Source organism: Dipteris shenzhenensis, chromosome 26 (assembly GCF_047967505.1).
Source record: "Dipteris shenzhenensis isolate YYH24624 ecotype China chromosome 26, Dip_SZ_1.0, whole genome shotgun sequence".
Classification (NCBI taxonomy): Eukaryota; Viridiplantae; Streptophyta; class Polypodiopsida; order Gleicheniales; family Dipteridaceae; genus Dipteris; species Dipteris shenzhenensis.
Window position 1 is genome coordinate 47295087 of NC_141621.1, and position 126635 is coordinate 47421721.

General features: G+C 43.8%; 1 protein-coding gene across 1 annotated transcript; it reads left to right on the top strand.

Annotated features, from left to right (window-relative positions):
* Positions 1-11416: 11416 nt before the first annotated feature.
* On the top strand, positions 11417-113052 carry LOC147885183 (putative prolyl 4-hydroxylase 9). The gene is made up of 9 exons (XM_087397487.1): positions 11417-12046; positions 12189-12402; positions 40209-40331; positions 40805-40962; positions 85654-85756; positions 101495-101590; positions 111908-111973; positions 112093-112212; positions 112337-113052. The coding sequence occupies exons 2-9, from the start codon at positions 12262-12264 to the stop codon at positions 112421-112423; spliced, it is 894 nt and encodes a 297-aa protein (XP_087253613.1). The 5' UTR covers positions 11417-12046; positions 12189-12261; the 3' UTR covers positions 112424-113052.
* The last annotated feature ends 13583 nt before the right edge of the window (positions 113053-126635 follow it).

The following is a 126635-nucleotide window of genomic DNA, read 5'->3' on the forward strand; positions in this document are numbered from 1 at the left end:
TGTACACAATTGGTATTCTCCTGTCATCACACAGTTCTCTTACAATAGCTAACCTTGACCAATGGATGATTTTGTGTTGGCATATGTTCTCCACCCAAGCACGTTCACCTTAGGAATACAACAGCAAGCATCTTCACCAAGCATAGCATCGGGTTCGGTTTTCATCGAGAACCTTTGAGTTAGTTGGGTGAGGGATCCGGAGCGTCAACATTTTTGTACTTATGTTATCGTCATTGTCATGGAGGGAGCAGAGTGTCCCAACCAACAAAAGAAAAAACAAATCTCTCACATTTCACCTCCACACCCAATTGAGGACTTCTCTAGTGATAGTCCTCACAGGTATTCTAGAGGCCAATCATTTGTTGAAGTGTGCACAGCTATCATGGAAGGAGTTCTAGGATGAGGAGCTTGCAGAGGAGATTCTTGATTCCTATGATAAGGAAGATCACAGTCTCATCATCAATGAGACTCATGTAAGGATCATCTTGGACCTATTGAAGATAGTTTTTAGGTTGAAGCAGTGCATTAACCCTGCAAAGTTGGTAGATGCCAAGAGATGTGATGCCTACTTTGAAGAGAATAGCTATTCTTTCTCATAAGGTTACCTAATTAGCAAGGCTAAAGATGAAATCTTGAAGACCACCTATAGGTTCCTATCCAAGTTCATTGGATTGAAGAAGAGCATCGAGTATGTTCCGACGTAGTATCCCTATGCCCATCAGCTTACAACTAACCTTGCAATGGGGTTGCCATATTCACATCCAACTGACTTGATCATCCCATCGCCCATTGCTTTAGCACTAACCACACGACCATGGGCATACTATCCTCACCCCAACCTATTGACATTTGTCAATTGTCTATCCCTACACCGATTACTATAGGTCTATCCCTACACCCGTCAGCTTATAGCAGCTAACCCTATGACCATCGCCATATTTACATCTGTCGAATTGATCATCCCGATGCCTGTTGCTTTAGTACTAACCCCATGACCGTGGGCATACTATCCTCACCCCAACCCACCAACACATGTCAACAGTCTATCCCTATGCCCATCACCTTACAGCTAACCCTATGACCATGGGGATAGCTCTGGGAATAGGCCCACTATCAAAAATTACATAATTCAATTTGAGGCAGAGTGTACCTCCTTGGAGATTTTATACATGCACTTGAGGTTTGTATGAATTTTTTCTAAGGAACTCGAGCTTGAGGACAGTGTTTTGAACTATGCTCAACCCACTTTTTGCCCTAGTTTGGGACCGACTCCAACCAGGAGCTCCATTCCTAGCTCTCATGCGATGTTAGGGCCTTAATGTGAGGACCCCTCTAGTTCCAACGAGTCAAAGATCTTGAACAAGGAAATGCAAGACCCCATGGTTTCGAGGGCTTTCGAAGCCCCCTACACCAGCTTAGCTCCATCTAATTCTCTTGCTCCTTCCTTAGCCTCCAAGTTAAGAGGTATGATATCTAATAGGTTTGGATGGTTGGGCCAAATGGATTCAATAGATATGGAGAACCCTTTTGCCAATATGTCCATAGAAAGGGGACGTTAGCACCAACCAGCCCCCTGAGCCATAGGACCCATATTAGGAAAAATAAGAGCTCAATTCGGGGCCCTAAGAGAAATTGCTATATTTCTCTTTTTCTTCGCTTCAAAAATGGAAACTTTTTCAATGGAAGCTTGGACCCACCAATAGTCTGTTTTATTCAAGTGTGAATCCTTTACTACTACTAGGGTGATTCTTTAACAAGGAGTGCTACTGCCATGTGTCTTTTAGAAGATGATTGAAAGGCATCTGCTACTCCAACTGAGATTTTGTCATGCTGTTACCATATGGTCCTATGAGTTGCCAGCGATGACCACTTCTTGGCATGGTCATGCTTATGTACTTCGGATCAAAGACTACAACAATCAACTCAGAGTAGTAGCAAGGGAGACCATGAATCTAGTAGAAATGGTTCAAGTGATCTTAAATGGACTAGGAAAGGGATACGCGAATCTAGTCCAGAGTATTGCCATCCAATGGCAAATTCCAACACCTATTCATCGAGATTTCTTTGAGAGAATTTCCATCGAATTCCTATTCCTTCCATCAGTGAGAGTTTTCTAGCTGAGAAAGAGAGATTTAGAAGTTTCGTTCATTTTCATTTAGTGAGTGAAAGAGATTCTATTCATAGGTTTACTTAGAGTGTTTTCTTGAGAGATTTATGAGGTCTCCATTGAGAGAAAGAGAGAGAACTAGAACAATGAAGGTCTGACAGCAAGAGCGTGATGTTTTTGAATCCAAAAACAAGCTCTAAAGTTGATAGTAGCAAGGCTACTCCTTCTGTGATGCTCACTACTCCTCTTGTAATGCTGTGTAGTCTTGACGGTGACTCACATGTCATGGGGATCTTGAAGGAATGCCAATGGAGCCTCCACTCAAAGCTACTTCTTGTGAGAGCAATGCAAGGCATGAGCCATCTACATGTGTCACTCAAGCAGCTCTCAGATTATTGCAATGCGTTTCCATGAGAGAAAGAGGGAAAGGGGAGAATAGAGAAGAGAGGGGAGAAGGGAGGGAGAAAGAGAAGGGAAGAGGAGAGTGAAGGGGGATGGAGTGGCAAACACAAAGGCACTACAAAGGAAAGAAGAGAACACCCAAAGACACTCTTGACAAGAAGAGGGAGCTTGTATTCCAAACTTGTGCATACAACAATGAAGACCAAAGTCAACCATTTGGTCTTTTATTCAAGTCACCTTTTGAAGGGACGGCCAACCCTTTTCCTTTTAGCACTCTCACTTTCTTTACATTTATAAGGCTCTTGGGCCCATAGGGTGCCAAGGCATCTTTGCTATCCTTTCCATCTCTCCTCCACTATTCTTTTCTTGTGTTTCGAAAATAGCACTTGTGTTAACCATATAAGAGTGCCAAATAACGCTTGTCTTAGCCTCACACCACCGAGTCCTAAGCCATTTGAGGCTCAAAACTTGTATATACAAGGCTAAAAACAAGGAGTGGTGAGTCTGATCTTGAGTTATTTGAGGCAATTTGTGGCTCAAACATGTAATCGCTTGGGTTATTTGTGGCTCAAACCCCCTGAAGCTTGTAACCGCTTGAGTTATTTGCGGCTCAAACCCCTTGAGGCCTGTAACTTCTTGAGTTATTTGTGGCTCAAACCCCATGAAGCTTGGACTGTACTCCTTCCATGGCTACAACTGTTGAAGTAAATCATGAAGCCTAACCAACTCTAATCACTGATTACCCTGCATTCTAACACTGTACCCTGTGGATGTTAACAGATGATCGTTGCAAGCTAAGGTAGCAACTAAAGGCTCTCCTTCTACACTTCTATAAGTACAACCTCTAGTGCCATCATTGAAATAGAGAGGACTGACTCTTATCAGTGGCTCTTATTAGTGTCAAAGCAATCCTCAACCATGCTCACTCAACCTTCTATAAACAACCGTGTACAGCACAAGCACCTAAGCTCCTCCATATGGGCAGTCAACTCACTCGCCTCGACTAGCCTCACCTAAGGCTCTCCAACCAACTCAATGTTAATGACCATCATCACATGAGCTACAGCAAGGATCACGACAATATCCAATGCTCTATAGAGTGACTCCATCTCTGTTGTGCCTCCGCCAACAACTCGACTTCTCCAGCCATCATCAACAAGCATCTACACCACTGCACATCCTTCTGACAACCCATGCTCAGCTCTCATCTAGCATAGCCTCCAACATGCTCTTGACTCTAATAGTAGCAATAGCCTCACACCACGAAACAAGATGGCTTCATCAATGCTCCTACGACACTTTCCATTAGCCTTGCAATAAGCAACGACAAGCGCATGCATCAATGAGACTCTCAAATGCCTCCAATGAGCCCACATGGCCCTAGAGCTGTAGGATGACATCGAGTCCATAGCTTCCATCTCCACCTAGTGCCATCTACCTTGTAAATGCTCAAAAGAACCATGCTAGGGGCTCTCCAACCAAACTCTCCACTACGGACGATAGCCTTCAGCACTAACCTAGTGCAAATGTGACCACCTATTGCTATAGCACCAGTAGTAGGATCTACAACTACACCAATAGTGACCACACCAGTAGAGTAAATCCTACCATTGCCCGAGCACTGGAAGAATGGGACAAGAAAGACAAATATGCATATCATTTGATCAAGCAAAATGTGCAAGAAGATGTCATGCTAGGATAGCTCAACACAGTTAAGACATCAAAAGAAGCATGGGATATGCAATGAAACTGATCATGCTTACGTACTCAAAATCAAGGATTACAACAATCAACTTGCAGCAACAGGAGAGACTACGAATCTAGTAGAAAGTGTTCAAGTCATCCTAAATGGACTAGGAGAGGGATACAAGAATCTAGTCTAGAGTATTGCCATCCAATCGCGAATTCTGACACTAGAATAGCTCCAGTCAATTTTACTTGGTGAGTGAAGAACTCAGGACACAATGATCAAGCATTCACAGCTTCAGATAGAAGCAAAGGTAGAGACAGAGGCAGAGGTAGATCATTCCAGCAAAGTGGTCATCACATCAACAACAAAGTCAGCATCAAAGTCAGAAGCAGCATCAACATCATCGTTAGCAACATCAGCATCAGCAAAGAGAAAATCATTCCAATTGAGGAAGATTCCAAGGAAGAGGGAATTCATCCACCAATGTGTCAAACATTCAATGTAACTACTCACATAAGTTTGGACACTAGAAAGAGATTGCTACAAAAAAGCAGTACGACCAAGGCGATCACTCCACCAACAGCAATTGAGGGAATTTTTGAGGAAGAGGAAATCATAGTGGTGGATATTCAAGTCACAGTAATTATGCCAATGAACCTAAGAATATGTTTCTTGCAAGTAAGGATATGCAAAAGAATGAAATAGTCTATCTTGATATTGATTGCAATTTGAAAGGGGAATTTAGTTACCAAATCAATCAAGCAAATTAGGATCCTTGGTACATCGACAATAGTGCATCATCTCATATGACAAAGCATCAAGAATGGTTTATAGATATGAAACCATTAGAAGAACAAAACAATGTTATCTACACTATACACCGAATCGAGTTCAAGGAAAAGGCATTGTCCCTATGAGCAATTTCACTGGTAGAAAAGGATTGGTTAAAGATGTACTCTGTTCCATAGCTCCACAGGAACCTCTTGTCAGTTGGTCAAATGATGGAACACAACTACCGAGTCATCTTTGATGGAGATGAATGCATGATCATAAACAAATCTAGATAATATCAATCACCTTTTGAAGGGAGGGCCAAACCTTTTCCTTTTAACACTCTCTTTCTTTACATTTATAAGTCTCTTGGGCTCATAGGGTGCCAAGGCATCTTTGCTATCCTTTCCATCTCTCCTCTACTACTCCACTCTTGTGTGTTGGAAATAGCAATTGTGTTAACCATATAAGAGTGCCAAATAGCGCTCGTGTTAGCCTCGCAGCCCCAAGTCCTAAGCCATTTGAGGCTCAAAACCTGTATAGGAGGCTCAAAACCAGAGTGGCGAGGCTGATCTTGAGTTATTTGTGGCAATTTATGGCTCGAACCTATACCGCTTGGGTTATTTGTGGCTCAAACCCCCTAAGCCTGTAACCACTTGAGTTGTTTGTACCTAAAACCCCCTAAGGCCTGTAACCACTTGAGTTATTTGTGGCTCAAACCCCATGAAACTTGTACTATACTCCTTCCATGGTTGCAACCGTTGAAGTAAATCATGAAGCCTAATCACCTCTAATCATCGATTACCCTTCATTCTATGATTGTACCCTATGGATGTTAACATGCCCCCTTCCTATTTGTTGAGCTGCCCTCGGATCACTCGCGCTGGAGGAGGTGGGTGGAAAGCACCCTCTGGAGGACTGCATAGTGGTCCAGTTGGCGGGGAGTGAGCCGAGTCAAGTACGAGCAAAACTTCTAAAAATGGGTGGCGTGCATGTCCTCATATGTGCGGATGTGATGGCCATGGAGATTGTGAACTCAAAGGTAGAGGTGGAGGTCCTGAAACTGAGTGGGGCCAACATCGGGGCTAAAGACAATCTGATTGTTGAGATTGTGGAGCCTGTCATCATCAAGCCAATTGTGGGTGGGGAGATTGCGGAGGAGTAAGAGGAGAAGGCAGTCGAAATGCCCCAGAGAAACACCCCTTGGCATGCACACCCCTACATGTGAACATAGTGGCCACATCATCACTTTGCACTATTTTTGCCCTTCCACCTAGATTAAGTCATATCTCTTGATCCAAGAAGAATTTAAGGGTGCTCTAAAAAGCAAAATCACTCGATTTTTCTTGCTCATCACATCACGTGCAGATTTCGACACAAGTATCACACATTTTTGAGCCTTGCCAACAAATCCACTTTGTTCACACACATCAACTTCTACATCAACGCATCTGACCCAGCACCTAAAATGAACAAAGAAAAGGAATTATTTGCTGCTCTTTCATCGATCGACGGTTGGTCTAGTTCTAGTTCAGAGTAGATTAGATCATCCATAGTAGAGAGGACTTCAAAGCAGCCAATCAAAGCCATGCCAAAAAATTCCTAAATAGTTCCTACAGTCCCTTCGCTCACATGTGGTTTCACATCATCACAATACGTGAAACTTGACGTTCATCAGTTCAGAGCAAACTTCAGAGTGTTCAGTGGTAGACTGATCAGTGGGCAGATAGCACATGATTTGATTTCACACACACATGCCATCTTTGTAAAGCCTCTTGGCTATTCCCAGCATCATTTTCCACAAGCCTTGTAATAGATTGGATTATATATTGTAGTCCTATCTTCACCAACAGTTCAAATTTCACTTGCCACAATCATTGTTTTACTATTGATTCAGATAGTGAATTTCATGATACTGGAGGCATCTGCTAAGCTAGACTACTCTAATTTTGGCACATGGAAATACCAAATGGAGACCATTCTTATACTTCAAGACAAATGGGACTGTGTTGGTGGGTCTACACCTAGACCATTAAACATTCTAGCTAGCAGTATCTCTACTCCACCTATTGTCACAGCACCAGCAGTAGTGGGATCTACAGCAAGATCTCTAGCTGCACCAATAATTTCCACACCTGTAGTAGTAGATCTTGCCATTGCCCGAGCACAGGAAGAATGGGACAAGAAAGACAAGTATGCATATCATCTGATCAAGCAGAATGTGCAAAATGTCATGCTAAGACAGCTAACACTATCAAGACATCAAAACAAGAATGGGATATATTCGCAGCTCTTTACGAGTCCAAGAACACTTCCAGGATTCTCACACTAAGAAACCAAATTAACCAAAGTTTTCGCAATAGCAGTGAAACTGGTCATGCTTACAGGATCAAGGATTACAATAATCAACTCACAGCAGCAGCAAGAGAGACCATGAATCTAGTAGAAATCGTTCAAGTCATCTTGAATGAACTAGGAGAGGGATATGAGAATCTAGTCCATAGTATTGCCATCCAATGGCAAATTTCGACATTGGAAGAACTTCAATCAGTTTTACTTGGTGAAGAACTCAGGATTCAGGCCATTAATGCACACAAAGGTCACTCTAGCCCTCCAATCGATTTGGCAGTTCATGACATAACACCAGGTCCTTCCCAATATTATCTATTCATCAATCGCTATTGTGGGGAGAACATAAAAGTGGATTTCTACTGCCTGGTGAACAACTGTTAGACTCAACTTCACAAATCCTAAGCTACCTAAGTGTTGGCCATTGATAGCATGTACTGAAACGATGGTGAGGTTTAGGGGTACCTATAGCTTCTCCCATACAGATGAGATGAGAGCATCATGGACTAGCAGTGGGAGTCTCCACCACGATGCTACCAAATGAGAGACACATGCTCCACATGCGACACAGAGAGGGCCACACACGATCGAGGTCCGTCCCATCTCATCCCTCCTTAGAGGTGACCGCCAGAGACGAGGAGTCACCCTTGATGTAGCCCTTCAGATATAGAGATCGAGGAGACCACACCCTCCACCACATCGAGAGATAGCTCGACAGACACAAATACGAGAGCACATCTCATCAAAGAGCCACTAGGTTACCTGAATATATGGAACCTTGGCATGTAGTAGGAGCGTTAGCTCTAAGCACCTGACACTCTCCTGATATTTTGCTTCTTCTACTACTTTGTTCACTAGCTTAGCACTTTAGCTTTCAGTAAGGGCCTTATTGAGCCCTTTGCTTCAACCCTTAGTGGCTTGTATGAGTTACCTTTTAGCTTTGCATTTGTCTCATAGGCCTGCGAGGCCTCTCGCAGACATTAATACATCTCTCTCTCTCTCTCTCTCTCTCTCTCTCTCTCTCTCTCTCTCTCTCTCTCTCTCTCTCTCTCTCTCTCTCTCTCTCTCTCTCTCTCTCTCTCTCTGCTTTCAATTCGCTCCTTTTTCGTGCTCCATCTCAGGCAGGCCATGTGAACAAGAAGAATTTGCACGTGCTCCAAAAAGGAAAAGTGATCGCCTTTTCAAGCTCTACACCGTTGTTAAGTCAAAATCATTGTGTGTGATCTACTGAAATATCACGCCCCTAGAAAGGTGTTGTATACATGGCAGGAGGTTCTCACTAGCATGTAAAAAATCCAACACTTCGTCGGAGGGTCATGGAAGTGTGCCTGGAAGCATCGACTCTCTACCCAGGCTAGAGCACCCCGTCCTTGTGGTTGTACCTACATGGATCATCGTGAAACCTCATCCGATGAACACTACCCCCAAATATGTGTAAGACTACACTATCTGAGTTCACATTCTCGTCATGGTATGTGAAGCTATGGCAACAGGACACTGCTCATGAGGTATTGAAGATCATAACCTTGGTTTTCCCAAGACTAACTGTCAAGTCTCTCTCTCTCACTGTAATGAAGATCAGGTGAGTATCTGGTAGCTGAACTCGCACCCACATATGTTGTGCGTGTTCCTCTCTGGATCACCGATATAAGTGGTCTCATATGTGCTTTGAAAAGGACAGCAACCCTCCTAACCCCCTTACTCCACTATCTCCTCTCATCTCCTTCTTTTGATTCCCACATATATCCTGTCACTATCGGCAACTCTCTTTCCAGTGATTCCCACATATATCCTGTCACTGTCGGCAACCCTCTTTCCGGGCTTTCATGGGTCTCAATGTGAAAAATCATGTCTTTGTTGGTGTATATTTCCAAGAGGAGAGAGAGAGAGAGAGAGAGAGAGAGAGAGAGAGGTTTGCCTTGAAATAGAAAGAGAGAGAAAGAGGGAGGAATAGGTGGAGATCACGTGCCCTCAATCAATCATAAAAATCAAAAATCAGGCACATGGACCAATAAACAATTCAAGAATAAAATAAAAAACAAATTCTGAAATTTGCCAATGAAGCCTTCACTAAGGCCTATACAGAGGCAAGCCAAAAAATGAGCATAAAAATACCTAAATACTTGATTTTCCTCTTTGGAGGAGAAATTACAATATTGTCACATGGACCACAACCATATGAATAAAGGTGTAGTTATCCTTCAATCTTGCATCCATCTTGGATTTCCTTGCTCTCTCACATCGATAACATGCAATAAACGAGAGGAATGTTGTAAGAATTCAGACTGAAAATAAGAAATTTTGAATGGAGGAGTAATTGAAAATATTTATATTATAATATAAAAATAATTATTATAACCACACATATTGTGGACAGGGAGGCAGCATGCTTCCTTCCCTAAAGAGTTATAATCTGAGAGAACGGCCTGCCTTGGGTGCCGAGATAACACCAAGAGCCACTTCTTGGTAGCAATCGTGCGGTACTTCAATGACATCAAAACGTCAAAATATGGCAAAGTGATCTCTTCATAAGTCTCGCAAATGGATAAGAAACTGGCATATTACCTGAATGTCAATAGTCCTAATCGTAGTCGAATGTCGAGAGACAATATCCCGAAAACTTACCAATGTGACCCTAAGAGGATCTGTGTGTGTTCTTGAGCGGGATGATTCCAACATTCTTAGATGGTTCAGTAGATTTGGACATCACAAAAAGACAACTATCATTAAAGGAAGTCCGAAGTAGAGCACATAACATTCTCACTGTCCACTTTGCCAACGTTACGTGCCTCTCCAACCTCGGGGAAATGGGAGTTTGATCATCGTAGTAAGTCGAGCTTTTAGGCTTGTGAGAGTAGAGCATAAGGTCATCGCAAGGCTCTTCAAAGCTTCACATGCCAAGGCAAAGCCACGTTGGGCTTCATCTCTTCAAGGCCTTTGTTGCGCTTATGTGCTAGCACCTGCTTAAACATAAATCCATCTTGGTTGCTTGCAGATGATTAACACGAAATCCTAGAGGCTAGCTAGCTTCCAATAACCTCACCGTAGTGTCTCCACTGTAGCTAACGTGATGCGCAGAGTGATAGACATATAGATTGATTGATCAACATCATTCCCATAGAGCTCTAATCATTCAGTTGTCTCGCAACCTCAAATCTATAAACAAAAAATACCAAATGTACATTGACTGGGAGGGAATCTTACCTCGAAATCTTGGTTGAAGACACTGCGAGAAACCAGACCTCTCTGTTGTTGCTTGAAGACACAAACAATGCTAACAATCATGTGATTGTTACAAATTTATGACAAAAGCACTTCTATGCTTTTCTCCCATCCTTTTGATAAAAAGCTTAACTATGCTTTTGCACCTTGCTTTTCACAACATTAGATTTGCTTGAAATCAATGTTTGGAGTTAACCTAATGAATTTGTTACACTTTGTGTTTTGTGATCACTCAAGAGCCAACATTTTTCCTTCCTTCCAAAGGAATTCCATCTTACAAAGCCATATTTTACAAGAATTTGTAGCTTACTAGAACATAAGCCTTGGAATAACTTTGCTTCTCACGATCGTTTCTAAGCTAAACTTTCTGAATCATTTATCTTACAAAAATCCATGTTACTCAAAGCTCACAAGAATGAACTGCCTGGAATACGGTTTCCAACCTTGTTTTTCTTAAATTAAAAAAGCCAAAATAACTTTGTCATCTTCCTCACAAAAATTGACACAAAACTTGACAGGTTTGAAGTTCGCAGTGTTGATCGTGTTGAACTGCCCTCACTCGATTCTTCAATATGTATTGGAACCGGTGCTCAAAAATCGTTCTCTACCCTTTTTCCACAATCTGGGACATTTTGGTTCTCCTCCCATTTGCGCTGTCATGAATCTGAACTACGTCCATGACAGCGTCAGATTGCGGGAAAATGGGAAGTAATTCGAAGGCTCACAACGTGCTACTCACTCATGTCATCCTAACGCGTAAGAAGTCATCTCGATTCCTCACCTGTATGGCAGCCAATGAGCGCCGAGCAAATAGGACTGGAGCCTTCAATGTGCTCTTCAGTCGGGTGATTATGGATTGTCCTGGCTTGCTAAAGACTGTAGTTGCATTGGGGATTGTTGGCTAGAGACACTGTTGCAAAAGAGAGTCGATACATATGCAACTGCTGAACTAGCCAAGTAGTTTCAAAGGTTTCGCTGGAGTTTCGCAAGAACGACGACGTTCTGAGGTTGGAGGACTTTTGGGCTGTTATCCGCACCCGAAAAAGGACGAGAATTGTGCAAGGGAAGACGCCATAGGAGAGGCCGAAATTCGGAGCATCAAGAACGCTCAAATTGAAGGGGCGTCAAAGTCACACAAGGAGCGAGAGAGAGTGTGTGTGTGTGTATGAGGCAGGATACGAGCTATGGCAGCTAGGCGAGAGACATCGTGAGACATTGTCAAGGAAAGCCAGGTCAGGCACGGACAAAGCATCACAAAAGTGACAAAAGAGGATCGCAATTCGGTTGTATCTCTTGTACAATATTGATTGATTGGACAAACAAAAAACAACAACGTTCCTGGCATCCTGTGACTGAATAGCCGATGCATCGTCCACATCGCGCCTGGGAAAACTCGTCGACCTCCCTTCCAATTTCTCCTTCCCCGAACCACCTCCCTCTCCCTACACCAATTCGTTTGGGAATCTCTTTCCGGAGCCTGCGTCCCGTCCTTTCAGATCGGGCAGGTAGTGATGTAGATTTGCCATTTGTTGATTACTTCTCGATTTCCCTTCTTGTTGTTCTCGCGACTTGTCGCAAAAGTTTTGTAACGACGCTTCTGTTTAAGTCCTGTATTCTCTTTTCTAAGGTTACACCAATCGATTGCAGGATTTATAAGTACCGCCTTTGCGTATCAAGGTGTACTCTCCTATGTGGTAATCGCTGGAGACAACATATAACAATGAGACAGCATATAACAATGAAGGGCAAGAGCAAGGGAAGAGCTTTCACAAATTGTTACAAGTTGCCCATGCCATTGGTGCTACTTCTCTGCCTCGTGTTTTTTTTGGCGGGTTTCTACGGGTCTACGTTCTTATCCCAGGTCTAAACCTCGCTTTCCGTTAGGAATGCTATAGGCTCAGCTACGACTCGATTTCTGACCGTTAATCTGCGCCAAACGATTGCACCATAGATTGCGCAATTGAAACTGGTGGCAGAGTAAGGTTCTTGTTGTGTTTGATGTTGCAAAGGCGTGGATGATACTCAGAAAAACACAGGAAATCGAAAAGATCTCTTTCCTCTACCCTTACTTCTGCCGGGGTCACCTGCCACCAACACATCTTTGCTGAGATTGAAGTAGGCTAAAGGTCACCAGTAATTTATTTATATCGCAAGTGTTTGAATGGTTCCGTGCTGAGTGGTGTTGAGTGAATTAGACAAACTTTTAGGCGAACAGGCTTACGATAGTTTTAAGAACCATGTGGAAAATGGCGTTATTGATGCGTGTACAAGGGGACCTCAAGAGGACCTTGGATATATTAGCCTCTTAGGGGCTTTTTGGGAGGTTGTGTGGGAGGTTGTGGAGCATTTACGCGTGGCTATGGGGCGGGCTTGGGGACCCCATACCCGGTGCAATTCCCGGGCCACGTGGTGCTTGCTGCAAGGCCCAACAGCGGTATCAGAGCCTGTTCGGTGCTGTTGCTTGCAGTTGTGGCACGTGGTAGGCGGCAGCTACTGTGGGACCTGTGCATGCTACAAAGCTGTCACGATTTGTAGCGGGCATTAAGTGTGACCTCCCCGTGGAGGTGTTGTGATCTACGACGCGATTTTCAGTGCAACATGAATTTGGCGGGCAGCCGTTGGCACCGGCGGCTGTCTGTCGGCTATGTGGTGTTTAAGGCACTTTGGGCAGCTTTGGTTTGCTGACCTCGTGCGATTTATCCACAGGGCCTTGTTTGGTACTGGTCTTTGATTTGGTCAGTACCTTTGATGTTATGGGAGCAAAATCTTCTGTCCATGATCGAAATGCTCCATGGTCCTGTGCTCTCCGGTTATGAAGCCGACTGAGTGTAGCCCGCACATTCTGTGCAGTAAACAAGTGGCAAGTGGTGGGCCTGGGCATAGTGGACATATCAGGTGGTGCTTGCATCAGAACATCATAAAGAGAGCATGCATAAGTGTGCCAAACACCTGGGTCTGTGATGGGGATAGGTGGCTTTTCCTCCGACAGAAGCCCCCAACCAATGGTGGGATCCCTCCCTCGAAATGAGCTGATCACCTCGTGCATTCTGTGGGTGAGGAAGGCGGGCCGCTTACGACGTGGCGTGTTAGTCACCGTGAGATCCGTTGTGCCTCGGTGACATGTGAGGTGAGCTCTCATCTCTCTACATTCGTCATCTTACCAAGGATTCTGTGGCATCTTCCCAAGTGAGGCACGTGCAAATCGAGTCGTGGGGAAAGACCTGATGGCTGCGTCCATGACCACTATGGCAATGGTGTTTGAGGTGTGGGCGAGGTCTACATCATCTCCAAGTAGTGGGGCTGGAAGCCCCTGCGCCAAGTTGCTCACATAGATGGGGTCCAAGGCATGATCAAAGTGAACCTGTACACGAGTGGGCGTGGGGGGGACCCTCCCTGTGACTGGCATAGTGGTAGAGATGCAAAAGGCTAAGTACGAGTGATCAGCACCAAGTGGGGGAGGGGGCACAATAAAGTCGTATATCCGTGAGGTAAAGGCCAAGGGATCCAATAGGTAGTCCACTGTGCTTGTCCCTCCGCCATGCGGGAAACAAGTGAGACCACCAGATGATGGCCATCTCTGTAGACCATTGTAAATGATTAAATCATGGACAGCAGCCCCTAGCTCAAGTAGATGTCGTCCATACTCTTTCACCTATGGTGCATCTGTAGAGTGTCTCACTATCCCGAGCTTAGTTGCATCTAGTTCTAGTACTATGAGGGAATCCGATGCAAAGTCCAGCAGGCCCACATTGAAGTCACCAAGGAGGATGTCCCCTTGCCTGGAGAATTCAATGATATCATCCTAAATCGACTCATACTGGCTGTGCCCCTCTGTGGTGACCTGACGTGCATAGGATGAAGTATCTGAGGGGAAATAACACACCGCTATGAGAATCGGTCGTGCATCTGGCAGTTGGACTCATATCCACGTGTGTCACGCATGCTTCTCTCTGCGTGCCACTGATATGAGAGGTCTCATGTGTGATCTAAAGAGGATAGGTCATCGTCCAGGTAGATCCAGGTTCCTTTCAAGGTCACCCTCGTGCTTATGAGGGTCTTCCTATCCATAGCTGTTCGGAGCTTCATCACAAGTGGCCTTGTGGGTGCATCGGTCTTGCCAACTCTCCAACCTGTCTCACATGCAAGTTGGTAAGCAAGGCTTTTGCATCTGCCATAAAAGTGCCTCCTACTGTGAGAGCTCAGACTAAAACATTTAGGGCTTTACCGTTCCTCCTTTTATCCTCCTCTAGAGCATCTGAAATAAACTCGTTCTTGGGGACAGCCGTACCTTTCTTGACCACATCTCTCCATTCCAAGATTGCAGCCTCTCCTTTCTTGATCTTCTGTGTGAATTCAGCATGTTTACCCTTCATAGTGTCTTGCAAAATTGCCGAGTCTTTTTTGAGTTTTTCATTCTCAGATTTCAGTTCATCTATAATCTTGCATCCTTCTTCTGAAGTTCCCCTTGCCCCCTTGAGCTACTTCATTTGTTCCCTAATGATGTTCAGCTCCTCGTGTAGGGATGGTTGAAGCTCCCCTTCATCTCTCTGTGTATTTGCCATCAGTTTTACATTCTGATCTTGGAGACTAATCACTTGAGCTTCCAGGCTCTCAATCTTGGATGTAAGAAGACTGTTTTTCACGTCCATATCTCACATTATATCCATCTGCATTTTACCAATTTGTTTTGCCCATTTTGTATGCATTTCTTCTTGCCATCCCTTCATGTTGTCATTTATTTGAGCACGTAGGTTTGAAAACTCATCCTTCTTGTATCTTCCAATTTCTTTTGTAAGCATTCAATTTCAGCATCTTGTAGCTTACATACCTCTTTGATAGTGGAAAGACATGCTTTGGCATACCCATCCTCTACTTTCTACCCTTTGGTCCAAATTATGCTGTATTTCCTGTCTTTTTCCCCTCTCGTTTTCTGATGGGGAGAGCTTTCCATGGCCCCTTTCTTTGAAATGCAAGGTGGAAATTGATGGCAGAAACTCTCTGCAACTGTTCTTTTTTAATTGGGGGACAGTAACTGGATGAGTAATCAACTGGTTACACTAACCAAACTAATCTTGTTTTGGTCTGGTTAGTTTGTGACGGGGTGGTAACTGTATGGTCAAACTGACCAGATTAATTCTGCCCTGGTCTAGTTGGAAGAACAGTCTAGTTAAGCTTTCTCAATTGGGACCTCTAACCGGATCAACCTGCTGTGATGAGGTTAGCTTGACCTCAGGTTTGCCACCTCAGCATCTAGCTGGCATACCACATTAACTGTCTAGTTGGCAGATCACGTCAGATGTCACGCCACGTCAGCAGCCTGCAGCAAGTGCCACATCAACTGACACGTGTCAGATTGACACGTCAGCACTGCCACGTGTATATGCCACGTGGACTTTAGGCTGTCACGTCACTTAGGTGTCACGTGTAAACACCACGACACCACTGTGTATCCAAGGGGCTGCGAGAGGCTGGCGGAGAGGCTACGTGAGGCTGGCAGAGAGGCTACGAGGGGCTGGCAGCGAGGTTACGGAGGGGTTACGTGAGGTCGATAGGGCAGCAGCTCCCAAGAGGGAGAGGCGTCGATGGCTGACGTAGTCACAGCTCCCCACGTAACCACGAACGATGGCCTTGAGCGATGGCGAACGACGGAGAGGGGTCGGCGAGCGAGGAAGCGGGGAGAGAAACGGACGGGAGGCTACGACGGACGGGAGGCTACGACAAAAACGGAGAGGCTAAAAGGCTACGACAGATGGGAGGCTACGGTATGAGAAACCATCTTGGGCAGCCTTCCATGGACTGCTACGGGGGAGAGAGAGCATCCTGCAGAGCCGCCTCCATCCTCGATGCTCTGGACGGAGAGGGGCGGAGAGGGCTACGGGGGAGAGAGAGAGAGAGAGAGAGGAGAATTTCAGGTATCTAATAACAAAGACAAGTATACATGGAAAAAAGATTTACATCAAGAAATAAACGATTTGAGACAAAATTAGGCAAAATGACTGGAATATATAACAAAGCTCACGTTCTCCATTTTCTTGATGAGAACCCTTTTTGAAAGGTTAAGAAATAAATCTAAATTGCAAGATAAAAGCACACGTAGTTGTACAAAGATGGGAAACTAGAAATTTGTACCAAGGTTATAGAAGATTAGGCTTCGAGTGTACCTTAGGAAGCATTATTATGTCCTTTGATCTAGTTGATAAAAGGCCTCCTAGGATTGAAGAGGGGGTCTTCAATGACCCAGTAAAATTTGGCGCTTTTGCACATGCTTGCTTTAAGTGCCAACAGATTAGGCAAACAATGCCCTCAGACAAGAGACAAACCAAAGACAGCTATAGCTGATAGCAGTGAGGTCCCCCTTAGTGATATTGCACCTTTCAGAACTATGTAAGGAACAAGAAGTTGTAGCTTGAATGAAGAGAATGTGGACTAGTTTTTTATTAGCCTTATCCTTTAGTGCTAGCCTTTGTCAAGGCTGATTCTACCCTTCACCTCCGGAGTATTGCCAGAAACTCAATAAGAAGACCTTTGTATAAATGGATGCTCAAGTCTGTGTGGGAGAATGTGTACTATGGTCTACCCCCATTGTGGGCATTGATGACCTCAGTGGGGATGTCATAGTAGCTAGTCCTTGCTATGCATGGTTGAGTTTTGGTTTTCAACCTTGTGAATTTCATGAGATTGAAACTAGATTATATGTTGTGCTTTTAGAGATCGAGTTTGGGCATGTTCCAGGATCTATATCTCTCTCTCATATGTGTGTGTATGTGTGTGTGTCAAAGAGAGAGAGAGAGATTATGGCAAGATTTGTATGAAGAAATTGAGGGACACAATTGCTCAAGCCAAAAACATCTGCCAAACATTGCCTGACCTTAGTCAATTTCGGGCTTTATCTCTGGAAGAAAACATGTCTTTATGCCACGCTAAACATTGTTTGCAGTCTAATGATCATAGAAAGATTACTAAATGGGAGACAAGAGCAAGACATAGGGGATTCCTAGATAAAGGTTGTATCTCAAAACAATTTTTCAAAAGCCTACATTACAAGAGGCAGTCTGTAAGTATTTGCCGAGTACTTATGCGGGGGGGTTGTTGGACTTCATCTCGATCACAACTTGCTATTGCTTGTGTCACTCACTTTGCTCGATAGCTTGGCCATGCACATCTCTCTTCATAGGAAGTTTGTCTGCGCAGCGACAACTTTTGCAGCATGTCTCTCCTATTGTTTCTCCTACCAAGCCTTGGAGCTGGAGGAACCTTTTACTAAAATGGAGTAATCTGATGTAATGAAATCTTGTGGCAAATGGTAGCCTCTAGTATGGGATGGTCTTACTGTTGAATTTTTCCTTGCATATTGGGATATTCTCAAGTCCACTGCATATGGTCAATTGTGCTTGGCAATAACAATAAATGCCGACTTCGTGAAAGAAAGGGCTTGTCAAGCTTCTTCCAAAGAAGCAAATATGTGAATCTTTGGTAGGTTGGCATCCTATCACTCTAATGCCAGTAATTTATAAGATCATAACCAAATTGGTGGTTGCTCGCATAAAAGGATACAGATATGATGATCTCCATCTTGCACATTATGGGTTTGTTCCTTGTAGGCATATCACTGATAATATTGCAAATGCCTACATTGAGATAGAATATGCAAAGTACACGGAGCAGAATGTGCTATTGTTGCAAGTTGATATTGCCAAGGCTTTTGACACAGTTCAAGGGATTTCATCTTGCAGACCATGCAAGCTTTGGGTTTTGGCACAAAAATGCAGCATGTTATCTACTGGCTGTACAATGACACTAAAGCTGCATGTATATTGTCTAGGGATTGGACTTTCCATTGTTCAGGTCACCAAGGATGTCCAGTTAGTGCGTTGCTATATGCGATAGCCATACATCCAATGCTTCAATACATGGATCATTTGATGGCTACAAGCATATTGCATGGACTAGAAATCCATGGAAGTTGCACTATGGTTTCTCAAGCATATGCTAATGATTCTTTTTTTACTCCAAGGAATACTAAGAGAGATTCTTCCCTTATGCATGCTCTTTTATTATATGGCTTGGCTGCTAGTCTACATGTGAATTTTCAGCAATCTAAGTTGTTAGCTTTGCATTCTAAAGATTGGCATAGTCTTTTATGGCTGGGGGAAATTGTTCTGCCTACTCAGTTAGTTTGCCATCTTGGTTATCCTTTGGGCTGGAAGGTTACTCGTCGCCAACGGACGAATTGGGTACTTACAAAATAAAAGAAAAAGCTTCATTAGTGGAAATTGGCAACTTGGCCATTGCATGTTCACCTACAAATAGTCCAAGTCTATCTTGGTGGTATACATTCAATTTTATCTCCTTGATTATGTTTAGAATGGGAGATCTGCTTGTGATCATGTTTGGTAAGGGAGATCTTACATACTTTATGTTAGCCATTATGGAAATTTTTTGGCATTCCAAACATGGTTGGAAAAGTTTGAGATTGCTTTCAATGCAACATCTCTGTTTGCCAAAGATGCATGGGGGCTTGAATATTATCAACATTCATATGCATATCCTTACTCATGAGGGCAAAATTGATGCTGCGATTTATGCAAGGAGATAAACCTTATGTTGCCATGATGCGCTCTTTGCTCTCATGAATCACCACCTCTGCTTTTGGTTATTAGCAGCCCACTTAGTGGGATTTTCTACTTGGATGTATTGATGGCAAAATTAAAGGGTGTCCTTTGGCCTCTAGGATGTTATCTGATTGGAAGCATATCCTTTCCCACTTGGAATGGCATGGCCACGACTCTATGCAGGGCAATTCTGTGAGAGTTAAAATTTTGCATTGATCAAAAGTCTTTCATCCTCCCTTGTCTTTACAAGAACCCAAACATTCCCACTTCATTAGTTTCAAAGGGATCTACTTGGTGGATGATGTTATTCATGATGACAGTACCATGATGTCTTTCCCTCTGACTGCCAGACAATATGGGTTAGGGATGCATTATCATCCTTTGTCACATGATTCATCCTTTTCTACCACCGATGCCTCCAATTGAGCTTCGTGATAGGCTTGAAGATTGGACTCTTCATCCTTCAGATTCATCAGCCCGTCCTCTGAGGCTATCTCACATTATGGTACCTTCCTGGTATAAAGTTTACTGCCCTCACCTGATAAGGCAAATCACCTCTAGCATATGAATCATTGAGCAAAGTGGTGGAAGAAGAGATTGAGGTAGCTTTGGAGCTTCAAAGTTCCTCTTCACAGGTTTTTTTATGGCGAGTGATGTTGGGAGATTTTTCATCAGGACAGCTTTGAGCACATAGACATATTGCTCTAGCTGTTTGTCACAGATGTTTGGCTCCACTGGAATCTGTGCCTCATCTCCTTTGGCAACCCATGACTTCTTGGGTCTTCTTCAGCAGCGTTTGAGAACTAGATTTCCTACTGTTGCTTTTGGGAAGCATATCTGGCTTTTTGGGATTCACCCACGTAGACAGGGGTTTGAGTTGTTTTTCATTTGGGTTCGTTACTGGGCACTTTGGACTCTATGGAAGCATAGAAATCATAGAGTATTTGGTGTTTTTCACCTTTTTCATTTCTTTCGATGCTCTCTACAACAATCCTTCTTTGATTGTCTGCAGACTCGTTACATAGATTACAATGTATACTGTCATATAGTGATATCTTTTGCCAATATACTTTTCAGCTCCCCATACAGGGAAAGCTATTGTCTAATATAAGGCATCAAAATTTTCCCTAAAAAAAAGTGTGTGTGTGTGTGTGTCCCAAGAGGAGCTCTAGCTCTTGTAAGCAATTGAAAGGTAGAAGTGAGGGTATATACATAGTGCATGGCAACCAGCGATGTTGAGAGTGCTTTTAGAAATTGAAGCTGTTTGTTGTAGCACACCCTTGCAGTGGAAGGCAAACAAAGGGATCTGCAAAAACTCTCCAATCTATGCACACAGATTAACCCATGGATTTGGCATACAACGTACATAGAAAAAGGTCTCTCATCAACCCTCCACAAGAGTGGGAAGAAATATGAGATATGATCATCTAGCAAGGTGCTGGGATCTATACAACCAAGAAGGATGAGAAAATTGAGGTAATCTGAAGGCTAAGGTAGCTGCACTCTCAAGCTCCTGTGCACCTTTTTAAGGCTTTAGTGGGATACAAGGGAGTGGCCACAATGGCCCTATATATAGGTTAAGCGGGGAGTTTGTCACGCCCTAACAAATAGGCCAACTAGATGAACAAAATGAAACGACTCCTGTAGATGTAGACATTAGGTTATATCTATGTTGACCAGTTGATAGGCTCTAGAACAGGCTGACCAGTTGGCCAATTATAGTGACTAGCTTGCCCCTTGCCAAAAATGCCCATGGGGTTAAAGCTTATGAATAGGCACCCTCCTCAAAAGTGCTACAGTTCAGCAACCCTACCTGCCTACACACAACCCACACAACATGTTTTCATTTATCCTATCCCCTTGCTACCTTGGTCCTCTTGCCCCTATGTCCTCATATGGGGGCTCATGTATGGGGCAGTAACCTCCTACACCCACCCACAGTGACATCACCTTGGGTTCATGCCCATGCATCAACTTGTGCACAATCAGCTCACTAATGCGATGGTATGGAACCTTGATATGCTCCGTCCCAACATGGAATCTTGTGTTCTTGGTGATTGTGATTGCAACTCTGGTTGTCACGTGTGGTCTCCATTGTGTCCTCTTCAACGGCGTTCATGTCCTCTAAGATCCATGTGAGCCACACAGACCCATAGGTGTGGTGTAGGTAGCTCAATGCTTTGTGTCTATCTAAGAGAGGGCCCCTATGGGTGCTTCTTACTGAGCCATGAGATAGGACATCCCTATTCAAAGAAAGACAAAAGGATTATCATTATTTTTATGTGGATAATTTGTATGTCCGTAACTATAAAGAGACAATCTAGCAACTCAAGGGTCTACTCATGATGACAGAGTTCTAAAAAATGGTTGTAGGACTTCTTCACTACTTACCATTGAGGTATAGCAAAAATTAGACAAGATATTCGTTCCTTATGTTAAATGCTGTTGTGAGATTCTAAAGAGAGAGGCTATTTCAAGAACTCCAATGGAGGCTGAGGCCAAGTTGAGCAATGAAGAGACCACTCAATTGGTGAATACTATGAAGTATCAGCCTGCTAGATAGCTTGCTCTTCTTGACCAACAATCAACCTGACATTTGTTATGTAATTGAAGTGCTATGCAAGTTCTCATTCAAGCGGCTTCCATGAGGATCTCAATTGTACCTTTGGATATAGTATTACTTTTACAAAGAGGAGTTGCCCTATAGAGGTATTTTGATTTAGATTGGGCACGTCATTGGGCTCCCAACGATCCATGATAGGATAGGGTTTAAGAAATGGACTGTGAGAAACCTAATCTTTGAAAAGTAGTCATCGATCCATACATACCATGACTTGGGGGGTCTATTTTAGCTTGTTTTGAAGGGTGCATACTTTCCTATCTGATTGTGGACCATTACCAATGGCTTATTTGATGAGTTGACCATTGACAGTGAGTAGGCAAGTTATCAATGGCATGATGGTAGTCATTTTTGCTATTGGGGCAAGGGTCTCATAGCATTCTAGTCCCTCCGCATGAGCATTAGTTAGGGTGCAGTTAGCTTTGTAACCCCACTTGGTCCCAATTATTTGCCATTTTGAGGGTCTATCAACCGAATTCAGTTCTTCTGAATGGCCTCCATTTTTGCCTCCATTTGCCCTTTGCTTTCTCAAATGTGCTCAACTCCTAGATTAAGCCATTAAAGTAATGTTCACAATTTGTGGCTTGTCAATTTACAATTCTCTTCTCCACCGTCGTATTGCTTTTAGGGATATGGTAACCCCCAAGTCTTCCAAGGTTTCCAAGTATCAATTTAGGATCTACCTTCTTTTTTCCTGTATCTTCTTTTATGGTGTTGCTTTCTATGACTAAACTCGGTACTGAATCATCTTAGTGAGGCGCGTTAGGTTAGCAGCAGGCTAGATGTGGGTCGTGCGAGCACATGTCTCATTTGGGAAACCATCGTGACGACAAGTTGCCTTGCATAATACATCCCATGAGGGTAAGCCGAGGATGCCAACGAGAGATTTCAGACATGTTCTGTGGAGACCACAACTCCCAATGGGATCCTAGTTGAGCCCATGTAGAGCTTCGACTACTCATGACTCACAAGACATGATACCATGACAGGAGTTCCTCCGAATGTTATCAGATGTTATCCTACTTTTCATTTCATCTCATCATTAGTAGTCTCCAAGATGTGTGCTAATCTCATGTTGTATTTAGTCTTCTTTCCTTAGTCTCATAGGTTTTTTTGGCCTTTTACAATCGTTAATAAAACTTTTCTGGTGTTCAAAAGATGCTAAATAATATCTGTGTGCACACGTGCATGTGTGTGCCATTACCCATTTTGTTGGGATGCGTGTGTCAGTGCCACTCAATTGCCTCTTAATCCCCTTTTTTTTGCAATAAGCATCTGAAGTAGATTCTTTGCCTTTGTTGGTCCTGAATGCACCCAAACATCCTATTGGAACATTAATAAAAATAGAACACATTTTGACTTGGATAATGACTTGCTAGACATGTTTGGGATCATTGGAGTGAACCAACTCTATCGCAGCCTTGGTCATGAATATGGAATCTTTTGGGAATGGGTCCCAATATCTTGACTTGGATAATGGCTTGGTAGACATTTGTTTGCAGTCATCAGAGTGAACCAACTCTAGCGGAGCCTTGGCCTTGAATGTGGCCTCCTTTGGGAATGGATCCTAGTATTGCTTTCCTTTCATGCTAGCCTCATAGAAGTTGTTGTTTATGGTATATGGAAGTTGATCCACCATGCCTTCTTATTGCATCTAAATCTCTTATAACCTTAAAGTATTATCTTGGACTACCAAGGTCTTTGAGTTTCATCTTGGGACATAGATCTCAAGCCCTTGTAGGCACATTTGCCATGGTATTAGAACCGCTCCTTATGTAGGCTCTTGTTTTGGCAGCATGTGGTAGGCATTTCAAATCTTGGGAGGAGCAAGTTTCGTCTTTACTCTCAAAACCAGAACACAAACTGTTCGATGTAGATGCTCTAATGCCTTGCCCAAGACGACATGTGGTGGGGTACTTTGTTTAGATGGATAGTATGTGATGATAGTGGCATTGGTGGGAGGCAGCTTGCATTAGACTGCGGGCAATAGATTGTGGCTCTCATGGAACCTAGTAGCCCATGACAGCTTGTCGTGATTGGTTGGTGGCAGCAGGAGTGTGTGTTGAATCCTCATACTAGTGGTGACGAAGAGTTCTTGTGTGGGAGGCCTAGTTTGACATGTGCGCTTGTTGTCATGGTTGGTGGTCTGAGATTGGACAGCCACATTTGTATGGCCCATGGGGGGGTGTCAAGACATAAACCTCAATCGCTTGTAGGCACATGAAATGGGCCCTAAATGGGAACAATATAAAGCTGGGCAAGCCCCTTATGTGCTGTTGATACTTGGATCATAGGGACTTTGTGGCGGCAATCCAAAAGGCTACCATTTTTGAAGTTGACTGCATACGATTTTAGCTTGGGGGGCCTAAAAACCATTCCCATAGTCTCTCTAGCCTAGACAAAAAAGGAGGTACTACGCCACCTCTTGAAAGGCACAAAGATTTTTATGAATGAAGCTCTCTAATGTCCACCTAGAATAGAAGAAGGAAGGCATGGCAAAAGTAGTGAAGGCTAGGAAGCATAATACGTGGCTTATTTATAGGAATGGAAAGGCAATCATATCAAAGAAACATGTTGCATATGGGTGCGGGGGTGTGATCTCTATGAAGAATCAAATAGCATCAAATTTTGGAATTGCAACAGTACCATGTGGTTAGTTCTAATGCTCTTGAGAAAAAGAAATAGGATGGGATTTTAGTTTCGACATGGACACTGATTAGAGTTGTGAGGGTTATTCATGGGAGTGTGTATGGAAATGAGGTCAATCACCTTGGACATCTACATATGCCCACACGACCTCATACAAAGGGTAACCTTTCATGCTTTAGTAATAGAGCAAATCAGGTTCTCTTAATAGGGAATTCTATAGCCAACAGATAGATGCATCCATATTGATTCCATTTTACCATATCTTGATCAATTAAAATTAGTAGCGTACACAAGGCCAGTCCCAGACATTGATCAATTGAGAGTAGTATCGTACAATGCTTTTAGGATTAGAGAACAGTCATGGCATTTGATTGTGCTCCCAAATATTTATGCATCTAGTAGACTATCATGTCCATTCCATTGTACACCCAAACATTGATAAGAGGCATACACAATGTTACTCCTAGATATTGATCAATTTAGATTAGTATCATACAATGCTTTTAGGATAGAGAACAGTCATGACATTGCATCAGACATTGATCAGGTGAGATTTGTAGCATACACAATGGTGATACCATTGTACTCCCAAACATTGATCAGTTGAAATTAGTAGCATACACAATGCTACTCCCAGACATTGATTAGTTGAGATTAGTATAGTCTAGTAGCATACGATGCTTTTACAATAGAGAGCAGTCATGACATATAGAGCAGGACCATGCATACGCTTATTATTTACAATGATTGTAGAGTTGGTCCGTTTTGGGTGATTCGCTTGCTTCTTTCAAAAGGGTGGCTCCAGCATTGTTGACTAGTTATTGAGATCCCCAACATGATGCATGTCGTTGACATGATCACACATGCACCACCATCGATAGCCAATCACACCCACCTCGATAGGCTTTCATGTCCCTCTACCTCCCAAGCAACTCTCCACACATGATCTACACCTAGTTACATGCAAGCTTGACTCCCTCTATGTAGATCGTCTCTTGGACCTCACCTGCACTTACCACAAGTTCCCATTTAACTTATTGTTGATGCTTTCCACACTGTAGCTGAACCATCCCTTACACCACCGGATCGAACAATTTACCTCAAGTCATATTTTTCCAAGGGTAGTTTGTATGATGCTTAATTGGAAAGGATTTAGGCCTTTTACTCCACATCACACATTTAAAGGGGGACTCCAATGATTCATTTGTTGTAAGAAAAGATATTCCTAGTATAAGGTGAGATCCGATTTCTCTTAGGTCAGCAATTTTGTATGAAAGTACCGTGAGAGGTCACACTCTCCAAAATTTGAGACAGATGTATGAGGTCTATTTATAATATTCCAAAATTTCCATTTTCGTGACATTTTAATATATCCTTAGACCTATCTCAATATTCCTCAAAGTGGTAAGGTCAAGGATCAGGGAGGATGCCAACAAAGTTTTGGCCCATGGTTGTGTGCTCCTAGCACCATAGTTGGCGATAGTATTAAATGAGGCTTTGTCTGAGGATGCCTTATTCCTTGGTCCTCATAGCACTATCTTATTTGTCTATTGTTGAAACCCCTAAACAAAGAGACAAGGTTCCAGCGAGGGGTCCGACTAAATGAAAGGACTTGACCGAATGAATGAAGGTTTGGGAGGTGGCGCCAGTAGGGAAATTAGCTCTCCCCTCTTGGTGATACAATCATCACCACATTCAATAATAGGCACCTTTTTCATAGCATTCCATCATGACGTGTTTCTTGCCCTACCCAGACCGAAGCCCATATAGAACAGTGACATTGTAGGAAATCTTAAGACCAAAGACAAAAGCTCGCCAATAAAATTTCCCTCAAACTTTTCATGAATTGATAATTGTTATAACACACCTGTATCTTGCTTCTCATGCAAAGTAATATGCAACTTTCATGTGAGTATTCATTTACAAATCATTGCTTAGGTGCAATGTATGATCCAAGATATGACTATTCTACATTTTTGTGTAGTGAATACAAGCACCTTTCATCTTTTCTAGCCTAAAATGTCATTTCTAATCATGAATCATGTTTTATGTGCAATATATTAATTCATAGGATATGCATTATTAAGTTTTCATGAAATCAATGCAGAATTCATACATCTTATCAACCATTCATAAATCAAGTATCACGTGCAATGTCTTGATTCATAAAATGATCATATGAATATTTATATCTTTTCACTGCAATCATTAGTGGTTTTAGATTCCCAAAATGATAGCTAGCAAATTTCGCAATAATGGAGGAAGAAAAATATTGTACAATTAAGGCTTTTCATTTTGTGCACTATAAAAAAAATATGCATGGTAAAAGCAATCCTTTCAACTAATGCATGAAGCATTACAACATGTCCTCATGACACGTACTTGTGCATACTACATTTCACACAAAGGTTTAGGGTGGAACACCTAATTTGTGATGCAATGAGTAAGTATCAAAATCATCCGCTCCCCCCAAAACACAACCTCTTCATGGCTATCTTAGGCTAAAACATGCTATACCTCTCTCTCTCTCTCTCTCTCTCTCTCTCTCTCTCTCTCTCTCTCTCTACGTAAAAAACTCTTCTCCTTCCATGTATAAGCCATCCTTCCCCACCAAGTTTTGTAAAACCCGCGTGGGTCTTGGTGGTTGAGGCTCTGGCTCATGTCGTTGGGTGTGTGTGTTCGATCCCCCGGGATCATGTCGGATGAGTCAGACTGGCTCCTTGGGATTGTTCCTACGATGTAAAAAACTCTTCTCCTTCTTCTTCTTCTCTCTCTCTCTCTCTCTCTCTCTCTCTCTCTCTAGCTCAGGCTTAGGCTGCCTCACTCCCACCAACCACCTCACTCCTAGCCATCTCGTTCAAGCTCAAACTTCATCATGCCATCTCACTCATTCCTTCCTCAGGCCACCTCCCTTCCTCAATCCTTCGTCGCCACAGGCAAATAGCCCTTTGAGTCAATAGTTCGCATAGAGTTCTCAAAATTTTAGTCGAGTTGAGTCCACTTCGCTTCAGTTTGTTTTAGTTAGTCAGTTCATCCTTCAGTTCAATTCATAGACTCCAAGTTGGGCTGAACCCTTGGCCCAACCTGGAGGTTAGGACTAGTACTAGGATAGGCAGATTTATGTAAGCCAACATGGAGCCTACCAAGCTAATGTCGTTCGCTACTTCAACGCAGGCTAGCAAGTTTTCTTACTCTACTATTGCAGCTTTTTGCCCCGACTCCTAGCCCGCAAGGACGTATTTACTATCTAGAGCTTGAAGTTTGAGAGCTCAAGATTTGGCTTGTAGTTTTAGAAAGGAGAGTTCATGATATGGAGGGTAACAAGAAGCAAGAAGTCATCCATGAGATACTACACAAATGTAATGTATCTCCACAGACACTGTAATTGGTTTCTAAGGTGCAAGAAATGGTTACCGCTCAAGTGTAATCAATGACGTGAGCAATGAAGAAAGGAACAACCACATGAATTTCTTGCCCTCCTAGTTTTCATACCTGAAAGAGCAATATCATAATATTTCCTTAGCAAGATAAAGCATTCAAAACGGCTTACCCTCTAGCCCAAAGTCCAAGAAGAGAAGTAGGCTCCATGTTGTAATCCTCACCACTTTGTGATATTCAAGACAAATACATAACATAGAGTGCATCCCATTCAAGAAGATGAGGTAGCAGTGACCCCATAACTTAAGCCTCTAGACAAACACATAACGGAATCTTAAATATAGCCATCACAACATTTTTCCTACCTCACCCACTTCAAAGATTGGCTAAATTAGTCACATCACAATGCATTTCTCAAGCTAAAGAGATCTCTTAAAATATATTTCCAGTATGTGGCCATATGCGAGCGATATATTTTGGATATACTGCCAATATATGGCCGTATTTTGGTAGTATATTCTTGATATACCATTGGTACGTGACCATATATTATTGGTATATTTTATAGGTATTAGGCCATCACCATTCATATAATGATTTAGGGCTCGTAATTTGCATGATCAAGAATGTATTACATAAAAGAAATGCACAATTACGTACTTGATGGCGATGTATCTCTAGTATTTTCAAGGCTATGTGCTTTTTGATAGTCCCCGAGAGGGATTTTCTCCCCGATCCCATGTGCAAAGTTTTTTGTGGACAGCGGCAACGTTGGAAATCAATATCGAGGAAGAGTATTTGATGTACTAGACGTGTTGAATGTTGAGACAATAAATGGACAAATCCATTAAGTGGTTTGGTCAATAGCTAGATGATCACTTTGCCACTTGGGACGAATTGAATAATTTAAGCCTTCTTTAAGAGGTTTTAGCATGGGTTCAACAGCAAGAAACATGTCACGTTGAACTAAACAGAATCAAGCAAAAGGTGGGCAAATTGGTGTACACTCATGCAATGAGATTGAGGGAGTTGGCCAACTAGTTAAAGAAGCCTTTGTTGCGATCTTGGTTGATGAGCAGTCTCAACAATAGTGTGGAGTTATGCAATACGGAGATCACAAAAAGCAATTGCGGTCGAGAAGAGGATTAGCAAAAGCAGAAGAAGGAAACAAATTTCTCTTGAGGGAAGTAGACAACAAAGAGAAAGAGGAAGATGGGTTGGTTATAAAAAAGAACACCAAGTTCAAAACAGAGGAATTGAAAAAGCTTCTAAAGGAGTGGGGATAGGGGTGCATAGAAAAAGAGTGAAGTATGGTATCATAAGTGCAAGGTGGACAACCATACAAAAAATGAGTGTCGATTGGATAAGTATGGAAACATGTGCAATTGCTTGGGCCACACAGACCTAGCACAAGGGGACCGCAGAGGTCCATCAAGTGGAAAGGGACTCGGGAGCCTAAGTTGAAACACTTGAAGCCATCTCCTTGCAAAACTCATATGGTAGATCAAAGGTTGGTGATGCTGAAGGGTATGCTTAAGGATGTGTGCATCAAAATCAGTGAGCATACTTCTTGTGATGTTCGTCGTGGTCAAGATGGAGAATGAGCAAGGATACCCAATGCTATTGGGATGACCATGGCCAGAAGAGGCCAAGATACTACACAATTATGGAGATGACATTGCACACATGACATGCAAGATGTGCAAATAATGATGGCCAAGAGCACAATCGAGAAGAAATGCAAGCCCAAGTGCTTGGAAGTGGAAGAGGTGTACGCCTTGCACATTGAAGAAAGCTACTCGCACTTTGTGATCACAGCAACGATTAACACAATGTCAATACCCATGGAGATGGCATTCCCAAAGACCTTCAATGAGGATGAAGAGGGCCAAAGAGCAATCTAGGAAGAACAAGTCGGGATCAATGGCATCAACAATAGTGGCCGGATTACAGAATGGCAAGCCAGTAAGGAAATAAATGTGGGTTCGTGGGAAGGAGATACGTTATCCAAATCAATTAAGAACTCCCCATTAAATTCCTCTATGGAGCCCAAGAACTTTTTGGCCTACCATATGTGGGAGGCTTAAGTGAAGTCGATGGGCATTGCAGAAAGCTCTTTTTTTTTGGGGATTCGTGCTACATGGAGCCACGCCAACGCTTCGAATTAGCGACACTTTTTTATTGGTCTAAGTTTCTCATTGCTAATTTCTTCCCTTGAAATCCTCTCTCTGTCTCTTTCTCCCTCTGTCTCTTTGTCTGTCTCTCTCTCTCAGCTTTCTGCCCCCCTTTTCCATGCTGCACATTCAATTCGTTTTCTTTTTCGATCTCGGGAAGGCCTTATGAATGATTTTTATCATTCATCTTGTTTTAGAAGATAAAGATGCATTCCCATGAGAATAGGGACTTGGAGGAAGGATGTGCCCGCATGAGGTATTTTGATTCGATGTTGAATTCCCCTCATTCCCATTCTGCAGCAAAGGTATTGCTACTATAGGCACCCAATGTGCTATCCACGTGCGTGTAGAGTTGAAAGCAGAACGACAACGAATAGCTTAGGGGCTTAGCACATGGGAAGAAATAGGATGGGAATGGGAAAAGGTGGTCCCAAGTGGTCCCATGCATATTTCTATCCTATTCCCATCCCACCATGTGCTAACAAAAAAAGAACTAGGTATGGGTTTAGGAGGAAGAGAACACATGGCATCATTTCATGTGTTTAAGAGGTGGGGACCTTGTGGGGACAAGGACACATGTCATCCTTCCATGTTTTTGAATCCCTAGAAAAAGGGAACCCATTCTGGTTGCTAGGGTCTAGAGGCCATGGTTTCAGGATGGGAAAAAAAGTGGCTACTCCCATTCTAAATCCATCCTAGACCTCTTGGTGTAGGATGGGAGTAATGATGACAAAAATATTCCCATCCTAAACCCATGCTAGCCCCATCCATGTGCTAAGGCCCTTAGAGACCTGTGACAAATGTGCTATGCCATGTTCAGGAGAATTCAGCCCCTCTTGGAGTGTAGAGTTCATAAGAAGAACGGCCATGGAGGAAAACAAATAGCACTCGCGCGTCACTGCAAGGCGAACGTGGTTGATGGCAAGAAAAAATGAAGAACAAGTTACGAAAGGCGGACGAAGATAGAAGGCGCTAAAAGACGTAGTTAAAAAGCCGAGGAAACATAGAGCCGAAGCCGCAACAACAAACATCTATCGGTTTGAAAAAGAAGATGGCCCGAGTTGAAGTATCACTCATGTCTCGATCCAAACTCGCTGAGTTCTAGGCGAGGTTCAACAAAGCATCTTTGCCAGATAACAACGAGGCAAAAGTTGAAGAGCTCCTGCAACTGCTTACAAAGCCGACAGAGCACGTCGGACCGAAGCCTCAACGAGAAGATGACCCCGAAGGAGGAGCCAAAAGGCCTTGCCACATCCACTGCCGCAAAACGAACCTTGCCACATCCAGGGAGAAGACATCCACAAGGTGGGGGACACAAGCGAAGGGCGGCGACCGAAGAAGAGCTTGCCAGAGCAGCAATGAATCAGAGAATTGCGGAAGCAAGAGAAGAGTTGTGTCACTGCCAAGGTGGTAGCCTGAGGAGTTTGAGGCCCACCGCCCCAAGAACTAGACAGCAAACCAAGCTCACAGACCACCAATCCGGACATTGCGAAGTGGACAGGGAATTGGTTTCGCCAATCTCCCTCATTATTCCTCTAAAGATAGGGTAGGCATGGCGAAGAGCAAATTGGGTATGCATAACAAAGGCACAGAAAATTAGGGAGGTAGCGGCGGAGAACCACCAAAACAAGTTGCTGGACAAAATAGAGAGTCTCCCTAGCCAGCAAGAGGTGGTTTTCTGTCTGAAGATAGCCAAGGGCCAGCACTGCAAGATGACCGCATCTCAAAAGTAGTGCCACAATGGACATCGAATACGAGGTAAAGGAGATCATCAGGAAGGACAAGGCTTAGGTTTCACATAAGGCTAGTTTCACACACAGCCGCGGACAAGCAAAAAAGAGAGGCTGGACGGACGGTGAAAAATCTGGTGTGGCAAGGAGAAGACATCCGGCACCTCAAAGCCACCCGCAAGTATGTCTACGGGACCCAAACGAATCAAAAGTGATAAAAGCGAATGAATTGGACTCCACAAGATTTGAACCCATGACCCATCCACTTTTAAGTATAAGTGTCACTACACCATTGGTATCATTACTTGTGCATTAAATTAATGTATTCTTTGTCATCTGCCCGTAGGTGAATTGAATTGCGGACGGGCGCCGGTTCCTTGCGCGGACACTCCTTGCCTAGCCTCTAGCCGTCCGCGGCTGTGTGAAATGAGCCTAAGAACGACCAAAAGGAGAGGAACGAAGGATTGGGTCGAGCAACGTATAGAGCGAAGCGGGAGGAGATCCTTCATTGATCCGAACCCGAGATACTGAGGGATCGCCAATGTCAAGAGATTTGCTGCCTAGTAGGGCGAGACGTCAGCTTGATGGCACCTACCCGTCCCAACAAGGACGGGTAGGTGCATCTTAGCTTGCATATAAGGATGTTTACACAGTTGCCAGCTCGTGGGCATGCCCAAGGCTAAGGGACAGGCAAGATTGCCCACCCACAGCCCGCCCACGATCCATATGCATTTACTGCTTCTTGGGCACCCACAGTGTGTAAACACCCTAAGGCTCAGTGCACATGTGAACAAGATGCGCAGCTGGTGGGAATGCGTCAATGAGTCTTGTGTTCACACGCTTCATTTTTCGATGCATTTAATGGAGGTCTTAGATGTTTGAAGTAGATCTCTACGGACATGCAGGCTGATACAGGGAGATGTCTACGTGAGAGCTGGAAAGCTCTGATTGGCAAATCTATACCAAGAGCTAAGCATTGAAGACACTGTAACCCAAGGCCAACACCAGATGGCAGCTTTCTATTGGCTGTAGTGGAAATGGCACTCTGGTGTTGCAAATGGCACCCTCCCAAATGGAATTGCAAAAATGAGAATCAATGGCGCTTGAGCTGAGTCTCGAAAAATGTGCGAGCCTCCAAAATTGGCCACCATATGCGCATCTTGGGCGTGTGCACTTACTCAAATTGCGTGTGCACCCAAAACAAAGTGAATTAGCTGCATGCCATCATGATTCGGGCATAACATCCATGAAGTAGAAACTTGTGAGGGCTGAATGTTATGGACATAAAGCTTGTGGGTAGGCTGACCTCCACAAGAACCACGTCATATCAAATCATATTTTCATACTATAGGCCATAATTGGGGAGTCAAGGGCAATGACAGTTGTAGTTGTGGTTAATCATGTCATGGCGAAGGTATATGGCATTGTGTTTGGGTTATAAATCAGGGAGTTGGCCGACATTCGGCAACATAGAGCTCATGGGTAGGCCGGGCTTTGCATGAAACATCACACATCATATCACATGTTTAGTTTATGGGCCATCATTGAGGGTTCAAGTGCAGGTCTTCGAAGGTCTATTTCTATTTTGTAGACTCGTGAAAGGACTCGGACATAGTCCCACCGATCATGCTATATGGTTGAGTCCAAGAGTTGGATCTTTGATGGGAGATGATTGGCAGTTTCAGGATGGATTTGAGGATGGAAAGGTGGTTTGCAGTATAGGCTTTCGAGTCATGGGAGCAAAATATGTACCACTGCATTAGACCTTTATGAGGTCAGGTATCCCACTTCAGGTCATAGGACCATGCCGTTCAGACTGGGATGCCTTGATCTTTGATGTTCACCTTGGGGGCAGGTTGTCTAGGTCTCTAGATGAGGATATCCTTGTGGATGTTGCTTTTCAACGTGTTAGGGTTATAGTTCATGTCGAGTAGCATTTTTTGGCTTCAGGATGATATCTAGACCCTTACTCAAATCACATTACCTTGGGTTCATGGAGGCCTTGGCTCTATGGAGGTGTCCCCATAGAGTATTTGCAAATTGTGCACTTTTGTTCCTTCCCCCTTCTTCATGACCTGGGGCTAGGTGGCTCGGCTCTGGATGCGTCAATTTTACGAGCAAAAACCTATGAGCAGGTTTATACGAGTGTGTTTTTCAAGAGATTTTAAAAATAGATTTCTTTAGGAAACATGGTTTTTACACTTTTATTTTCATTAGAACTAGATCCCTTTATCATAAAAATATACAAACTAGTCACCCATTCATTTTTACATAACATAAATCTTCTTATTCATAGACATCCCTTTGTACCCTTGTTATTACCTTAAAAAAGTATTGAAAAATAATTCATTTAAGAAACGTCCCTCATAATCACTCTCAACATAATAATATTATACCTAAATAATTACTTATTAAACACATTTATATCATATGGCAATATCTTTCAAGTGTTTTTATAGTATTAATAACAATATATTTATGGACATGTTTCTCTAGAAGTTTAAATTACTGTAAATAAGTATTAACTTGGGCTTATATATCACTCTCATAAAATACATGTAATATTTAATACTATATATGCAAGGTTTTCCAAAATATAACCCCATAGATGTGCTCAAATGGGGTTTTCCGATCAATTTGAGTGGCTGAATGACTATATTTGGACATTGGATGTGAAAGTTATGTCACTTTTAAAAGTGTTGTCCAAGGTAGTTTCGCCAGCGAAACTACCTTGAAAGACCCTGTTCAAAGGGGTTTCGCTGGCGAAACTACCTTGATGGCTTGCTTCAATGAGTTTTCTTTGGAGAAACTGTTTCATGAAGATAGGGTGAGAGAGGTTTTTCAATGTCACCCCCTATTAAGTAAAAAGTTGTAAGAAGGATCATAAGGGAATTTTCATAGAGAAGTCTACTCTACATGTGGGTTTCTTCAAAAGCCATCCCATTATGTTCTCACCATTCCCAAAGATTCACATAAATATTCGTGTATAAAAATAGGCATTCCTATAATACTTTTCATATTTCTAAGTGAAACTATGTTTTCTTCTGATCCATTTTTGTCATATTTTTGCATAGTTGGAAGCTTTTTTTTTCCTTCGCTCGGATGCTCGGAAGATTTCGCTCGGAAAATGCTCGTCCCCCTTGGCTCTCAATATCAGGACCTCAAATATTTTATGAGAGGCATGACTCTTCTTGGGCTCTTTCGGTTTGACAACATCTACTTCGATCATGCTCTCCGGATGAAATTCCTAGCTCTCCTTACAAACCTGAATATGCCTCAATGGATGCTTCCTCAAAGATCCTAGAGAGCATTTCAGCGTGGCATATTTGTAGATCCAGGTGCATAGAGATTTTGGATGGCTTCCAAATCCACCCATCACACATATTGAGTAATATTTGGACAAATACTATACACACCTCAACGCGGCCACTTGGGCCCAGCTTACAGGGGTCTTCTCGAGCGGCTTCTGCCGACACGACCGGAAGTGGAATGGATCCCTGTTCTCTGCAATGTTGAGGTGGCACTTTCAGCCTCAACCTTGGATTTAGCAAGTGCTAATATATAAATCTGTTGGAAAAGGTATCTTCTTGCTGATTAGGGGTTGTGAACACAGCCATATGCGGTGACATCCACCCATTCAGGTGACACATCCTCACGTGTGAGATTGGGCACTATTACTTGGAGGATAGCAGAACTGTTCTTTTGCACCAAAAGCTGGCTTGCAGCATAAGCTTTTGGATCCTGCACTGCGAGTACTGATATGTAAATCTATTGTATGGGGCAATGTTCTCTGCTGAATAGGGGCTGTGAACACAACCATATGTGCTTGAGTTGATTCCCAAACAAGCACATAGAGTAGTGGCATCCATCCATATGAGGTCACACCCCCCTGAGGTGTGAGATAGGGGGCTAATACTTGGAAGGGAAGATTGGATACCAATGGGAGGAACAGGTTTGTTTGATTTGATATCAGGCAGGAGGACTGAGAAACCTGCTCCTTTTTAGTGTGCAGTGTTCCTCATGCGCGTTTGATCAGTTCAACTCGTCTACTTGCTCTCATAGCAAGGTGGACGGCAATGCTCAGATACATCTCCTATAGCATGAGAGCTCAAAAGCAAAGTCGGGGGCAATCCCATGACCCTGCACAAATGAGTAGCAACCACTAGTGGTACTCCTACCTTACTTTGATATTCTTCTAATGCCCTTTTTTGGGTTCCATAAGCTATACTTTAACTCTAGGGATGCAAATTCATTATCCTCAGTGGCATCCCCATCCCCCCCCGTCCCCCCTCTCTCTCTCTCTGTCTCTGTCTCTCTCTCTCTCTCTTTGCTTCTTGTTTTTGTTTTTGTTTTTCTATCCTAATAGGCACACTGCTTTTTGTTTACCCAATGCATCCTAGAATATTTTGAATCTAGATGGTAGCTTATGCTTGGATATAATGTAAGAGTAACTTAGTTTATTAATTATCGTTCTTCCCTACTTCTGAGTTTTGCTTCATGTCTTCTTTTAAATATCCTCACTCTCTTTGTCTATTTGGGTCTCTTTCTTCTTCTTCTTTTTCTGTGTGTGTGTGCATGTAGTGCGTGCTCCTTTTTTCTTAGCCCCCAATGATGAAGGTATATGCAGGCATGTATACTTGTGGTCTCTCTATGGTTTGCACAGGTGTTAATGTAAGCAAGCTGTTTCATAGCGATATCCATGACCACAAAGTTGATAAATAATATTAAGCCACTCAGTTGCATGTAGACTTTGAAGGGGCAAATTGATGTGTGTGTGTGTGTGTGTGCCTATGGGCTTGGAGTCCTATGCAAGGAGTGTGTGAGTGTAGGTGTGCTAGAAGGTTCTAGTGACTCATCAGTTAGGTGTGTCGGGTTGGTGTGATGAGTGAGTGATCATAGGTGAGTGATCATAAGAGGTGACTCATCAGTTAGGTGTGATGAGTGAGTGATCATAGGAGGTGACTAATTGAGATAATCATGGAGATGATTGTGGATTTGGGATCTACCAACATGGAGGCAGTTGCCTATATATGTAACCACTCTTTGAATAAAGCTTTACATTTGTGTCTCATTGCTTTCTCTATGGATTCACACGTGGTATCAGAGCTTGATGAAGATCCTAGTGCCTTTGAAGAGATTCTTTGAAGATTTCCTCTAGATTCTCTCTTCTTCCCCAAATGGAGTTTTCTTCTTCTTTCCTTCCATGAATTTCCTTAAGCTCATTCTCCTCCTACAAGCCACCATTGCTCCAGCCCTTTCAGGTGTAGATTCCCCTAGTTAGGGCGCCCTTCCATCTGAGAGGAATTGAAGGATTATGGCCTCTACAACCCGTGCTTACACTCATCCTATCCCGTGCCATTTCTGATGATACAGCTTGCTGGAGCCACCATTTCAAAAACGGTATGAGCTGCACTTAGGCGACCCTATGGGCTACTTGCTGGTGAATTTAGAGAGCAAATGGTCCAAGAAATGAGGAGAAGCTATAGAAAAACTAGTTGGGTTTTTCAAGAAGACATGGTTTTTAGAGGTGGAGAAGATGCTACTGCCCCTGGAGGTGTGAAGCTTCTTTTGGTCTAAGACTTGCACTGAGTCTTCTACTCCTAGGACCATTAATTGCGCAGCAAATTCCCTCAGGTTGATGCCTTGTGGTGTGAGGTAGCAATCCTCCAAGGTTACTCTGTTTTTGCAAGCATTTCTTGACTATACACTAAATGCTAAGTTGATGCTTGAGGAGTTAAAATTCAAATCAGAGATTCAGAGATTTCTTTTTCAGATCAGAGAATGCTCTTTGAAGTTCAATTGATTTCTTGACAAAATGCCAAATTCTCAATCTTCTTCTTCAAGTGCCAAGAAGACTACAAAGGTAAAGAAGACCCCAGTTAAGAGGTTGTGGGAGAAACCAACTGGTTATGCATATGTCAAACAATTAGGATTTTCTGAATTCTTATCTTGCAATTTGCATCTATATGGTGAAGGTGATTTCTTTGTTCAGAAGGATTGATCTTTTGTAAAAGGACTAGGCACTACCATTAAATTGGTAAGACCTCCCAAAATGGCTTCCAAACTGAAAATAGATAAGTTTGAAAGAGAGGGGTTCCACACTTGGCAAACAAAACTGAAGTTTATTCTCATGAAAAAGGGAATATGGAAGGTAGCAAATGGAAAAGAAACTAAACCTACGACTAGAGAAGGAGAAGCTTCATGGCTTCCAAAAGATGAAAAAGCACTTGCTATAATTGCTCTTGGTTTGAGTGATTCCTTTATTCATCACATTGATGGATGTGAGACTGCTCATGCTGCATGGACTCATCTTAAGCATGTGTTTGGAGAGCAGGGAAGATGCTCTAAGATGGTTCCCAAGGGATGGACTTCCGTTGATTGGCCAATTATAGATGGAGCCCTAAGTGCCTGTGAGTCCTTTAGACATAATACATACGAACCCTTAAAAGAGGCTCAATTGAGCTCAAGATTAAATTATTTCTAAGTGCCATTTCTAATATTGATCATAGACTATGGTTAATTGACCACATCAAAAATTCAATTGTGGCCCTCTCTTTAAGTCTCCCTTTCATTATCTTGGCATGCGTGTATGTGACTTTTGGTGGTCTTTGTTACATTTCAACCTTGAAGAGTATTGTAAATAAGTAATCATTTGCCTTTCGCTTTTAGGCATAGGTTTCTTAGATACTTATGTTCTTCTTTACATGTCCCCAAGCTGTCTTCACAAGGAGGATGAATCACACGGTTTTCATAGGCTTGTTTTTGTGATTGTCCAAGTCAATTTCCATAAGATTATTGATCATCCACATTATGTCTTGAAAGATAACAATTTGTAGGTGGAAGTAGATGACGTTGGCAATTGTAGTTGAGAACTTGTTTTGCTCTCTTTATTTAGCAAGTTTATTTATTTGCATGAATTCTAACTTGGAGATGCATCTCCATCTGAAATTGCAACTTTGCTCACCATCATGATGACTGCATGCATCCCATCCTTTATTGCAATGATTGCACAATCCCCCTCAAACCCCGTTGCTGTCTTTCAGCTTGTGATCACCTCCACAATCATCTTGGAGTACGTACCAATGCCTTCCCTCTGCCTGTTTCAAGGATATTCACCCTCCATTCTCTTAGCATCTGAGAACACTGAGACAAACGACGTGCATAAAGCAGTCTGCTTGAACTACCAATAAAATCCAAAGAGAGTACTAACCCTGGGCTAATCTCCCCACCATTGTCAGAGTCCATTAACTTGTGGGTCATGGCTAGCCATGTAGTTTCTAGTGGGACTTGTTCTGATGCTACATGCCATCATAGCAGACAGGCTTTTGTCCGAAGTGGTCACCATTGATGGAAGCCCATCCACCTGATGATTCCTCTCTAACTCTGAAATGATGTTGCAGTTGATGTCTCTTGAATCATCATGCTCCAACCCCAAGCGTCTTGCCTCATCCTTATCTCCATTGATGACAGCAAATTCTGAGTTCCATTAAGTGAGTGTTCCATCTTCACAAAAGAATCAAGATCTGTAGGTGCATGGACCTCTGCCCGTGTCGGACTTGAACATGGTCGCACCACTGTCTGCATACCTTGCCTCAGTGCTCTCATGCTCAACACCATGAGCAAACCCTAGGAAGGCTTCTTGACCGCGGTATGTGCCATGTATGACTAAGTCTCTTCCTTCTCCTCCTCCATGTTCTGATTTGCCTTTTTCTTGCAATCCCATATACAGTGTCCAGGTTTATCACCATGGAAGCATATATTATTCTTCTTGCTCCCACTATCTGAGAAGAATCGATGCCATTCTTTTTCTTGAGCTTGCTCTTGTTGGGCTTCACCTTTGCTTTGACTTTACCGTTGCACAAAGCAAACAGGACCTTGTCATCATCTCCCATTGAACATGTTCGTAGGAGCCTACCGCACCAATATAGCCCCCATCTCATTGGTGGTAGGAGCTTTGAAACTCTCTATGGTTGTCATGCTGCTTACAAATGCCTTGAACTAATATCACATTACCATGCTTGAGTGTCCACACCTTGTGACCAACTGCAGCAAGCCGGCCTGACTGGGCTTAATGATAGGGACAGTGCATTGGTGTCCTTTTCCTCCCACTCTTCTGTAGCTGCTTAGACCAAATTCCCAGCCCAATTGGCCCTTGGCTGCCCCGTAATACTTTGCAAGCATCCAATGGCCCACCTCACACAGTTGGCACTTCCCATTAGACAAAGAGCTATCTCTATACAACATGTGAGGGCAAGTGTGTTATTTTATTTCGTGTAAAACCTTTTGTGATTCCAGGCCCTTCCTAGTGCTTTCAGTTATTCCAAAATAATTTTTGCATTATACTTTGCTTCATAGTTGCTGTTGTGGTTCCTTAAATTGTTGGGATATCGCATGTCCCCCTGCCCCTCTTCTTCCAGCCCTTCCAAAAGAAAACACCAATATTCCCTTCTGATTTCCCCCTCCGACTGTTTCTTATCCTGATTGAAATATATGCTCTGGTGCAGAATACATTGATAAAAGAACAGGCTGTAGGAGGTCGAAAGTCCTTGGAGTTTTTTGAAGAAGATCTACACTTGACCCAGTACGGAGAAAGTGGTGACAAGTTTGTTACCCAGGTTCCTTTCCAGGTATTGACCTTCTTGCAAGTCATGGGGCTTGTTGCTCTGAATCTGTGAGAAATTGCAGGCGTGGCCCATGAAGACAGGCTGATGTTTTTGTTCTGTGACATGATGAATCTTGTAATTGCTAAACGTCTATTTATCTGAAGGCGTTGCTATTTTTCTGGTTATAGAAATGAATGCCTTTGCTTAATATAGTGCGATAGAACCCGTGAATATTAAACAATGAGCTGCTTGTTTCTATTTTGCCTCATAGAGAAGCTTCATTCATCCACGAGGGTGTGTTTGGTAAATAAAGTGGACTTAATATTCCTGATGATTCTTTACTCAACACATACGAGTCTGCACTTTAAGATCTTGTTGCATATAGCTTTGCAATGGATTTCATCATCTTATTAGGGTGTTTCTAAATAATAAACATCACAGTATTGTGAGTACTTTTCAAGGGCTGGTAAACTGACTCATATGTGTTTTTATGCCAGGTACTAAGCTGGAGTCCACGAGCACTGCTATTTCCAAAATTTGCAAATAAAGAGCAATGTGAATCTATTATCGACTTGGCAAGGCCACACTTGAGACCTTCCACTTTGGCGTTGCGTCAAGGAGAGACATCAGAAAGTACTAAGGAAACAAGGACAAGGTATTTATCTCTTCTTGATCTGTTGCTTGTGGATGGTCTAGCAAAATTTGGCTGATGATTCCTTATCTCTTGTCTGTCAACTTTTAAATTTTGTTTTTTCTTTAAGTTACAGTTGTTCTGTTCCTTCAGCAGTCTTTAAAATTCACAGGCTACTGCATTTTTAGCGGTTCTCAATTAGATCTTAGCTCAATTTTCAGATGCTGCGCTTCAATGTTTGTTTGTTCCTTGCAATTGCCTTTTGGATGTTGATGTCCAGATTTCCGCTTCATTCTAATACATTGTTTGTGAGGCTGTGAGCTTCTAAAATTGGGTTATGCTGCATTGTTTGTCCTTCAACCATGCATGTATTTACTTCAACATCTTATTTAAGATTACATGAAAGTGTCATACGATTGGTTATGGAATAATCACCTTAAGGGTCGTCTACTTTAATGATGAGTTATGGGGACAGTTCTCATCTCTCTCTCTCTCTCTCACACACACACACACACACACACACACACACACACACATTTTTTTTTTTGGGTGAAATCTTTGATTAGCAACCTCAAAATAAGGTGCTACAATTACATCAACTGAAAATTTCAGTATATGCCAAAAAGACCTCATGATCTATGCAGCGAGTCTGCAAGCAATCAAAGAAAGATTGTTGCAGAGAATGCCTAAAAAAGCCAAACATAGAGAAAGAGGATCACCAAAGACTTTACAATTCCTATATGTCCATAAAGTCCATAGTGCCCAGTAGCGAACCCAAACGAAGAAAAGATGAAACTGCGGTCAGGATGGATGAAACCCAAATAGCCAGAAGAACTTCCCAAACGAAACAGATGGGAATCTCCCTCGCAGGCGCTGTCGAAGCAGATAAAAAAACTCACGAGAGCATGGACAATGCCAAAGTGAGGCACAGTCTCCGAAGAAGCAGAACATTTGTGGCAAAGTGCAGGAGCAATGTGTCAATGAGCTAATAGCTGTCCAGATGGAAACACTCCCAAAAGAACTCGCCAAAAGAAAACCTGTTGCCAAAGCAGTACTTTATAGGCCCAAAGTTGCTGTAATGTTTTCCTCCACCACTTGGCTGGGCGATGCATTCGCCAAACAGAATCACCTCTCTCTGAAACCCAAGGTTGAGGCAAAAGGATTTTATACAATGTAGGTACAGTAATCTGAGATAGCCTCAAAGGACGAGAAGAGGATCCCGGAGAAGTCAAAGTCCAATCTTCCAGCCGGTCGTGGAGTTCCAAAGGAGGAATCGGAACAAAAGACGAAAGCATAGAAGTAATTTGTCGCCACAAAGGACGTTAATGAGATCCCAATCCATATGTAGTGGTTGCTAGAGAAAAGTGGAGCACAGTACCAGCATCATCTATAACATCAGCAACTGAGGTAATGTCTTTAAACGAGACAAAGTAGGAACGTCGAGGTTCCTGTAAAGCTAAGGGAGGCTGAAAGACTTTCAACCAGTGAATGCTTTTAATTCTCAAAGAATTCTCAAGTAAAGATTGCCGTCCATTCCATTCCAGATGAGAAAGAACATGCTTCCAGTCAAGAAGCAAGCGGGAGACAAAAGGGCAGCTAGGCAAAGTGCCATCAGTGCAGCCAAAAATCCCAACGATCGAGTTGCCAATGACTAAACGCAAAAATACTGATATGAGTGACCAGAGTCCTAATCATAAGAGCCCAAGGCTGATCACCCTGCAGAAATTGCTGCAACATTTTCCCCCTGTGGGCAAGAATTTGCACATGAATATCCGTGATGTTCAATCCACCATGCATCTTGGGAGAACAAATGTGATGCATTGAAAGTAGCCTGAGACTTTTTCTGCCATGTTTGGATCGCCAGAAGATTTCCATAAAGATAGACATGAAAGATGTAAGATCTGCCTTAGTGAACATAATCAATGGCAAGTAAAATTGAATATATGCCACAAGGATGGACTGCACTATTCGAAGACGAACATGCAAAGGCCAGGTTGCCAATTTCCAATACTCAAGCTTTTTCCGAAGCTTAGCCAAAACCCAATCAGTTTGTTGTCAGCGAGTGAGTTTCCACCCCAAAGGGTAACCAAGATGACGAACAAACTGAGTAGGTGGAATGATATCCCCGGGCCATAATAGACTATGCCAGTCTTTGGAATGCAAAGGGATCAGGTTAGACTTTTGAAAATTAACATGAAGACCAGCTGCCAAACCATAAATAGAGAGGGCCTGCATCAAGGCACCAAGATCATGGGGCGTATTCTTCGGGGTTAAGAAAGAATCATCAGCATAAGCTTGAGCAACCATGCTGTGATTAGCATCCAATTCCAAGCCATGAAGTGATCCTGTAGCCACAAGATGATCAATATATTGCAGCATAGGATGAGTAGCGATGGCATACAGTAAAGCACTGAGAGGGCATCCCTGGCGGACCGAACAACGAAGATTCCACTCATGAGAGATATCCCCAGAAAGAATGCAAACCGCATTGCTATCTCTGTAAAGCCAGTAAATAACCTGCTGCATTTTTGGTCCAAACCCCAAAGCTCGCATAGTTTGCGAGATGAAATCCCATTGAACTGTGTCAAAGGCTTTTGCATTATCTACCCGCAAGAGAAGAACATCATGTTGCGTGTATTTGGCATATTCAATCCCAATATAAGCATTGGCAAGGTTATCTGTGATATGGCGACGTGGAACAAAGCCATATTGGGAGGGATGCAACCCATCATGCAAATAACCTTTAATCCAATCAACCACCATTTTGGCAATGATCTTGTAAATGACTGGCATGAGCGTGATTGGCCTCCAATCACCAAGTGAATCACATAGCTGCTTTTTTGGAATCAGCTTGAGAAGACCCTTTTCCATGACAAAGGCATCTGCTGATTTTGCCATGCTGTATTTACCACATTTGCAGCAAGGTGAATTCAAGAAGATCCCAGAATGCAAGAAAAAATTCAATAGTGAGACCATCCCATCCTGGCGATTTTCATCTGCCACAGGATCTCAGTGCATTAGACAATTCCCTTTCAGTGAAGGGATGTTCAAGTTCCAAAGCGTGAGCATCAGACAGAATTGGATGAATATGTCGCGGAAGAAGCTGACGTGCAGACACGACCCAAGGAGAAAGAGTATCCACATGCCCAAAATGAGTGGAGAAGTGCTGCACACATAAATCAGCAAGCTCTAAACGAGATGTTGACCAAGAGCCATCAAGCATCCGGATCCGACAGATATTGGCAGCCTGTCTTTTGTAGTGTAAACTCTTAAAAAATTGCTTGGAAGAGCAGCCTTTATCCAAAAATCCCCGTTGTCTGGATCGAGTTTCCCATTTAGCAAGCTTTCTGCGATCATTGGATTGAAGAGAGAATTGAGCCTGACATAAGAGCATGCTTTCCTCTGAAGACGAAGGGCGAAGATGAGCAAGCTCAGTCAAACTCTGACAAGTAAATTTGGCATGTGCTACAGTCTCCCTTGTGTCTTGCATATAGGATTTGCCATAATCTCGAATAACTGCTTGCATCCGAGCAACAAAAGCCTGCCAGGCATAATGCAAACCAATGTGTATCTGACGAGAGAGAGGCTGAATAGCATCAGAGACCAAGGCTTTAAAGTCAGCATGCTCCAGATAACTATTATTAATGAGCAAAAGCATTTGGCAAGGCAATTTGTCGGTGGGAAATTCATGTAAGGAAAGCCTTAACCAAAGAGAAGCATGATCCGAATGTGTGAAAGCATGATCAACCCAAATTTGACAAGTAAAGGCATCACAATGCTGTGGATCAATCTGATACCATCTGTCAAGCGTGCCCGATAAGAAGATTGAGCATTATGCTGAAAGGTATAGCCCGGAAGCATGGGCTGTAATTCCTTCCAGAGATCAACCAGGCGCAACTGAAGCAAAAAATTAGACCATGCTTGTGTTTGAGAAGCCAACATATGAGTGTGGCCTGAGGTTTGTCACCCGATTGACAGGCATTATTTAAGTCACCACAAATAAAGGCATGTTGTTGCCATGGATAATTATGCATGGCAGCCCAGATCAAAGCTCTATCACGAGAAGATTGGGGGGCATAAACCGATGCAAATTCAAAAATTTCCCCTTGAACAAGGCATTGAACAATAATCCATCTACCATGGCGATCATTGAGAGCCACAATAGGTTGAAGGTCGTGCTTTACCAAAAAAGCCACACCAGAAAAGGACCGCTCTCCAGCATAGAAGATATCGTAACCAACAAAATGGCCTATCTGACCAGCATACATATGCTGATTATGCTCTTGCAAAGCAACTATATCAGGCTGCAATTGCCTGATATACATCCAGACTAGTTTCCATTTGCGACCATCACACATTCCCTATACATTGAGAGTAACACACTTCAGACATATTTACAGTTATGGGACAGGTATGTACAGCAACTAACAGGCTGTCTACGTCTGCATTTCCACCTCAATGTCCGGGCCTCTGCCTTGGGATGAAGCATCAGCCTGAGGAGAGGAAAAAAGTGCAGGAACTTCTTCTGCAGGAAACAAGGTCCGATTTGCAGTCATAGTAGCCTAGGTCAAGCCAACACCAGAGTTTTCAGCAGGTGTTTTCCCATGAGAGGATGCACTACACCAAGTTCGAGAAGGCAGAGGTTGCTTGAGGGAGATCACTTTGCGAGGAGTTTGCCATCCATGAGTGAAAAAATTTTCCCGCTTCCCCTGAGGTGGAGAGGACAAAGGCACAGGAAAAGAAGCACTAGCATTTGAGACAGCCGGGGCTTTGTCTTTGTCTTGAACAGAGAAAAACTGTTTGACCCCTTTGTTTTTAACCACAGAAGAGGCATTTGCATTCTTATTCAAACGCTGAACCATTTCAGCTTGCACTGGCATCCGTGGAGCTTGGGAAGGGCATTGTGAAGCCATGTGCCCAAATTGCTTGCATTCAAAGGAAGCACCTGCAAACAGCCCCCACTTGATAATTTCTCCCCTTCAACTTTCGTCCCGTTGGCACTCCCTACAAGCTTATAAATTATAATGCAAATGAAGGACTACATCAACAAGTATGAAGTGAAGAAGTCCCTGATCTAGCAATGGTCACCTCGATCCACTACTTCCGTCTCTTGATCATTTTGTTACGTGATGTTCCAGAGCAGCACCCAACACCTGAAGAAATAAATCTTAGTATCTGCTACGAGATGAGATCATTTTCAACATGGATGAAGGGCCCAGTTTCAAGCAGGTCATACGCATGTACCTCCGAGTCTGCAGTCTTGATGCACATCATATATGAACGAAAGGACATGCATGCCACACATCTTTGGAAGCCTTGATTTCCTTTTTGCAAAAACTCCCAATGGATATTTGCCATGGAAACATTATTCACAGTAACCGAATATGAAGCTGGAGTGGGATGATCCGTATCCCACAAAATGCAGAAGCGATTCGAATTTCCATTGGGTCGCGGTGGACATATCACCTTACCGAGGGAAGCTGCAATTTTAGGTAGAAGAGAAGACAAGCATTGAGGAAAATCCACAACTTCTAACCAAACAGGGCAACGATGCCGAATCAATGCTTGATAATCCCAGGTGGGAGACCAGCGTAGGACATGGACCATCTGCTGGCCATAGAGGAGAGGAGAGTGCTCCAGCAAAACCTGACGGTGCTCCTCATCAGCCATGATGATCTCAAAAAAGCCTCTCGTTGCATAATGAACTTTTTTGACATAAGAACCACCCAGGGTTGGAGTCAACCAATTCCCAACATCTGCTGCAGCAGGCATCCATCTTGGGAAGAAAATTATAATGGCATGCTTTGCATACTCCTTAACTGGATCAAATATATCATCCACTTCCACCATAATGCTAGTGGTGGGAAGTGGATCTTTCCAACCTTTGCGGGTGTCTTCAAACCCTTCATGCATAACGTAGTTGAGCCTCAGCAGAGTCATGAAGGGAATCATTTGAATCCATCACCTGTTTTTGTTTCTTGTTGGAAACCGACTTGTCTTTGTGAAAGGTTTTCTCATAGGAATAATCCGCCATTCAAGTTAAGGAAAAGGCTTGGAAGCAGCAACGCTTTACAAGGAGGAAAGCACAGCAGGTACAAAACTGTACGGATTTTTCCTTGCTATACGGACAAAATTTTACGGATTTTTGACAGTACAGAAAAAAAATCCGACAGCAAAACTGTACGGTTTTTTTCGACTGTACGGGCAAAATTGTATAGATTGTACGGACAACATTGTACGAAATTTCCCTGGCTGTACAGACAAAATCGTACGGATTTTTTACAGTACAAATTTTTTTTTTTCCCTCCCGAATTTTCTGACAGAGCGTATGGACACAAAACGACCGTCAAACAGAACCTTGAGGGCGTCAAACTGAGGCACAGACAAGCAGCTGCAGCGTGGGAGCACGAGGGCTAGCACAGGATCTCTCTCTCTCACCCTGAGACTATAACACACTACACCATTCACACTCTCTCACACACACACTTTTTTTTTTTTTTTGGGTGAAATCATTGATTGATTATATTATATGAGTTAGCAACCTCAAAAAAAGGTGCTACAATTACATCAACTGAAAATTTCAGTATATGCCAAAAAGACCTCATGATCTATGCAGCGGGTCTGCAAGCAATCAAAGAAAGATTGCTGAAGAGAACGCCTAAAAAAGCCAAACAGAGAGAAAGTAGGATCACCAAAGACTTTACAATTCCTATATGTCCATAAAGTCCATAGTGCCCAGTAGCGAACCCAAACGAAGAAAAGAATAAAACTCCGGTCTGGATGGATGAAACTCAAATAGCCAGAAGAACTTCCCAAACAGAATAGATGGGAATCTCGCTCGCAGGTGCTGTCGAAGCAGATCAAAAAACTCACGAGAGCACGGACAATGCCAAAACAAGTGAGGCACAGTCTCCGAAGAAGCAGAACATCTATGGCAAAGTGCAGGAGCAATGTGTCGATGAGCTAATAGCTGTACAGATGGAAACACTCCCAAAAGAACTCGCCAAAAGAAAACCTATTGCCGAAGCGGTACTTTATAGGCCCAAAGTTGCTGTAATCTTTTCCTCCTCGATTTGGCTGGGCAATGCATTCGCCAAATAGAATCACCTGTCTCTGAAACCCAAGGTTGAGGCAAAAGGATTTTATACAATGCAGGTACAGTAATCTGAGATAGCCTCAAAGGACCAGAAGAGGACCCTGGAGAAGTCAAAGTCCAATCTTCCGGTTGGTCCTGGAGTTCCAAACGAGGAATCGAAACAAAGGACGAAAGCATAGAAGTAATTTGTCGCCACAAAGGACGATAATGAGAGCCCAATCCATATGTAGTGGCTGCTAGAGAAAAGGGGAGCACAGTACCAGCATCATCTATAACATCAGCAACCGAGGTGATGCCTTTAAACGAGACAAAGTAGGAACGTCGAGGTTCCTGTAAAGCCAAGCGAGGCTGAAAGACTTTCGACTAGTGAATGCTTTCAGCTCTCAAAGAATTCCCAAGCAAAGATTGCTGTCCATTCCATTCCAGATGAGAAAGAACATGCTTCCAGTCAAGAAGCAAGCGGGAGACAAAAGGGCATCCAGGCAAAGTGCCATCAGTGCAGCCAAAAAAGAAATCCCACTGATCGAGTTGCCAATGACCAAACGCAGAAATCCTGATATGAGTGACCAGAGTCCTAATCATAAGTGCCCAAGGCTGATCACCTTGCAGAAATTGTAGCAACATTTTTCCCTTGTGGGCAAGAATGTGCACATGAATATCCGTGATGTTCAATCCACCATGCATCTTGGGAGAACAAATGTGATGCATCGAGAGCAGCCTGAGACTTCTTCTGCCATGTTTAGATCGCCAGAAGAGTTCCATAAAGACAGACATGAAAGATGTAAGATCTGCCTTAGTGAACATGATCAATGGCATGTAAAATTGAATATATGCCACAAGGATGGACTGCACTATTCGAAGACGAACGTGCAAAGGCCATGTTGCCAGTTTCCAATAGTCAAGCTTTTTCTGAAGCTTATCCAAAACCCAATCAGTTTGTTGTCGGTGAGTGAGTTCCCACCCCAAAGGGTAACCAAGATGACGAACAAACTGAGTGGGTGGAATGATATCCCCGGGCCATAATAGACTATGCCAGTCTTTGGAATGCAAAGGGAGCAGCTTAGACTTCTGAAAATTAACAGGAAGACCAGCTGCCAAACCATAGATAGAGAGGGCCTGCATCAAGGCACCAAGATCATGGGGTGTATTCTTCGGGGTAAAGAAAGAATCATCAGCATAAGCTTGAGCAACCATGCTGCGATTAGCATCCAATTCCAAGCCATGAAGTGATCCTGTAGCCACAAGATGATCAATAGATTGCAGCATAGGATGAGTAGCAATGGCATACAGTAAAGCACAGAGAGGGCATCCTTGGCGGACCGAACAACGAAGAGTCCACTCATCAGAGATATCCCCAAAGATAATGCAAGTCGCATTGCTATCTCTGTAAAGCCAATAAATAACCTGCTGCATTTTTGGTCCAAACCCCAAAGCTCGCATAGTTTGAGAGATGAAATCCCATTGAACTGTGTCAAAGGCTTATCTACCTGCAAGAGTAGAACATCCAGCTGCGTGTATTTGGCATATTCAATCCCGATATAAGCATTGGCAATGTTATCTATGATATGGCGACGTGGAACAAAGCCATATTGGGAGGCATGCAACCCATCATGCAAATAACGTTTAATCCGATCAACCACCATTTTGGCAATGATCTTGTAAATGACTGGCATGAGTGTGATTGGCCTCCAATCACCCAGTGAATCACATAGCTGCTTTTTTGGAATCAGCTTGAGAAGACCCTTTTTCCATGACAAAGGCATTTGCTGATTTTGCCATGCTGTATTTACCATTTGCAGCAAGGTGAATTTAAGAAGATCCCAGAATGCAAGAAAAAGTTCAACAGTGAGACCATTCCATCCTGGAGATTTCCATCTGCCACAGGATCTCAGTGCATCAGACAATTCCGTTTCAGTGATGGGATGTTCAAGTTCCAAAGCCTGAGCATCAATCAGAATTGGATGAACATGCTGCAAAAGAAGCTGACGGGCAAACACGACCCGAGGAGAAAGAGTATCCAGATGCCCAAAATGAGTGGAGAAGTGCTTCACACATAAATCAACAAGATCTGAACGAGATGTTGACCAAGAACCATCAAGCTCGGATCCGACAGATATTGGCAGCCTGTCTTTTGTAGTGTAAACTCTTAAAAGATTGCTTGGAAGAGCAGCCTTTATCCAAAAATGCCCGTTGTCTGGATCGATTTTCCCATTTAGGAAGCTTTCTGCGATCATTAGATGGAACAGAGAATTGAGCCTGACATAGGAGCATGCTTTCCTCTGAAGACAAAGGGCGAAGATGAGCAAGCTCAGTCAAACTCTGACATGTAAATTTGGCATGTGCTACAGTCTCCCTTGTGGCTTGCATATAGGATTTGCCTTAATCTCGAATAACTGCTTGCATCTGAGCAACAAAAGCCTGCCAGACATAATCCAAACCAATGCATATCTGACGAGAGAGAGGCTGAATAGCATCAGAGACCAAGGCTTTAAAGTCAGCATGCTCCAGATAACTAATATTAATCAGCAAAAGCCTTCGGCAAGGCAATCTGTCAGTGGGAAATTCATGTAAGGAAAGCCTCAACGAAAGAGGAGCATGATCCGAATGTGTGAAAGCATGATCAACCCAAATTCAACAAGTAAAGGCATCACAATGCTGTGGATCAATCTGATACCATCTGTCCAAGCGTGCCCGATAAGAAGATTGAGCATTATGCTAAAAGGTATAACCCGGAAGCATGGGCTGTAATTCCTTCCAGAGATCAACCAGGCGCAATTGAAGCAAAAAATCAGACCATGCATGTGTTTCAGAAGCCAACATATGAGTGTGGCCTGAGGTGTTGTCACCCGATTGAGGGGCATTATTAAAGTCACCACAAATGAAGGCATGTTGTCGCCATGGATAAGTATGCATGGCAGCCCATATCAAAGCTCTATCACGAGAAGACTGGGGGGCATAAACCGATGCAAATTCAAAAATTTCCCCTTGAACAAGGCATTGAACGATAATCCATCTACCATGGCGATCATTGAGAGCCACAACAGGTTGAAGGTTGTGCTTTACCAAAAAAGCCACACCAGAAAAGGAGTGCTCTCCAGCATAGAAAATATCATAACCAGCAAAATGGCCTATTTGACCATCATACATATGCTGATTATGCTCTTGCAAAGCAATTATATCAGGTTGCAATTGCCTGATATACATCCAGACCAGTTTCCATTTGCGACCATCACACATTCCCTGTACATTGAGAGTAACACACTTTAGATGATCAAGCATATTTACAGTTATGGGACATGTATGTACAACAACTAACGGGCTGTCTACGTCTGCATTTCCACCTCAATGTCCGGGCCTCTTCCCTGGGATGAAGCATCAGCCTGAGGAGAGGACAAAAGTGCAGCAACTTCTTCTGCAGGAAACAAGGTCCGATTTGCAGTCACAGCAGCCCAAGTCAAGGCAACACCAGAGTTTTCAGTAGGTGTTTCCCCATGAGAGGATGCACCACTCCAAGTCCAAGAAGGCAAAGGTTGCCTGGGGGAGATCACTTTGCGAGGAGTTAGTCAAAAAATTTTCCCCCTTCCCTTGAGGTGGAGAGGACAAAGGCACAGGGAAAGAACCATTACCATGTGAGACAGCTGGGGCTTTGCCTTTGTCTTGAACAAAGAAAAACTGTTTGATCCCTTTGTTTTTTACCACAGAAGAGGCATTTGCATTCTTATTCAAAAGCTGAACCATTTTGAACTTGCAGTGGCATCCGTGGAGCTTGGGAAGGGCATTGTGAAGCCATGTGCCCAAATTGCTTGCATTCAAAGCAAGCACCTGCCAACAGCCCCCACTTGAGCTTGTAAAAGGTACTCCCACAGTGACCGAATATGAAGTTGGAGTGGGATGATATGTATCCCACAAAATGCAAAAGCGATTCGAATTTCCATTGGGTCGTGGTGGACATACCACCTTACCGAGGGAAGCTGCAATTTTAGATAGAAGAGAAGACAAGCATTAAGGAAAATCCACACCTTCTACCCAAACAGGGCAACGATGCCGAATCAATGGCCGAATCAATGGCTGGTAATCTTGGGTGGGAGACCAGGGCAAAACATGGACCATTTGCTAGCCATAGAAAAGAGGAGAGTGCTCCAGCAAAACCTGACGGTGCTCCTCATCAGCCATGATGATCTCAAAAAAGCCCCTCGTTGCATAATGAACTTTTTTGACATAAGAACCACCCAGGGTTCGAGTCAACCAATTCCCAACATCTGCAGCAGCAGGCATCCGTCCTAGGAAGAAAATTATAATGGCATGCTTTGCAAACTCCTTAACTGGATCAAATATATCATCCACTTCCACCATAATGCCAGTGGTGGGAAGTGGATCTTTTCAACCTTTACGGGTGTCTTCAAACCCTTCATGCATAACCTCATAAACAAGCTTGAGCCTCAGCAGAGTCATGAAGGGAATCATGTGAATCCATCACCTATTTTTATTTCTTGTTGGAAACTGACTTGTTTTTGTGAAAGGTTTTCTCATAGGAATAATCCGCCATTCGAGTTAAGGAAAAAACTTGGAAGCAGCAACGCTTTACAAGGAGGAAAGCACAGCAGGTACGAAACTGTACGGTGTTTTCATGGCTGTATGGACTAAATCTTATGGATTTTTGACAGTACGGGATTTTTTTTTTCCCTGACAGGCAAACTGTACAGACTTCCCTGACTGTACGGAATTTTCTGACTGTACGGACAAAATTGTACGGATTTTTTGACTCTACGGATTTTCGACAGTAAAATATTTTTTTTCCCTGACAAGCAAAGTGTACGGACTTCCCAATTGTACGGACTGTACGGATTTTTCTGACTGTACAGACGAAATCGTGCGGATTTTTGACAGTACGAATTTTTTTTTTTCGGATTTTCTGACAGAGCATATGGACAGAAAACGGACGTCAAAAGGAACCTAGAGGGTGTCAAACTGAGGGAGAAACAAGCAGCTCTAGCATGGAAGCACGAGGGCTACCACAGAATCTCACTCTCTCACCACCACCTCTCACCACACACACACACACACACACACTCTCACCCCCCCCCCCCCCCCCTTGCAGACACACACACAACTCTCTCAAACACTTTTTTTTTGGGTGAAATCTTTGATTGATTATATTATATGAGTAGCACCCTCAAAAAAGGTGCTATAATTACATCAACTGAAAATTTCAGTATATGCCAAAAAGACCTCATGATCTATGTAGCGGGTCTGCAAGCAATCAAAGAAAGATTGTTGCAGAGAACACCTAAAAAAGCCAAATAGAGAGAAAGTAGGATCACCAAAGACTTTACAATTCCTATACGTCCATAAAGTCCATAGTGCCCAGTAGCGAAACCAAACGAAGAAAGATGAAACTCCGGTCTGGATGGATGAAACCCAAATAGCCAGAAGAACTTCCCAACCGGAACAGATGGGAATCTCGCTCGTAGGCGCTGTCGAAGAAAATAAAAAGACTCACGAGAGCATGGACAATGCCAAAACAAGTGAGGCACAGTCTCCGAAGAAGCAGAACATCTATGGCAAAGTGCAGGAGCAATGTGTCGATGAGCTAATTGCTGTCCAGATGGAAACACTCCCAAAAGAACTCGCCAAAAGAAAACATGTTGCCGAAGCGATACTTTATAGGCCCAAAGTTGTTGTAATCTTTTTCTCCATCACTTGGCTGGGCGATGCATTCACCAAACAGAATCACCTTCTCTGAAACCCAAGGTTGAGCCAAAAGGATTTTATACAATGCAGGTACAGTAATTTGAGATAGCCTTAAAGGACGAGAAGAGGACCCTGGAGAAGTCAAAGTCCAATCTTCCAGTCGGTCCTGGAGTTCCAAAGGAGGAATTGGAACAAAGGGCGAAAGCATAGAAGTAATTTGTCACCACAAAGGATGATAATGAGAGCCCAATCCATATGTAGTGGCCGCTAGAGAAAAGGGGAGCACAGTACCAGCATCATCTATAACATCAGCAACCGACGTGATGCCTTTAAACGAGACAAAGTAGGAACGTTGAGGTTCCTGTAAAGCCAAGGGAGGCTGAAAGACTTTCGACCAATGAATGCTTTCAGCTCTCAAAGAGTTCCTAAGCAAAGATTGCTATCCATTCCATTCTAGATGAGAAAGAACATGTCTAGTCAAGAAGCAAGCGGGAGACAAAAGGGCATCCAGGCAAAGTGCCATCAATGTAGTCAAAAAAGAAATCCCAGTGATCGAGTTGCCAATGACCAAATGCAGAAATACTTATATGAGTGACCAGAGTTCTAATCATAAGAGCCCAAGGCTGATCACCTTGCAGAAATTGCAGCAACATTTTTCCCCTGTGGGCAAGAATATGCACATGAATATCCGTGATGTTCAATCCACCATGCATCTTTGGAGAACAAATGTGATGCATCGAAAGCAGCCTGAGACTTTTTCTGCCATGTTTGGATTGCCAGAAGAGTTCCATAAAGACAGACATGAAAGATGTAAGATCTGCCTTAGTGAACATGATCAATGCCAAGTAAAATTGAATATATGCCACAAGGATGGACTGCACTATTCGAAGACGAACGTGCAAAGGTCAGGTTGCCAGTTTCCAATACTCAAGCTTGTTCTGAAGCTTAGCCAAAACCCAATCAGTTTGTTGTCGGAGAGTGAGTTCCCACCCCAAAGGGTAACCAAGATGACGAACAAACTGAGTGGGTGGAATGATATCCCCGGGCCATAATAGACTATGCCAGTCTTTGGAATGCAAAGGGAGCAGCTTAGACTTCTGAAAATTAACATGAAGACCAGTTGCCAAACCATAGATAGAGAGGGCCTGCATCAAGGCACCAAGATTATGGGGCGTATTCTTTGGGGTAAAGACAGAATCATCAGCATAAGCTTGAGCAACCATGCTGCGATTAGCATCCAATTCCACACCATGAAGTGATCCTATAGCCACAAGATGATCAATATATTGCAGCATAGGATGAGTAGCAATGGCATACAATAAAGCACTGAGAGGGCATCCCTGGCGGACTGAACAACGAAGAGTCCACTCATGAGAGATATCCCCAGAAATATTGCAAGCCGAATTGCTATCTCTGTAAATCAAGTAAATAACCTGCTGCATTTTTTGTCCAAACCCCAAAGCTCGCATAGTTTGCAAGATGAAATCCCATTGAACCGTGTCAAAGGCTTTTGCAATATCTACCTGCAAGAGTAGAACATCCTATTGGGTGTATTTGGCATATTCAATCCCAATATAAGCATTGGCAATGTTATCTGTGATATGGCGACGTGGAACAAATCCATATTGGGAGGGATGCAACCCATCATGCAAATAACCTTTAATCCGATCAACCACCATTTTGGCAATGATCTTGTAAATGACTGGCATGAGCGTGATTTGCCTCCAATCACCAAGTGAATCACATAGCTACTTTTTTGGAATCGGCTTGAGAAGACCCTTTTTCCATGGCACAAGCATCTGCTGATTAATTCCCTTTCAGTGAAGGGATGTTCAACTTCCAAAGCGTGAGCATCAGACAGAATTGGATGAATATGTTGCGAAAGAAGCTGACATGCAGACACGACCCGAGGAGAAAGAGTATCCACATGCCCAAAATGAGTGGAGAAGTGCTGCGCACATAAATCAGCAAGCTCTAAACGAGATGTTGACCAAGAGTCATCAGGCATCCGGATCCGACAGATATTGGCAACCTGTCTTTTGTAGTGTAAACTCTTAAAAAGTTGCTTGGAAGAGTAGCCTTTATCCAAAAATGCCCGTTGTCTGGATCGAGTTTCCCATTTAGCAAGCTTTCTGCGATCATTGGATTCACGAGAGAATTGAGCCTGACATAAGAGCATGCTTTCATCTGAAGACAAAGGGCGAAGATGAGCAAGCTCAGTCAAACTCTGACAAGTAAATTTGGCATGTGCTACAGTCTCCCTTGTGGCTTGCATATAGGATTTGCCTTAATCTCGAATAACTGCTTGCATCCGAGCAACAAAAGCCTGCCAGGAATAATCCAAACCAATGCATATCTGACGAGAGAGAGGCTGAATAGCATCAGAGACAAAGGCTTTAAAGTCAGCATGCTCCAGATAACTATTATTAATCAGCAAAAGCCTTCGGCAAGGCAATCTGTCAGTGGGAAATTCATGTAAGGAAAGCCTCAACAAAAGAGGAGCATGATCCGAATGTGTGAAAGCATGATCAACCCCAATTTGACAAGTAAAGGCATCACAATGCTGTGGATCAATCTGATACCATCTGTTCAAGCGTGCCCGATAAGAACATTGAGCATTATACTAAAAGGTATAACCCGGAAGCATGGGCTGTAATTCCGTCTAGAGATCAACCAGGTGCAACTGAAGCAAAAATTCAGACCATGCCTGTGTTTCAGAAGCCAACATATGAGTGTGCCCTGAGGTGTTGTCACCCGATTGAGGGGCATTATGAAAGTCACCACAAATGAAGGCATGTTGTCGCCATGGATAAGTATGCATGGCAGCCCAGATCAAAGCTCTATCACGAGAAGATTGGGGGACATAAACCAATGCAAATTCACAAATTTCCCCTTGAACAAGGCATTGAACAATAATCCATCTACCATGGCGATCATTGAGAGCCACAACAGGTTGAAGGTCGTGCTTTACCAAAAAAGCCACACCAAAAAAGGAGTGCTCTCCAGTATAGAACATATCCTTGCCAGCAAAATGGCCTATTTGACGAGCATACATATGCTGGTTATGCTCTTGCAAAGCAATTATATCAGGCCACAATTGCCTGATATCCATCCAGACCAGTTTCCATTTGCGACCATCACACAGTCCTTGTACATTGAGAGTAACACACTTCAGATGATCAAGCATATTTACAGTTATGGGACAGGTATGTACAGCAACTAACGGGCTGTCTACGTCTGCATTTCCACCTCAATGTCCGGGCCTCTTCCCTGGGATGAAGCATCAGTCTGAGGAGAGGACAAAAGTGCAGCAACTTCTTCTTCAGGAAACAAGGTCCGATTTGCAGTCACAGCAGTTGAGGTCAAGCCAACACCAGAGTTTTCAGCAGGTGTTTTCCCATGAGAGGATGCACCACTCCAAGTCCAAGAAGGCAAAGGTCGCCTGGGGGAGATCACTTTGTGAGGAGTTTGCCATCCATCAGTCAAATTTTTTTCATCTTCCCCTGAGGTGGAGAGGACAAAGGCATAGGAAAAGAAGCATTACCATTTGAGACAGCCGGGGCTTTGCCTTTGTCTTGAACAGAGAAAAATTGTTTGACGCCTCTGTTTTTTACCACAGAAGAGGCATTTGCATTCTTATTCAAGGGCTGAACCATTTCAGCTTGCACTGGCATCCACCTTACCGAGGGAAGCTGCAATTTTAGGTAGAAGAGAAGACAAGCATTGAGGAAAATCCACAACTTCTACCCAAACAGGGCAACGATGCCAAATGAAATCTTGATAATCCCGGGTGGGAGACCAGGGCAGAACATGGACGATCTACTGGCCATAGAAAAAAGGAGAGTGCTCCAGCAAAACCTGACGGTGCTCCTCATCAGCCATGATGATCTCAAAAAAGCCCCTCGCTGCATAATGAACTTTTTTGACATAAGAACCACCCAGGGTTCGAGTCAACCAATTCCCAACATCTGCTGCAGCAGGCATCCGTCCTGGGAAGATATTTATAATGGCATGCTTTGCATACTCCTTAACTGGATCAAATATATCATCGACTTCCACCATAATGCCAGTGGTGGGAAGTGGATCTTTCCAACCTTTACGGGTGTGTTTAAACCCTTCATGCATAACCTCATAAACAAGCTGAGCCTCAGCAGAGTCATGAAGGGAACCATCTGAATCCATCACCGATTTTTGTTTCTTGTTGGAAACCGACTTGTCTTTGTGAAAGGTTTTCTCATAGGAATAATCCGCCATTCGAGTTAAGGAAAAGGCTTGGAAGCAGCCGCTTTATAAGGAGGAAAGCACAGTAGGTACAAAATTGTACGGAATTTTCCTAGTTGTACGGAGAAAATCGTACGGATTTTTGACAGTACGATTTTTTTATTTTCTATTTTTTAAAAAATTTAATAATATTATTATTTTTTTCTGACAGGCAAACTGTACGGACTTCCCGATTGTACGTACAAAACTGTACGGACTGTGCGGACAGAGCGTACGGACACAAAACGGACGTCAAACGGAACCTCGAGGGTGTCAAACTGCGGGAGAAACAAGCAGCTGTAGCATGGGATCACGAGGGCTAGCACGCGATCTCTCTCTTTCTCTCTCACCACACCATTCTCTCATTGTCTTACGCACACACACACACCTTTTTTTAAAAGTGAAATCTTTAAATTTCTGTGTGGGAAACCTCAAAAGAGGTAAAAAACCACCAATAAGTTCAAGTAAAAAATTTACAAGTAAAACCTCAGAGCAAAAGTCATGAGGTAGCCAAGTAAAAAGTTACATATCAAGCTGGAGGAGGATCAAACACAGCATCCTCCAGCTTCAAATTGTTGCTCTGTAAAAACTGATGCAGTGACGAAACCACACCATCAATAAAAACAAGCTGTTTTTTGCCCTTGTGATTCTTCTTTATATAGGCTGGTACCCGAAATTTTTGAACCAGAGGGTCAAAAACCTGTTGTAACATGGGATGAAAAGATTCCAGTAAAAAAGGTACTTTTGCATCCCGGACAGAAGAAAACTCTGGCACAGGCATCAAAGGCAGAGAAGCTAAATCAACGTCTGTATCTTCCGATGAAAAAGCTGCATCTGATAAAGCAGGGTTTAGCATTTGAGCTTCATTCTGAGGATCAACTTGAGTAAGAGCAGGGGCAGCATCCTGAGAGAGAGCATGCATATCATCCTGTAAAATCCCTTCTGCAAGGGGTACATCCATATCCTGAGTAGAAGGAAACTGATGGTGCTTAACAAGGGTGCAATCCTGAGCTTCTTCAACAAGAGGAAGATTTACTTGTGATTTATCAACCTTCCTCCAGTAGTGCTTCGGAGCAGTAGAAGGCTTTTCCTAGGTGGGCTGCCACTCAAGCTCAGTCTACAGCTCCTTCAGGGTCACCTTCTCCTCCTATGGATAGGCCCAAGGCTAGCCTGCTTGCTGCTCCTGTCTGCTGTCAGAGGGCTGCTCCAGATGATGAGTTATGAGGGCACAAAGGCCCTCCTTATATAGGACACAAGGCCATCCAGAACCTACCGACCGGCCAGCCCTAATTGGGCCGACTGGCTGGTCTGTAGCAGCCCTAACCAACCGACCAGATGGTTGGCTGGTTGGTTGCCTATCCAGCCCTATTTAGGGCCCTTTGCCAGCCCTTTGTTCCATGCAGGGCCCAGCCCCTTTGAACTGCTTTCCCCGTCATCTGCCAGCCCTGTTTGCAGGCCATAGAGCTGCCCAATACCTGCTGCAACAGTGCGACTCCATGCTGCTACTGATCCGCCTCTGCTCAGCTCTTGTCCGGACCCTGGCGCACCCTGCACACCTTCCGTACACTGCCCTGCAGCAGCCCGTACTGATCCGTACAGTGGCTGTCCCCTTTCTCTAGGCATACCTTGCCCTAGGTCTCCCTCCCCCATGCTCTCCTCATTTGGGGGCTTACAGATGGGGAGGTGACCTTTCCAACATCTTTAAGGGTTGAAATGAGAATGATAAATTTGCTATGTTTCAACTACATATTGAATGCCAAGTTTATTTCCCTCCTTAATTTACTTGTGTGTCTATGATCAAAGTCTGCTTAGCCTACTCTTTCTGTTCCCTAGCAACGCTTCCTGTAACTCAGATTTGTAGTGCTTTTATGAGGCATACTTCGCTGTTCTATCTGCTCTACATCTCCAGATCTGAGTTTATATCTTCTGCATTTGTGTGTTGTGAGAGCTGCCTCACACTGTGGTGGTGGACGCGGTCTCCTTGATTTCTGAACCCATTGAGCTATTCCCAGGTCCCCCCCCCCCCCCCATGCTCTCCTCATATGGGGGCTTACAGATGGGGAGGTGACCTTTCCAACATATCACAACCCTTGGCAATTTCTCATTCCCTATTACCCACAATCTCTCCCCTTTGATAGGCCTTGGTATTCGCATCTTGGACCCATATAGTTCCACACCTGCTTAGCAATAGAGACAACTCTTCTTGATACCTAACTTGTCAAGGCTGAGTTACCTACTTATTACATTGCATTGGTCACTGCTAAATTATAGCAATAATTCTAACACCCCCTTGCAGTGCCAATGTCATGTACAAGGAAATGATCCAAAAGGAGATAAGTTCAGGGCACTGCGAAATGCCTCAAACTTTTCACGTGGAAGTGCTTTGGTGAAAATGTCTGCAACATTGTCATGTGTTGACACATAGATCATGCTGATCTCTCCTGCATGCAACTTCTCTCTGACGTAGTGATAGTGAACCTCAATGTGCTTCGTGCGAGCATGAAACACAGGATTCTTTGCCACTGCAATAGCACTCTGACTATCAGTGAGAATTGGAGAAGGACCCTCCAATGAAAGATGAAGATCAGCAAATAAACGACGTAGCCAAACACATTCAACTGTCGCTGTGAAAGCTGCCCTGTACTCAGCTTCACATGAAGAGGTAGCCACTGTAGATTGTTTCTTGCTCAACCAAGAAATACAAGCTTTGCCCAAAAAGAAACAATTGCCACTTGTGGACTGCCTAGTGTCATAATCTCCAGCCCAATCTGAGTCACTGTAGGCATGCATCTGCGAGTCACCCCCCCTAGGAAACATCAAGCCAAAAGACTTGGTACCTTGCAAATAACGGAAGATGCGTTTTACAGCCTGCCAATGCATAGTCTTTGGGCTGTGCATATATCTGCTCACGTGAGAAACTGCAAACTGAATATTAGGTTGTGTATTGCAGAGATAAATGAGGCATCCAACAGCCTGACTGTAGAGTGTGACATCAAATGATTCACCTGCTTCATGCATTGTAAGCTTCAGCCCCGGCTCCATGGGAGTAGCTATGGGCTTACAATCCTGCATATGTTGAATCTGTCCAAGAGTTTTTGCACATACCAGGGTTGAGACATACCGATGCCACTTTGCTCTTGAGTGAACTAGATCCCCAAATAAAAGTGTAGCAGCCCCAAATCTGACATGTCAAAAGTGGTCTGCAATTCAGCTTTAAAATCTGCAATATTATCTTTATTTGACCCTGTGAGCAGTAAGTCATCTACATAAAGAATGATGACTAAAATATCCCCCCCATCCTTCTTGATGTAGAGGGTGCTTTCAGTTGGACTGCTGTGCAGCCCCTTGCTGGTCAGAAAGGCATGAATCTTTGCATACCATGCACGTGGGGCCTGTTTCAGTCCATACAAAGCTTTATTGAGCTTGCATACCCTAAGTGCATTTGCTGAAATTTCAAAGCCGGGAGGTTGTTTGACATAAACCTCTTCCAACAAGTCTCCATTAAGGAAGGCTGTTTTTATGTCTAACAGATGAACATTCCATTGAAAATTTGCAGCCATTGCGATAACTGACCGGATGGTTGTCATTCTGGATGTAGGAGCAAAAGTCTCCTCATAGTCTATGCCCTTTTTCTGAGCATATCCTTTGGCGACCAGCCTTGCCTTCTACCTGTCAATGGTGCCATCTGGCTTTCTTTTAACTTTGAAAACCCACCGTGTACCTATGGCATGTTTACCTGGTGGCAAATCGACAACTTCCCATGTCTGATTTTTTTGAATGGACTGCAACTCATCGTGCATGGCATTCATCCAATGCACATTATCCTGTGCCTCTTCAAATGTCTCAGGTTCCTCCTCATCAAGAAGAGTACCTGCATAAGCTGATTCAATTGAAAGAGCACCTCCCCCATGCCTTACTGCACTACGAGTTCTGCCAGGTAATGGAGCATCAATTTTACTCTCCCTGAAAGTCTGTAACAGCCAATTTGGGACTGTTTTTGCTGCATGTATATCTGCAATTTCTTGCTGAACAACCTCTTCCACGGCTTGTGGAGGTGGTATGACATCCTGTGGCTGAATCTGAGCATGTGAAGGTATCTGAAAATTCTGATTTTCATCAGATATATCAGCAAGGGAACCCAAGGCAATGGGTAGTAACCCCTCAAAGACATCACCGGAAGAAGAAGGCATATCAAATTCAGCTTGAGTGTGAGCTGAATTTTCTGAAAATATTACATCTCTATTGACAATAATCTTGATGTGACAGGATTGTAGAGACGGTAGCCCTTGCTCTCTGCATTGTACCCAACAAAAATGCATTTGATTGCTTTATCAGACAACTTATGCCGAAACTCAACAGGCACATGAGCATATGCAAGGCATCCAAAGACACGGAAATGATTCACAGAAGGCTTTCTCCCTTGCCAAACTTCATAGGGAGTCTTGTTCTTCAAAGCTTTCGCGGGTGCCCAATTCAAAACATAATTGGCACACATGAGACCTTCAAGCCAAAATTTGTGAGGCAATTTTTTGCTTTTTAGCATACATCTATCCATCTCCATTAGAGTACGATTTTTCCTCTCAGCTTTGCCATTTTGCTGAGGAGTTAGCCTCACTGTAAGCTGATGTACAATGCCCTTGTCTTTCAAAAAAGCATCAAAATCTGCAGACAAGTACTCCCCTCCTCTATCTGTGCGTAATGTCTGTATCTTGAGTCCGGATTTATTCTCAATCATGGCTGCAAAGTGTTTGAAAACCATAAACACTTCTGATTTTGCGTTTCAGCCCATAAACCCAAGTGTAGTTGGAGTAGTCATCTATAAAAGTGACAAAGTAAAGATGACCACCCAATGATGGAGTCCTCATGGGACCACAGACATCACTATGGATAAGCCGTAATTTTCGAACAGCTTTAACTGATCCATCCTTCTTAAAAGGAGATCTGTGCATTTTACCAAGAATGCATCCTTCACAGGCATGTGGAGGAGGTGTTTCAAGAGGAGGCAATGCATCAACCATGGCATGTTTTTGAAGCGTCATCAAGCTTCCATAATGCATGTGTCCATATCTGGCATGCCATAACTCCGCATTCTGCATAGCAGCAACAGGAGTGGAAACTACAAGAGCATGTGCTGGTCTTTTCTCATACATGTCAAGTTGAAAGAGGCCACAAAACAAAGTGCTAAACAATCTCAAGGCATAGTCATGCTCTCTATCATGGACTGCACACTTGTCATCTTCAAAAATGACCTGAAATCCAGCTCTGTTAAGAGTGGACACTGAAAGTAGATTTTTTGTGATACCAGGCACATACAAGACATCAGAAATTCTGAATGTTGAGCCATCAATGGCTGTAAGTTCAACTTCTCTTGTACCACGAACTGAATAGGAGGAGTTGTTGGCACATGTGACCTTTTTACCAACGGGTGGTGGATGCAGAGATGTGAAAAGATACTTCTTGGAAGTGATATGCTTTGAGGCACCGTTGTCAAAATACCATGTATTTATTGTCTCATTGACACTGAAAGCTGATGCATCCTTGGAAGAATCATAACTGCATGTCAGAAAAGCATAAGTGTCATCATTACAAGTGGCTGTACTATCCCGAGCAGTCAATTATGTAATTGTGCTCTAGTGTTCTCATCTGGTCCCTCGTGTGCTTTCCTCTATGCTTTGCTTGAGTCTATGCCTCTGGGCCTCGAGAAGGAGAGTGCCCACACACCACTGATTAGGATATGCCAGGAACTCTCTAAGTCGGCCAAAACCTGTACTGAAAACACAATTATGTCGTCCCCAGATCTCATAGTATATAGGACATCTGAATGCAAAGTGGTCCTCTCTCTTGGTCTCCTGTATATCACATAAAGTGCATATGTGCCTCTCACGTGGGATGTCCTCTGTCCATCCTATCTTAATGCATAGCCTGTGTGAAGATACCCAAATTGACCAATCGAGATCTTTAGTGCAAGCGTGAGATGAATCTGGGTGTAGCCCAATTCTTTGATAAACCCCTCCTCTGAGATTCGTAAGCAGTGATTTCTGTAGAAGCTAGGTTTAACCAAAAGCTCAATAGGTGCTAACTAAGTCCTATATGTGTGGAGCTGCAAGAGACTATTCTGATGACTTGGTTCATCTCTTGATAGGCTAGCGAAATGGATGGAGCCTTAAGGATACACTTAAACGGTGACTATCTGTCCATTTGTAGTTCCAAGCCTGCAAACCATCTGCTTGTCCGAGGAAACCAGCTATGGAGATAAGTGACCACTTGCAAGACTGCATCAAGCTATAGAGGGGGTGCCCCGAACTCTGCCAGTATGATATGATGGGGGACCAATGGCTTGCGGCTGCGGATCATCTGAGTGAGACGTAGAGCCTGAAGTCTCTCTATGCGGGATCATTCTGTCTCCGATAATTTTGTCCTTCAAAAAGGAATACCGTACATTCCCGTTGGACGATGTGAGTCAACAAAGGGGAGAGACTTGGTTCTGGGATCTTTGAAAATGTGATTGGAAGCAATGATGCTCTAGTCTAGCTAATGCAGGATATCCCTTACTCAAACAAGCTCGAATAGCTGGTTGTGAAAAGAGAACCCCCAGGTATGTATAGAATGCAAGAATCTTTACTTAAGCCCCATCAAAGGTAAAATGCTCTCTGTGCGTGGTCGCTTGAGATGTGTTGAAGATCATGACTTGGGGTTTACACAAGCTGAGGAGGAGAGTAGGGCCACATCATTTGCATATAGTAGGATCAAGGAGCCAATTAAAGGGGAGCTTGCACCTCTCAGAGTTGTGATGAAGGACTCCAGCTCGTCGATGTACATGCCAAACAAGGTTGGTGATAACGGACAACCTTGTTTGATCCCAATAGTGCTCATGATCTCCTCTATCCATCTTGTCGAAGTTCTTACTTTGCCTAACAACCAATCATATAATGTTCGAACAGCCCAAATGATGTATTGATTGTACCCTAGATCAAGGAGTCATTTGCAAAATCAAGCTTGTGGTACCGTGTCAAAGACTTTGTGGGAATCCACAAAGCAACAATAAACTCTGTGCTTCCGTTCTTGGGCCTTGTCAATGACTGTTCTCAATGTATAGATGTGGTCTAGTCTAGCATGATCTACTTGAAAGCCTACCTTCCCCATCACTTTGAATCCCCCATACTCCGCCTCTCAAGTAACACGAGTATCAAGTGCTATTGCATAAATCATGGAAATAACATGTCCGATCATGATGGTCATGTAGTTTTCTAGACTCATGGGATCCCCTACCTTGTGGATTGGATTTGGTGTTACGGGTCTAGGCATGGGGAAAACCAGTGCAAACAGCTTCATTGAGCAACTTTGCCAAGATCGAAGCTAGTGTACTAATACCATGTGCGATGTACTCCGTAAAATGCCCTCATGATCTTTGGCTCGGCTATTATTTAGTTTGAGGGTTGCAAGTTTGATATCATCAATAGTGAAGATTGAGCAAGAAATAGGGCGCTATAGACATGGGAGCTCTGGTGAAGGTGGATGAGGGATGTCATAAAGCGTGTGTGCGTAGGCGTGCCAAACGATCTGTTCATTGGTAGGAAATGTGGATCTCCGCTCCATAAACGTCCATAAAAAACCCTTGGAATTATTACCAAATCTAATGTTCAACAATTCTTCCTCGTTCTCACGGATAAAGTCTTTCTTCTTATGCCTGACCAGGCTATGGTACTCCTGTGTGGTCTTTATCGTAGTTGAAAGGTGATGCTTGGTCTTGAGTGTGAGTAGACAGCACAGGCCTTACACTCGTCATTGTACTAGCTATTGCAAGGATTGATCCAAGGAGTGGTGAATGGGTGGATCTAGTGGTATGAGGGAATGATTGGATGGCAGCATCATGTAGGGAACACGTGATAAGCACTGCTCTGTCCTCTAGAGAAGGGATGTCATCAAGGTTCTCAAACAAAGTGTAGAGGGAGCAGACTGCATAGACAAGGGCTAGTGTATGGTCAAAATGAATCTTGTGGAAAGTAGTGTAAGTGGGATGTGATGTGCTCGGTTTTGGGGAGTGGGATGGATAAGCTAAAGAAAAGGTATGTATGATTAGCTCCAGGAGGTGGCTAGGAATAGAGAAATCTATGATGTGGGAGGTGAAGGCAAGGGACCCCATGATATAGTCAAATATGTTGGTCCTTTATTTGGGAAACAAGTGAGCCCACCAGAAGATGGCCATCTCTCTAGACCATTATATATGGTCAGATCATGCATCCTGCTAATATCAATAAAGGCGTGCCTATATGAGGTGACTGAGGGTTGTCAATCCACAAATACTCATGAGATACTTGCCTCATGTAGATCAATTTTAGGCAACATAATCGAGTTATGTTGACAATCAATAATGGGTACCTTAGGCATAGCTATTGGAGAAGTCACCTCCCCATTTGTAAGCCCCCAAATGAAGAGTGCATGGGGGAGGTGGACTTAGGGTTAGGCAATGTAATTGAGTTATGTTGACAATCAATAATGGGTATCTTAGGCATAGCTATTGGAGAAGTCACCTCCCCATTTGTAAGCCCCCAAATGAGGAGTGTGTGGGGGAGGTGGAGGGGACTACCACATGGGTAGTATCAAGTCTGCCATGTGGGCAGCAATCACAGGTCAGCCACACGACACGAGGGGTTGACCACACGGGTTCATCCAAGAGTACTATCTGAGGCGACCATGCGACGACACATGTCAACCACAAGTCAACACATGTCAACCAGGAGTACCATGCCCAAGGCAATCTCATCGAGAGCTGCACACATGGAGAGTGAGCTTAGCACATGGAGCAATCAGGAGTATTTGCAGTTACACAGTGGTTCAGTGGTTGAGTGGCACGGTGATCCAGCTCACCTGCACATGGAGTATTTACACCACCCTGATTAGAAGAGGCTGGCCAGTCAGGGAGTCAGGAAGTTGCCGGAGCTAGCAAGAGAGCCAGCGGCGCAACGGCTATCCTCAACAGCTAAGGAGATAGAAGGATGACCAATGGGGAGAAAGGGGAGAGATTCTTAGCAAACAAGGGACCCTCCAAGGCAGGGGATGAGGATGAAGGAGAAGGTGGAGAGGAAAGGGGGATTTGACATTCAGCATTGAGCATTTGGCGTTCGGCATTGGAGCGGGAGAAAGGAGAGTGTGAGGAGAGATAGAGGCTGGAGTTACGAGCTCGCCAAGGAGAGAGTATGGAGAGACTTGTGTGTACCCCTCTATCTACTATGGGGATAGACCTATGTGTTCTTGTGACCCTTCCCCTCATATAGTTTATGGCGATCACGGTGGGACACTGCTGGTGTTGAGTAGCAAGAGGGAAGCGGAGTTCTAGGGTCCCAGAGGAGAGAGTTCTTATGCCGAGTAGTTCTGATACCCTTAAAGGAGCGAGTGAGAGAACTAGGAGGTACTTAAGGAGAGTGGAGAGGAGACTTTCGGCCGACCAAACTAGATACAAAAAGCATTACGTGAGACGGAAGTTCCAATAGTCCTCAGGGAGAGCACAAAGTGAACCTATTGGAGCCGTAGCTAGAGCAAGTAACTTCATTGAGACTCTCATCGATTCCCAACTCCGGAGAAGAAGAAGTACAAAGCGGGGAACGGGTGAAAGAAGAAAGAACTAAGGATGAGGGCTCCTTAGACGCGCATCAAGGTCAAGACAGCCCCTTAGCTCCCATTGCAACGATGTCTTCATTAGCAGCTGCCATCTGGATATGCAATCTATGGGAGTACATGAAAACAATGTCATTGTGAATCACTTCACAACCCCCCTTGACATTGTGAGAATGTCTCTGATCCCTAAGCCATGTCGATGTCGTAAGAAAAGATCTGTTGACAGGGCTTTTGTGAAGATATCCGCCATATTGCCCTCAGATGGACAATATATGAGATCAGTGAAGCCATCAGAAATATAATCCCATAAATAATAATAATGAATTTCAATGTGTTTCATGCAAGCATGAAAGACAGGATTGTTGGCTATGGCAATGCAACTCTGGCTGTCATAGAAGATAGAGTTTGCTTCGCCATCCTGTGCATGATGCAAGTCATGCAAAAGCTTCCTTAACCACATTAACTCCGTAGTGGCTGAATTTGCAACTTTGTAGTCTACTTCACTGGAGGAAACAGAGACCCGCTCTTGCTTCTTACTGAGCCATGTGATACATGCTAAACCCAATGAGAAGCAACAGCCAGTAGTGGACCGCCTGTCGTCAATGTCCCCTGACCAATTTGAGTCGGTGAAACCACTCAGCTCTAGATCACAATCTGAAGCATAATGCAAGCCAAGAGAGAGACTGCCATGGACATATCTGAGAACCCTCTTTGCTGCACTCCAATGTGTGATCGTGGGACAATGCTCTAAAGCCCTGTGGCGTAGGCAATATCAGGCCGTGTGGAGCATAGATATATGAAACTGCCAACCAGCTGCCTGTACAAAGTGCCATCAAACTTTTCAGCAGCATCATGCTTACTCAGCTTGAGTCCCTTTTCCAATGGAGTAGCCATAGGCTTACAGTTCTCCATCTTAAATTTCTGCAACAACCCCTTTGAATACTTTGTCTGTGACATAGAAATCCCATCATGGGTCTGCCAAAACTCAATGCCAAGACAATAATGCAATAGGCCCAAATCTGTCATGTCAAAGTTGTGACATAAAGCGGACTGCACTTCTGTAATTTGCTGCAAATCACTGCCAGTGAGTATGATGTCATCCACATATAGTACCAACATGACCAATTCTGATTTTTGTTGCAGAACATACAGATTTGGCTCTGTATGAGTGTTGACCAAGCCTTGGGACAACAAAAACTGATGTATCTTTTGATATCACGCACAAGGTGCTTGCTTCAGTCCATATAGAGCCTTCTTGAGCTTGCATACCTTGTGCTTTTGTCCCTTCACCTCAAAACCTTGGGGTTGATGTACATAGACCTCCTCTTTAAGATCTCCATTGAGGAAAGCGGTCTTGACATCCATCTAGTACACTGGCCAACCATAAAACGCAGCAAGAGAGATGACAAAACGAATGGTGGTCATCTTGGCCACTGGAGCAAAAGTCTCTTCATAATCTATCCCCTCCTCTTGTGCATACCCCTTGGCAACCAAACGGGCTTTGTATTTCTCAACTGTGCCATCTAAATGGTATTTCACCTTATAAATCCATTTCGTGCCAACCACATTTTTCTCAATGGGCGCATCAACCAAGTCCCATGTGGCATTCTTCTCAATGGATTTAATCTCAGCTTCCATAGCTTTTTGCCATGCCGGATTATGCTAAGCATCCTTGAAGGTCTAAGGCTCATTTTCAGCTTCCATCACTGAGGTCATCAAAGAAAAATTGACCTTTTTCTGATTTTTCTAAGTGCTGGCCCTGGTTTTTCCCAAAGTAGGCTGATTCTTAGCATCTTGAATGGTCAACCTTGCCCAATGTGGAATAGATTTCTCTGCTGTACCACTCAAGGCTGCATCAACATCTTTAGTGGCCTCACGACGTTGATAATGCCTCCAAACATGAGGCGGTCTATTCTCATTAATTGGCTGCAAATCTGAAACATTTGAGGGAAAGCCATCCTCAACATGTGGCAAGCCATATCTCTGCTGATTATTACCTTCCTGGTAGTGGGATCATAAAGCCTAAATCCCCTGCTTTCAGTGCTATACCCCACGAAAATGCATTTGACACTCTTGTCATCAAGCTTTGTCCGATGTGCATCTGGAACCGAAGCATATGCCACTGAGCCAAAAACTCAGAAATGTCTAACCTTTGGCTTAAAGCCATACAAAGCCTCAAATGGAGTCACATTAACCAAAGCTTTGGTAGGGCATCTGTTCTGAATATAAGTGGCTGTCACAACTGCTTCTCCCCAAAAAGCCTTTGAGACTCTCTTGAATTTCAGCATGCATCTCGTCATCTCCATGAGAGTACGATTCTTCATCTAAGGGAGTGGATTTTGTTGTGGTGTGTAAGGGCATGTCAAGTGATGTTTAATCCCATGCTGCTTCAAAAATCCTAGAATGCATGTGACATGTACTCTCCCCTCTATCTGAGTTGAGTGTTCCAATTCTAGAATTGGTTTGGTTCTCAGCCATAGCTTTGAAATCCTGAAACCAATAGAACACCTCAGATTTTTCCTTCATGAGAAAAAGCCATCTGAACCTGCAGAAGGCATCTATAAAGGTCACAAAGTACCTTGCTGCTCTATGCGTGGGAATAGTCATGGGGCCACATACATCACTGTGCACTATCTGCAACACCCTAGTTGCCTTGACCCAATTCTTGCCTTGTTTACTGAATGGCAAGCGATACAATTTGCCAAGTGCACACCCCTCACACACTTCATTTATTGGTTGCTGCAATTTTGGCATTCCCTGAGTCATATTATTGTTGTACAAGTAGGACAATGCTCTATGATGGACATGTCCAAACCTGGCGTGCCATAAATCAGCCTGGGAAGTGTTTGCTACAACCAATACCTTCTGATCATAAGGCTGAGCATCAAGCTTGTATAAGCCTCTGTCATATGTGCCTGTTGCGACAACCTCATACCCTTTCTTTGGATCCTTGATCCTACATTGGTTATCCTGAAATTTGACCAACATATGTTGATCATGGGCAATGTTTGAAACTGAAATCAGATTTTGCCTCAAATCTGAAACATACCAAACATCTCGAATATACTTAACTTTCCCATTATCAAGCTGAATAGGAATGTGCCCAACTCCGATGATGTCTTGAGAAGCATCATTGGCACACGTAACCTGTCTACCATGAACCATGAAAAGGTGTGATGCTCCCAAACCATTCCTGGCGAGGAGTCATGTGCTTAGTAGCACCACTGTCGATATACCATGTATCACTTGCAACAAGGGAAGCATCCCTTGATTGATTTTCAGCATTCAAATCCCCCTTGGCATCCATCTTCTCACTAAATGCAACAAACAAAAAATCTCTATCACCTTGGGCAAGATGAGCTCCACCATGTGCATCTGAAGCACGAGTTTCAATGGGGGCAACAAAATTACTGCTAGAGCTGTCCCTTTGCCTTTTCTTTTCATTAGCAATCATTTTCTGACACTCTGCAATGTAATGCCTTGGCTTCTTGCAATAGTTGCATTTGCCCTTTTTCTAATTTTTGCTTGAACTGCTTGCATACCCCTCCTTGGGCTGAGTTGTATGGCTGTGTTTTGGATCAAAGTTTTTCTGAAATTTGCCCTTTCCACACATGGCAAGCGCTTGCTCACCTTGATGAAAGGCTTTGGCAAAATTTGAGCATCTCTCTTTGTTTGAGGGGAGGGGTTCCTATCCTTCCGGAGGTGTTACCGAAGGCCAAAGGCCACTCGCATGAGGAGCGTGAGTGTTGCAATGCTCCAATGCAATGGATCGCGCAGAGTGCACCGTGCAGTGGTGTGCGAGTGTCGTATGCTATACTGCAGTGAACGACGACGTACGAGTGTACTATGCTAAATGACAATCACCTGCGAACTCCACAACATAAGCAGAATAAGAAAATCTCGTCCTATACTGGTGAACAATCCCCATATCGGGAAGAGACAAGAGAAATGGAACGTGACCAAGTTGGCCAAAGTACATATCACTGGACTAGTGTCTCCAGGTCACAAGTCGCAAGTCACAAGAATACACAGGTCTATCCCCATAGTAGACAGAGGGTACACACAAGTCTCTCCATACTCTCTCCTTGGCGAGCTCGTAGCTCTAGCCTCTATCTCTCCTCACACTCTCCTTTCTTCTGCTCCAGTGCCGAATGTTGAATGCCTTTCCCTCTCCTCTCCTCTCTCCACCTTCTCCTTCATCCTCATCCCTCGCCTTGGAGGGTCCCTTCTTCGCTGAGAATCCCCCCCTTTCTTCCCATTGGTCATCCTCTTATCTCCTTAGCTGTTGAGGATAGCCGTTGCGCCGCTGGCTCTCTTGATGGCTATGGCGACTTCCTGACTCCCTGACTCGCCAGCCTCTTCTAGTTAGGATGGTGTAAATTCTCCATGTGCAGGTGAGCTGGATCACCGCACCACTGTACCACTGTATCACTGAACCACTGTGTAAATGTAAATAGTCCTAACTGCTCCATGTGCTAAGCTCACTCTCCATGTGCGCAGCTCTTGATGAGATCACTTTGGACATGATACTCCTGGTTGACTTGTGGTTGACATGTGTCGATATATGATTGCCTCGGATAGTACTCCTGGATGAACCCGTGTGATCGCGTGGCTGACTTGTGTTGACACATGGTCAACAGATGTCGTCATGTGGTCAACGCCTGTCGACAGGTGGTCGCCGTGTGGTAAGGTAGCAGTTTCCCCCGCCACTATTATTCACCGTCCCCGTGAATAGAAATGGAGGATGAATCCGTCAAAGAAAAAAAAAATGAACTTACAAACCATTGATATGGTGATGGAGTAGGAAAAGGAAATGGTACAGACCATGTGGTTGGCCGTGGGAGTAATCCAAGATTTGTATTAAGTTGAAACATGAAAAATAAACTACTGCGTGATAAGGGACAGCATGGAAAATTGCAAAAAAAACTGAGTACATCTTGAGGTAAAACACTGATATTTACAGTGAGGGCCAAGCAGCTTGGCAAAAATCTAACAGTGCAAAAAAAAACCCAAACACCCATGTATCAAACCCTTGTATGAGATTACTGAGGGTGGTAATCAGCAGCATGTTCCTCTGCCTTCTCCTCTTCTGCCTTCGTATTTGGCTCTGTGGCCTTTTGCTCATCCCTTTGCTCTGGCTCAATCATATGTATCTGTGGATGGGGTGCTTCCTCCTCACACTCAAGCGTGTCCATCACATTTCTCAGATTTTCATACTTGGCTTTATATCGATGGTATCGCCGGTAGTAATGATCTTTTTGCCCTTGCAAGGTGGACTGGGAAGTCTAGAGGGTGGCCAACTGTGTCCGAAGATCTGTCAATTCTTCCTCCATGGATGAACGCTTCTTTTCCAATTCAGCCACTCTGGATTCTGATTTTTCCTTGGCAATCTTGGAGGAAGACAACGACTCCTTTAACTGTGTAATCTCCTGGTGAATAGTGTTGTCATTTCTGCTTCCCATTCTTGCTTATGATTGTGCAGGCGATCCTCAAGGGCAGCCTGCTGAATGTTCCAAGCGATGTCACGCTCATGTATTGCTGAGTCCTTCTCTTTCCGCCACCTTTCCTCCTATTGTCGAAATGTCACTTCTGTGGCACGCTGCTGGGCTGCCTGTGCTCTCTCGAATTCTAACTTCAAATATTGCTATTGAGAGAGGAGCTTATGAGCATAACCTGTGGAGTTGAAGACCACTGTCCCAAGCTGCGTGAAGGTGTCATTCATGATACGCTAAGCAAGATGCAGGGACCTTTTCATCTATGCATATCTATCGCTGTAATTCATCCTGTCTGCCAAATTAATCACGTCCCCCAATTCCTCAAACATGTCAGGGAGAGCTCCCTCTTCCTCGGTTGACAGGTTTCCTGTAGGTGCCAATTTGTAAGTGCACAAAACATGTCGAGGCCCTGGAGATCTTTCTGTTCTGTGCGAGGCATTCCTGCAAGGGAATGGTGAAGATTTGATTGAGATCCTCCTCTTCCCCACATACTGGTGAGCGTTTCTTGTGAAGGACAGATAGTAGTTGGCTGTAATCTTCATTCTGTTTTTCCACCAGGGAAATATTTGAAAGAGGTGGGCCTGATGAAGCAGCTATGTAAACTGTGAACATATCATTCTCATGAAGGGGTGGGCAATCCACAGATTGGGGCAAAATCCCTCCCTCAAATACCTCCTTTGATGCTGAAGTGGCCGATGGAGGATCTCCTCGGGAGGGGCTCCCACTCCGGTCTTTGCTCCTGTCTCTGCCTTGTGGTGGTCGTGGTGGGGAGGCCGAAATGTGAAGTACTCCCTAGGATGACATCCCTTGAGAAAGCCCGTGGGAGTCAGGGCCCAAGCTAAGGTTCAGGTCCAACACTTGGTCCAACACATGGTCAGAGGTTCGCCTGAACTGTGGTGATGACTGCACCGGTGAAAGTGGTAGGGAGGGAAGATGAAACAACTGCAGTCCTTCGTAACAATACACCTTTCGAGGAAGTCACTTGTACAACAGTCGTATCTGGTACAACAGTGGTCGTATCTGGTACAACAGTCGTCGTCACTGGTACAACAGGGGGTGTACCTGGTGCAATCCCTCCCACTGAAAGTCTGGAGATCCCTGAAGAAGCCTGGACAAGTGTGACTGATGGAGATGCAAGTCCGGGCACGGGCACTGGCAAAGTGACTGATGGAGATACAAGACATGTCACTGATGGGAAACCTGTAGCACAGGTAACAGAATATACTGAAGAAGCTCCGGCATAGACTTCATCAGGTGGCGCTCGCCGAGGTGTCCTCCTGGTCGAAAGAGGAGAGGAGGCAGTTCCGGGGGAAGGGACACTGGAAGTGACAGTGAAAGAGATGGAAGAGGGGGTGATAGGAGGGGGGAGAGATGATGAAGGGAGGCGACCTCTGACAATGGAAGGAGGGTTGGCCTTCCCCAATGGAAGTCAACGAATAGAGTATCGCGGGGTAATTTAGGTTTGTACTTGTGGCGAGGGGCACGAGTAGGCATGAACGATGGCGTCGTATGGAGAGGAAAAGAGTGCGGAGGGGGTGTCGATGTCGAGGTCTGGAGAGGCAAGGAGGGAGGAGGAGGTGTTGATGTCGAGGTTAATAAGAGAGGAGCCCGGAATCTGCTACGAGAGAATTCCTTAGCAGAGCCACCAATGCAGGCCCATGCTTCGTATGGAGAGGAAAAGAGTGAGGAAGGGGTAGGAAAATAGTGAGGAAGGGGTCTTGCTGTCCAGGTCTGGCAAAGAGGGAGGAGTAGGTGTTGAGGTCGAGGTTAACAAGATAGGAGCTTGGAATTTCGTACGAGAGAATCCTTAGCAGAGCCACCAGTGCAGGCCCATGCGTCGTATGGAGAGGAAAAGAGTGAGGAGGGGGTGTCAGTGGAGAGGTAGAGGAAGAGGACGGATGTAGAGTGATAGGGAGGGAGGGGTGACGAGGGAGGGGGGAGGGGAGCGGGAACAAGGAGGGGAGAGGGGGTGACGCAGAGGGTGTAGGGAGGAGAAGGGGGGAAGAGTTGCGCAGGAGAGGGGGACGTATGCAGGTAGAGGGAGAGGGGAGAGAGGGGGTTACGCTGGAGAGGGGGGAGGCAGGTAGAGGGAGAGGGGGGAGGGGCTACGCAGGAGAGAGGGGGAGGGGCAGGGTGGTGGGTAGAGGGAGAGAGGGGGGGGGGGGGGGTTTGCGCAAGAGAGGGGGGGAGGCAGGTAGAGGGAGAGGGGGGAGGGGCTGCGTTGGAGAGGGGGGAGGGGCAGGGTGGCAGGTAGAGGGAGAGAGGTGGGGGGGCTGTGCGCAGGAGAGGGGGGGGAGGGCAGGTAGAGGGAGAGGGGGGAGGGGCTGCACAGGAGAAGGGGGGAAGGGGCAGGGTGGCGGGTAGAGGGAGAGAGGGCGGGGGGGCTGTTGCGCAGGAGAGGGGGGAGGGCAGGTAGAGGGAGAGGGGGGAGGGGCTGCGCAGGAGAGGGGGGGGGAGGGGTAGGGTGGCAAGTAGAGGGAGAGAGGGGGGGGGCTGTTGCCCAGGAGAGGGAGCTGCGTGGAGAGGGAGAGAGCTGGTTGCCAAGGAGAGGAGAGCTGGGAGGAGGATAGTTGGCCGCCAAACTAGCGCGCTTTTGAGTGTGGTGTGTAAGGGGTGGAGAGAACCGATGGAGGGGGGAGAGAACCAAAAAGCAAATCCACCAAACTTAACCTTATCCACTAAAAATAGCATATCCACTAAATTTAGCATATTCGTCAAATTTAGCATATTTGCCAAATTTAGCATATTCGCCAAATTTAGCTAAGTGCCAAAAATAGGTTGGACGTGCATGCCAGGATGATGGAAGATGGAAGAAAAAGAGATGAGTGTGACAAAGGGTGGAGAGAGAAAGTATTGGTAAGAGAGAGGTGGGGGAGTGACATAGGGTGGAGAGAGGAGGTGTTTGTAAGAGGGAGGTAGAGGTGGAAAGGGTGGAGAGGGAATGAGTTTGTAAGAGAGAGGTGGGGGTTGGACAGAGGGTGGAAAGAGAACGGATTTGTAAGAGAGGTAGGGGGTTGGACATAGGATGGAAAGAGAAGGTGTTTGTAAGAGAGAGGTAGGGAGTTGGACAGAGGGTGGAAAGAGAAGGGTTTTGTAAGAGGGAGATGGGAGATGGACAGAAGGTGGAAAGAGAAAGGGTTTGCAAGAGAGAGGTAGGGGGTTGGACAGAGGGTGGAAAGAGAAGGCTTTTGTAAGAGGGAGGTGGGAGGTGGACTGAAGGTGGAAAGAGAAGGGGTTTGTAAGAGAGAGGTAGGGGGTTGGACAGATGGTGGAAAGAGAAGGGTTTTATAAGAGAGAGGTAGAAGTTGGACAGAGGGTGGAAAGAGAAGGCTTTTGTAACAGGGAGGTGGGAGGTGGACAGAAGGTGGAAAGAGAAGGGGTTTGTAAGAGAGAGGTAGGGGGTTGGACAGAGGGTGGAAAGAGAAGGGTTTTGTAAGAGAGAGGTAGAAGTTGGACAGAGGGTGGAAAGAGAAGGTGTTTGTAAGAGAGAGGTAGGCAGTTGGACAGAGGGTGGAAAGAGAAGGTTTTTGTAAGAGGGAGGTGGGGAGTTGGACATAGGGTGGAAAGAGAAGGTTTTTGTAAGAGGGAGGTGGGAGGTGGACATAGGGTGGAAAGAGAAGGGGTTTGTAAGAGAGAGGTAGGGGGTTGGATAGAGGGTGGAAAGAGAAGGGTTTTGTAAGAGAGAGGGTTTTTTTTTTAATTTTTTTAAATAAAGGTCTCCTTGGGGGGGGGATAGGAGGGAGGGAAAGGGAGCGCGGGGGAGAGGAAGGAGGGGGAGGGGGAGAGGAAAGGAGGGCGGGTTAGGAGGGAGGGAAAGGAAGGGCGGGGGAGAGGAAGGAGGGGGAGGGGGAGAGGAAAGGAGGGCGGGTCAGGAGGGAGGGAAAGGGAGAGGAAAGGATGGGGAGGGGGAAAGCGGCGGGGGGGGGGGGGGGAGGGGGAGAGCGAGGGAGGGGGGAGAGGGAGGGCGAGGGGGCGGGGGGGCTGGCGGGGGAGAGGGAGGGTGGAGGAGAAGGGGGCAGCGGGGAGGGGGGCAGCAGGGGGGGGGGAGAGGGAGGATGGGGGAGGGGGCGGGAGAGGAGAAGGGGGGCGGGGGGGCTGACGGGTGGGGGAGAGGTAGGGCGGGGAGGGAGAGGTAGGGGCAGCAGGGAGGGAGAGATAGGGGGCAGCGGGGGGGGGAGAGGGAGGGCGGGGAGGAGGAAGGGGAGAGGGAGGGTGAGGGAGGAGGGAGAGGGGGCTGGCGAGAGGGGAGGGAGAGGAGGAGCAGCAAAGGGGGGAGAGGGGGGGCAGCGAGGGAGAGGGAGAGGGAGAGGGGGCTGGCTGAGAGAGGGAGAGGGGGGGGCAGTAGCTCACGGGGAGGAGCAGCAGCTCATTGAGATGTGGTGAACTGAGTTTTTGAAACGACTAAAAATCACCAACTTTGAAATCCCTCTTCCTGAGCTTCTGGTCATGCCATGCTTTCTGTCGTTTCTGCCACACTTCTTGAGCGAAGACTGCTTCACGTTGATGCTCCGCTAGTGCCTTCAAATCCCACAAGCATTCCATTGTGCAGGCTTCAAAGTTGTCATTTTTGTCCGGAAGCACCCTGTGGGTGTGAAGATGAAATTCATAAGGCACGACAGTCTCCAGCCCATAGACCAGCTCGAAGGGTGAATACTCAGTACTCGCCTTGTAAGCCGTTCGGTAGGCAAATAAAGCAGCTGAAAGTATGTCATCCCAATCTGTATCACTCATCAACTCAACATAATAGCCAAACCGAGAGATGATCTGGTCATATAGAAATGTGGCTACCACCGGGGCTGTAGAGTTCTTGACTGCCTTGTCTTCGACCCATTTGGTTCCATAGTCGGTGGCAAGCAGAGCATACTTGTTCGCTCGGTGTGTGGCAAGAGAGATGTGCCCAATGAAATCCAATTCCCAACGATAGAAGGGGGGCACCGGAGTGAATGGTTTGAGAGGAAGGTATTCGCACCTTGTAGGCTTGGGGCCTGCTCGTTGACATGAATCACATCAAGTCACATGAGCATGGCAGTTGCACGGAAGAGCTTGCGCCACCAGAACCCCGCACGCATGATCTTCCTAGAATTAGCATCTGAGGCCATATGCCCTCCACCTATGCCAACGTGTGCCTCTTCAAGAATGGATTGTGTTTCGTGGGGAAGCACACACCGTCTCAAGATCTGGTCCTTCCCGAGCTTGTACAATTGACCTACAATCAACTTAAAAGGAGCAGCTTGAAGGATCCTCTTGTGTTTCTCTGTTGGAGTCAGAACTGGAGAAAAGCCCGCATCGGGTAATTCATCTATTATACCACTGGCTAGTTCCCCGGAATGTAACTTGGACAAGTGTTCTGTAGGTTGATGCAATCTGCCAGCCCTCACCACAATGTCGAATTCAAATTCTTGAAATCCATCTCTTTAACCGGCCACCAAGAGTAGGCTTATTCAATAATACTTAAGAGATTGATGATCAGTGATGTCTCAAACTTGATGCCCAAGAGGTAGTGACGATACTTGGTCATGGCATAAACCACGCCGAGACCCTCCCTTTCTTTGATATTGTAATTGCGTTCTGCTCCATTGAGTTGTCGGTTGGCGAAGTAGATGGGCAAATCAATCTTGGTATCCTGGTTAGGTTGAGCCAGTATAGCACCTACTGCCCACCCACCAGCATCCACATGAAAAATGACGTCCTATCTGGCTGCTTGAGGATGGGGGCCTTCACTAGGCGATGCTTCACATCATCAAAGGCTAGTTGTTGCAGGGTGGCCCAAACAGAAGATCGGTCTTGATGTAGGAGTTCTGTCAATGCAACAGCAATGTCGGCATAGAAACGTATGAACCTTCGGTAATATCCTACATGCCCTCGGAAAGACTTCACCTCTTTGGGTGTACGAGGGATAGGCAATGAGATGATCACCTCTATCTTGGCTGGGTCAGTAGTCATGCCCTCAGTAGAAACAATATGACCAAGGAGAACACCTCGGAGTTCGAGAAAGAAACATTTGTCAGGGTTCAAGCACAAGCGCAGTTCTCTGCACTTATCAAGACCCATCTCAACTTATGTAGATGATCATTTTGTAAGGCCGGATCAAGATGGGAGGCGGTTTTACCATTAAAAACAGAGAAGTCATTGAGAAATACCTCAAGAAACTTGTTAATGTTCTCCTGAAAGAGTTTGGTTACAAGTCGTTGAAACGTTCCGGGTGCATTAAATAATCCAAAGGGCATCATTTGGTAGGCGTATGTTACCCATTGAATATAAAACATGTCTTGCCACTGTCTCCAACACTCTATCTATGAAGGGGAGGGGGAACCTATCATGTCGTGTTGCAGCACTCAAACTCCAATAGTCAACACATATTCTGAGTTTGCCAGTCTCTCTTTTGGGTACAATGACAATTCCGCTGACCCAATCTGAGTAATCCACTAGGTAGATTAATCCTGCTTGCTTTTTTCGGTATATCTGCGATGCTCCATGAAATGAGCGGGCACCCCCTTCAGATGCTTAGAGGACCAGGCAAATACATCCACAAATTCTTTAAAAATCAACACGGGCAATGCTTTGGGATGTTGAGGTACTTGGCTCACCCATTCTCAGTCCTGTATTTGCTGGAGTATCTTCCAGGGGAAAATCGTATACAATAGGTCCATCCGTGTATGCTATAGTACAATCAACATCATTTTGACCAATGTCCTCCATGTCGGCCACTGGACGACGATCAGTGTTCCCTGCAGTACCATCATTGTCCTCAGTACGATCAGTGGTGTCCACTGTAGTACCCCTGGTGACCATTCTTTTATACATGTGTGGACTATCGCAAAGACCAAAGGGCACCCTTTTGTAAACTAGTTCAGCTAGACCCTGTGCATATGGTTCTTGGTGGACTTCTGATACTGCAAGTAAGTGTTCTTCGGGATCTTCTTGTTGGCATAGTTCCACCATGTTGACGGCTAAGGAGCCCAGGGCTCCCATCCAATCCAAAATGACAGCTTCCTCATCTTCTTGATCAGCCCGATCCAACAAGTAGGTCAAAATTTCAAATCCTTCCAGGGTTGTCTCCTCATTGTTATCTTGGTCACACCAGTCCCCACAAGCCCAATGCTCCTCTTCGGCTCCAACTTGTTCTTCAAAATCCTCCTCTCCTAGTTCTATTGGTATGTGCCTTGCCTATCCTATGACCATATCTATTTCGAGGGATGTGGATCCCAGGGGCAACCGAACTTCATGAATTGACCAATTCTGAATGGCCTTTGCGGACTGCAACCATGGCCTACCAAGAAGTAGAGGGAAAGTTTGTTTATTTTCAGTCATATCAAGGACAAAAAAAATGGAGAGAAAAGTTACTTCGCCAATCTTCATGTGAACACCTTTGAGTGCACCCATTGGTTTTACTCTGCGTCGATCAACCATGCGTACTTGAAAGTGAACATCACTTGTCAACTTCAACCCCTTTTTTTTTTTTTTTCAAGAACCCCCCCAATTTTTTGAGTGTACCTTTTGGCATAATGTTCACGGCTGCCCCACTATCAAGGAAGACGTCCTTCAGCTCTACTCCATGAATCTCCACGGTGAGGTTTGGACTCTATTCACAAGTGAGGGCAGCGTAGGCAGAGAAGTGGTTTGGTGTAGACCCATGCTGAGCCTGTAATGTCTCTGGTGTTGGCTCACTCGGAGTAGATCCCTTATGTCGACCTCCTGGGAGGTAGTTGAAGATCTTCAAACAAGGAGTAGTGTTGGACACTAGTATTAGCCTTGTGCGACCTCATCCTCCTAGCCTCTGGCCAAAGGTCGAAGCTTACACGAGGATGCGGATGTCCATCTGAACTGTGAGTCATTGTCTCCTATCGTGTCTCTTCCATCACCCCTTTCCCTTTTGCCTGGGCAGGACTAGGTTTTTTCCCCATCTCCCCTTCTCTCTTGAGTGCAGTTGGGGAAAAAGTGGAAGGACCTACTTGTGCCTCATTCTCCCTGTGCTGTCTGAGGGTTGTCACTTCTGTTGCAAACCTCACAGTTCTGAACTTGCGGGATGGAAACTGAGGTGTGCTACCTTCATCTTCAGAACTGGATTGAAGATCTCTCGTGACACTCTTTACCACCTCCTAATACCTCAAAGGCATAGAGTGATCACCGGAGGATGAGGCACTTTCGGAGTTAGTGGTTGACCTTAATGGCTGTGCGCCCTTCGAGTTTGTTTCTGAATCACTATCAAGAGTAAGCAAGGGTGGTCTATTCCTGGGCGTACTGTGTACCTTGGAGGGGGAGAATGACCTTGGTGGGGGAAAACTTGTCGAACTGATTGGTGCTGAGATCTCCGGTGCTGACTCTGAGTCGTCCTTACATTTGTCACCTTTTGTTTGTGACCGTGTCACAGCACCCAACACTGCGCTGATCAAATGGGGGTTGTTGCCCTCCCCCACTACTACTACATCGACCATATTCACTTGGGATGCGGGTTTCACTCTTCCATTGGGACAATCTCTAGTGTAGTGGTCGTTTGTGTTGCACTGTGTATAAGAGGGTCCCCCGAACGGCTATGTACAATCATCTTGGTAGTGGCCATACTCGCCACATCTGTAACACATGATGGGTCGTCTAAAGTTGGTACCTCGGCCTACACCTCCACGTCCACCTCGGAAACCACGTTGATAAGGGGGTCCATAGCCACCTCCTGACATAGGTGGTTGGTACGGTGCATAGTAAGGCTGAGGATAGAAATAAGGGGCACCAATTGAATTGGGTGCAAGAGCTTGGAGCAAAGGGGGAGTCGGAAGCAATGGAGGCGGCATGACAGGAGGAGAAGGTGGCTCGGATGCTCGTGCAAGAGAGGGAGCAAGAGGTACTGGTGTTGGGCTAGAAGTTATGGGTACCATTCTGTTAACTGCAGCAACTAGAGGTTCCCCCGAAGTATACTCTAGGAGAAGCTTCCTTAATTCTTTGAGGTACCTACACTCAGAGGCATCATGTCCATGGATCTCACAAAATGTACAAAATGCCGTAAAAGTAGGTACCTTACGCTTAGAGGGACACTCCCAGTGACCATGGTTAGAACCCTTGCATTCTGTGCACCCAAGACCCAAGACCACTTCGAATCTGGGCCTCAAAGGACGACATGCCATCCACCTTTATTCTATCCTTCATGCCTTCTTTGATTTCTTCTAACTCTTTCTTGAGTTGCTGCCATGAGGATGATCCCTCCTCTCTTGGGAGTTGGGTGGTCGTAGTAGTCGATGAGGCAAAACTTAGCTGTGACCGTTCCATCTTGACAACTTCTTTTAGGAAGTCTTGAAGTGAGGCATGTTCATGGAGTTTATTAACCAGCCTTATAGCAATAGTAGGGGGTAATGCTTTCAAAAACCACCCCTTCATGACAGCATCATTAGGTGACACATACATCTTCGCCACCAAGACCCTCATCCTTGTGTACATCTCAGAGATGCTTTCTCCAGGATTCATTGTGTCAGTGGACAACTCCTAGACAATCATATGTTCAAACTTCTCCAATTTGAAAATCCGTAGAAACTCCTCCCTTAGGGCTGTCCAAGTTTGAAAATGGTCAACCGAAAATTGGCTATACCATACATCGGCTGCATCCTCCAATGACGAAGGAAAGATGTGTAGAAAGGCATGCTCATTTTCCACACCCTTGGCTTTGCATGCGCTGAGTTACTTCCTCACATGAGCTTCTGCATCCTCATGTAGGTGACCTTTGAACTTCTGAGTTTTCACATGGACTGTGTTGGGTAACTCCAGAAGTCTTGCTTTTTCTCCAGGACTGAGAACCACCGCACTCACCCTGGGAGCTGAGGCGGAAGGAAAAGCAGAAGGGCCTCTCGATGGAGCAGTACTCAATGTGGGTACTAAGGAGACATATGGTGGAGTGGATGATGAGACAAGACCCCGTGCAGAAGACCACATTGGTGCAGTTACTAATGTAGCCATAGTGGAGATAGACGGTATTGTTGGAATATGAAGCCAAAGTGAGTCAAAAATGTGTGTTCTAGGTGGTCTAGGTGGTGTTTTATAGTCTAGTGAGTGTGCCACGTGTCATATTGGGCGTTATCCCATATACACTATGGCTTTCTAGAGTCTAGTGTCACACTGTATAGTGTTGTACTTGTCTATTGTCTATTACAAAAACATTCAACATCAAGCTATCAATACATTGTGAGTATTTTGGTTATTGTCTTGCACTTATACTTTCTTTCCTTTCCATTCTGCCTTTCATTATGCTTTCCATATTTCCATTCCGTTCCTAGCTAGCTTCCATGTCTCTTCATATGGTATCACAGCTAGCTTTCCTCAAGGAATGAGGCCTTGAAGTCCATCTCAGACCTATGGAGAGGCTAGCTCCTTCCACTCTAGTTCCACTCTCTTCTCCTCTCCTTCCTTGAAGCACTCCCTCTTCTTCATTTGCCTCTCCACCATGAGCTCCTCTTCTCCTATCCAAGCCTCATCATCAACTGCTCTTTAGCCTCAGCATCAGCGTACAACAGCCCGTATCAGCCCGGAACGATGCCTCTCCATTGATAAGCAAACAGGCCATACAGTCAACTGTACAGCCGTACGGACTGTACGGACTGTTGCGCTGTACAAACAGGCCTGCTGTCCGTACGCTTTTGCAGTACTGCCCTTACACCCAGCCTCGAAATGTGCGCCATCTTCTGCAAACAGTCGCCATCTGAGATATTCTGCCCGCTCGTGCTCACGCTGCCCACGCAGCTTTAGCTGCTGCTGCTGCCCACACACTTCACTTACTGCCCACGCAGCTGCTCCTGCTGCTCACACTTTTCCTGCTGCATATCTGCCCCAAAAGCGTGCCACTTTCCTTCACTCCTCTTCAGCAACCTGGTCACGATTGAGCACCTCCTGTCTAGTATTCATGTGAAGCTGCCCTTACCCTTGGTCACTCTCTTCTACTTCGACACTAGTGCAATACCTCGAGCTGGATGTAGACCACTCTCCATCAAAAAGTGATTTCTCCGACCTTGCTTCTCCGAGTGGCGCCTGAGGTATTACACATTGATTGACTCCCGATAGCTCGTGGTACTTGAGGCCTCTACATCGATTTTTTGGTGACTCTCCATCTTCTATTTTGAGAGTCATGCCATGATCGCTCCATGTAGCTATCCCATGGACTTCACCGACACATATTTTGGGGCATCCATGCCTAGTGCTTCATCGACATCGTCATCGACTCGCAAGGATGTGCACACGTGTGCAGTGGCTACTTGGAGGACATCTCTTACTCCTAAGAGATCTATTTTTATTCCTATAGCTTGATGTATTTTGGGGTCCTCTGCCCTGGGTAGTCCCCCTAAAATGATATGTAACTAAGTGTTTGGTTGTCATTGAGCCTAAAGGTCCTCTGCCTTGGATAGTCCTCCTAAAAAGATGTATTGGTTTTCCTATTTTGGTATGTGGCTTCCTAACATGTCCTGTTTTATAAAGCCAAGGGGGGATGTACTGTGGGAGCCATGCATTGGCATTGATAGGTCTATTTGTTTATCAGGCCTGGCTTGAGAGTTCCAGGATGTTGGTGCATTGGTCCTAGGGGGGTTTTGCACGTGTATCCCTCCCCGGCATCTCTTGATGTTTTCTTCCAGCCCTTTCCCTCTTCTTTGTCCTCTTCTATTTCTTCCATATACATGGTGTCCTTTGTAATGGCACCTTGCATTGATCCCGTTCTAGCATTAGAGTCTCCTGCCAAGATGATTGCTATACTCTTCAGAAAACCTGCTCCTGAACGCATAAATGGGTCTTCCTGGGGTAGATGATTGTTGTGCATGTAGATTGGTGATTGTGGTAGCATGCTGCCAGCCTGAAATTTCCTTCCTTTGCCGCTATTCTAACCACAAATATTTCTTATGTAGGTTTTGTTTAATGACCTTGGCTGTGTTTTCAAATGCCGTGCTATATGGCATACTATCCCACCAAATCCCTCTCCCTACTACTTGTGTTTTTGCGTTCCGTATTGAAGTTTCCAGGGATCCATTAATTTTTTGGGAGTCATTTTCCCATGAATTTAAGACTATAATTTCATTGGTCTCTGATATTTCATCTTCCAGAATGGAAGGACTCATGGTCCTATGAATAGAGTACACAACAAAAAAGATTAGCTACTACAAATCCGGGAATCAGAGAGTCGAGGAGTGCACATGGCATCTTAGCTCAAAGTTATTATAGCACACACAATGTTCTAATTGTATCATGAGGTGGCCTTCATTCCATCAGTTTAAGACTGAGAGTCTTTGGGTTTGGATTTGAAGTCTCTAATTGATGCTTATCCATCTCGATAGACCACCCATTTGCCTGCTTTATGTGCATCCTTCACTTTATTGAGTTCATTGTTCCTTTGTTTGAGCTGAGTTGGTGTGAGCTCTTCAGCTATCCAGAACCTTGTACCTTTAAGCTCTTGTTGGTCTACAAATGTTGACTCTTGCTTTTCTCTCTGACCTAGACCTTCACTTGTGTTCACTTTTGAGTGATATAGCTTAAATCATTTTTATCCCATTCAACTTGAGGAGTTGAGATGAATAGCAAATACTGCTCACATGGCAGCTCAGGTACATTCTTGAGTGCAAAAGAAGACGAGTCAGGGACGCTTGTGTGGGTGGAGGAAAAGATGGCCAAAGCAACAATGATTCCCAGAGCTCATGGAGAGGTATTTTATTTGATGTCTGATCAAATGAATTTAATAAGTGGCGTGATTTTAGCAAGGCTTTTTAGTTGGAGGTGTGTTGACAAAATTTAAGGGCAATTAACATTCTAAGCTGATTCTATTTTACAGTGCTATTAACGTTTGCAGACTCTGCTAATATTTTTGTTCTATTGTGTCTTCATCATTGCCTTTGTATCAGAATATAGATTCAGGCCATGTGTAAGGAGAATTTGCCATATTTGTATACGATATTGCAGTATATTGTGTTTAATATCTCCCAAGCTGCCTTTGAGGTCTTGCATGACCGAATGTGAGGAATAATGAACCTCTTGATAGAAAGAGAAATCATTGATAGAACTTGTGCATCCCTAGAATCCCATCTTTTCTGCTCTGCTGTGGGAGCCACTAGAGCAGCAGCTCCAATTACTTGTGCTGCATTTTGACCTCTACCCCTGCCTCCAGCTGTAGGAGTGACAGGTGTAGCCATAGAATCTGGCCTTGCTTCATCTCCATTGACATAATCCCAAAGATGTCTGCTAACCAAGATGTTGCGAACCATAAAACTCCACAAGGAGTAGTTGGTGCCATCCAACTTATCCTCCTGTGTGAGGACTCCAAACACCTCATTGGGATTGTTCTGAGCCATTTTTGCCATATAAACTAAAAAACACAGCAAACTGACCAAGTAAAATCCCTTCCTAGGATGCAAAATGCACAACCAAAATCTGCCAAAGAAAATCTGCCTACAGTGACAAATACTGTCATAGCCTATCAAAGGCTTGTAATGCACCACAATGCTTTGCAAATGCCCAAAAATCTGCAAAAGAAAATCTGTAAAAAAGTGGCAAAAGTCTGCAAATTGACTCACACTGAGTCCAGAACTGCTTGCACATCTTCCAAATGGTCTTTTAACTGCCAAATTGCATCTGAATGCCAAAAGCCCCAATTTCTTCAGGGAAATTGCATCCAAAAGAGGGCAAACTAACGAAAACTCCCAAAAATGCCTGAAATTGCAGTTCACAACCAAAAGCCCCAATTTTTGGGGTGAAATTGCAAGCAAAAGAGGGCAAATTGATTGAAAGCCCCAAATTTGCAATTTGTCTCTCAAAGTCGGTGGGTCACCAGTTGAGATCGTATCCTCATACACTTACGTGGGGGTCATCTTCTCCGGCCCGATCTTCACGATGAGACCAGCAATGCAGGCCAAAATGAGTAGGGGATACGCCTCACTGGCTCGGCTAGAGAGACAATGCTTCCACTCCCACTTCCATGACCCTCGGACCAAGGCTCTTCTCTTCGACTCCTTGGTCCGACCAGTCGGTATGTATGGCAGCCCTTGTTGGGGACCTGACATGTCAGAGATAGAGTGGACACGGGTGGAGCGCCTGCAAATCATCATGCTCTCATGGATGATACGGGGGAAACCATCTGTACCACATCACATCATTCAGGCCGAGTTTGGTGCTTCTCCACTCCAGCTAGATGCAGCCTTTTCAGACCATCACATATCTACACTGGGTTAATCATATGGGGACTGCACATCAGGGAGGCTGCCATGGTTGGCTCTCGATTCCTCCATGAGGTTGGCAGCAGAGGGAGACGAGTGATGCTGGTATGCACGGACTCACAGATGGTTTGTGAGACTAGGGTTTCACATCGATAGGATACCTCCTTTTCAGTACAGCTTAGATGCCCCTTCGGTACTCCCACCCACCATCCCGATTGGGCCACACACCAACCAGTTCATTCAAGAGGATCTCCTACAGCTACACACCTTTAGGACTTGGTTGGAGCTGAGGGAGCTTCCAGTGAAGCTGAGTTTCTACAGAGATTACTGTCTTCGTATTTCGGAGGAGGGATTCATCACACCACCGGGGTACACTGAGCTTCATATGCTTCACTCACTACGGATCTCCATCGGACAGTTTCGGGTATCATCACACCGCCTCCGGATAGAGAGCGGCAGAGTAGAGGGGATCCCTAGGGAGCATCGCATATGCATATTGTGCGACTGTCAGGAGGTTGAGTCGGAGAAGCATTTTATTTTCAGGTGCCCAGTGTACTACGAGATCCGAGGTCGCTACCACTGTCTCTTCAGAGACGGCTCTGGGCTCCTTTCCATATTTTTCGCCTACCCAGATCAGAGATGCCTTGCAGCCTTCATTCATGAGGGGGTCTGACACAGAGAGTACTTACTCAGGCGACGGGGCTTGGCCACACCATTAAACACCTCTCAGAGCAGGATCACAGAGTTCTTCCCATCGAGTGACATTGATCGTCTAGTCTCTAGCCACAGACGTGACAGAGACCCTGACCCGACGATCGCAGCATGACACACGAGACATCGAGGGACACACAGATCACTCTGGGGAACCTCCCGTCATTGTTTAGACACTGGATACGTCCCATGGGAGTCACGGTGGCTCTGGTCTTGCGTCGAGCCTTCTCCAGGAGATCGAGACGCACGGCACCCCTTGATGGATGCCAGCGTCCCATCACCGGCTATGCACCAGCCAGGGCGACATGACATACGGAGGATTACGCTCGGCTCCAATCTTTTTTCTTTTCATTGTCACACCCAGATGTATTTGATTATGTATGATCAGACTTAGGATTCAGCACGGGTGATGATGCTCGTTTTAGTAGCTCCACCCTTACTGTGATTTGTATCAGGTTTTCTTTCAGTCTCATAGACTGACACGTCCCAGCACTCCTGAAACCCCTGATCTGCAAAATAACCACACACAACATCAGAACTTAGCAGGCTGCTCACCACCCAACCGTGACATCTACGGGATGTGATCCCGAATCAGAAGATGTCCCCTCCGAGCCACGAGCTGAGCTACTGGCACGAACTCCCAATCAGATCCAAACCAGCCTGGTGTCCCATACCACCAGGTGGCGCTGTGAAGCCCTGGATCTGCCACTGGGCCTTGGGCTACGCTAACATGCAGGCGCGCGTCCGCGACACAATCCAGGATCAGACCTAGCACCTGGGAACGAGACTTGCTCCCAACTGCACACCGAGAACTGAACCCACTGGGCCTCTTTTATAGACTCGGGCCCCGGCGCCAAAAATAGCGAAGACCTATAAATAGTTCGTACCCTTGCCACTCAACCCGAGAATCAAGCCTGCCTAGCTCTAAGCCTCCCCAGGCTAACCTGAGCTAGTTCTGTGTACCTGGTACACGTCAGATACCAATCCGTGCACATGACATACTCCCCCTCCTCTAAGAACTCACTCCTGAGTTCGCTAAGAAATCCGGAAATGTTCTTTGGAGGTTTTGTAATGTCTCCCATGTTGCATCCTCCTCAACACGATCCTTCCACTTAATCTTGTATTCCGTGATAGTACGATTTCGAATCTGTCTTTCACGAAATTCAAGAATAGATTCAGGTTCGTGAGGAATAAAAGTCAAATCTGTAACTTCTATAATCTCATGAGGAGAAACAAGTTGATCATCTGCACCCAATACTTCTTTCAGTGTACTGACATGAAAGACTGGATGTACTTTAACATCAGGAGGCAATTCTGGTCGATATGCAACTGGTCCAATTCTTTTAATGACCTTGAATGGTGGGCCACAGTATCTGGGGGATAATTTCGGAACCAGACCAGTACTTAGGCTCTTGGATTCCTTAGGAATTCTCAAATATACCATCGTTCCTTCAGAGAACTCTCTTGGTGAACGATGTCTATTAGCATAAAATCTGTCCCGATCTTGGGCACTTCTAATAGACTCCTTGGCAAACTGCAACATTTCCTGCATGTCTTGCAAGAAATTCTTAGCAGCATCATTTTGAATCCCTTTTAATCCAACCATAACTGGTGACTTAGGTTGAAACCCGTACATAAGCATAAAAGGACTATAACCTGTACTAGAATGCTTTGCACTGTTGTAAGCAAATTCAATCATGGGTAGATAATCTTCCCATGAAGACTGTCTCTTAGATACATATGCCCGAAGCATGTCTTCAACCAACTGGTTGACCTTCTCTGTACTGCCATCAGATTGTGCATGATCCGAGGAACTCATACTTAGAGTAGTTTCTAACTTCTCAAATACAAGTGTCCAAAAGTTACTTGTAAACTTTGAGTCCCTGTCACTGACTATGTCAGATGGCAAACCATACAGCTTGAACAAGTGGTCCACAAACTCGTGAGCCAACTGAACAGCTGAAATAGTTGTTTTTGTAGGTAAGAATCTAGCCATTTTTGTCAAACGGTCGACTATGACCCAAATAGAGTCATGACCCTTGCGCGTTCGAGGCAAACCAGTAATAAAATCCATGGAAATACTTTCCGATTTATTACCTGGAATCTGTAATGGCTGTAATAAGCCCGCGCTTCTAAGGCGTTCAGCCTTAGTAACCTGACAAACTCGGCAACCTACTACATAGTTCTCTATAAATGCACGCATCTTAGGCCAATAAAAGGTATGCTTCACAAGAGACAGAGTCCTATGTATACCTGGATGTCCCGCACTAGAGCATCATGACACTCCCAGAGAATCTTGGATTTAAGGTCCAGAACATCAGGCACACAAATCTTTTCATTTCGGAACAGCAAGCCGTTCCTAATCATCCACTGACCTCCCGCCGCCTGTATCCTAGGTGGCACAATCCCTGAGTCCTGGTCAACCATGGAGCTCCCATCCTGGACTCTCTGCCAATAAGAACTGAAATGACTATCAGTTGCGTATAGCCCTCTCAAGGATTGAAATAGGTCTGAGGATATTTCCGTAAATGACAAAGCATTTACAAACTTAACTCGACTTAAGGCATCCGCCACACTATTCAACGAACCCTTACGATAACGTATTTCGAAATCAAAATCCTGCATTAGCTCTGCCCATCTAGCTTTCCTTCCTCTCAATTCTGATCCATCACACACATACTTAATTGACTGGTGATCAGTCAATACAAGGAACTTTGAACCATACAAGTAGTGTCTCCAAACCTTGAGAGCATACACTACTGCATAAAGTTCCTTCTCAAGTGTGGGCCAACGATACTGGGTGTCGTCTAGCTTCTTACTCTCAAAAGCTACAGGTCTGCCCTCTTGGAATAAAGCTGCCCCAATCGCATAATCACTCGCATCGGCCTCTAAAACATAAGGCCGGGTAGGATCGGGTAATGCAAGAACGGGTGCTTCCTTGATAGATAACTTCAAGGTTTCAAAAGCCTTGTTCATTGCATCATTCCAAGAGATCGGCTGGGTAGACCTGTGTCCACGACCTTTCAATATGTTGGTCAAAGGTGCCGTGATATGTGAATAATCACGCACTGACTTCCGAAGAAATACGGTAAATCCTAGGAAAGAACGAAGTTGTTTCACAGTCTGAGGGATAGGCCATTCTAAAACCTTCTGGATACGATCCAGATCAATGCTAATACCTTCAGAAGAAATCTTGTGTCCTAAGTAAATGATCTCCTTCATAAAGAAGTCACATTTACTCATCTTGGCATAAAGCTTATGCTGTCTTAGAACAAGTAAGACAACCCGAAGGTGTCCTATATGATCCTCAAGCGTTTTACTATATACCAAGATATCATCTAAGAACACTACAACAAATTTGCCCAGATAATTTCTGAACAAATCGTTCATCATCTGCTGAAAAGTAGCAGGAGCATTGGTCAAACCAAAAGGTAATACGAGGAACTCGTAATGACCATACCTAGTCCGGAATGCGGTCCTATCTGTGTTTAGCATAGATACGGATTTAAGGCTTTCCAAGATCCTAAAGAAGAAGCAGGTCCCCTCTCCCACCTGGCCCACTGCATGTAGAGTGAGGCACCCAGTGGTCTGCCATCATCTAAAATACTGTCGTTCCACATGATGGGCTGCCTATCAATCTCTTCCCGGGAGGAAGGAGGAATCCTCCGAAGAGAGCTTCTGAAACTAGCCCAAGCTTTCAGAATGGCAACCATGAGAGGGGATGAAGGTGATCTGAGGTGTGCTGAGGTGAAGATCCATCTAACACTGCTCATCCAGTCTCCTCCTGAGGAAGGTGTGCACCTCTGTATGCTGCTGATAAGAAAGTCCTTCCACGGTTCCTGTCCTGGCATAAGTCCTCGCACCACTATCTTGCAAAGTAAGGCTCTGCACTGTAAATCTGGATCAATAATATTGAGACCCCCATCCTGTGTAGGGAGGATGAGGGTCTCCCAAGCCACTCTGGCTAAGGCATCTGCTGTGCCATCAAGCCCACTCCAGAGAAAGTTCCTGATCGGTCTTCTGAGCTGAATGATGCAGTCCCTAGAACGGCACCAACATGAACAAATAAACCAGGCCGTGGCCAAGAGGACCTGGTTGACCACCACAACTCTAGAGGCAAGATCCAGCTTGGCTGAGCTCCAAAAGAGAAGCTTCCTTCTGATGCTCTCCAACACGGGAGCAAACTGCTGCGTGGTAGAAATACCCAAGCCGACCTGGCAGCCCAAATACTTGATAGGCACACCCCTCTGAACCCAAGTGAACCCTATGTCAAGTCCCCAAACTGGAGTGATGCAGGGAGGAGGGGAGGGGAGAGGCAAGCTAGGGGGAGAAGAAGTGAGGGAGGCGGGGGGGAAGGGGGCCTGCAGGGGCAGGAGGTAGGGGTAGGGGGCTGAGGGGACGGGGGACGGGTGAAGAGAGCGTGGGAGGGGGGCCTGAGGAGAGGGAGTAGAGGACGGGGTAGAGGGCGGGGTAGGGGCTGAGAAGCGGGGGGGGGGGGGGGGCGGGGGTAGAGGGTAGGGTATAGGAGTTGGATGGCAGGGGGAGAGGGCGGGGAGAGGGGCTGAAAGGCGGGGGTAGGGTGTGGAGGAGAGGGAGAGGGGGCTGAGCACCCGGTAGGGGGAGGGGGAGAGGGGCTGAGGGAGGAGGGGGCTGAGAGGGGGGAAGAGAAAGGGGCGGGGATGGATGCAGGGGGAGGCTGAGAGGGGGCAGCAAGGTAGTCGCGGAGGAGCAGCCGCATTGAAAGCCACTAGATTTGGCTACAATTGATTGAGATGTTGGAGAAATCATAGTCAACGAGTGTGTTCTAGTGTGTACTAGGAACTACTTCATGAGTCTTTGTGTGAGAGAGTGCCATGTGACGTCTTGGGGTTATCCAATAAACATATGGTACTTGAGTGTGTGTGTCCACTCTATATGAATGTTGTACTTTCACTTGTCACATCAATCAACTCAAGTGGATATTTTTGGTCATGTAAGTGATTTCCTTTGGTTCTTGCCTTTCTTTCCATTTCTATTTCAAGTTATGCTTCCTTCCTTCTAGTTCCCTTGCCTCCTTTGCACCTTCTTCCTGTTCCTTCATGTGGTATCAGAGCCATGTCCCATTTCCAGCTCTCCCCTCCTTGGGCAAACCTTAGGAGTGAGGTAGCCTCCAAAATGGAAGCTATCTTATCTCAAAGGGCAGCCCGTCCCTCAAGCTCTAGCCTCATCATGGAGATCGAGATGCCAACATGGAGGAGCTGCTCATCATCGACTTGCTGCTACGATTGCTGCTAGCTGCCCCTGCAGCAGCCCACGCTGCCTCCAACCTCTCTTTTCCTGCCCGTGCTGCATCTTTTCCCTGCCGGCTGCCCATGCTGCCTCTTCTGCCCGCTGCCCATGCTGCCTCTTCTCCACGCTCCCTCTTCTGCCCGCTCCCTCTTCAGCTTGCACCTGCCCGCTGCTTTCTCTTTGAAGCTACCACACCATGACTTCTCTTTCCACATCCTTTGCACCTTTATCTGCATTCCTTGCATTTGTGTTTGCATTTCCCTCCTTCTTGGGCTGATAAGCATGGCTGGTCTTTTTCTGAAAATTTAGCCTTTCCATAAGTGGCAAGTGCTTGCTCACTTGAATGGGCTGAATTGGAAGTCCACATTTCTTCCTGTAAGAGCAAGCCAACTAACTCCTCAAAACTGAGTGGAGCAGCCCTGAGCATAATAGTCAAGGAAGTAACAAACGTATCATATGAGGGTGCCAGACTATTGAGGGTGATAGAGACCAATTTCTTGTCTTCTATATCCTCATCAATAGTTGCGAGCTCATCTCGAATGTCAGTAATCTTATGAGATGAAATAGTTTGACCTTCCTGCATGGACAAGTCATTGAGCTTATTATTCGAAGCAATGCTTCTTGCTTCATTCTTCACATTCCACATACTTTTCACTCTATCTCAAGCTGCCTTTGAAGTCTTGCAAGACTTGATAGTGGACTTAATGTGTGTCTTCACAGAGTATGCAATCAAAGACAATGCTTGGGCATCCCTGCGATCAAATCTCTTCTGATCTTCCATGGGAGCGGTAGTAGAAGACTGAGTGGTAGTGCCAGAAGTGGAAGATGCAATCGTGCTAGATCCAATAGGTCTAGCCTCCTTACCATTCACAATGTCCCATAAGCCCTTTTCAACCAATATATTCTTGAGTGTAAATGACAACAAAGCCTAGTTGGGTCCATCCAACTTATCTTTTTCAGTCATGGTACCAAAATTCTCATTGAGTGGCATGATTGCAAGCTCAAGAATAAAGGCAAGTATACCTGCAAAGGAGAAGACAGCAAATGCAAATCCCTTACGGGATACAAAATGCAATCAAGCATAATATTTTTGCCGCAAAAAATTATCATCAACCACAACCAAACACTAGCTCGAATGCAATATACTTCTGTCCCAAAAAATCCTCTTGAATCTTAGCCAAACAATGGCAATAGCAAACTCTTGCTCAATAGGCTTTCAAAAGTGCATCAACTTACAGCCAACACTTGGCTTCAAAAATGCACAATACCTGAGCAATGATTTGTACTCAATGTGTAGCCAAAAGTTATTCCAAATGCACTGACACCTGTGCAATGCAATCTTCAAGGCACCTGCGCAATGTGCAATGAGCTGAAGCAAGGATCTTGAGCTAGAGCAGGAGCAAAAGTCGAACCACTAGGCTGAATCCGGAGATGGAGATGCGAATGGCGATCTGGAGAGGAAATGGGCAGGAATGTCGAGGTGTACGGGTGTACGTATGGCAATATGGATGGTGAGGCAGTGTACGGAGCTGTTTGCAGGTGCAATGTATGAAAATCAGTTAAAAAACAGCAAAATGTACGTGATATTGCTGGTATCTTTTGATCTGTTACTCAGAATGAAATTCTAAGAGCACGATCAGCTTCGAAGGGGGGGTAAAATCCTAGTATTACTGCTCAGAACTCCTCTAGCTATAGAACTTCCAGTATCCAGAATTGCCTGAAAAAACTACGTGCGCGACGCAAAACGAAGTCGCCCAGTTGAGAAGTGCTTCCTAGTGAAGCTTGAGATCACACAAAGCTCATGGGAGCTCAGGACAGCCAAAAGAGAAGTCAACCAGCAAGAACTAACTTCTTCTCTGCGACAGAAGTACAACAGGAGCATGTGGGAGAACGGGGAAGCAAGTGACACGGCTGGAAGGACTAGCTCTGATACCACATGTAGGAACAAGAATGGAGAAGAGTAGTGAACACAAGAGAACAAGAAGTGAACTCCAACTAAAATGTTCAACCAAATGAAGTACAAGTAGTTGGTATATATAGTCCAAATACTAGAGCACACCAAAACTCTAAAATAGACTAAGTCCTAGTCTATCCTACACCACCGTATCATTGCATATATCTCTACAGTCACAACAGACCATGTGATGCCAATTTCTGAATTTTCTTGAGGAGTATGAGCATTGGAGGATGTACCATTCCATGTGCGAGGAGGTAGAGGTCTCCTAGCTGATACAATTTTCCTTGGAGTCTTCCTAGCTTCATTCGAATTTGTTTCCCTGACTTTAGTGGAGGGCATTGAGGTGGGCCATTCGAAACAATTTGAGCTTTTCCCTTTCCTTGGGCTGCAATTGTAGACTTTTTGACTTTATTTTTCACCACTGAAGATCCATTGGCATCCTTATTTTGCATCTGAGCATGCATCGCATCTGAAGGCATTTTATGTAAAACAAGGGGCATTTTGAAGCCACGTGCCCAAATTTTTTGCATTCAAAACATGCTCCTGCAAAATCTCGCAAAGCTCATGGGAGCTTAGGACAGCAGCCAAAAGAGAAGTCGACCAGCAAGAACTAACTTTTTCTCCACAACAGAAGTACAACAGGAGCACGTGGGAGAACGGGGAAGCAAGTGACACGGCTGGAAGGACTAGCTCTGATACCACATGTAGGAACAACAATGGAGAAGAGTAGTGAACACAAGGGAACAAGAAGTGAACTACAACTAAAATGTTCAACCAAATGAAGTACAAGTACTTGGTATATATAGTCCAAATACTAGAGGATACCAAAACTCTAAAATAGACTAAGTCCTAGTCTATCCTACACCACCGTATCATTGCATATATCTCTACAGTCACAACAGACCATGTGATGCCAATTTCTGAATTTTCTTGAGGAGTATGAGCATTGGTGGATGTACCATTCCATGTGCGAGGAGGTAGAGGTCTCCTAGCTGATACAATTTTCCTTGCGAGTCTTCCCAGCTTCATTCGAATTTGTTACCTGACTTTAGTGAAGGGCATTGAGGTGGGCCATTCGAAACAATCTGAGCTTTTCCCTTTCCTTGGGCTGCAATTGTAGACTTTTTGACTTTATTTTTCACCACTGAAGATCCATTGGCATCCTTATTTTGCATCTGAGCATGCATAGCATCTGAAGGCATTTTATGTAAAACAAGGGGCATTTTGAAGCCATGTGCCCGAATTTTTTGCATTCAAAACATGCTCCTACAAATAAACCCCATTTGAGCTTATAATAAGCACTCCCCATAGCAACATTATTTACTGTAACAAAGTAAGATTCAGGTGTGGGGTTATTTGTATTCCAAAAAATGCAAAACCTATTGGAATTTCCATTGGGCCTTGGTGGACATACCACCTTGCCTAAAGAAGTTGCAATTTTTGGCAAAAGTGGAGCCAGGCATTGAGGGAAATCAACAAGCTCCACCCACACTAGACAACGATGTCGTATCAAAGCTTGATAGTCCCTAGTAGGCGACCATGGCAGGACATGCACCATCTGCTGCTCGTAAAAGAGTGGAGAGTGCTCCAGTAGCATCTGTTTGTGTTGCTCATCCACCATTATGATTTAAAAAAAAACCCTCACTGCATAGTGTACCTTACGAACAAATCAGCCACCTAGTGTTCTTGTCAACCAGTTACCCACATTTGTTGCAATTGGCATATGACCCGGGAAAAACATGATGACAACATGCTTTGCATATTCACGCATTGGATCTACTATGTCATCCTACCTGCCTAACATCATACACCAACTGAGCCTCAAGAGAGGCATGAACATGGTCATCCTGACCCAAATCCTGCTTGTGTTTCTTGTGCATATAAGTCTTTATAGATGCCATGAAGCACAAAAGGTAAAAGAGTAGACGATTGAGAGCAGGAGATAGGATAAACGAAGGCCAAGAAATTGCTGAAAAAGACCATGCAAGCAGTGAGCTGAGGACATCAAAAGCTGCCGGCCTGCGGCAGAAGAGCGAAGAAGGGTGTGAGATAACTGAAAAAACAGCAGATGAAAAGAACAGCAAAGCAACGACGAACTGATGTCTTTACACAACCAAAGGGACTGGTACGCACAGACGTACAAAGCCACACATAGAAATGTCGAAAAGTACAGTAGATGAAGGAAACACAAAGCATCGACGAACAGAGGTCTCTATGCGAGCAGAGGATCACGAAAGAACAGACATACAAATGCACACAAAGTAGAGGAAAGAAAAGGCAGAAAAGAGGACAGTAGGACCTAGAAGAGCACGTGAAACGTAAATAGAGAAAAAACGTAAAACGTGGCAAAGACGGGAGGCGGACTGAGCAGAAAACGCTCCAAAACCCCAACCGAAATACCTAGGGTGAGGTGAGGAAGGGCCAGCAGCAGAACGAAAGACTTGCAGGGCCAGGTCAGGGGCTAGGACGGCAGCAAGGAAGGAGACGAGCTCTCCATCCTCTCACACCACATACACACACACTTTTTTTTGTGGTGAAACCACTGAATTTATAATAAGAAAAACTTTTTACAATGAGAATAGCCTGGAAAACAGACACACACTTTTTTTAGTGAAAGCCATGATTGTTTATATTACAAGAAAAGCCACCTCAAAGTGAGGAGCTAGAGAACACACACACTTTTTTTTTTGTTGGTAATATCCAGTGCAGTATATTTATATGCTCATAAATTTACATGATGGGAGGTCTCCGAAATGGAGAGTATCCCAAAGATCAGAAACATTAAAAGAAAAGCTCTATGCAAGAAGCATCCATATCACCCTCATGGCAGGCATCATATAAGGATTGCCGCAATGAGGCTCGGAAAGATTCATATGACTTGTGAATCTGCCGACCCAAGTATGCCAAATTATGCTCACTCCAGATTGTCCAAAGAGCCCAATATCGCACCCAAGAGAGAAATAGTGAGTATTGAGACAAAGACTTCATAAATCTGCCAAAGAGCCAACAATGTTTCCCAAATCTATGACTCGGGAAACGGATCCGAAGATAATCTGAAATTCTCCTAAGGAGGATCCTAGTACACGGGCAGTGCCAAAGCAAATGAATAACAGTCTCTGAAGGAGCCTGACATCTTAAACATGTGGATGGTGCAATGCGACGTTTAGCAAGTGTGACCCTCACTGATAATGTACCTGTCATACATCTCCAAAGAAAAAGTCTTTGTTTCAATGGCATTTTACACTTCCATAACATCCCGAGATTCTTTCGCCACCATGAGAGGGGCTTCCTTATATGCCACAGAGAATTAGCATATTGCTGAATCCATGGAGCAGGCTGAAGAAGCCTATAGGCTTTGATGGAGGTTAAGGCATGAAGAGGAACAGGATGAGTGCATGTAGCAAAGGGTTGCAATTGCCAATCCGTAAGCTTGTCTGTGTCAGCCACAGGAGGAACAGGTAGAAAAGGATGTAATAAATCAGCAATTTTCTTCCATATAGGCCTATGATGCATTCCCAATGCATAGGAAGCAGTGGCCTGAGGAAAAGATAAGACATATCCCTGATCATCTACCACATCATGTATGTATCTAATTCCCAATTTCATGAGTTTGTATGCCCGAATAGGTTCCTGTAAAGCGAGTGGAATGTCAAATATGGCTCTCCAATGAATACTTTCTTTCCTCATTGAGTTTGTCCCCGAGCAATTATCAGGAGCCCATTTGACCTTAGAAAGTACTTGTTTCCAGTCAAGTATCAGAGCAGTAGAGAAAGGACAGCCAGGTATCTTCCCTACAAATCCGCCAATGACAACCTCCCAATGATCAGTAGTCCAATGACCATAAGCACAAGTCCTCATGTTGACACACATGGATGCTAGCATACAAGTCCATGGCTGTTGTTGGCGGAAAAAAGTATGCAGCATAGTCGCCTTCCTTGCAAGCACATGATATCTTATATTGAGGACATTAAGTCCACCATGCATCCTAGGAGAGCACACCATTTCCATCTTCATCAGTCTCAACGCTTTCACAGCAGTTTTTGTCCTCCATAATATCTCCATAGCTTGAGACATAAAGGCTGAAATATCCGTGGAGGACCAATGCAGCAAAGGCAAATAGAAGTGAACATAGGACATTACAATGGACTGTACTATTCTGAACCTGACATGAAGAGGCCAATTAGAAATCTTCCAGTATTCCAGTTTATGTTGAAGTCTTTGGAAGATCCATTTTAGCTGTTGCTTCCTGGTGATATGCCATCCTATGGGATATCCCAAATGCTTGACTACATCTTTGGAATGCACCACCTGACCTTGCCAAAGAATAGAATGCCAATCACATTGTTTCAGGGGAAGTAATTTAGATTTGTTAAAATTGACATGCAATCCCGCTGCCAAACCATACAATGAAAGAGTGATCATAAGCATGTGAACTTCCCGGGGAGAATGCTGTGGCATAAAGAAGGAATCATCAGCATATGCCTGTGCCAAAAAAGATGCAGCCCCAGGGATTTTAAGACCAGTCATCTGTCCTCTGTTTGTAAGATGATCAAGATACATCAAAAGGGGATGGGTCGCAAGGGCATAGAAGAGAGCACTAAGAGGGCAGCCCTGTCTAATTGATCGACCTAATGTCCATGAGCGAGACAGATGACCCCCAAGACTGCACTGAGAAGTAGAGTCAGAATAAAGCCAGTAAACTGCATTTGCTATCTTGGGACCAAAGCCCAACTTTGTCATGATTTGAGAGATAAAATCCCATTGAACAGTATCAAATGCCTTAGCAATATCCAGCTGCAATATAAGGACATCTTGATGCGAATACTTAGCATATTCAATTGCAATCAAGGCATTGGAAATATTGTCATGGATTTGTCTTCGCGGCACAAACCCATACTGATGAGGATGAAGTCCCGCATCCAATATCCTGTGAAGCCTATGCACAATCATTTTGGTGATGAGTTTGTAAACTATAGGCATCAAGGTAATAGGCCTCCAATCTGACATATGGTCACACAGATGTTTTTTGGGCACAAGTTTGACTATGCCATGCTTCCAAGAGTGCGGCAACTGATTTTCTTACCAGGCAACATTGATCATTTGCAAGAGGACATCTTTCAAATCATCCCAAAAAGAAATATAAAATTCCACCGTAAGGCCATCCCAGCCAAGGGACTTGTATTTGTTGAGGTGGAAAATGCATTCTCAAGTTTTGTGTTGGTAAAAGGTCTCTCCAAGGTAAGAGCATCATCCATTTCCACTATTTCAGAAACATATTGAAGAAATTCAGTCCTAGCATCAGTCATTTGATTTGATGGGGAACCAGGAGCGGAGAACAATTTCTGGAAATAATTTTGGCATTCATCTTGGAGATCAGAGAAAGAGTGCGTCCAAGAGCCATCTAGCTTCCTTACCCTTAGACATGAGTTTTTCTTTCGAGTAGCATGCAGGCCCTGGAAAAAGGCTTTCGATGAGCAGCCCTTATCCATGAGGGGCTTCATTTTTGCCCTAATCTGCCAGTGGTGCAATTTCCTCTGATCATTAACAATCAATTTAATCTGAGCATGTGAAAGGGAATCATTTTCTGAATCAGAGAGAGGCCTTAACTGAGAAAATTCAGTCAATTGTTGTGCTGTCCTTTTTGCCCATTTAACCTCATTCCTCCATTTAGTCATATGCCAGTTGCCATACTTTCTAATGACATTCTGCATACGAGAGACAAAACTGTCCCAAGCATAATCCATGTCCTCATGGGCATGCAAAGGCAGGGGATGAATTGCAAGTCTGATCATTTGCTGGAAATAGTGATGTCGGAAATAAGCCTTATTAACATGCAATAATCTATTGGAAAGGGGTGGCAAATCATCCAGAGGCATACCAAGGTGCAAATTCATCCACAATGGGGCATGATCCGACAAGCCCAATGAGAAATCTATAAGGAGATGAGGGCTAAAATCTGCAAATTGTTGTGGGTAAAACAAATACCATCTGTCAAGCCTTGCCCAATATGTAGTAAGTGCATTATGATGAACAGTATATCCAGGCACTGACCCTTGGAGGAGCAGCCATAAATCTTCAGCCTGCACAAAAAGAAGCACGCGCACACGTGTTTGCATGTGCCCACTCACACCCACAAGATTCTTTGCAAGGGAATATGAATCTGAGATTTGACCTTGTGGATACATGCTTTACGGCCTTTTCTTATCTGAACTTTGCAACTTTCAAATTAGTCTATGGGCTGTAGTAATGTGTGTTTGATGATTTCTAATGCAAATCATTTTGTCACTTGAGCTTGCAGGCATTCAATGTTTTGCGATACGAAATAGGCCAAAAATATATTAGTCATTATGATTTCTTCAACCCAGCTGAATATGGTCCCCAAAAGAGTCAAAGGGTAAGTTTCTTTCCACTTAAAGATGCTTTGGCAACGTTGGGAATAATTGTGGGCATACCATAGTCTATTATGAGTAAAGAGCTTCAATGTTTGAGGCTGTTTGCATATATTTTGCATATCACTTTCTCCATTGGTAAGAAGACACTTTCTGATGGTGCTGTTACAAAATCACCTCCATTAGCTGATATGTGTACATGAAATCGTGGCAACCCTGCATATACTAGGCAATGCTATGCAAACTTTGGTGAACATTTGCCCAACTTTTCCAATTCGTTAGATATAGTGTGGCAACTCTGATGTATTCAAACTGTGTTTTATATGACTCCCGCTTTATTTGATGTTGGGATTAATGTAATCACACATAACATAAAAGGGCTGTGTATGTAGGTAAATTAACAAATTTTCATAATCGTAACAGGACCAACATGATTATCAAATCCAAAACTGTAGAAAAACAGAAACTGAAATATTAAATTGAAACATCAGATGGGAGAGCCAACAATGATGGTACTTGGTCCTGATCAAGATCTAACAAATTCAGCGAAGGAGATGAGCAAATCCACGTCTATAATAAGGATGAAACTACCTCATTCCCGGACTCAAAAATGTCTTAGCACCGTGTCTAACAGCCTGTATGTACACTTTTTTGACTAGCATCAAGCTCTAAACTCTCTAGCAAATTATACCAAAACAATCGTTCACAATGAGGAGCCCTCTGAGAAATCACCAATAGTGCAGATCTGTATCAGTTTGTGGAGCATATCACTAAAGCAATGAGAAAAAGAAAAGATAGGTTCTTGTCTCCAAGCCATGTAGAAGGTGAACTGCAGAACAAATTCCTTATAAAGTATGATTTTAAACATTCGGCATGGAACCCCATGGAGTTCCATCTAAAGTGACAAAGAGTACTACTAATCGGCCATTGATAACGAATTCTAGATGCTTTTGCACATAAGAACATCAAGCTATTAAGAGCATAGGTTCTCTCTTGAGAGTAGGGAACCAATTTATTTCAAGTGTAGTAGATGCTAAACTGCAAGTACATCGTACAAGAGGATGCGTTGTGAAGGTGATGCAATGTATGTACACAGGTATGAGTGATGCAAATACTTTGGTTTAATGGCAAAAACCCAAAGTCACCCTCCTAATTGTGTTTAAAGTTGTCATCCGTTATATGGAAAACATATGAGTAATACACAGCTGCATTCAACAATCCTGAGTAGTCTTATCCATGCATGTTGATCATGGTGGACAAGGGTTGAGTCCTATTTTCCCCTTCCCCACAATCCCTCGCTTTGGAATAGTGCTTGTGTGCTTGCAGCCTTAGGGCTTCTCCCATTCAGCTGACTCATTGCAAGCCTTGGCGGTTCAGCCTTCTGTCTACTTCCCCTAGTCCACCAGCATGTTTGGTCAATGCATGCAGGCGGACGGAAAGCTTTCCTATCCCCCTTAAAGTTGGTTATACTTCCCTCTTGTTTCATTTGTACTAGTAGGCATAGATGGAGAGAAACCTTGCCTTTCCCAACTGTTGATGCATGCAATACAGGCTCCATGTGTGGCTTTGGTGACATGCTCTATGTGTTGCCATGGTGCTGCTTGTATGGCATGCATCATTGACAGATGATGATCTCTAAACCTGATTGAGTGGTCCATGGGTGTTGGTAATGTACCACCAAATTTGTGCTGTCAATGTCATGACTCTTCAGGTGACATCAGACTATGGCACCGGAAGCACGATGGTGTGCACTCGGCTTTCAGGGGGCAACGAAGGCGGCGATGCGTTAGGGAAATGTTGACCCTCCTTGTTAATTGTAAAGGTGAGGATTTGGCAATTTGTGGAGCTGCCACATGGCCACATGCATGCTAGACTGTGTCTGTGCTAATTTCTTGTCATTTTACATCGCAAGGTTACCTTATTACAAGTTTTTTAAATCTCAGTAACTTTTGATGGAATTTTACTTGAGGTGCTAGGAAGGAAAAAGTGCTCAGGTTTCTGAGTAATTAGCTTTACAGCAACTTGTTTCATGCAGTTTTGGGCCTGTTGTAAGGCAGCATCATGCATATGTGTATTTTTATGTTAAAGGGTCTACTTCATTGGTGGGCACTGATGATGAAGGAATTTGGGGCTCTAATGGATGGAGAAGATAAGTATGAGCATGTGATGATGAGGTGGTTCAAGAGATTTCATGCTGAAAAGTTTATAAGGTGTGGGTTTGCAGACTTGGTCCCCGAGGAGCTGCGTTGTTTGTTTTCCAATCATGCAAGAAGCAAAAATATCCGATGATGAACCAGCCCTTGACTAAAACCGATTAGCAGGCCGACTTGGAGCTGACCTGCAGCTGACTAGTAGCAGACCTGGAGCTGACCTGCAGCTGACTAGTAGCAGACCTGGAGTTGACCTGACACATGGCATTGATGCCACATCATCAGTCGACTGTCAAATGTCATCAACCCACTTGTCCACATCATCTGCTGCGCCTGACATGTGTCTGCTCTACCCACAATCCACATGGCTGTTTTGTCATGTTAGTAGGGCGCCATATTGAACACATCAACATCTGTGTGCCATGTCAATGCTGTCCTCATGGCCAAATGCCACATCATTGCCTTGGGTGGCTGTGTGCCACTGGACGGAGATGTCGTAGACAGCCATGTGCTGTCCGCAACATTCATCCCCTCCTATTCTTTGATGATGGATGGCTTCTCAAAGATGCACATGTATTTCATCTTCACCTGTGCTCATGCTCGTTGCTTCTCCTCATATACGGGCCTCACAAGCGAGCAACTATGCTATAGTGAAGGGGTAACAGAGGGTGGAGAAATGACCTCCAGCATCCTAGTTCATCTATTGAGCCTAGCCCCCTATGTTACATTCCGATTGTAGACATAATCACTGCATTCACTTGGAAGCATTCCATTGAGTGCCATTGGGATGTGCCATATATGCATAGCTGCATAAAGGCGGGTTTGTATTTATGTACAGGCATTTTCAATGTTCTCTAGAAACGCTGGTTCGTGCAAGCTTTTTTTGTGTTGGTCAGGAAAGCTGAAGGTCGAAAACCACATTGGGCAAAGCAGTGAGCACAATGCGCATTGCAGTTCGCAGAAATGGTGTGTGCCCTCTAGCGATTGCATGAGGAACACTGATTATTTGAGTCACATGATGTGCTTTGAAGTTGATGATATGATCATTAATGATTGCGATTTGCTATGAATTATAGTTTTTCACGAGTATGAATTTTGAATGCTGTTCGTGACTGTTGAACCATAAGGTTTTGTGAGGAAGGTCTATTTTCTGTTTATAAATTTTCAAACATAGCGTTCTATGAAAGACTGGGTGATTGCAGCTTCTCAGGTTCCAGCTCACTGCCTAAAGTAACCCTGGAGCAGATATGAACACTATGGTGAACTATACAACCAAACATTTCTTCATCAGCGAGAATGTAGAAGATGCTGATAGGCCAAGCTGGTGCAACTTATGTCCTAGACTGCTGGGCATTGCCGTAAGCAGTGCTATATCCACTCTTGGACTCCTGAAGTGCCATTTCTCCCTATCTATTCTAACCATGGGCCTATGAGAAGTCCTCCATGTGTCACCAACTAGAAGTAGAAGATCCTTCGTAGTTGGTGGTTGGAAAGTCGGGTCCGAGATTTTTTTTCATGAAAAAGACTTCTATTAAGTAAGAACAAAAACCCGCGAGAGCAAGCTCAAAGCGGAATACATCATGAAATCATGAGGATAATAAAAAACCCCTCAGAGTGAGGTGGAAAGAAACCAAGGCTGAGGCTGAAAGTGCCATCTCAACCCTGTAGTAGATTCAGAGAAGAAAGGAGAATCCTTCCATTCCCTGAAGAAAGAAGCCCTCCTAGCTGAGGCTGCACGGGAGTCCCCCTGCATACCCGTCCATACGGCCATCAGAGTGTGTACGATGTCTGTCCAGATACTAGCCAATGTGTGCGAGGGATGAACCTGAGTACCCTCCATAGCCTCTGTGCATCTGGATCTCCAGATATGCCAGGCTGCTATGCTCGCTATAATCTCCCAAGAAGTATCCACAGAGGCATGTACAGCTGTAAAAGGACGGTGTGGAACCACATCCAACGAGCAGAACTCAACCCGATGACGTCGAACCGAAATGGCCCGAGAGGAGCCAAGTCCCTCATAGAAAACCTGAGGTCCTGTAAGAGAAAGCCAAGCCACCGAGCCCCAAGTCATAAATAGTGGGGAATGGGCAAAGTGACTGAAGATCCTGGCTATCCCCATCCAAATCAATCTCGCCTGTCTGCAATCCCATAAGCAATGCTGAATAGACTCCGAAGCAGAAAGGCAACGAGGGCAAGTAGGGTCTGCTCCGAATCTGGACCTCCAAAGGTCCACTACTGCAATCCCTCCATGAATAGAAAGCCAAAAGAAGATAGTGATCTTTCTATTCCTGTGGGATTTCCAGAGCCTCCTCCAGAAGTACCTCTGCTGATCCGCAGTAATACCAAAAGTCTCCCAATGAGGAACTCTGGAGGGTCTCCAGCCTCTACTACTGAGCTGAAATCTCCTGGCATTACTGACCGTGTAACGAAAGAAGGGGATGGTCTTCTCTCGATGCCCCGCGTCAATCCACTCCCACTTTCCGGGGTCCCATTGTAAATACCTGATGGGAACTCCTCCATAGAGCCAAAGTCTCCAAGACCCGGTGGAGAGTAACTGGGGGTCAGGGTCTAAGAACCACTCTGAATCTGATCCCTGCATCAAAAGGCCTACGACCCTGATAGGCTGAAAAGCAGACTCAAGCAATATATCATCTGTAGATCTGAGCAATCTGCCACCATCCTGGACACTGAAAACCAAAGCATCCTCCTGTGCATCTCGGAAGGCTAAGACCTGAAGTGGAACCCGGCCTCTCGAGAAAGTACCTGCCCAAGTGGAGGTAGTGAAAGGCATATCATCTGTGTCTATCCAAGCCTCTGGAAGGGCTGTCTCAATCTGCAAGATCCTCCCTGCACTCCCTCTGAGATGTCCTGTCAACCTTGACTTGGTTTCCTCTGGAAGCCTACGGAAGGCTTTCCAAGATCCCAAAGAAGAAGCAGGTCCCCTCTCTCACCTGGCCCAGTGCATGTAGAGTGAGGCACCCAGTGGTCTGCCACGATCATCTAAAATACTGTCGTTCCACATGATGGGCTGCCTATCAATCTCTTCCCGGGAGGAAGGAGGAATCCTCCGAAGAGAGCTTCTGAAACTAGCCCAAGCTTTCAGAATGGCAACCATGAGAGGGGATGAAGGTGATCTGAGGTGTGCTGAGGTGAAGATCCATCTAACACTGCTCATCCAGTCTCCTCCTGAGGAAGGTGTGCACCTCTGTATGCTGCTGATAAGAAAGTCTTTCCACGGTTCCTGTCCTGGCATAAGTCCTCGCACCACTATCTTGCTGCAAAGTAAGGCTCTGCACTGTAAATCTGGATCAATAATATTGAGACCCCCATCCTGTGTAGGGAGGATGAGGGTCTCCCAAGCCACTCTGGCTAAGGCATCTGCTGTGCCATCAAGCCCACTCCAGAGAAAGTTCCTGCAGCAATGCTTCAACCGTACTTGCCGGTACCTCGTTTGGAACTTCAGAATAGGCTTGAGGATTGGATTTTATGCTCTTCTTCCTCATATGCCCGTCCCTTGAAGCTCTCACATATCACAGTGTCATCTCTGTATAAAGTGTTATTACCTCCGCCTTGGATTTCTCACAGAGCAAATACTGTTTGGCATATGGATCGCCCAATGAAGTGGTGGAGAAAAAGGCTGCGTCTCCTTTGGCATTACAAAGTCCCTCTTTGACAACAGCTTTTCCTTTGGTGAGTTCTCCTTGGCATTTTTCCATCCGGCCAGTTACTCGCACACAGACATATTGCTCCGGCTGTTTGTCACAGATGCCAACATTCTACTGAATCTGTGCTTCACATTTTTTGGTTCTGTCCCCATACTTGTGATTTCATCGCTCTCATCCGATAGAGGCTTCGAGCGATATTTCCTACTGTTACTTTTGGCAGATTTTTCTGGTGGTTTGGATTTCATCCACCGAGATAGGGTTTTGATTTATTTTTAGTATGGGTGCGCTACTGGACCCTATGGACTTTATGGATGGACAGAAATCATAGAGTCTTTGGTGATCCACTATTTTCATTCTTTATTTTGTTCAAACGATCTCTGCAACAATCATTCTACGATTGTGTTCAGACTCGTTTGATTGATCAGGACGTGTATACATCTTATACTGAGATCTTTAGTTGAGTAGTAGTTACTTCGTTTTTGAGGTAACTATGAATGTAATTATTTTACCGCAATAAAATATTTCTTCCCACCAAAAAAAAAAAGGTGTGTGTGTGTGTGTGTGTGTGTGTGGGCTGTCCAATGCCTTTTTGTGTGGAGACTTTAATAACTCGCCTGCCATCCAAGATAACACCACTCATCGTTCTCACATGATCCCCATTGAGCTTCGACATTGGGAGGATATGCTTTCTTTCTTGCATGCAGAAGATTTATGGCTCTCAACAAGGGATAGAGATATGGGTTATACATACCGTCACAATGCCTTTACTCATTATTGGGCTCGACTTGACAGATGGTATTTGTTGAATGCTCAACAGTATGCTAGTTTTACATGTACACTACGGGTTGATCATTCCCTCTTGCTATCTGATCACTTTCCAGTATGTTTGACATTATCTATAGCACATTTGACAGATGATATGCCTTTTTTTGGCCGTCCCCTACTCCATGTTAACAGTGCTTATTTGCTTCATCAACAATTTCAGAACATGGTGAGAGTGGCTGTCCGCCCCCTCCTCTTACATTCTCAAGAGGACATGGATTTTGCTTGGATTAGTCTTGCTCGTCGCTTGCAGGTTGTTATTCACGATTATGGACGGAGGTACATGGGAAACCTCAGGCTTAAGCTGAAATGGGCTCAATCCCAGAAGCAACAAATGGATGTAATCAGCTCTTATAGGCAGCTCACCTTTTCTGAGTAGGATTCTTGTGCCTATGCGGTCCATATCATCCATCAAAATGATCTTCACAAATTAAAGAAGTGGCAAATCCGAGCTCACATGAAACCCCTTTTGGATAAAGGCTGCTCCTCCAAAGCTTTCTTTAAAAGCTTGCATGCGGATAGGCAAAAGGAGGATATTTGCAGGATCAGGCAAGATGATGGCACCTGGACCACCTCCAAATTAGAATTGGAATCACAATGCTCTAGTCATTTCCAGCATCTCTTTTCACCTGAGCCTGATCACTCAATGCAAGTGAATGCAGCTAGGTCTCAATTTCTTATGCATGTTCAGCCTATATTGTCTCGGGAATAGGCAGCACGTCGTATTGCTTCCTCTTCCTGCCCCCGTTGCTCTCATCCTCGCGAGACAATCCCCACTTGTTATGGTCTTGCCCACACTCTCGGATATTGATCACTCATGTCTCTCATTTGCTGCGGCTTCAGTTTCCCTCTATCAGATTTGGGAAACTTTTCTGGATGTTTGGATGCCTCTCATCTCAGATGTCTCCTTTCCTCCTCTTCTTTCACTGGGCTCGTTTTTGGCTACTATGGACTATTTGGACACAGAGATTGCATTCTAGGATGGGACAACAGTTTCCTCAGGCATATGCTTTCTTCAGAATGTCCCTCAAGCAATCTTTATATGATAGTTATGCTGCGAGGGACTTGGATGATACTAGTCTTGAAGTGTTTTCTGACTGTTTTTGAGTTTTTTCAGTAGGCTCCTTTTGGGAGTCTAATGCTATGTACATTGATATCATGTTAATAATATAGTTACTGGTTTCACAAAAAAAAGTATGTGTAACACTGTGTGTGCACGCACGTGTGTGTGATCGTGTGGGGGGGTGTGTGTGTGTGTGTGGAGAGAGGTGTAGGAGAGAGAGTGCGATGGAGCTATCCGCCTCTGCGCAGACAGCCCCGTCTTCATCCCTAATTCTGCCCATATAGTCCTCGTCCGTATAGTCCCACGCTACACCCCTACTGTTTGCCCCGTCTTCCGTACAGCTACCGTCAGCTGTACGGATATCCGTACAATCTTTGCTCGATTTGCCTTCCGTACCATCGCCTGTACAGTCTCCCGTACCTTTTGCGTGTTTTGCAGACCCTCCCGTATAGTCAGTTGTCCCTGTTGTACGGCCTTCCGTACAGCCTGTACAGTCAACCGGTCGACCGTACAGTCAGTTGTCCCTGTTGTACGGCCTTCCGTTCAACTTGTACGGTCGACCGTACAGTCTTCTGTGCAGCCACCTCTCCCTTTTGTCTTTTCCGCTTTGACACCTTCTGCCCCTGCTCCTACTCGTGTGTTTCTTCGCCGAAAGCATGGTGGTCTGCCTACTTCTCCTCTTATCAAATCGGCAAAGCTGGATGGTTCTGATGGCCTTTCTTCTTCACTCCAGCTGGATCTTCTTCGCCAATTGTGCTCTGCCTCTGTCACAGAAGTTCCTTCATCAAGTTTCCCGCTTGTTTGCTCCATGGATTCTGCCCTTTTGGTCTCTGGTCTTCGACAGGCTCAACAATTTGGAGTCTGCCTCTACTTCATGGGCAGGGTTTTATCTTCAGCTCAGCTCCGTCATTGGGCTGATGTTGCAGTGGGTCTGGATTCTATTTCTTCCTTTGTCTTTCTAGGCAAAGGATTTTACTATGCCCAGTGCTCTTCGACTGAGGTGGTAGAGCGCCTTGTTAATGATGCTGGTGTCCTTGGAGGGGGTTTCTTTGCTCATGTTATGCCCTAGGATCCACTTTTTGATCCTTCTGCAACACTTCTGACTCACTGTCCGGTTTGGATCGCTCTCAAAGCGCTGCCTGTGCCTCTTCTTCAGCATCTTCCAACTCTTGCAGCTTTTTTGGGAAGGCCTCTCCATATTCCGAGATAGGAGTTCTTGCAAGCCTCTTGTGATGTTCGTCTTTGCATTTTGTGGGATATGACTAAGCCCGTGCCATCCACTCTGGATCTTGATTTGGGATTTGCTCATCCGCTGCACATCGGGCTCCATTTTGCATCTTTCCGCACTGCATGTTATCGGTGCCGACAGGTTGGCCATTTTGCACGCGCTTTCCCTACCATATCCAGGCCCATACCACCTGCTCCTTCTTCAGTTGTCAAGGTTACTCTCCCTTCTCCTCCGGTGTTTGCTATGACTTCTTTGGTGAAGTCCTTTACTGCTCCGAAGCACTACTGGAGGAAGGTTGATAAATCACAGGCAAATCTTCCTCTTGCTAAAGAAGCTCAGGATTGCACTCTGTTTGAGCACCATCAGTTTTCTTCTACTCAGGATATGGATGTAACCATTGCAGAGGGCAAGTTACAGGATGATACGCATGTTTTTTCTCAGGAGACTGCTCCTGCTCCTATTTAGATTGATCCTCTGAATGAAGCTCAAATGCAAAATCTTATTTCATCAGATGTAGCTTCTTTATGGCAAGACACAGATGTTGAGGTAGCTTCTATGCCTTTGATGCCTGCGCCAGAGTTTTCTTCTGTCAGGGATGCAGAAGTACCTTTTTTATTGGAATCTTTCCATCCTATGCTACAACAGGTTTTTGACCCTTTGATTCAAAAATTTCGGGTACCAGCCTATATCAAGAAGAATCATAAGGGCAAAAAACAGCTTGTTTTTATTGATAGTGTAGTTTCATCACTGCATCTTTACAGAGCAACAATTTGAAGCTGGAGGATGCTGTGTTTGATTCTCCTCCAGTTTATGTAACTTTTTACTTGGTTACCTCATGACTTTTGCTCTGAGGTTTTACTTGTAAAAACTTTTTCCTTGTACTTATTGGTGGGTTTTTACCTCTTTTTGAGGTTTCCCACACAGAAATATAAAGATTTCACTAAAAAAAAAAAAGTGTGTAGGATGGCTGGCTAGAAATACTGTAATGAGCCAAGATCATTCATCTAAAATCTCTCTGCAGCCTTGCTAAGTAATGCCTGTGCTGCAAAGGAAAATTGGTGCAAATTTCTCTACTAGCTGCTTGTATGCTAAGGGGTAGTTAATGATAAAGACATCCTTGGTTTAAATCTATAATCTGGCCTTCAATCTCTTCGTGCCTAGCGTAGAGTCCTGGAATTACTCTTCTACTTGATTACTGCGGAGTTTGTTTCCCCTCAATTATCTAAATTGTGTCTAGACAGTTTCCCATGATGTTGTACCTTGTAGTTTGTTCAAGGTGGTCATGTTCTCATTGTAAGATTTTGATACTGCTTGGGGGTCTGCTATATACTGCCTTTTCTGGTCTTTTGCCAGTTTGACAGTTTGATTCTGATAGGATAAATTGTGGTTTACAGATGGCATCCTTTCTTCTCTATCTTTCTGACGTCGAGGAAGGAGGGGAGACCATGTTCCCCTTTCAGGTAAATGTAATACAGAGAGGAGAAGAAATCACTTTTAATGTTAAGTTCTTCAGAAATAGATGCTCGCTTAAAACACACTAATTTTACAAAAGCGTGCAATTGTTTTTCGTGGTTTGCAGGGTTATCTAAATATGAACACTGGTTATGACTACAGGCAGTGCATTGGGCTCAAAGTTACACCTCGGCAAGGAGATGCTCTACTTTTTTATTCAGTGTTTCCTAATAGAACTTTGGATATGGTGAGCAAATGTTTGTGGAAATGCTCTTTGCTGTTCTCAGATTTTGGAGAAGCTAGGCCGTAATGAATTAAGCTTTTAATTTTTGCAAATGTCTCATCATGCAATGACTTCTGTTTCTGAACAGACATCTTTACATGGTAGCTGCCCAGTTATTAAAGGTGAGAAGTGGGTTGCCACAAAGTGGATAAGAGACCAATATCATCACAAATAGAAATTTGGTCTTGGAGCCCAGTTACTGCTTGTAAAAATTAAGATCGGGCTGTAATTACCAACTACCATTGAATTCCCACTTCACGTTGCTCAGTCCGTAATTGCAAGAGATCACTTCTAGGGCAAGGGAGATACACGCACAAGTGTCATTATATGGCTAATGTAGAGTCTGCATGTGCAAGGATCGATAATGGCAAAATTCACCCAGCTGGTTTGATAGCTGACTGTTAAACCATACAGAGGTATTTCAGCTTGTCTCTCAAGAAGGTTAATATGGTTCCTGCTAATTTAGTAAGGCTCTAGAGTATCCCTAAGAAGGTGACTCGAGATGGGTGTTGGCTGATGGTTAACACAGTAGTGAGACAAGCGTTGACTTATGCTCAGCTCATTGACAAGTGGCATGCATGTCTAATAAGATGTAAAAACGTCAATAAAGAGGCTCTCCTTTGGCTCTAGTGACTAGGCGCATTATAAATAGAGTAAGCTTATGAGAATTTTGTCATTCCATCTTGTATATGTCGTCGGTTAAAACGGAGGTCAGCTTATTCCTGGGTTGGAAAATTGGTGGGAGCAAACAAGATCTTGTATGGTCTGCCCCCCCTCTCAATCCTATTTTCCTTGAAACACATTCTCCATTTTTAAAGAATTCTCGCATTCTGTTTTAATCTTTTCCCAAAGATTCAACTTTAGCTTTTGTGAAAATCTGCTTGGAATATCAGACCGGAAAACAAACATTTAATGTTTTGAGCCCACATAAACGTACGTACACTTGTTGGGACTAGACAAAAACATTAAGGCATAGCTGCTTTTGACGATGCTTATTGTTTCACTAGAGCCAAAATTTTAACTTGTATGATGTAAGAATGCTCATGGGCAATGTGAGAAAGTGCACCATGAACCTCAATATGTGCTTTTTGGCCTTCACGTAGGTAGGCTATAGTAATCGCTCGAGGTCGTTAGTGAAAGTGAAAATTCATGATTGGACTGAAGCTCCACTTGCTATTTGTATTCCTTTAAATCGTAAGTCTTCCTATTTGTAGCCCCATCCTTTTCTCCCCTTTCTCGCTCTCTCTCTCTCTCTCTCCTCCTCTCCTTCTTCTCTCTCTCTCTTAGCTTCCAATTCACTCCTTGGAATAGCGAAGGGAGACAGGAGGACAACCAATAGGAAGCAAGGAAGGAGATTTTTAGCTAGGAAGAGAAGATGAAGGTGAGGGTGAAGAGGAGGTAAGGGGATAGAAAGGGGCATTTGATCATTGAGCATGCGCAGGAGAGAGGAGTGAGTGGAAGCAGACTTGAGTCACGAGCTCGCCTGGTGTATCTTCCATTTCATGTACCTTTCATTTCACCCTTATATACTATTCTCCCTCCCACCTCTCCAACACTTCTTCATTTTGTGTCTCCCTCTCTTCATCTTCTTTCGCGTGGTACAATAGACCTTGTGTTATGTGCCTTACGTTTCGACTTGTAAATGTTCAGGGTTGTTTGTGATTGTGTTCCGCTTGACTCCATCACCCTCCAAGGGAATTCTTGCACATCTACTTGTTCGTTTTATGCTCGCACCACATTGGTACCAGCATCCACCTCCTTACTCATTCTACGCCTGCACCATCACTGGTACCACAATCACGTGCACCATCACATCTTGATCCATTGCACCATTGTTTACAATGAAGCCGCTAGTAGTTTCCTATCATCACCCATAGTTGCAAGTGTCTCACTCTCCTTGCACCTCACACCAATGGCCTTGGGCCTCCAGTAACACCTTCAGAAGATATTGGACCTCCCGTTAGATAGTTTATGGCAATCATAATGGGACACTACTGGTGTTGCGCAATAAGAGTGAAGTGGTTTCCTAGAGTCCCACAGAAGAGATATCTTATGCTAAGTAGTTTTGACACCCTTGAGGGAGCGAGTAAGGAGAGTGGAGAGAAGACTTCTTACAAACCAAACCCGATACAAGAAACTTTATGTAGGACGGCTATCCCCCTTCAATGCGAGTGAACATCTTTCTCTTATTCTAAAATTACAATGAATATGGGGGATACGATCAACATAGCATGTTAAAGAATGTTACACTGGCAACCTTCTACTCTAAGAGCCTCTACATTTGCAAGGTTTAGTATGCCTTCAAGCAGTATCAGTCATGTAGTAAGACACAATTATTGGTATACTTCCAACCTCAAACGTAGTCTTGAGCACATGTTAAGCATGTATACCCTATACACAATAAGTCCCATCATGAAAGGAGATAAAAATTGACTTGTCAACATGGTGGCTTTAATTCCAATAGTACCTTTAACTTGACGTTGGTATTGCCTTTATCTTTAGTAGCAGAAGAGGCATGTGAGTTGGGGTGGACAAAGCTCATAATGATTTTATGCTCTAGGGCTCACCAAATCAAATGTGGGAGAATATGCACAAAGTTTCGATTCAAAGTTTTCTATTTGCAATGTGTATTGCCTCATAATGTGTGGTTGATGCGTTACTTTGGTCGAGAGGTATGAACTGCATTCAATTGTGATAAGGGAGTGTTGAAGGCTCTGAGCTTCATGTGTGCTTGTATGTGTGCTTCTATGTTCGGAATCCTTTGGCTCCTTTTTCCTCGTATCACCTCTATTTAAAAGGCTAGTATCACGGTATGAGAGCCATGCTTTTGTTGTTGTAGGCACTGTCTTGTTGTTGCATTCCCTACTACTATTTTTGAACTCATAGGTGCTCTTCTCTTATTGGTTTTGAGCACATAGCTGCACCACATACCACTCTTGACGTTGTTTTTTAATCTATCCCAAAGACACGATGACAATGTGCATCATTATTTGCTCATATCTTGAGTATCAAGCAATGCAACATAGTCTTGTCTTATGAAGAAGCACTACCTTTACTTGATCAGATGCTCCAATAAGTTGACTGTGATCTCCCTTGCTAATGAGTTTACTCTATGCCATATATTTGCACATATGAGTCTATTTACATCAAGTAATCTATTTAAATAGAGCGCCACCTGTAGTTGTGAGTTGAATGCAAGCCTCTAGAAGCTCTTGATCGTCTGTAATGTTTGCGATAGTATATCCTAGTATCCACACTATTTTATTACATAAAATAATGATTGCAATTTACAGAGCTACAAGCTTGCACATTACTTTGTTGACAGATCAGCTCAACATCATGTGATTACATGTGCATAGCACTAACACATATAGAGTGCTAAAAAAGAAAGGGTTAGATGTCCTAACCCTAACCCTAGAAGGGTTTGTATATATTCTATATTTTTAACTAAATCTAGTGTACAATTAGTTATTTGTGGTGTGCTCTCTAGATGTGCCCTCTCTCCTCATCTCCACTCTTCTTCACTCCCCTCTTCATATTTTGTCATGGTATCAGAGCATGGTTCTGCCTTCCGCTGAGGCGCCATCCAATGATCAAGCATTCATAGCTTCAGATAAAAGTAAAGATAGTTATATATTCTATATTCTTAACTAATCTAGTGTACAATTAGTTATTTATGGTGTGCTCTCTAGATGTGCCCTCTCTCCTCATCTCCACTCTTCTCCTCTCCCCTCTTCATATTTTGTCATCGTATCAGAGCATGGTTCTGCCTTCCGCTGAGGCGCCATCCAATGATCAAGCATTCATAGCTTCAGATAAAAGTAAAGATAGAGGCATAGGTAGAGGTAGATCACTCCAGCGAAGTGGTCATCATCAGCGACAAAGTTAGCATGAGCATTATCCTCAGCAACATCATAACCAGCAAAGAGGAAATCATTCCAATCGATGAAGATTCCAAGGACGAGGGAATGCATCCACCAATGTGTCAAACATTCGGTATAACTACTATCATAAGTTTGGTCACTATGAAAGAGATTTTCGCAAGAATCAGTACGACTAAAGCGGTCAATCCAGCAACAATTGAGGGAATTTCTGTGGAAGAGGAAATCATTGTGGTGGACATTCTAGTCACAGTCATTATGCAAATAAACTTGGGAATATGTTCCTTGCAGAAGATTGATACCATGTATCTCGACATTGATTACAATTCAAAAGAGGATTTCAGTTATCAAGTCGACCAAGTAGACTAAGATCGCGGAAAAGGAAATCATCATGCTGGACTTTCTAGTCATAGTCATTATGCAAATGAACCTAGGAATATGTTCCTTGCAAGCGAGGAAATGCAGATATTATTCATCGATGACTACAACAAATATTGTTGGGTCTACTTTCTAAAAGAGAAATCTGAAGTGTTTTCCATATTTTAAGAATTTAAAGCCATGGAAGAAAACCAGACATGCAGAAAGATCAAAGTCATGATATCAGACAGAGGAGGTGAATACATGTCTTCAACATTCATGAACATTTGCAGAAGTGACGGCATTCGAAGACAATTCACTTGTGCAGATACTTTTCAGCAAAATGCAAGAGCTGAAAGGAAGAATGGTACTTTAGCAGACAGTGCTAGAGCAATGCTTAGTGAGAAGTATCTTCCGAATCAGTATTGGGCAGAAGGAATAGCCACTGCAAACTACTTGTTTTAGTTTTTCGACCAAACCAATTCAAAGTATGACACCTTATGAAGCATTCATTGGACACAAGCCACACATTAGGCATCTCCGCATATTTGGTTGGATAGCATATGCCCACATACATGTCGATCATCATAGAAAATTGGATGTGAAGTCAATGTGTATGGACTTTGGAATTTTGGCCATATATGGAGGTACTCTTCACATGCTCAAATCTTCTCCAGGAGTTGTGATTGTGTGGAAACTCCCCTCATGGTTTGGTTTGGACATTATCTTGCCCTCATCAAGATTTGGCCACATGCTCAAAACTTCTCTAGGCTTTGTGATTGTCTGATCCCCCTCAAATTTTGGTTTTAAGACCATATTTCCCTCATAGAGATTCAACCCCACATCAAAAAGACTTCTTCCCATGTTCCTATGGACATTATTTCCCTCACAAGCATGGATCCCTTATAGTCTAATCATGTGTATGGAGGTTTTGGCCACATGGTCAAATCATCTCCTAGCTTTTTGACTGTGTTGACACTCTTCCAATTCCCAATTCCTCCTCAAGGCTTGATTTGGATTCCATCTTGCCCTCATTAAGACTTGGCCACATGGTCAAAACTCTTCCTATCTTGCTCATGTGCACTCCCCTTTTAGGGTTTGTACTTTGTCATGTTCATGAAGCCCTTACAGAGTTTTCTCCACATGGTCAAATCATGTCACCTTCTTGTCCTCACAGATGATTTACCACATATTGATAACATTACATGCCAACTAGAGATTTGACCACATGGTTAGATCTACTCCATGTATTTGAATTTATATAGATTTTTGGCCATGTGGTCAAATCATATGTATGGAGACTTTGGCCACATCATTAAATATATTCTCTAGGGTTAGACTTTGTGGACATTCTTCCAATCCCAATGCCACTTGCTGGATGCCATCTTGTCCCCATAAAGCTTTTGCCACATGGTCAAGACTTCTTCCCATCCTTTTAATAAGGATCTCCCCTCATGCTTTGTCTGCTCTTGGAGCAATTATGGAGATCCTTTTCATAAGGATCTCCCCTCATGATTTGTCTGCTCTTGGAGTAATTATGGAGTTTTTTCCACCTGGTCAAATCCTCTCACCTTATTTCCCTCACACCACATGCTTGACCATTTTGACAAGGAGTATCCGCTTCTTACCAGCCTCTAGTGGCAACACTTTTGCTAGTGGCATCAATGATTCATTTGTTGCATTGCCATTTGTTAGAAAAGACAATAATTTTAGTACCATTGAGGGTTATGTGACAACAAGCCAAATATTTTAAGTGTTGATGATCTTGAGAAAGTTGAGGATGATGAGGACCTTGAAGAGTTGCAAGGGTGTTATGAAGAAAGAAGAGACATGTGATCATCACCACAATATAAGTGTTCAAAGAGATGAGCATGAAATCGTGTTAGACATATCCTTCAATAGCTGCATTTGGGAATAATAGAAAACTTTCATAGTAGTACGCAACACATATAGGAGCAAAGAGATATGGAAGCTCATTATTGGAGAGCAATATGATAGTGTACAACCAAATTTAGTATGTGAGCCAAAGTTAGTACTTGATATTCAAAAAACAATCTTAACACCCTTGGATGAAATAGAAGTAGAAGAAGCCATGGCTCAAATTATTATGTGAGAGAAAATGAAAGGTTGTAATATGTTTGAACTATTTGAGCTTCCATACTATGTAAAGAAAAAACAAATCAAACATAAAAAATCTTTAATCTTTGAGAGTATTGTCTTGTAATGTTAGCTATCTTGATTTCATAGTGGTTTATGTGATTACTGACATTATGTTTACTTTAATGCTTTTTTCTCAACCAAGTTAATTTCTCAATCCAAATGGTTGATACTACGGAATTAACAAACAAGTGATTTCACCACATGGCCAAATTCTTCATCCATCACTTAATGTAATCATGTGGATGTTTTCTATATTTCTACATGCATGGTGAAGGTATTTAATAAGAATAAATGATATTTTAGCAAAATTATGTTACCTTATGGGGTGTATTATTGTCTAGTCCTTTAAATGTCATGTGTGAATTGGGTATAGATGAACATATTTATACTGAAGGGGTAATATTAGATCTTAATGGTCTTCTTTTAAATGTCAGGTGTGAATTGGTTATAGATGAGAACATTTATACTGAAGGGGGTAATATTTTGATCTCAATGGTCTTCTTTAGAATGTTGCTTCTTGACACCTTTGTTTGAAAACTTTGAAGCTATAATCCGGTCAATAGCTATGCACACAAACATTAATGAGTTTGCATATGTGACATAGTAATTCTTATAGATGACAGTCCATAAAAAAGGTGCCTTATCTCTACTGGGAATTAAATTTTCTTAATATATTCAATGTAGATTCAATTTTTTTGAAGAGATGCTATCATTCCTACCTTTTTTGGATGTTGCTAAAGATTTGCATGAAGTTATAAAGTTTGACAGATATGATCAAGAACCCTTGAAATTCAGACACCCTTGTATGGCCATTTTTAGAATCTACTTCATGAATGGAATACAATAAAGAATCAAGGAGACTTAGATGCTCCTTCATCTAACTCCAACATTAATGGTGACGAGCATGGACACAACTCCCAAGAGACATGCAACACACAATCCCCATGCGTAGGTATATCTCATTATCCACCTAATTACTTAAGTGACTCACATATGGCAATGTTGAAAAGAAATAAATGCGTGTCTACTTAAAAAGATGTGGAGGCCATGCACATTGTTGAATAGTTAGGATATGTCAAGCCATTCCTCACTTGTCCTACAATGAATCATTATATACTACATCTCTAAATCTTCTATTTACAAAAATATCAATGTAATATGCAACATATGGAACTTCTATAGTGCATCATTTTGTACTAGCAACATTTTGTATTGTGTTTTCTTATTACATTCTTGCATTTGGGTTTTTACTAGGTTTGAAATCAAGGAGAGGAAAACTATGTGTCTTGTGCTAATATAATATTCATTGTGATGAGCTTAGACCCTCCACTTTACCACTCTAAATTAGAGAACAATTTCATGTGAGAGGGAATCCTTCATAATTGATGATTCAATGATTTGTGGAGCTACCATTGAATTTTTAATGCTCAGATACATATAAACTAGAAAAGTATGCTAAGATACGAAGGACAGAAAGTATATACTGATTGGAATCTCTATGCTTGTTAAATCATTGAGTACTAGAATACTCTATAATTGAGGATCCAAGAGTTGATAGTGAAGAGAATAAAATATGCATCATTGGTAATGTACATGATGGTAATGTGAGAGGCTATGTAAATAGTTGTAGGGACTATATGGAGTATGGAAATGTGTACTCAACCACCCTAAACTATGTTATTTTTATGGTTGTGACATGGATGCTAGATATGGAAACCACTGTACAAACAACTCATGACATCAATGTAGGGGAGGAACTATTTGCAAATTATGATTTCTAAGAAATTTATCTTTTTCTCACCAAGTTTAGTGAGATAAACCATTCCTAGATCTCTTTTCTTTGAAAGAAGCTCATGACATCAATTGTGAGATTCGAACTATTTGCATATTTTAAGTTTAGAAGATTTCTTCAGGATAGATAGCATTCATTCTATCCATTTTTAAGCCTAAAATTAATTATGTATATTCTATATACTTTATGCATAAGTTTTGACCATGTGGTTATAAGATCTAGTGATCATAAACTTAATGTGATACAAAACGTATGCGACCTTGACAAGGTAATTATTGTTTTCTAGATTACAAAATCTTTGAGTTGTTGGTATTATATTTTTTGTTTCTAAACAATCCATCCTTAATAAGGGATACAATCATTCCAAATTATGCTAGACTATCTTAAATTGATTATGTAAAGTCATCATATCACTTATCCCACTATGGCTTGATGCATAAAGGTTGACCATGTAATATATATATATATATATATATATATATAGGTGAATCCACTACATTTTTGCATAATTTTTGTGTACATGGTGGGATTTGTTGATTGATTTATCACATCACTACATGTTTTCTATAGTAATGGATCTTGGTAGGGGAAAAGATCACTCCTATCATATACAAATCTTAGCCACTTCTAATAGTGGGACTTGGGAAATTCCCTAATATAGAGCTATATGGCTTCTTGTTTGCTATATCAATTCATTCAAGGTGTTCTCTTTACCTTGCTGTCAAATGTATTTTTTTTTCTTTGCTCATGTAGCGATAGAGATTGGTACATGTGTAGAGGGATCATGCAAGGTGATATCTCTAAAAGGGATGAAATTATGCTAGGCATTGTGACAACATTCAAGGAAATGGTATGTCATTGAAGTCTCGCTAAAGTCCATTGGGTTCAATTATAGCATAGCAATATGTCAATAAATTCTATTGAGCTTAATAAAACAATAACAAAGTAGATTGTAGTTATGTTATTTTCAAAATAGCTCGTGCATTTTACCATGTAGCCTTTGGGATTTGTTTTTGTAATATAATGGAAATGTGTTCTTGCATTCACAATTGTGACATGCCATGTCTTCTATCCTTTCCATGTTTGCTATCTTTGGTCCTTTTGAATGTTTACTATCTTTGAATTGTTCCATGTTTACAAGATAGACCGGTTACCAAATTTTATCAAACTTTTTGAGATATGACTAAGGAAATAAAACTCCCTAAATGGCGGTGGAACTACCTTCATCTTGTGATGAAATCTCTCAATCTCCTATGGATTTCATCCTCTCATTGCCTTGCCACATGTCAACATCTTGTGAATCTAATCCAATTTAAATCTTGAACATCACTCTAGGGGCCTCCACCATTTTGGTCCAAAACATTTTGGGTCAGATTACCTTTTTTTGTCCCAAAACTGGGGTTGGTGAGCTTGTCTACAAACTTTTTTCTATAAGCCCAAAAATGGTAGCAAAGGTCCCAAAATGATTGTAGGCCATTGGCGTTGGGGGTCTACAACAACTTTTAGGCCCCCAAAAAAGGTTTTTGATCCGTAATGCCAACATTGGGGGGTCTACAACGCTTTTTCTTGGGCTCAAAAATGGTGGTGGAAGCTGCAAAACACTAGCATTTGGGGGTCTACAACCATTTTTGGACTCAAAAATAATAGTTGTATACCCCCCAATGTCGGCATTGGGTGGTCCACAACCATTTTTGATCCCCCAAAAAATAGTTGTAGCCCCCCAACGTCGTTGTTAGGGGGTTTACAGTTTTTTTTGGGCCCCAAAAAAATGGTTGTAGACCCCCAATGCCGGCGTTGTGGGTCTACAACCATTTTGGGGCCTCCACTGCCATTTTGGGTCGAAAAATGTTTGGGCCAAAAAAACATTTTGGGCCTTGAAATTGGTGGTAGGGGCTCCAAAACCATTGTAGACCCCCAACGCTGATGTTGGGGGCTCTGTATCCATTTTAAGGCCTCCTTTGCCATTTTTAGACCCAATTAAAAAAAGATCGACCCAAAAATTTGGGGAAAAAATGGCAATGGAGGCTCCAAAATGGTTGTAGACCCTTCAACACTAGGGTTGATGGGCTTGCAATCTGGGGGACCAACATTGGGTGTTTGCGGCCACTTTTGGGTACTAAGTGGGGGGTCTACAACCATTTTTAATTCCTAACATTGACGGCTTTAAAATAGTGGTGGGGTTCAAAAATGGTTGCAAAGACAACATCAGACTGCTAGTATTCAATTGCCAAAGCACAATTCTTACATTTGAATTAAGGCATTAAAACGTTCCAGTATTTAAATGTAAAGTCATTTTCCATCACTAGATGAAATTTGAAATATTTGAGTTCGCATTTAGCATTGCCATACCATGCTTGTTAAACATAATTTCAAAGCATAGTTCTAGCATTTGAAGTATTCCATTTAACATTTTCCATTCACTATAGAGCTCAATTTGAAGCAATGTATTAACTACTAGCATCCACAAAAATGGCCTTCATTGGTCGAAGATTAATTTGCTTAAGAAATGGACATCCTCCATGTTTACTGTTGTTTTATTTTCATAAGTATTTTATGGTAGATGTAGTTATGCTCCTACATCTTTGCAATTAAATGCCTTGACACTGTGCTTTTCTTGAATTAATTGTTTTGTCAAGATTTTGCCTCCTAACTTTTATTGGAAAATAGCTAGGCTCGTAAATTGTTGACCACAATTGGACTAGCAAGCCTTTCCTGAAGTAATTTGTTGAGGGATTGCCCAAACTAGAGTCGAGTGTTAATGGGAAACTTCAAGCATTTGATGAGCTAATCTAGTATAAGATTGCTTGTAACTTCTTACACAATGTGAGTTTGGAAAATTGGTGAGAAGAACATATATAAATAGTTGAAAGTTTGTAAGGTGCAAGTGATCTTGGATGCAAAAAGGCAACAAGAAGTTCTTGGATGTGAGGTTATTATCAAGGAGTCAATCATGGCTTCAAACATGAAAAGTAGTAGCATGTTTGGAAGAGGCATTCAGACCACCCCACACATAGGCTTCCTTCTCTAAAGTTCCCAAAAGCCACTCTCTTCTTTCTAGCCCTGCTAGCCTACTAAATTTAATGTTTCTATACAAAGTGTCTTCAGATCTACCAAGTTGGCTTTTGATGTTGGACAAAAAGCAAATGCAAAATTGTGAGAATTACTCTAAAGAGTTCTACTCTCCTTGCAATCAGCGTAAGCATGTGAGGACTACAATCAATGTCCTCTTAAGATTGACAAGGTTAGGATCTTGAGATTAATAGGTGTTGTAATCAAGTGATCTTCTTCTCTTGTATATTTGCTTAAACACACAAAAAACATTTGTAAAAAGGTCTAAAAGCATGAAAAAACAAGTGGTAACATATTGGGACAAGATAAAACTATCCCCCATGTAACTTATTTGCTTTGTTCAATGTAGATAGTCACTTACTTAATTTTGAGTCTTGAGCCTATGTTGGATTTGAAAAAGAAAGAATGTTGTGTGTGTGTGCGTGTGTGCGTGCGTGTGTGTGTGTGTGCATGCATGAGTGCGTGTGTGTGTGTGCATGCGTGCGTGTGTGTGTGCGTGTGCGTGCATGTGTGCATCGAATGTAGTCCTTTGAGGATGTTGATAAAAGACCACTTTTGATTATTATTTATTTGTATTTGGCCTTAGTGAATCCTCTGCTACATGGGAAAGATGTAGTTCCTCTTTTATCCAAGAGAATACTTGATACATCATTTTCATGCAGAAGTGTTGTATTCAAATAGCTCGACATGTTGTAGAAAGGATAACGAAAAGGAATAGAGTCCCCATTGTCAAATCTACAACAATACAAGGATGTTTTCCAGGAGTAAGTGCAACTTAAGCATGAAATTTAGAATGCTTGGCAACAATAGTTGCACTACTCAAGAAACAACTACAAGAATAGAATCAAAAGAGAAAACTCATTCCACACTGTACAGAGCAAAACAATGACATGCAATACTTAAAAGAGGATATCATTCAATTCAAACAAATGCTAGAAATTGGCACCATCCTCTATCAAAGATCTCCAACATTTATCATAATTCCAACGGAGGAGTCAATAATATAGAGTTGGGATCTTGTGCTTGCTTTGTAGCAACAAATTGAGCTTGTTCTTTTTCTACCCATTTCTAGAGTGCTTGAAATCTTACCTTCTTTAGTTTAGCCTTAGGATATGCATCTTCTTTGATATGTGGATCCAAACTAGAAAGGTTGATGTACAGAGCCAAAATCTAGGCACCGACTCTTAAATTGGCTACAGAGCATGGCCCATGTGGCTTGTTCCTCCACTAGAGGATTGAAGTACATTCAAAAGTGTAATCCACAAATTCCATAGGGGACCAAGTGTCTTTAATCACATTGAATTGATCTCCGATAACTCTACAAGCAGCATCAAAGTGCTAGAGAAATCTTTTTGAATCACTCCTACCATTATACTTTAGAAGTTCCATCTTACCAAGGGGTCATCTTTTGTGAGATTGTTTGTGTCATTGGTCATTGAAGTTTCAGTGATAAAATAAGTATCCTTCATCCACTTCTAAGTTGACGTCACCATCATCACCATGGTGCTCTACCATGTTGCAGATCGGAGATGTAAGATGGATTGGCTGAATTGTAGGGGGAGAAGGGGAGGTTCTGAGAGAGACATCAACAAGATCATAGGCACATGAATACTTGACAAGAGGTTTATTGGGCTTTGTGTGTGTGTGTGTTTTAACCTATCAAACATCTATCCTATTACACTACTGGACCAGTTTTCAATGTCAAAGTAAATCAATTACAAACATCTACTATTGCCCTTTCCAAACAACTAGTGAGAATAGTCCGTTAATAACCAACCTTAATACCTCATAAATGAGAATAATCCATATCATACCATTCCTCTTAATAAGGTGTCAAAGTGGGAGTCAATTATTATACTCACATTTATATTAGTACATTGCAAAGAGTACAATGATACTGATGATTAGTCTCTAATAAAGAGTTCAATTACATTTAATAATACTTGGAGAAAATCCGTTGTAGAGTGTTTCTCGAAGTTGCCAACACCGTGTCTTCATGCCTTAGATTTTCTACTCTGCAAACCTGATGGAGAGGTATGTCGACTCACCTGCATCCATCCACAAACATAGCATGTTAGAACATGCACATTATGAATTGTGGGACTACAGGCTTCAATGTTGGCACACACTTGTTATCCGTGTCACTCAATCTAGATTAGCATAATCAAATCTTGGCATTATACTATTCAATAGTAATCAGAGGTGGGCAATTAAAGATAGGAATAAATGCATATAAAATGTTAGTGAAATCTAATTAATAAGTGGGAATCTCAAGTAAACCATAAATTTGGGTATTCCAACCAAGTCCAAGGGAATTCCCAAGGTCAAAAATCCAAATATAACCTCAATATACTTATACCTTTCCTTGATATCCTGTTGGCACTTTCCAATTATCAATATCATAATTACATTTATGCACACATCAAAGTGTGATAAGGTCCTTGAGAATGTCAATATTGAAGGACAGACTCCATGCTACATGGCTTTTTCACCATTTCACATTTAAGATCATGCCAAAATCTTGACTTCTATTAATCATTACACCATGAATGTTTCTTAATTCAGTAGATAGGAGAATATAACTAATAATATAAAGGAATACTCTGATGGTAAGTCTCTCCCTAGTCACATTAAGAGTTCTCAAGAAATGCAACCCCATGTAAAAAACACTACTGGTAAGTTACCGACTCATTACAAATGATGGCCTTTTTAATTTATCAAAGTATAAAGTGTAAAGTGTAACACATCAAAGTATAAAGTGTAAAGTGTAACCCAATACCATCCTAAGTGTAAAATATTACCCATGTGCACCTTCGAACCTCTCTCTCTCACTGTGTCTCTTTCCTCCCTCTGTCTGGCCTCTCTTTCCACTCTCTCCCCCTGCTCAATGCACCCTCTCTCATTTATCTCGCATTGTATCTCCCTACTGCTCAGCACCTCGTGTGCCCATTCTCTACCTTTTCTTGTGATGTGCTACTTGAAAAAGTAATGTTGTCTTGAAAAAGCTTCACGATCTTAACCAAAGTGTGCAACACACATGTTGATACTTAGATAAAATCAGTATCATATGCAACGATGAATATAAGGTTGCATGAAGGACACAGAGAGTCTCTCATCCCCAATCCATT

Excerpts from the sequence above, each read along its gene's own strand:
- LOC147885183 (XM_087397487.1), top strand. The coding sequence starts at position 12,262 with ATGAGACAGCATATAACAATGAAGGGCAAGAGCAAGGGAAGAGCTTTC. Across the intron at positions 40,963-85,653 it reads ACTAAGGAAACAAGGACAAG|CTCAGGTACATTCTTGAGTG; the intron begins GTATTTATCTCT and ends CTCACATGGCAG. Across the intron at positions 85,757-101,494 it reads TTCCCAGAGCTCATGGAGAG|GCATTCAATGTTTTGCGATA; the intron begins GTATTTTATTTG and ends TTGAGCTTGCAG.